This window comes from Lynx canadensis, chromosome E3 (genome assembly GCF_007474595.2).
Source record: "Lynx canadensis isolate LIC74 chromosome E3, mLynCan4.pri.v2, whole genome shotgun sequence".
Taxonomy (NCBI): domain Eukaryota; kingdom Metazoa; phylum Chordata; class Mammalia; order Carnivora; family Felidae; genus Lynx; species Lynx canadensis.
This window is the reverse complement of record NC_044318.1, coordinates 39,201,768-39,323,663: the sequence shown is the minus strand read 5'-3', so window position 1 is coordinate 39,323,663 and position 121,896 is coordinate 39,201,768. Positions and strand designations below refer to the sequence as shown.

Below are 121,896 nucleotides of genomic sequence, written 5' to 3'. Positions count from 1 at the left end.
GGCCCAACCCCTGCTGCTGCTGTGGGCTGCCCTCTGTGGGCCTTTGAGTGCTGTAGCTGTCTCAAAGTTGTGTTTCTCAGATTTGAACTTCGTGGATCTGGCCTCTCTGTGACTGTCCTCAGGTGGGGGAACAGCTCGTTCGCCCCGCTTCTGGTTGTCGACTTGGCAAGGGCGCCCTGCATTGGGTCACCATGCACCGACTAACCTGAGGCTGCAGGGTAAGGTTGTGTGCAGACACCCAAAGGTGAAAGTCAGTCTGGCCCTGGGTGTGGTGCAGAGTGGGACTGGCTGCTAAAAACCACATCCCAGTCGGAATCTGGAGATGGCATCTGGGAAAAAGCGTTCATAGTTAAGATTGATTGTGTTGAGCGTTAGCTAGTGGTGTTTGTCCCCTTTCGGTGGAAATGCTCCAAGGCCAAGCTTTGTGTGGCTCAGGCAGGCAACTAGGAACCCTGGGGTTGCCATGGCATCAGGTGAGGGCGTAGACCCTGCGTGCCCAGCACGCAGCTGGCCTGCATCCACCAGGGCCTGGGCCACGCAGCTCCTTGGGGCCTCCCGAGCCACGTGTGCGGTCCCACGTGTGCTGACAGTTAAGGACTGGCTGGGCTCCTGGGGCCTGCTGATGTCACCAAGGTGGGGCAGGCTGGAGGGGGGGGCCTGCTGCGCAGACAGGTCGCCAGGAGAGCACGGAGCACGTCACGCCGTCGGGCCCCACAGCCACCGGCCCTTCCCCAGCCCGGGGCAGCCCGGCCTTGAGACAGATGGAGCCCAGGGACCAGCCACTCGTGGTGAGCATCCCCCCTCGTGTTCCTGACAGGCCTACGGCCGCATGTCCCCGAGGCTGCCTCCTGGCCCTCTGCCCCTTGGTACAGGTGCCCACTTGGCACAGGTCAGGTGTCGTGGCTGCGGGTCCCCGTCCAGGGCCCTGCCTCTGCTCCCCTGTCTGTCCCTCTTCACCCCCTGCCCTGTGATCTCCTCCCCGAGGAGCTCCAGGTCCTGCGAGGGCTGGCCAGACCCGTCTGCTGGGTTACTTGGAACTTGAGCCCACCTGACGGTGGATGAGCCGAGGCCCGGGACACACCCATCGGCTGGTTATAGGGAGACCCCCTCGTGAAGGGGGGGGGGGGGGGGAAGGCAAGAGTTTGGGCTGGGGGTCCCCGGAGAATCGGGAGCAGCCTCGGTGGGGCCCCCGGAAGGCAGCCGCCGTGGTGTCCTGCCCTCAGGTGGCGCTTCGGATCCGCCCGCTCAGTGACACAGAACTGGAGGAAGGGGCCACCGTCATCGCCCACAAAGTGGGAGACCAGGTGAGGCTGTGGGGGCACAGGGCGTGTGTCCACAGGGTCGCGACACCTAGCGAACATTAATACCGGACACTGCTGCAGACACCGGGGCGGACCCGTGAGAGACCCGAGGACTTTTCCGGTCCAGGGTGGGGGCAAACGATGAAGGGATGTTCGGTGTCACAGAGGATCAAACAGCAAAGGTGGTCACGGAAGGGCTAAGGCCTTGAGCAGCAGCTAGAGGAGGTGGGGTAGGTCAGTGGTCTCCGGGAGGGGGCGATCCAGGCAGAGGGGAGGGTGGCTCAGGCCCTGTGGCAGGGGTGGGTGTGGCTGCCCAGACCAGGGGGGCAGGGCCTGGCGGAGGCGTGATCCCCAAGGGCTGGGGGGCCAGAGCCGGTCTGGCAGGACCAGGTCAGGGTCTAGGCCCTTTGCTGGAAAAGGGCCCCAGGTGACCGTGGTACGGTGGGGCCAGGACCCCTACTCCTCAGAAACCGCTCACAAGATGAGCTCTCAGTGCGGTTTAGAAATGCCAGAATAAATGCCAAGTGGCGGGGGCGGGGGCAAGACAAATTCTGTCAGATGAATTGGATTTTTCCATCTGTTGTTAGAAAGGCAGCTGTAACGAGGGGTTGAATGGAGTGCCCGGGAGTGTGTTAGCACTTCAGAGGCGAAGGACCCAGGGCGGGGAGCCTGCCAGATGGGGGTGCCTGGTGCTGACACGGCAGGGCGGAGGGGAGCCCCGGAGGACGCCATGGGAAGAAGAAATGGACAGAGCTTCTGGGCTGCACAAACACTTTGGGTGCTCTGGGCAGAGGCCGCGGTGAATTAGTGCTGAGTCCGTAGATCGCTAAGCAGTAAATCGAGGTGAGGGTCGTTAAATTGGGGGAAGCAGAGATTTGCAAGAAAGGTTTTGGCCCAGGGTTGAAGACTGTATGTGGTGTTGATAGGGAAACAGCGTTGACTCAGCTGAATTCACACCACGAGTGCACTGGGGGGTCGGGATGCGGGCTGGGCCTCGGTCACCCAGGGGCAGGTGACCAGCCAGGCACCTCTGGGGGGGGAGGGGGGTTGTGGATTGGAGACTGCCCCGTGCATGGTACTGATTAACGCGGGACAGGGGAGGGAGGGAGTATTCTGCAATCTGTAACAGCTCTCAGGAGAGTGTCGCTAGTGCCCAAACCTTGGTGGCAGCCCATCTGGGGACTGATGGACCTCCTCCCAGGGAGTGCCCCCCCTGTCCAGGGTGACTCCCGCCCTACCTGATAACGGAGGTCAGAATGCAGCCTCTTGTTTGCTGGCCACACAGCTGGGAGGTGACCGACCCACACCTGCACAGTGGCCCCTGCCCACCCTGGCCCAGGACAGCTCTGTGGGCGGGGGTCGCCCATCGATTCCTAGTTCAGGATGCCGTACTCCTCGTGGGGAGAACTTCTCCCACTTCCTGGGTTTTGGGGACTGGGTGACTTTAGGGGGACTTCTGGATCATGGGGAAGGGTTCGGTGTGGGGAGAGTGTGTCAGGAGAAGGGAAGTGGCTTTAATGAGTTCGAACTTCACTTTTCACAGGGCCTAGGCCCTTCTGAACATTGTGAGCACGTTGGTCTGTGCAGCAGAAGTGGGGCTGTGTGCCCGCGGGTGACAGGGTGCTTTGACAACCGCCCCCCCCCCCGGGCCCCCGCCCTGCCTTCCCCCCACATCCTGTTTGGTCTATCCTTCCACTCCAGGGTGTGCCAGAGCCCACCTGGGGCCTCTCCCAAGGCCGCCTCGCTCTACTCTGTACAAGACATAACTTGCTTTTTAAAAAATGAAAGCGGAGTTCATAAAACATAAAATTTGCCATTTAATTAATTTTTTTTTTAGTTTATTTATTTTGAGAGAGAGAGGTAGAACAGGGGAGGGGCAGAGAGAGAGGAGGAGAATCCCAAGCAGGCTGTGCAGTCAGTGCAGAGCCCAACACGGGGCTCAAACTCACAAACCGTGAGATCGTGACCTGAGACAAAACTGGGTCGGACGCTCAACCGACTGAGCCACCCAGGCGCCCCCAAAATTCACCGTTTTAATGTGAGCAAGTCAGCGGCCTTTAGGGCACTGGCAGTGTCCAAACATTGCCATCTCCCCAGCAGGAGACCCTGCGCCCACTCAGCTGCCCCCCTGCCCAGGTTCATGGGGGAGCATTGCCCCTCGCTGGTGCGAGCCTGTTTAACCGCCAGGCCTACCCGGCGCTGGGCTGTGGGCCCCTGCAGGAACCTGCCCAGTTCCTCCAACATTCTGGCCTGGCTCACAGTGAGCACCTGTGGTGGGAACCGTGTGGACCGGGGCCGCCCAAGTCCTTTTCTGGAGAGTCTCTCCCGGTTAGCTTACATCATGGAAAGCGTGCTGGCCTGAAGCCGGGGCGGGCCTCAGGGGCCGCTCCTGCCCCGCCGGACTCCCCAGGAACCTCTGAGCAGCCCTCGGACTCCCAAGACCTGTTCCCAAAGCTGTGGACCCAGAGGGGGCTCGACCTGGTGGCCAGGAGGCCTGGCGGCCAGGCTCTCGGTCTGCCCAGCCTTGCCCCCAGGACTCTGTGGCTGTCTCCTGGCGCCCCTCCCTCCCCCAGTCCCAGAGCTCCTCTCAGAGTAAACAGAGCTGATGGCCTCTAATGGCCCTGGAGAGGCTCCTTTGAACCTCCCCGTCCCCAGAGGCCCTCAGACTCCTCGCTTTCCCCCCACCTCCAGGAGACTGGGGGGGGGGGGAACGGTTAACCCCACAAGGAGAAGCAGGAGCTGGCTGCAGAGCTGGGGGTGGGGAGTGGACGCACTCGTGCACTCAGGGTGGCCTGGGGGCGCACGGCAGCCCCTGCGGTCCATCCCTCAGTTCATCAAAGGGCTTTCTTCCCTCAGTTCATCAAAGGGTGTCCCTGCAGAGCCCAGGGGGTTCTTCACTGAGCCCTGGTACCCGCCGTTGTGTGGGGGACTCGTTGTTGATTGGGTGCTGGTGTTGGGGGTGCCGGGGGGCAGAGGCCAGCAGGCCTGAGGGCTTCCAGTTGTGACTTTGGGGGTGCAGTAGCCTGGAGAGGCTACCCCTTTGCCTAGGAAGTGGGGAGGACGCCTGGGGGTGGAGCCCCCAGAACCCCCTCCTGGCTGAGCAGCCCTTCTGGGCCCGGTATGGAGCCCCCTCGTGTCATCGAGGGTGGGCGGGCCTGGGGTCCTTGAGGGCGCGTGGAGCCTGCCTGGACTCTGAGCAGCCCCCTCGCTGCTCCTAGGTGGCGGTGCTCATGGACCCCGACGAGGACCCCGAGGACACACTGCGGGCACACCGGTCACGGGAGAAGACTTTCATTTTCGACACCGTTTTCGACCAGCATGCCTCACAGGTACCCCCCAGCCCACGGCCACCCGCGTCCTCTCCTCGGGCCAGGCTGGCCGCGGGGGCCCTCTCCAGACCCTGGAGACCCCCTGGAGGACTTGGCGGGCAGGTGGTCCCATCCGTGACTTCTCACAGGAGTCTCCCTGACGAGTAGGAGGGTGGCACAGGGGCCACCCCAGGGGCAGGTAGCAGGAGGCCCCCTCCCACTGGTGCCCGGGGTTCACACATCTTCTCATTCGTCCATCCAAGCAAGGAAAGGGTGTCCCCTCCACCGCCCGTGAGGCTAGGGCACACTCCCTGCCCCGGGGCCCCCATCCCAGGGGGAAGGTGGGCTGAGTAAGCAGGGAGGACTGGTCCTCCGTGAGGGCATGCTGCAGAGAGCTAGAACCTGACAGAGGGGCAAGGGGTTCAGGCCGGGGCTTGGGCGCCCCTCCCACACACACACAGAGGAGATGCTGGGCCTCCACGAGACCCCAGTGAGGCCAGGGCAGGGGGTTCGGGCCCAGTGTCAGGCCAGACTCACCAGCACCCGTAGCCAAGGACGGAAGGCTGTCCAGCACGTCACCCGACCCTCGCCCGTGAGAGGGGTCTTGTCGCCCCACGCTAGAGAGGGGAGCCCGGCAGAGCAGGATTTGAACCCAGGCGCCCGGAGGTGGGAATGTCACCCCCCCCCCCAGGGTGATGATGTCTGGGGCTGTTTGGCCCCAAGACAAAGCCAGCGAGGGACGCGGGCTCCGTGCTGCCAGCCCTGCACCCAGCTGCTCGTCCCCTCCCAGCTGAAGCGGAGCCCTGGGGCCCCTCCTTGCACTGTGCACCTCACCTCCAACTGCCCGGGAACCACGGGCTCCTCCGTGTCTCCCGGCTCTTGATTGAGGCACACCAGCATCCCCGAAGCCGGGGCGGACACGACCACTCGCTCCCGTCCTTCCTGGCTCCGGGTGGACGGGCATCAGCTGGGCTCGGCACGGATCAGGCCACTGCAGCTCCAGGGAGGGAGCCAGACTCGGCACGTCAGCGGGAGGAGCAGTGGGGAGGCTGGGGACAGCATCTCAGGCAGGACGGGCGTGCGCCACAGGGCCCGTCGAGGCCCACCACCGCCCGTTGGCACTGGGAATGTCCCCTCCCTCGGGACTCGGCCGCCGTCTGGGCAGGCACGCTTCCTTCACTCCCGAGATGGTAGCTGGGTCGGCGACAGGAGGGTCCTGCTGAGTGGCTGCCGCCTGTCGAGCGCTGTCCTCGAGGGCTCGACGTGCGTTGTCTCGCGAGCTTCTCAACAATCCTCTAAAACATGGAAACCTGATCCCCATTTTACAGATGGGGAAACGAGGCTGCCTGAGATCACACAGGGCCAGGTCACAGTCCCTGACGGTGTAAGTCCAGAGCTGAGGAAAGCAGTACCGGGTGGTGCCTCTAGCCTCTGAGCTGTGTGACCAGCCAGGGCTATGGGGACAATTCAGGGACATGAACAGCAGGGTCCAGAGTGGGTGCCCTGCAGGGCAGAGGAGGTGGGACTGTCATTTCTGCCTAATGCAGCCAAACCTACACCCCTGGAGGTATCCTTTCTTGAATACCCCTGTGGACAGGGAGCTCACTACCACACCTATTGCTAGGCACCGTTGCCTTACGTGAAATGCTACCGTCCTGAAACTTTCGCCCCTCGGTCCTGGTTTTGCCCCAGAGAGAGGAGTCCCGACGCTCTTCACAGACACACAAATCCTGCTGTCGCCTTCCACTCGCTGCATTCTGTGTGGTTTCTCTCGGATCTTGAGAAGTCCTGGAGAGGACTCGTGGGTGTCTAGGACCGAGCAGATGTCAGGCTCCTGGCAGGAGCTGTCACGTGCACGCCCGCGTAATCCTCCCTGGAAGCTGGGAGCCCGGCCGCACCTCACCCAGGGGGCGGCACAGCAGGACAGGGGCTGCTGCCATCCTCCCGGGGGTCCCTGGCCATGGGCAGAGGGAACGGGACGTTGCAGACATCACACGTGTGTCCTCTCCAGCAGCCACGTGCCCTGACTCGCTGGGCCGTGCGTTCCACCGTCCATCCGTCTGTCCGTTCACAGGAAGATGTGTACCGTGCCACCACCCAGCACCTAGTGGAAGGCGTCGTTTCTGGATACAATGCAACGGTGTTTGCCTATGGCCCCTCAGGTAGGGCCCCGGGCAGCGCCCCGAGGAGGGCATGGGGTGGGAGGAGCGGACTCTCCCTGATAGTACAAGACACCTGCCACGCGCTGGTCTCACCGGCTCTTCTGTCCTGGGAGCAGCCCCGAGAGGCAGGTCAGGCCATCCCCTTTCTGCTCACAACACAGCTGGGCCTCGGCTAAAATGACCTCCCCAAGGTCACACAGCTGGGAGGAGTGAGTCTGGGGTTCAGCCAAAGCCCGCACCTTGCTGCCTGTCAGAACCCACAGACGTCTTCTCCGCACCCACTGGGTGGGCTCGACAGAGGTCCGCAGAGCTGAGCTACCTGCTGAATCCTGAAGCTAGAATCACAGAGGGCCGGGGCAGGTGGGGAGACTGAGGCCTGAGACGCGCCTTGCCCAGAGTTGCGGCCTGTTCGCTTCGCTTCTTCATTCAGCAGGCCTTAGGGAGCACACACCCCGTGCCAGGCTCTGGCGTTTGGGGAGCAGTTTGGGGGCAGGCGAGCGGCGCCCCTGTGGAGAGGCACTCTGTAGCAAGTTGCACGCGGGTCCCGTCGCTGTAGAAACAGCACCGGCTCGGGCCTGGGGGAAGAGGACGCCTCTGGGGCCCACCCCCCACACCGCCTGTGCCCTTGCTCCGATCCCGCTATCCCCGCGTCCGCGCTTTCTCCCGCACGTGAGCCATCAGACTCCGGGTCTTTCCCCTGGTTCCCGAGGTGGAAGATGAATGTGTGAGCGTGGTCAGGACAGTCTGTCCAGTGTGGGCGGACGTGAGAACGGTCTCCTGGGAGCGCGCGCCCGGGTGGGGTTGGAGCCCACTCAGGACTCCCCGCCTGGGCGGGCGCCCCGCCGTCTGCAGGCGCAGGGAAGACGTACACCATGCTGGGCATGGACGCGGAGCCCGGCGTCTACCTGCGGACCCTCAGTGACCTGTTCCGGGCCATCGAGATGCGCGGCAGCACGGACTGGGGTGTGTCGATGTCTTACCTGGAGGTGAGCTGCCCACCACCTCGGTGCCCCGTGCACAGCAAGCCTCTGTGTCCCCCCCCAGATACCCGTCACGGGGACTGTCGGCCCTCGGGGCGTCTGAGATCTCCCCGCAGCCGCGAGGCCCGTGATACCTGATACTAATAAACCTCCCGCTTTCTTTGCACCAGAGCTTCTCAGTTTCCAACTGTTGTCTCCCCTCCCAGATTTACAACGAAGTGATTCGGGACCTCCTGAACCCGTCCTCGGGGTTTCTGGACCTGAGGGAAGATTCTCGGGGCAGCATCCAGATGGCGGGCCTCACGGAAGTCTCTACCTCTAACGCGCAGGAGGTGAGGGTCCCAGGGGCCCCCGGAGGGAGGCGTGCCTCAGCCTGGGCGGCCGCGCTCGCCACAGCTCAGGGGGCGGAGCTGGACGCACAGCTCCGTGTCATTTCTCGGCTGCGGGGACGGTGTCCTTGCGCCCACACCCCTCCCCCGGCCCGCGCTCAGGGCAGATGTCACCGATGGACCGCCCATTCTTCCCGCTGCACCCAGACGCAGGCTGGGAGGCCTTCCCTACACACGGCAGCCCAGCCTGTCAGGGTCAACTGCATGCTTGAAACCCGCTTGCCATCCTGAGCGGGCGTGTTGTCCACATGTCCCACTCCCCCTGCTGGCCCACACTCCGCAGTGCCCTCAGGATGGGCCTCCTGCTTGCCGGAGAGCCTCAGGCCTCCCTGTTGCCCCCAGGTCCTTCACGGACGCCCCGAGGCCCAGCCGTGTGCCCTTAGCAGTGCCCCTCGTGGGTTCAGGTCGGGGAGAGGAGACTTCCTGCCTGTTCTCCCATGGTGACACTGTGTCAGTGTCCTCCCCCACCGCATGCTCTGTGGTCTCAGCACCGCCCGGCACACAGCAGGTGCCCCGCTGGCCTGATCCCCACAGCGGCTTGCACACAGTGGGTTTCAGCCCAACCTGCCAGCTCCAGGGAGACCACACGACTGCGGGGTTCTGCGGTGAGAGGTTCTGGGACACAGGCAGGCGATCCATTGGTGATGCCTGCCACGGGTAGAGGAGGGGAGAGCGGTACAAGTGTCTGCACCCTGCCGTTCCTGCCGCAAACCAGAAATTGCCTCCTCTGGACGAGGTTCTGTCGGCAAAGAGCTGCCCAATAGGGCTCGGGGGACAGGCCTCCTTCCTGCCTCCTGGTTCTGCAGGGAGCGCGTGGCCTCTTGGAGGCCCCCGACGTCCCCAACTCTCCCTTTGTCCTCAGATCATGCACCTTCTCACCAAAGGCAACCGGCAGCGCACGCAGGAGCCCACGGCCGCCAACAAGACGTCGTCTCGCTCCCACGCGGTGCTGCAGGTCACCGTGCGCCAGCGGAGCCGCGGCTCGGACTTGGCGGAGGGAGTGCGCGTCGGGAAGCTCTTCATGGTGGACCTGGCGGGCTCCGAGCGGGCGTCGCAGGTTCCGTCCCCCCTCCCGCCCAGTCACACCGTCCCCAGTCACTCTGGTCTGCGAGCGGGGCCCCTCCTTGTCCAACAGCATCTTCAGCACCTAGAACAGCTCCTGACCCCACAGAGGGCCCGCTAGCTCACTGGCTACCCGGCTACAGAGTGAGCCGCTTCTCAGCACGTGCTGAGCAGCCACGCCCACGGAGCCAGAACTTACAATTGCACAGTTCCCGAGTGGCAGGCTCTCCTGACCCACCCACCCTCAGGGAGCTCTGAGCCTCTGGGGGAAGGCAGATGTGTGACCAGAGGATTGCGACGTGGGTAGGCCTGTGCTTTGAGAGGCTGCAGAGGAGGGCAGGGTGGTGGTGTGGGGTCATCAGGAGTTTGGGGAAGGGTGCAAGGAAGGGCATGTCAGATGGAGGGAACGTGGCTGTTGGGAGGACGGTGCCCAGTTCACTCCTGCCCAACACGGCCACAGGCCCTGACACTCCTTCCGAGGGCCCCGCCTGCCTGCCCCTGGGCTCTTGGCTTGCCTGTCCTTTGCAGCACCTGTCGCTGGGAATGGGGCTGTGCTTACCTCGTGCCGCCCGGTGGGCTGGGCCTTCCTTGAGGGCAGGACCCAGCCCCGGGCCGGGCACAGAGAAGGTGTTTGACAGAGGCCGAGTGAGAACAGCAGTGTTACTGACAAACGACAGTTCACACGTCCCCAAAGACCAGACCCTTAGCGTGCACAGTCCACGTAATCCCCCCAGCGCAGTATAGGGTGGGGAGCACGTGTGGAGCTGGGACCCCGGCGTGGTGTGGATCCAGGCTTTGGGCCTGGGGGCGTTGGGCCCGCATCTGTGCCTTTCACTGCTGTGATATTCGTGCTTCTGGTTGGCATCACGTGCTCTGTGTCTTTGGGGTTTTCCATCACAGAGTCGTTTCCCTCATCCGTTCACTGACCTGCCCTGCCGAACTGAGCAGGGCCTTGCCAGCTGCCAGGGTCAGGCTGGCGTAAAATGTAGTGTGTTCGTAGAAACTGTGAGGCACAGCAGGGCCAGGACACCAGGAGACGACCGCCGTTGGAAAGATAGTCTTCGCTGGCAGTTCCCAGAGGAGGGGGCACGGGATGCCCTGCGGGCCACAGGGGACGCCCCAGGGCCAGTCAGGAGGCAGAGGGAGGCGGTGCTTGGGCGAGAGCCTCACTGTGGTTTCTGCGGGAAGGAGCGGGCGAGGCGGGGCAAGTAGGCTGAGGACCCACCAGTCTGGGTGATTCCAGGGGGCTCCAGGGCATGGGGGCTGTCCCGGCTGTCTGGTCCCTGGGGGTTAGGACTGGGGGACAGTGGCCCAGAGTGTGAGGGCCCCACGGAGGAGGGGGTCGGGGTGTGGGCTCTGGGTTGACTGGTCTGCATCTGAGAAGTGTGCTCCTGGGTGAGGGGTTTAGGACCCTCAGGAACTGGCTGGCCCTGGGGGGGGGGGGGGGGGGCAGTCCCTCTAGGGTCAGCAAGGGCTCCAGGTGTGAAAGCATCAGAGTACAGACAACAAAGGACACGGCTGACACACAGGCAGATGTGGGTGCAGACAGGTTCATGCAGGTGGAGCCCCATGTGATGAAGGTCTGGGACTCTGGCCTGTTCCAGCTGGGCTTGGCTGTGTCCTCAGGGGACAAGACGGAGGGGTTTCCACAGAGGGGGTCCAGGGTCTGGGTCCTTGATCTCACTCTCCTCTGACTTGCTGTGTGCCTTTGGGGAAGCTGCTTCCCCCTCTGGGCCTGGTTTTGTTTCAGTTGTATATTCAAGTGGCCTGCATGGGCTGCTTTGAGAATCTGCTCAGTTCTCGCAAGCTGTCATTTCTTCACCGAAAACTACGCATAAAGTAGTCTATTCCCGGGCACAAGGTCTCTGAGAAAGCCCCCTCACTCTATGACACAGACACATGACGTGGGCAGCTGTCCTGGCTCTGGCCACTCCAGCAGCTCTGGTCCTACCCTGCACCAGCTCCCACTTAATGAAATTAGTAGCCAGCGTTTACTGCTTGCCTCTGTGGGCACAGGTCCGAGCTGGCCTGTTGTACACGTTCCGCACTGAATCCTCACTTTAATCCCTGTGAAGTTGGAAGATTGCCCCTTCTGGCAAATAAGGAAGCTGGGACAGACTGGGGGAAGTGTCAGAGATTCTCAGACCGTGCTGTCAGTTGGCTTCCCGTGCCTTTAAGGAGGAGATGTTCTTTCCCCCTGGTTTCACATGTACTAGAAACACAGTGCAGAAAATGTGGAAAATAGAGATAAGGGGAAGAAAAGGAGAGTCCCCGTGGTGCTTGCTCTGGGAGGTGCTCATGCTGCACCTTCACGCGGGCAGCACCTGCTGTGGGCCAGGTGGTGCCGGGGTCCCGGGCCACCGTGGAGCCTGGGGGGTCCAGTGGAGAGCGGCTAGGAAGATGTTAAGTGCGTAAAGGAGCACGGCGGCTGCCAGGGAAGTCACATGATGAAGGAAATTGGGTGCGAGGCCGGCCACCACGGCCCCCCGCTTCAGAGAGTGAGGTCAGGGGTGCCCCTGCAGGAGGGGAAGGACAGGGAGGTTCCGGCATGGGGGGCGCCCACGTAAACCCGCACGCTCGTCTGTTTCTCGTCAGAGTGGGGTTGTCGTGCACAGATCACCCATTTCTCATCTCGTTTGCTCACTGGAGGGCATGTTGGCTTGGCCACACCCCTCCCTGGACACTTAGGGCTCCACGCAGAGTCCCGGCACCCACCTCCGGGCCCCAGGCTGTCAGGGGAGCAGAGGTGCCCGGATGGGACGGGGTCAGTGCACCATGCGGACCTCGTCCCCTCCCACCCAGGCCCAAAACCGCGGCAAGAGGAGGAAGGAAGGCGCCCACATCAACCGCTCCCTGCTGGCGCTGGGCAACTGCATCAACGCGCTCAGCGAGAAAGGCGGCAGCCGGGCGCAGTACGTGAACTTCCGGGACAGCAAGCTCACGCGCCTGCTGAAGGTACGGCTGCGGTAGCCGCCTGCATCATCTGGGGCTTCTCTGCCGGGAGGGAGGCCCAGACCTGGCTCCGAGGACCCCTCCAGGAACCCCCGAAGGCAGGAGAATGCTGTAGACACCGTTGCTAGTCACTGCCTGAGTCCCACGCCATCCCTCCGAGTCTGGGCCAGCCAGGGGCTTGCATACTCCCAGAGACAGAGAGCTCACTACCTTACTGAGGCCGCCTGTCCCATCCTGGGCAGTCTGACATTGAGACACTGCCCTCTGTGCTGAGCTGGGTGCTGTCCTCTCTATTCCATAGCAAGAGGGTGAGTAAACAAATTGGCAAAGCAATAAATACACATCCCTGCAGGTTTGGCCTCTCTGCTCTGGTCTCATCAGAACAGAGGTCCGATGGGGTGGCCTTGGGGCAGGTCTCATTGTGTCCCTTCTGCATGTCCCCTCCCCGAGCACCAAGCCCTTGGTCCTGCCATCACCTGCTTCCCTCAGGGTTTGGAGCAGGAACCTCAGAGGGAGGGTCCAGGCAGGCCTGGGACGGGCACTGGAGGGCCTCTTCCCATCACCCCCAACTCAGACCCTCTGCTGAGCAGGACGCCCTGGGAGGGAACAGCCGGACCGTGATGATCGCGCACATCAGCCCGGCCAGCACGCACTTCGAGGAGTCTCGGACCACCCTGCTGTATGCCTACAGGGCAAAGAACATCAAGACGAGGGTGAGGCCCCCCCCCCGTTCCACATCTGCTCCCCCACTGGCCAAATTCTCACTCCGGGCTCCCTCTGGAACCTCCCTTCCACCCCAGGGCTCCTGGCGGCCCTGGGCTTGTGGCCGCCTGACTCCAGCCTCTGCCGCCACCTTTACGGGGCTTCCCCAGGAGGATCTCATCTCAAGAGCCTTTACTTAACCTGCAAAGACCCTTTTCCCAAATGAGGCCCCATTCGCAGGGTTCTGTGGGTTCAGGACATGAGTTGACTTAGTTGTTCGCTAGGCACCCTCTGAGCTCTTGATGTCTGGATTTATTTACCTCTTCACGCCCTCTCCCCGGGAGGGAGGCCCGTTACCCGTTGTGCAGACTGGGCAGCCCGAGCGGAGCACCGAGAGAGGCTCCCACGTTCTGCCTCCAGGGGCCACACTTTGGGCCCCTCCCCCCTCTGGCTGCAGCTGCACTCGGTGTAGAGAATCCGACTGCGGCTGCACGGGTGTTTAGTGGCACTGTGTGTGTCTAGTGGCCAGCGAGTGAAGGGGACGCTTGCGGGGATGAGCCCCGTCCCGAAGCGTGGCCACGAGCTAGGTGCCGGGATAGCGCCTACTCTCAGCCAAGCTTCGAGCACGGCAGCGGGCAAGGCCGCTGGGAACCGTGTCTCCCACACACAGATCTGTCACTTCCAGCTGTGGCCAGCGCTCTCAGTGACAGCCGTGGGGCGCGAGAAGGGAGAGTGACAGAGGAGACAGAGTGTAGGGGGTCAGTCCAGGACGCCGGGCCCCGAGTGAGGAAGAGCCCGTGGGTGTGCTCACGTAAGTGCGTGTGCCTCGTGGCCTGCTGGTTCACCCTCCAAATCACCAAAGACAAACTGGGACCCGTGTGCGTCCGAACGCTGTGTCACTGGCAAGCCCCAAAGTGCCCGTCCAAGGGGACGCGGCGACTGCTGGGCAGCTGTTACAGAAGGTGGGGTACACGCATCCGGGCAGACGGACCGCGCCCCAGCGACAACGCTGGATGAGGGAAGCAAGTAAAAGTGAGAAAATAAAGCCAGGCGGCGACACCCGGCTGGCTCAGTCGGGGGAGCATGGGACTCTTCATCTCAGGGTCGTGAGTTTGAGCCCCACGTGGGGCATGGAGCCTACTTAAAACTTGTTTTAAAAAGAATAGTAGCCCCGGTTTGATATGTTTACATAAAAAAAAAAAAAAAAAAACAAAAAACCTGTACCAAGAAACTCCCTATAGGTGTCTCTGGAAATACATTTATATGAACAGAACCACCTCCGGAGGGCACACACCCAACTGACCACAGTGGTTACCTCTGGGGAGGGCCTTTGACGGATGTTCGAATTTTCCATATTGTGCCAAATACGCATGACATAAAATTTACCATTTCAACCACTTCTGAGTGAGCAGCTCAGGGGCACCGAGCACATTCACGTGCTTTGCAGCTGTCCCCACTGTCCGGCTCCAGAACGTTCCATCTTTCCACACTGAGACCCTGTCCTGTTACACACAGACTCCCCATGCGCTCCCCCAGCCCTGGCCCCACTGTCTACTCTGTGTTTGTCTGACGACCCTGTGACCTCGTGTGACTGGGTCCCAGTGCGTGTCCTCCCGTGTCCATGAGTCTGACGACCCCAGAACCTCGAGTGAGTGGGTCCCAGTGTGTGTCCTCCCATGTCCGTGAGTCTGACAACCCCGGGACCTTGAGTGAGTGGGTCCCAGTGCGTGTCTTCCCGTGTCCGTGAGTCTGACAACCCCGGGACCTCGAGTGAGTGGGTCCCAGTGCATGTCCTCCCATGTGGTGACTCTGACAACCCCGGGACCTCAAGTGAGTGGGTCCTAGTGTGTGTCCTCCCATGTCCGTGAGTCTGATGACTCCGTGACCTCGTGTGAGTGGGTCCCAGTGCGTGTCCTCCCGTGTCCATGAGTCTGACGACCCCAGAACCTCGAGTGAGTGGGTCCCAGTGTGTGTCCTCCCATGTCCATGAGTCTGACAACCCCAGAACCTCGAGTGAATGGGTCCCAGTGCATGTCCTCCCATGTGATGACTCTGACAAGCCAGGGACATCAAGTGAGTGGGTCCTAGTGTGTGTCCTCCCGTGTCTGTGAGTCTGATGACTCCATGACCTCGTGTGAGTGGGTCCCAGTGCGTGTCCTCCCGTGTCCGTGAGTCTGACGACCCGGGGCCTTGTGGGAGTGCGTCCCAGTGTGTGTCCTTCTGTGTCTGTGAGTCTGACAACCCCGGGACCTCGAGTGAGTGGGTCCCAGTGTGTGTCCTCCCGTGTCCGTGAGTCTGACAACCCCGGGACCTCGAGTGAGTGGGTCCCAGTGCGTGTCCTCCCATGTCCGTGAGTCTGACAACCCCGGGACCTCAAGTGAGTGGGTCCCAGTGCATGTCCTTCTGTGTCCGTGAGTCTGACGACCCGGGACCTCATGGGAGTGGGTCCAGTGCGCGTCCTCCCATGTCCGTGAGTCTGACGACACTGGGACCTCGTGGGAGTGGGTCCCAGTGCGCGTCCACCCGTGTCTGTGAGTCTGACGACACTGGGACCTCGTGGGAGTGGGTCCCAGTGTGTGTCCTTCCGTGTCTTGCTGTGTCACTCAGTATCATTTCCTTGGCGTTCATCCACATGGGAGCAGGTGTCTGGGTTTCCTCTCTTTTTAAGGCTGAGTTGCATTGATCTGAATTTTCTTGACATAAATGTGCTGGTGTAGCTGTAGCATAAATATCACATAGTGGGTCCGTTCTGGCTAGGTCTGACCTCGGCCGCATGTCCCACCCACCAGGTGAAGCGCAACCTACTGAACGTGTCCTACCACATCGCACAGTACACGGACGTCATCTCCAACCTGCGCAGGGAGATCGAGCACCTCAAGTCCAAAATTGAGAAGCAGGAGGAGGAGAAGAGAGGAGAACCCGGGGTCCAGGACACACAAGGTAGGGCCGAGCTCCTGGGGCCTCCTGTGGCTTTGCCGCCCGAGCCCAGGGCACGTGGCCGTGGCCGTGGATTTCCGTCCCAGCCTGCCACGCGCTGCCTGTCGCTCCCTGGCCCGCAGAGCGCGGGGAGTGGCTGCCTCCTCTGTCTTCTCCTGATCTCTTCCTTCTTTCCTTTTCACCCTCCCACCGTTCTGTTTTTTCTTTCCTCTTAGATCAGTTTTTCTTTAAAAACACAAATCTTTCATTCCGGGATAACTAGATTTACACAGAAGTTGCAGAGATAGTACCAAGAGTTCTTCGCTTCCCCTCATGTTGGCGTCTAAATTGTTATTTATTTGTTGAGGCAAAACCACACATAACAAAATTCACCATCTTTTTTTAAAGTTAACTTATTTATTTTGACAGAGAGAGAGAGAGAGAGAGAGAGAGAGAGAGAATCCCAGGCAGTCTCCCCGCTCAGTGCGGAGCCCAACTCAGGACTCAGTCTCACGAACCGTGACATCATGACCTGAGCCGAAGTCAAGAGTCAGACGCTCAACCCACCAAGCCACCCAGGTGCCCCTAAAACTCACCGTCTGAAAGTGCACCGTTCACTGGCATTTGGCAGACCCCAAGAGTTCTGGGTTCGCCCCTCCACCTGGCCGGCCCCAAAGCAAACCCCGTGCCTGGCATGCAGTTTCTCTCTGTCCCTCTTCTCCCCCAACCTAGCTTTATTTAGGCCTCCCTTAGGGGTGAGCATATCATAGCTTTTCCATAAAATTATAAAATTAATCAGTAAGTTAAAGTAACCGTAAAAACGGCAGTAAGGAAGTCAAGTGTGCTTAGGCGTATAAACACGTGCTTACCTACCCACAGACACGTTCTTGTGGCTAATTGAGATAGGCTTTGCCATAATGAATAAAGACATTTTGAAAATCCGCAAGAAGGAATAAATGGTCTAAAACTGAGGAAGAGAACAGGCGATTCAGAGAATTCCCAGGGGCCGACAAACACGGGAAAAGATTCTTAACTGCGTTAGGAAACAGATACGCGTTGAGATAATTTTCACTTGTAGGATTGGCTAAAGTTAAAACGCCAGGTAACAGCGAGCGTATGCGATACATTGTGTAAATGGCAGCTTAAACACTCTTACTGGGAACGTGAGTCAACGTGTCTCAGCGAGGCCGGCTTGCGTCTGTTCGAACTTACAGTGCGTGGGTTCCGTGCCCCAGCCCTCTGCACCATGCAGGCGCACCTGCGTGCCGCGAGGCATGCCTCTCCCGTGCCCAGGAGGCTGTGGGACCCTAAGGTGCCCATCGGAAGGGGCATCCCCCACTGTGGTTAGGGAGGGTGGCTAGGCCAGTCTGTGCAGCCGGGCCCCTCGAGGGTGCGTCACTGGGTGGCCATGAAAGAGTAGCGGCCCTCCGATCCCCTTCACCCACCGGAAATCCCACATGTGTCTCTACATACACGTTCCGGTACAAAACCCCGCAGGGAATGATCCGGAAGGGCACACATCAAAACGGCAGCCGTGGTTTTCTGTGGGTGGGGATCGGGGATTTGGGGGGTGGAGACCAGATGACAAAGAGGGTCTTCAGTCTTGACCTATTATTTGAATTTTTCTGATAAAAACAATGTCCCGTGTTGCTTGTGTAAATACCGCGAATTATAAAATCATAGTACTATGTGTTCACCACGCACAACTTGCTGAATACGGCAAAGCACGGGAGGAAAACAGAACTCAGCGACAGGCCCGCAGCTTGCAGCTGGTTCTGTCCGGTCTCTTCAGGAGATGAGCACGTGCGCCCACTGCCCCACGTGCCCCCAGTGCCCCACACGCACCCACCGCCCCACGTGGGGGGGTCATGCTCTTTACGTACCGGTTGAGGGCCTGCGATGGAAAGGGTGCCCTTCTCAGTGAGGTCCAGATGGCCCTGTCCTCAAGCAGCGTGCACTCTCACGGGAGGGAGACAGCAATGATCGGGTGGAGGTGTGAGACCGAGAAGCCGGGTGGGGTCGGAGTTGGAGGGGAGGAGGCCACGTGAGCTCGGCCACGTATCAGGGCCTTTCTGAGGAGGCAGCGTCTCGCCGTGCGAAGGAACGAGCCACACACAGACCGGGGGCTGAGCCTTCTGGCCGAGGGGACAGCATGTGTAAAGGGCCTGGGGCAGAGAGCAGGCCGGTGTGGTGGCGCGGGGGCGGAGGTGTGGTGGGGATGAGGCTGGAGAGATGGGCAGGCTGGTGCTGAATGGGGCCTGGGCTTATGCTGAGGGTTGGCATCCGGGGAGGCCCGGCAGGGCGTGGGCAGCAGAGCAGAGTTAGGGGCCCCCTTGAGATGCACAGTCGTAAGTGGAAGGGAGACCAGGCGACAGAGCGGTTTGCCTCAGTGCGCTGCCGGGGAGGAGGGTTCTCCACGGTTGCGGGTTAGCCCTGCGAACGTGGCAGGACTTGAGGGGAGGCCCAGGGCGACCACCACGGTCTCCCGTGAGCGCCAAGGAAAGGAGAGTGCCAAGGAAAGGTTGAAAATGCTCACAGTCCGTGATGGGATTTCCAGCACTCGTGGGGGAGAAGGGCCGGCAGGGAGGGGCAGAGCCCCCAGGCTGCAGCTACGCCTGTGACCCAGCCTGGGGACCCCTGTCAGGAGTCAGGAGCGCCTGAGAGGATTCAGGAATCACCAAGAATAAGGAGAGAGCAGTGCTGAGGAGAAACTGCCAGACTGAGCGTGGATGTCATCCCTGGAGAAGGGTCAGTGGCATCTGGGAGGCCCTGGTGAGAGGGTGTGTTGATTTCTGCTCCTGTCTTCTGTCCTCTCCTTCCTCACACCAGCTGTGGGTTTCTCCTTCCTTTCCTGGTTCCCTGAGGTCACTGCCATCGTTTTGCTGTGTACCTGTGTGGGTGGTGTTTCCCAGAGAGGGACACGGGATTTGTGTGCGTGCATAGTATGGGGCAGGGGCGTGGCTTAGTGCCTTTATACAAACAGCACCAGCCTATAGCTGTGCCTAGTGTCTCTCCTCCAGGATGTGTCCTGGGCCCGCCCATAAGTGCAAATGGGTCTGCGCCTTCTAACAGAGCGGTGCACAGGAAGGACACACGAGAGTTCGCAGTACCTCGTCCCTTTTGATGGGCACTTGGGGGCTTTCCGGTTATGTAGCCTCGCTGAGCACACGGCACCTGTTTCTCTCCGGTGATTCGGAGGTTTGGGTTTCTGTTGGAGCAAGAGGATGAGGGAAGTGTGCAAACAAGAGGGGCTGTTGTTGATGGCAGCTGAGTCCCAAGGGGCCAGCGGAGGGTGTTGAGGGCAGCTGAGTCCCAAGGGCCAGCAGAGGGTGTTGATGGCAGCTGAATCCCAGGGGGCCAGCGGAGGGTTGGGGGGCCAGTGAGGGTGGAGGACAGGGTTGTTGTGGAGAATTTGCAAAGCCAGGTGGTGGCCAGGATGCTTGGGCTTCGTTGGGGTCGGGGGTCAACAGGATGCATGGTGAGAGAGCCTTCATCCTGATGGCCTCTTAATTATTGGGGCTGGTCCTAGGTGGTCTGTAGTGGGGAGACAGGCAGTGTCCTGAGGGGTGGTGATCTCACGATGAGCCCTGAGGGCACCACAGGCTTCCCTTGGGTCCTGCTCTGCCATGCCTGGGCAGCAGTGGGACCCTGGTGTGCACAGCTTTGCCAGGATCATTATGAGCATTTCCAGGATACCAAGTACTCCCCAGAAACCTTGGTTCGGTCATCTGGCTGCATTGTGCATTTCACCCATCTCTGATCGCTTGACATTGAGGGAAAAGGTGCCCCTTGACCACTGCCCTTGGGTCAGAGGAACAGACTGCATGCGTCCAGAGTGGAGCTCCCAGTGGGGCAGTCAGGGACTACCATCAATTAGTCATAAACAGCCATTAGGTAGGAAATTACATGGAAACAAAAAAGACAAAACTGGTTTGTTCTGCGGAACTTACGTTCTAGCAGGAAAGGGAGATGTCAAACATCTATCACAAAATGTTCATCAATTATCGATATGCAGAGGACTGTGAAGGAGAAGGTGTGATGTTATCAGAACAAGTGGCAGGTGGACCCAGATTGAGAATCTGGGACGGTTTCCCTGAGGAAGTGAGGTATGAGCTCAGATGGCTAGCCCAGTCACACCCCTCCTTGGATTCCTGAGACTCAAATCCAGGTAACCCGACCCCAAACCAAGCAGGGAGACCATCTAAATCATCTACCCAGTTATCTATCTATTCATCCCTTCATCCGTCCATCAATCAATCATTTACTCACCCATTCATCCCTCCATGATCTAGTCATCCATCCATCCATCCATCCACCCATCCGTTATTCACCTGTCCATCCATCTTTCCATCCTTTCATTATTCACCCATCCATCTCTCCATCCATCCTTCCATCCATCCATTATTCACCTGTCCATCCATCTTTCCATCCATCCATCCATCTTTCCATCCATCCATTATTCACCTGTCCATCCATCTTTCCATCCATACATCCATCTTTCCATCCATCCATCCGTCTTTCCATCCATCCATCCATCCATCCATGAATCCATTATTCACCTATCTATCCATCTCTCCATCCATCCATCCACTCCAACCATCCATGAATCCTTTATTCACCTATCCATCCATCTCTCCATCTATCCACTCCATCCATCCATCCATCATTCACCCATCCATCCATCTCTCCATCTCTCCATCCATCCATCCATCCATCCATCTCTCCATCCATCCATTCCATCCATCCATCCATCCATCCATCCATTATTCACCTATCCATCCATCTCTCCATCCATCCATTATTCACCCATCCATCTCTCCATCCATCCATCCATCCATCCATCCATCCATCTATGAATCCATTATTCACCTATCCATCCATCTCTCCATCCATTCATCCATCCACTCCATCCATCCATTATTCACCCATCCATCCATCCACTCCATCCATCCATCCACTCCATCCATCCATCCATCCACTCCATCCATCCATCCATCATCTATTCATCCATCCACCCATCCTTTATGTACCCATCCATTTACCCATTCGTCATTCACTTACCCATTCATCCATCTATCCATGCATGCATGTATCCATTATTCACCCATCCATCATCCATCCTTTACCCACCCATCCACTCATCCACCCATCTATCACTTATCCATCCTTCCATCCATCCATCCATCCATAAATCCATCCATCCCTCAGCCACCCAGCCATCCATCCATCCATCCATCCATCCAAACATGTGTATAGAGCTCCTCCACAGGCCAGACCCTGTGTTGGTAGGCAGGCACGGAGTTCAACCCTGGCTTACGTGTCACTGCTCCTGGTGCAGCTGGCTCTCTTCCTGCCCCCAGTCAGGATCCCCTCACACGATGGAGAGGAGGATAGCTGCCGGCAGATGAACAAGATCCGGGCGCAGCTCGTTGGGGCCTTCAAGGAGCAGTTGGAGATGCGGCGCAGCCTGGTGGAACTGGAGAACACCAACATAGAGCTGCACGTTGACATGTCCCGCCACCTGCTGACCATTGCAGAGTGAGTGTGCCCACTTAGCCAGGTCCTGGGCACCATCCATCCCTATGGGGCAGGGAGGCCAGAGGGGCCACTGGTGGGAGCTCCTGTTTTGCCATCGTCGCCTCTCTCTACTGCCTGCAGGCCCCCAGCAGGGACTTTGGTGAAGGTGGCCCTCTCTTCCCAGGCAGGACTCCTGGCCCAGTCCATCCCTGCTCTCCTGCCCCCCGGGGCGAAGCCGGGCCGGGTGGGAGCAGGCTTCCAGGTCCCTTCGGTTTCTTTGTCTTAGGCTGGAATCCCGAGCCAGCCTGGCAGGTTAGGGTCAAGCCCATTTTACAGCAGAGGATTTTGAGGCTCAGAGGGGATGTGGGTTTGCCCAAGGCCGCACAGTCACGAGGCCAGGATGCCTCTACCATTGCACACACCTGCTACTCGTACCTGCTGTGAGTAGCCTGACCACGTGTGGAGGGGCTGATCATGTAAGTTGTCATCCAGAGCGGGACACGTTTGAGAGGAGAAGGCGCTGCTTACAATAGCGTGCTGGCACTGCCCTGGACAAACCGGGACACCCGGCTCCCTGCCTGCAGGAGCTTCAACTCAGCCCTGGGGTCCCGGTCCGATTCTTGTCCCTTCCTCCCAGCATTTGTCCTCCTCCTCCCCCTGCTGCTTCCTCCTTGTTTGTTTTCTAACTTACACAAACGGTGTGATGCCCGCACTGGAGGGATTTTGGTAGCGGGAAACACTCTCCGTCCCTCTGTTGGTCCCAGCCCCGCTCCTCCCTTCCTTCGGTTCCCCACGGTGCCCGTGGCAGTTCAGACCCGGCCTGGTGCCCTGTTGTGCACCTTTGAGGTTTTGCCCTGCGAGGGGGCCATCGCAGCTAGCCCTCAGAGCCCCAGGTGTGCTGTCGCCTGCCAGCCACGTTCTAAGGCCGAGGTCACCCAGGCAGCCTTGGGGCAGAGCCAGGGTGGGGGTGGCGGGCCGGCTGCAGGGTCCTGTGCTTAATTGCTACAATCCTGCATAGCGCTCACGGCTTCTTGATTTCCTTCCAGTTGTTGTTCACGCCTCTGTTTGTACACATAGAGGAGGTCAGGCCACAGGCCCACGTCTGTCCCACTGTCAGGTCTAGGCCTGCGGGCAGACCGGCTGGGGTGGGGGCCGGCACCCTGACCACTGCCCCTTCTGTTGCGGCCATAGCTGGGAGCGGGAGAAGGCCCAGCACCTCGTGCACAGGGACAGGACGCCGGAGGGGGACGAGGAGCCGGCAGAGGCGGACGGGGACGAGGGCGACTCCGTGGAGCCGCCTGAGGTGGCCGTGGCCAGAGAGGAGGTCAACACGCTTCTGGCTGAGCAGAGGAAAGCTGCGGCCCTCAAGGTGGGGGCAGGGGCTGTCCGTGCGCGGGCATGACCGCTGCTAATGCACGGATGGTGACCCCGTGACAACAGTCCACCGAGCAGGGCCACCCACCGCCGTCCTGTGCATGGCATCCAGGCTCAGGGCTGAGATAAACTGTCCCAAGGCCCCAGGGGGCGGGGGGACCAGTGCTGCACATGACCTGGACTGACTGCGGAGCCCCTGACCTCCCTGCTGCAGGGCTGCAGGGGTCGGTGTGCAGGATGGGCAGACCCTGGGGGACCGAGGAGCCGCGGGGCAACCCCGCCTGCCTGTCTGCACACACAGCGGGCCTCCAGCTCCGAGGGGTCCTGTGGGCAAGTGCTTCCCATGCGTGGCCTCTGGCTCATTTGTCCCCGAGTCAGGCCTGGGGCACGCGGTGCGGAGGGGGGCGGAACAAGGGACACGGCCAAAGGGAGCCCGGTTCCTCCTGGAGAAGCAAGGGCCAGCTGCTTCTCTGAGCCGCTCATGCAGTAGCTCGCATTGTCACGGTCCCGGCAGAGTAGGCACGGCTGGGGAGCCGGGAAGCGCCCTCTAGTCAGACGTCCGCGGGTGTCTTCTCTGGCAAGGGGGGAAGCGCCACGTGCTGAAAGCAGGCGGCACTTCGCTTCGAGGCTCTGCAGCCAAACCAGCATGTGTCTTCACGGGGCTGCGTGTCCCTGAGCAGTCTGGAGGCTACGTGGTGTCACTTCAGAAGCCCCCCGGCATTTAGCAATAAGAAAAATGCCTCTTGCTGAAACCATAATGTGCATCAGCAGAGAGCATGAGTTCAGGAGTCAGATTTGGATTCGGAGATGCAGCGTAGCGTGGAATTGCGAGTCCGTTCGTGAGTTAACCCACCCGTTCGAGACAAACTTACCTTTTAAGCGTCCGGTGTGGCGCCAGGCCTGGGGACGTAAAGGCACACGAGACCCTCCGCCACTGAAGCTGACCGTCTGCCGGATTCTTCCCACTGACGCCGGCAATGTGGCGCGGGGCAGCGTCGTACCGGACCCGCGGATGGGCTGCTGGGGCTGGGGGAGGGGCTGCTGGTGTCTCGGCGGCGGGGAGGACCTCAGGCAGAAGAGGAGGACCATGCCAGGCAGCCGAGCCAACTCCCCCGAAGTCGCCCCCTCCGCCTCCCGGAGAGGAAGATGTGACGGCTGGAGGAGCCTGCTTGGGCCGCACTGGGGGCTGTCAGCTGACCTGTGCCCGGGGCTGCAGTTCTGGGGGTGGGCGTGCGAGTGGGGGTTTCCCACGGTGGACACACGGCGAGGGGTGAGTCCGAGGGTGTGTTCTGAGTGTGTGTTCGTGGAAACTGTGAGGCACAGCAGGGCCAGGACACCAGGAGACGACCGCCGTTGGAAAGATAGTCTTTGCTGGCAGTTCCCAGAGGAAGGGGCACGGGATGCCCTGAGGGCCACAGGGGATGCCCCAGGGCCAGTCAGGAGGCAGAGGGAGGCGGTGCTTGGGCGAGAGCCTCACTGTGGTTTCTGCGCGAAGGAGCGGGCGAGGCGGGGCAAGTAGGCTGAGGACCCACCAGTCTGGGTGATTCCAGTGGGCTCCAGGGCATGGGGGCTGTCCCGGCTGTCTGGTCCCTGGGGGTTAGGACTGGGGGACAGTGGCCCAGAGTGTGAGGGCCCCACGGAGGAGGGGGTCGGGGTGCGGGCTCTGGGTTGACTGGTCTGCATCTGAGAAGTGTGCTCCTGGGTGAGGGGTTTAGGACCCTCAGGAATTGGCTGGCCCTGGGAAGGGCAGTCCCTCCAGGGACGGCCAGGGCCCAGGTGGGAAAGCATCAGGACACAGAAAAGAAAGGACACGGTAAACGCAGGCGATGGCCGCGCGTCCCCGGGCCCGATCGGTCACCCGGTGTCTCCCTGAGTTCGATCCGCGAAGCGGAGCCCGCAAGAGCGAGCGGACCTGGGAGCCGAGCCCCGGGCCCCTGCCCTGAACGCCCGGTGTCTCCGCCAGGCGGGGCTGGAGCAGCGTCTGGCCAGTGCCAAGGAGAAGGCCTCGCAGCTGGAGAAGCTGCTGCCCGCGCAGGCCAGCAGCGAGGACCAGCGGGAGGTGTTGCGGCTGCTGTGCTGGGCCCACGAGCTGGAGGCCGAGAACACGGAGCTGCGGGCCGACGGCCTGCGCAGGAGGAGTCTGCTGTGGCAGAAGGACTTCGTGATCCAGCGCTACCACCAGCACCGGCTGCTCTGTGAGCAGCTCCTCCGGGACCAGCGGCAGCTGATCGAGGGTGAGCCCGCCCGGCCTGGCCCCGGGAAGCGTGGAGGGGGGGCGGGGCGCCGCGCGTGCTCGGGGAAGACGTGTGCCCCTTCCGGCCCGGCCCCGCTCACAGGACACTCTCCGGGATGTACAGGTCAGTGAGGAAGAGCCACGCACGGTGCGCGTGCTATGCGCCGTTAGCGTAAGAAATCCGTGCGCGCAAGAAATCCGTCCACGCACGCACGGTGCACAGACCACCCACTGGGGAGTGCCGGGGGGGGGGGGGCACCGCCCGGAAAACCCACCGTCCGGAAAATCCGCCTTTATCGGGTTGGAGTATCTGCCTCCAGGTTCCGAGGAAAGAGGACGCTGTCCTTCCGGCAAGTAGGGACGCGTGCCCGCCCCCGCTCTCCCCGGCCCCTGCAGGTGGCGGCCTCGCGGTGCCCGAGTCCCTGGACGAGCGGTACGGTCTGATCCTGCGGGAGCTGGGTGCGGGCTCGCTGAACCGGCTGCTGCTGCTGCACTCGGTCATGTCGAGCTCCCTGCGGGTGAGTGCGCCTGGGGGCTCAGGCCAGTGCTCGCTGTCCCCTCCTGCGCGCCCCGGCCCCGTGAGGGGACTGACCCCGAGGTGGGAAGAGGACACCTGGGAACCCCCCTCCCCGCCCCCCCCGCAGCAGGTGCTGGGGCCAGCGGCGCTGGGCAGGCCGAGCCAGTGGCAAGGGTGCAGGGTTTCGGGGAGGCTGGGCCCGGGGTCCTCTGTGCTGTTCACCGGCAGGCCTGGGACCCTGGACTGCTGCACACCCCATGTGGGACACAGAGGGCTGATGGGAAGGAGCCTGAGTGTGGGCTGGACCTCGGTGCCACGGGGACCCTGGGAGGGATGTGGTTTTAGGTCTTTCCTCCAGGGCGAGCCGGCAGTCCCCTGCATGGTGGATGGCGTCTGGGGCCCATCTGGGGACTCCCTAGAGAGGAAGGCCGGGGAGGGGGCTCTGCATTCATTTGCCACACCAGTCCTGTTTCCTGGCTCTCCCCCTGCCCTGAGCTAGGTAGGGCCCCTCGGCTGCGCCTTCCTAGGAGAGAGGCCAAGGGCTCCCCGGGCTTGGGGCAGGGTGGGTGAGGGGCAGGAGCCCACGCGTGTGGATCTGACTGCCCGTAAAGGTGCTTCTCGCCCCCGATCAGAGGTCCCAGGTACCCACATTGTGCCGAGAGCTCCCCGGTTCCCCGGCTCTGCTGGCTCAGTTCCCACACAGCCCTCTGGTTCCCCGCTCATGCTACTGCTGTGGGACCTCCTCCCCACCCTTCCGCCTGTCCTATAGTATATGTCAGGGTCCCCAAGACCACCGTCGGGTTCCCTTCCCTAGAGGGACTCCCAGAGCTCAGAGAAAGCGTTATACCAAACCGGAACTCTGTCCCCATTAAACCCTCATGCCCTAGCCCCGGCTCCACCGTCTACTCTCTGTCTCTGTGGATTCGACCACTCCGGGGACCATATAGCGCTTGTCCTTTCGTGCCAGGCTTACTTCACTGAGCACGACGCCCTCGTCCATCCATGGGGGAGCAGGTGTCCGAATGTCCTTCCTCTCTGAGGCTGAGTGCCATCGTGCTGTGTGCGGCCGGACCACACTGTGTTTATCCAGTCACCCGCTGATGGACTTGGGTGCTTGCACCCCTTGGCTCTTGTGAACATGCTACCGTGAACACGGGTGTAGATGAATCTGCTCTCCGTCCTTGGGGTGGACGCCCAGAAGTGGGATTTCTGGGTCACCTGAGTCCTCTGTGTGTCTTCTCAAGGGCCTGCAGGCTTTGGAGGGCTCTCCGACAGGCGTCTGGCTTGTGCACCACTTTTGCTCCAGGGTCAAGGCTGTGCCCTGGCGGTCCCTGGCACTCGCCCTTGCACAGAGCCTCCTTTCTGTGTCTGTGCTGGGGAGGGCCAGCCGGAAGTGAGCTGGCAGGCTGGGTCGCGGGCCTCCCTGCTGGCTGGTTTCCTTCCAGTGATGGTGGCCAGCGGGAAAGGGACCTCTCTGCGGCCCCTCGGGGATCTCTGCTTGCTGACATGGCTTGCCTGTGTCTGTGGTCCATGCGGCCTCCCCCAGCTCCCTGTCTGTCCCCAGGACGGCTTGGTTCTGAATAAGTCCCCCGCGCCGCAGGAGGAGACTAGCTGGGACTGGCCAGACGACAGGAAGGACCTCCCGTGGGGTGCCCAGTTTGAACTGCCGCTGATGCTGCTGGAGGAGGACAGGTACCCGATTCTTCCCTCTCGCGACCCCGCATCACTGCGCCCTCGCGCCCGGCTGTGGAGTGTGGTGGGAGGACTGGGGGCCGGCCCAGGATCGTGGCCCCGGCGTCGCCTCTCGTGGAGTATGTCGATATCCCTTCCTTGTAGGGTTAGGACGAGTGAGCGTGTCCTAGGAGGTGCTCACCTAGGTTGGGGAGTTTGGTGCCGTTTTGACACACACTTTTTGCTCAACATCAGCCTCCTGGTGCTACCGCCAATGCTTCTATCCTGTCCTCTGTCGACTCGTTGCTTTGGTATCTTCTAGCACCCGAGACAGACTCGTAGACCGAGCACTCCCAGACTTCCCTCGTGTTAATGGTTAGCGTCTTGCCAGCGTGTGTCACGGGCCTTAGCCAGCTCGGGCTGCTTCACACAACGTCACGGACGGGGGGGCGCAGGCCACAGGGCATTTGCTTCCACAGTCCTGGAGGCTGGGTGTCCGAAATGCCAGGGCTGGCGGGTAGACTTCTGGTGAGGACCGTCTTCCTGGCTGCAGGTGGCCGCCCCCGTGCTGCGTGCTCACGTGGAGGAGGCCTCGCCCCCCTCTCGCAAGGACACGGTCCCCTGCCGTCTGGGTCCCACTCGGTGAGCCCATTCAGCCGCTATCACCTCCCGACGACTGCACTCCAGGCGGTTGCACCAGGGGTCAAGGCTTCCACGTGGGAACCTGGGGAGGGCACATGCACTGTGTCACAGACGTTGTGACATAGGTCATATGCTTTAAATCTGGGACACCTCCCTCCATAACCACCATCCCCGAATTACTGCTGCTTCCTACCTAGAGTTACATCTCTCCAGTTTTGCCCCAAATACCTTTGCAGCCGGTTTGTCTAAAGCAGGAGCAGTGAAGGCCCAGACGCCGTGTTTGGCCGCAGTGCCCAGGCTGAGGCTGTGCCCTTTGGGGTAGCGAAGTCACCAGGGCTCCAACCTCGGTGCGTGCGTGCCTATCTGTGCGCGTGTGCACACGGTGCATTTATACGCACATGTGTGTATGCATGTGCGCACATACACATGGATGTGCTCGTTTGTGTATTTTTATGCGTGCAAGTGTGTGTGCGTGTGTGTATGTGTGAGTTTTATGTGGGTGCACATGTGTGCACGTATGTTCGCGTATGTGTGTGTGCATATAAAAACAAGGTGCCCCATCCCTCGGTCAAGACTAGACACGTCTCCCACCTGCCCCTGGGCCCACACCCGCCCGAACCTGCTCCTCGGCCCCCTGATTAGGGAAGGCAAGTGTCGATCCCACCTTGAGACGGGGTTCACTGTAGATCGGTTGCAAAGGAAGCCTGGGGCCCCCCACCTCCCATCCTCAGCCTAGAGAGGAAGGGGCCGTGCCTCGCCTCGTGCAGGCCGTACCTGCAGCCACAGCCCAGACCGTGGCGAGACAGCAGGCCGAGCCATCTGCAGGCCGTGAGCTGGAACGCTGGCGTCATGCAGACGGCACGAAGGAGCTCTGTGTCCCTGCACACGGGTGGGGCTGGTGCTACCCGAGGCCTCTCCTACGGCACCTGAGCCGGTTCCCGTGGCAGTGGCTGAGGCCCAGCACCTGTGCCCTCCCGGGGTTGAGGCCCTGGGGCCCTGCCCGTGGGCAGCTGGCAGCCGGCCCCCCAAGCCAGACCGACCAGAGCTTGGTTCCTGGCTGTGCCGGTCACCCACACCATGGTACTGGGCACGTGACTGGCCACCCTGGGCCTCAGGTGCCCCGTCTCTACATGGGGCCAACAGTGACCTCCCTGCAGGGCTGCACGTGTCGGGCGTGGTGGGGACACGGCAGATAGAGCTGCCATTACAAGGAGGACCGAATGCCAGGGGGTGGGGCCAGGAGGCCTCTCACCTCAGTGGGGCTCCTGTACAGGAGCCGGGCTTCTCCCCGGGCTCTTACACTTTCCAGTTGCCGCTGGTCCAGACTCAATGCTTTCGGCTGTGAGTAACGGAATTCTCAGTGAGATTGGTCCAATGTAAAGAGGTGTCTGTTGTCTGAGAGTCTGGAGGATGAGTGGACTCGGGGCCATTGTTTAAATGACTCGATGATGCCCACGTCCCTGGCACGTAAATGATGTCTCCCCTTGTGGTCAAAGAGGCTGCCACAGCTCCATAGATCACACCTTCATATAACCACACCTAAACACGGAAGGGAGAGTGGGCTGGCCTTGCTTTTTTATCTGGGAGAAAAGTCCCTTTGAGAACCTTCCCCAGTAGATGTCACTAAGTCCGTCAATCACCTGCTCTCTCCTGGGCCAGTTCCCTACAGAAAAGGGAAAGGAGGACCCTAACCGGCATGGAGCGGTCACGACCCATGTCTCCAGGCTGGACACATTGTCACGCGGAGTAACACGGGGGCTTGTTGCACAAGCAGAGGGGTGGCTGTTGGGGAGGGGAGCAGAGTATCGGCCAAACCTCACCACATACTGACTGAGCGCTTGTGCAGGGCACTAAGAAGAGAACGAGACGGACGTAGTCTCTATCCTACGAGGGGCAGGTGGGGAGAGGGTACAGGCTGCTCCCTGACCCAAGAGGCCTCTCATGGCCACGTGCCAAGTCTGGAGCTGGCGTAGGAAGCATTACTGCCCAAGTCAGGTGTGGCCTCGGCGACAGGGTCCCCGCTGCTCCGGGTCTCATTCCACCGGTGGAAGCAGGTTTGCAGGGCCCAGCGCCTTGCCCGAGGTTCACCGTGAGGAAGTGGGGGCGCAGGAGGGCAGGCCAAGCGTTCGTCTCTGGTTTGGACTCTGGCCGCGGTGCTAGGCAGCCCTGTGCCCTCCTGACAGCACCCAGAGGCCTCGCTGGCTCACGTGGTGCTTAAACACCTTGTCATCCAGCTAGCGGTCTACCCAGTGGCTCGAGTTATCAGTGTCCCGGTTTCACCGATGAGACAGCAGAGGTCAGGAGCCCAAGGCCACTCGCCAGGGAGCCTGGGCTTGATGCGGGATGCTCTGTTCTTACAGTCACGGGTGACCTGACCTGACGGAAGGTGAGGACACCCTGTTCTTTCAGAGTAGACACGGTAGGACCGGGGAAAGTTCTGGCTGGAAGTTGTCAGAGGTCCCTTCCCCTTCCAACAGCCGAAGTCTTCCACACAAGGTCTTGGGCAAACTCCTGTGTCTCTGTCCCACCCTCTTCTCCTTGCTGGGCCTCGGATGTGCCGAGCTGGCCCCTGCCCCAGGGCCTTGGCCCATGCTGTTCCCCCCTGTTCCTCCTACCTGGCAAGGTCTTCTGCCAGAGCTCGGCACAGCTCTTTCGTTGCCATTCTTTGGGCCTGAGCTTAGATGTTTCCTCCTGTTCCATTTCTACCGCAGCGGATCTAACGCCAGCTGGGTGTGCCGCAGTTCAATTCTGGCACGATCACGCCGAGTTGGCGTCAGACCCCACCAGTTAGGGCCTCCGTCCCCCACGAGATTGTCCCCGTGTCAGAAGCCAGCTGCAGTGGAGTCCCCGGGCCACGTGCGCTTCTGTCCAGCTGACCACAACTTCGGGGGGTCCTGTGGCCCCCCTCAGGTTCCGCAAGGACCCAGAGCTCAGACTCCCGGCGTGGCCCCGGAACGCAGCAGTGTGCAGATGCCGCTTGCCCTGGCCTGACGTGGGCCGCGGCGTCCTGGGGTTCAGTCTCCGCTCTCCTCGGCTGGAGGCAGGGCCGAGGGGCCCTGGCAGCTGGCTCAGCTGCTGCCTCTGTGTGTCCCCCACAGCGGTGGCTACACGTCGTCGCAAGCCACGCCATCGAAAACGCTGGGAAAGCAGGATTCCCTTCTCCCTCTGCCATCCCTCCGCATCCTGCTACCGTCTCCGGCTCACGAGGTTGGTGTGCGGCCCTAACCAGGGCCTGGGCTCCCGGGAGGCCTCTCCTGCCCCCGCAGAGCTGGGGGGTGGGGGGGGGCACAGCTATCAGGAATGTCTTTGGCAGATGGCGGGGGCTTGGGGGAAGGGAAAGCCTGTGAGTATTCACACCTTAGTAGTTTGGGGCCTTTCCTGTGAACCGTCTTTAAGAGGCCGCTAGTCTCATCATGATTACTAGTAATAGCGTGAGTGGTCATACTCTGGGTCACTGTCCCCGGGGCGGGGGGGGTGGGGGAGGATGCCCCTGCCCCACAGGGAGCCCTCCGCCCTGGCTGGAGTGCTGGGAAGTTCAGGTCCCCAGGAAAAGCCCCACCCGTGACTGTGGGTGGTATGTAAGTACCTGGGGCCCCTTGGCCCCTGGGTGTGGTGACCCACTCCCCCAGGGTGTCCGGGCCCAGGGACTGGCTTCATCCACCTTCCTGGGCCCTCCTCCCATGGCCAGAAACCTTTCCCCCCGTACCACTTGCCTCCAATCACAGACTCTGAGTCTGCTTCTGGGGGTCCAACGTGGGGCGGGCCAACAGGGTGGCCCAGTGACGTCTGACCGTCGCTGATGCTGGTTTCCTGCGGCAGGCAGGCCCCCTGAGCGTGAAGAATTTGGTCTCCAAGCTGGGCGCCCCCGCTGGCCTGGACCTGGGTGCCTCGCGGATGGCAGCGGAGGCCGGCGGCCCGGCCCTGAGCGCTCAGACCCTCAAGGAGATGGCCATGAGCACCAAGAGCATCGCTCTCATCGCGGCCACCCGGCGCTCCAAGGCGCAGGACCGCGAGGGTGGCAGCGGCCGCTCCTCCCTCCACCTTCCAGAGGACATGGCCCTGGACTCCAGGGACCCGAGCCCAGCAGACAGGAGGTGGCCCCACGCCAGCCCGGGCCGGGACCGTTCTGCGGAGAAGGCCAGGGGGAAGCTGTCACCCTCCCTCACCTGGAGCGTGCAGACGGTGGGTGCACGCTGGCTGGCTCCCAGGGTCCCGGGGTCCAGCTGGGACGGCAGAGCGGGAGCGTCATGGTGGACGGAGGAGGGCCCCAGGTGCAGAGGAGGCAGAGGGAGACCCCCCGCACCCCCACCACCCTTCCTCATCAGAAGCCGCGTGCGTGTCTTCCCTGGGTACCGCCTTCTGATCTCGGGTCCTTCCTTAACGTCGTTTCATGAACTCTCAAGTGCCTTCACGGTATTTGCATTTTCACCTTAAGAGGGTACCTTGCTTGGTTCTAACACATGCACTAAACGGTAACAGGGTCGCGAAGCACTGTCCACCGTGAGGCGTCCCTCTCCTGCCAGAGCCCGGCACCAGGCCTGGGAGCATGGCCCTCCTCCGACACCTGCGGGGGGATGAACTCCTTACGCAGCCCCGTTTCGTGGACACTTAGGTTGTCTGCTCCCTGTTCCGTGGCCACGTGGCTGTCTTTCATTTCTGGCCACTACCCATGATGCTTCGCTGTCCCTCTGTGGGTAGTGCTGTTCATTCCCAGTTACTTTCTCGGGGTACTGGGCAGTGTTGACCTGTGGAAAGCCTCAGCCCCACGTAGGCAAAATCCAGCACTCAGTAGAGTGCCACACCGACCATGCGCCGACCGCTCGCTGACCACACTGACCGCCCACTGACCACACTGGTCACTCGCTGCTCACACCAACCACACTGACCACACCGGCCGCTCACTGACCACTCCGATCACTCACTGACCACACTGACCACACCACTCCGACCACTCACTGACCACACTGACCACTTGCTGACCACACTGACCACACCGGCCGCTCACTGACCACACCAACCACTTGCTGACCACACTGACCACACCGACTGCCCACTGACCACACTGGTCACTCGCTGCTCACACCAACCACACTGACCACACCGGCCGCTCACTGACCACTCCGACCACTCACTGACCACACTGACCACTTGCTGACCACACTGACCACACCGGCCGCTCACTGACCACACCAACCACTTGCTGACCACACTGACCACACCGACTGCCCACTGACCACACTGGTCATTCGCTGCTCACACCAACCACACTGACCACACCGGCCGCTCACTGACCACACCGACCACACACTGACCACACCACACCGACCACACTGACCACCCACTGACCACACTGACCACTTGCTGACCACACTGACCACACCGGCCGCTCACTGACCACACCGACCGCTCACTGACTGCCCACTGACCACACTGACCGCCCACTGACCACTTGCTGACCACACTGACCACACCAACTGCCCACTGACCACACTGACTGCTTGCTGACCACACTGGCCACTCACTGACCACACTGACCACTCGCTGACCACACTGGTCACTCGCTGGTCACACCAATCACACTGACCACACCGGCCGCTCACTGACCACACCGACCACTCACTGACCACACTGACCACACCACACTGACTACCCACTGACCACACTGACCACTTGCTGACCACACTGACCACACCGACTGCCCACTGACCACACTGGCCACTCGCTGGTCAGACCAACCACACTGACCACACCGGCCACTCACTGACCACACCGACCGCTCACTGACCACACTGACCACTTGCTGACCACACTGACTGCCCACTGACCACACTGGTCACTCGCTGGTCACACCAACCACACCGGCCACTCACTGACCACACTGACCACCCACTGACCACACTGACCACACCACACCGACCATACTGACCACCCACTGACCACACTGACCACACCGACTGCCCACTGACCACATTGGCCGCTCACTGACCACACTGACCACTCGCTGACCACACTGGCCACTCACTGACCACACTGACCACTCGCTGACTACACTGACCACACCGACTGCCCACTGACCACACTGATCACTCACTGACCACACTGGCCGCTCACTGACTACGCTGATCACTCGCTGACCACACTGGCCACTCACTGACCACACTGACCTCTTGCTGACCACACTGACCACACCGACTGCCCACTGACCACACCGGCTGCTCACTGACCACGCTGATCACTCACTGACCACACTGACCGCTCGCTGACCACACTGACCACTCGCTGACCACACCAGCCACACTGACTGCCCACTGACTACACTGATCAGTCACTGACCACACCGGCCGCTCACTGACCACACTGACCGCTCGCTGACCACACTGACCACACTGACCGCTCATGGACCACACCGACCGCTCACTGACCACGCCGATCACTCACTGGCCAAACTGATCACTCACTGACCACAGTGCCGTGAAGTTCTTTTGCAGGGGGGAGAGGGTGTATTTGGCACAGGTTCCAGTCCGTATGGAAATGGTGTTCCCTTCACGGGGTTTCTTTCTCACCACACTTGGTCACATAAACTGGAGGAAGTGAGCAGGCCTCTCTCTGGGCAGGCTAGTGAGCAGCCGGGGGCCTGGCAGATCTCCTTCCGTCTCTGCCAGCCACAGTGGGCGTTTGCTGATTGCACTGAAACCACTCTGGCGATAGCTCAGTAGGATTAAGGGCAGGACAGCAGCAGGGGGCGGAAGGTGAGTGTATCAGTCAGGGTCCTCCAGACAAACAGAACCAATAGAATGTGCGTGCAACACAGGTGGACACACACACACACGGACACTCGTATGCACGCACGTGCGTGCACACACACACACACACACACACACGGGTTTATTACAGTTGGCTCACATAATTTATGGAGGCTGACAAATCCCAGAGCCATGGTTGGCAATTTGGAGACCAGCTTACATCCAAAGGCAAGAAAAAACCCAAAGTCCCAGTTCAAGGGTATCAGGCATAAGGAGTCTCTCTTACTCACAGGAAAGGCAGACTTTCTCTTCTAACCAGGACTTTGACTGATTGGATGAGACCTACCCATACCGCAGAGGACAATCTGCTTACTCGGTCTGTTTTTTTTAAAAACTTTTTTTTTAGTTTTTTCAATGTTTATTTATTTTTGAGTGAGAGAGAGAGCGTGAGCAGGGGAGAGGCAGAGAGAGAGGGAGACACAGAATCCGAAGCAGGCTCCAGGCTCTGAGCTGTCAGCACAGAGCCTGATGTGGGGCTTGGACCCACAAACTGCAAGATCATGACCTGAGCTGAAGTCGGACGCTCAACCGACTGAGCCACCCAGGCGCCCCACTCAGTCTATTTAAATGCTGACCATTTAAACCCCTTCCATTTGTGGGGGGGGGCACTGAGAGGAGAAAGTGGTGTGGGGGGGGGCAAACAGCAGCCAGGAGAGCATCATTCATTCCTTCATTCCTTCATTCCCCTTGGGGCTGGAGGAGAGTGTTCGCAGTGATTCTGCTCACGTTCACTGAGGTGGACGTGTGCCTACAGCGAGCCACCCAGCAGGGGTTTCATCTGTCCATGGCTTCAGCTCCAAGTGACCTTGAGGTGTCACTCCCTCCCCACCCGCACCCCACACCCTGCCCTGCTGTGCGACTGTCCCTGCAGGTGACGGAGAACCCTCAACCCCCCTCCGTGGAGCACGTGGCCAAGAGCCAGCCACCGCCTGCACCCCTGCCGCTTACGAAGTCGTCCGGAAAGAGCTTCCTCCCTGCCGTCTCCACGGCCTCCAAGATAAAGCCCAGCCCCAGTCTCCATGCAGGTACAGAATCCGAAACGGAAACTAACACCCTGGGGTTTGGTGTGCATCTCAAGACTCTGCCCCTCCCGTCAAGGGTGCGTCTTTAGAAAGCATGACGGTCTGGGCTGTCGTCAGTTGTGTGCTCCTGGGTGCAAGTTTCAGGTTTTCAGGGCGGTGAGTGGGTGGGCCAGGGCCGCTGGCTTCGTGGAAAGAAACACTCGCAGAGGCATTCAGTTTTGCTTCTGCCCATCTGATGCTCCAGCAGAGTTTAAAACGATGATTTAAACTACGGCCTGCTGCCGCCACTCAGTCTGTCTCTGTACGGGTTTGAATTGCAGCTCCCGTGGCTGTGGTCGCAACACGAGTGAGACACGCTCACGGTGAGAAGTTTGGGATACAGATAGGATTGCCAGTGAGAGAGGAGCCAGGTGGCGCGGGCCCCGTCCAGAGGCGGTCGCCCAGTGGTGTGGCCCCGTGCCCCTATGCTACTGGTGTGTGTGCAGCTACAGCTGTGAGCGCATAAGAAACGACGACCGTCCCCACCTTACAGATGAGGAAACTGAGGCACAGAGGTGCAGGAACTTGCCCGAGGTCACATGGCTGGGAGTGGTGGGCTGGACCCCAGCTCCTAACCACACCCTAGGCCTTCTAGCTGAGTATTCTTTGCGGGGCAAAGCCCGAGTGTGTTCCAGGGCCTTTGCAGTAGGAGCAGTGTGCACAGCTACGTTCTGGCTGGCTGGTGGGTGTGCACCTTGGCCCCACCCGATTCGTAGCAACGCTTAGAAATCTCCGATCTGGAGGACACAGTTCACCTTCCCCTGTGATTCCTCGCTTGGGCTCCTGCATGTGCTGGCAACCACGTGGGCCTGCGGTAACACTTAAAAAAAAAAAAAACACTTAAAAAAGTGTTCTTTACCCATATGGGATTTGCCGCTTTCAAAAGCTTTTACTCCGTTATCTTCCTGTCTACACGCTCGTCAAAGAAGACCACAATCCCAGAGAATGCAGCAGCATCAGGCACGGGAACACTGAAATGCAGGGCTGGGCACGCGCCCTCCGCTGTCCTCCCAGCGGGCGGCAGGCGCCCTGGACGCCGGTCCCCAGGTCCTCACTCGGGGGAGGCGCCGTGATGGCACCTGTCTGGGGAGTAACAGGCGTGGGGGCGCCGGGTGGCTTGGGGGGAGGCCTCGCCGTCACGGCTTAGCCAGGAGTGTCACAGCTCCTGTGATGGCCACCCGTCCCCTGGAGATAAGCCCCTCGGAATGTGTCTGTCCAGATGACTTAAAAAGGAGTTTGCTTCCACACCGCTTTGTCATGACTTTGCTAACGCAGGCAGAGGTAGGGACAGGAGCACGTTAACGGCATGGCCCGGGCAGCGCTCCGCCCTCTGCCGATTCTGTCTCTGTGCTCTGTCTACACGTTTCCATCCTTCCGTTTGTTATCTGCTTTCCTGGAGAGGGTTCGATAAAGTCTCCAATCATGTCCTTTCACCCATGACACTTTCAAGAGCTTTCTCTCTGTGATGACAGAGCTAGAGAGGTTCAGTGCGGTTCCCTAGAACTGTCTAATGCCCAGGCTGTGTACAAAAGAAAGCAGCCTTTTTCAAACAGAAGTGAGTGCACTGTACCTGGCCCTCTTGGTTGGTGAGAAGGGGGCACAGCCCAAGCCTCCACGTCACGGGGAGGGGCTGAGCCCTGTTTTGTGGGCCCCCAGCCAGAGGCTGGAACCTCTCCTCTCAGCTGTGTTTATAGGAGCCCCGTGGGGCACAGACGGTCTCCTGTCTCCATCGTGGGTCTCTGTTGTGGGCAAGTTAGAGCCCATTAGCATCAATGGTCCTTCCAGACCTTCAGATGGGTAAATTGAGTGGAAGTGACATCTCCAGGGCCATGCGGCCGGGGCCGGCACCCCCATGGCCCTCCCGCTGTGCCCAGCTGCCTCTGCCCGGAGAAGGAACACACTTGTCCTTGGCAGGGGTACACGGAGGCCCCGCAGGTAGCTGGGGTAGACTAGGTGTCCCATTTCTCCGGTGGGGGCTGTGCAGGGCCGGGTACAGAGCCTGAGGATCACCACCTGTGGTGTTTGCACAGGCCCAGGCTCCCCTGGGCACCTTCCTTGGGCCCAGAGACCCCCACACTATTTATTTATTTGTTTGTTTGTTTGTTTTTAATGTTTATTTTTGACAGACAGCGTGAGTGAGGGAGGGGCAGAGAGAGAGGGAGACACAGAATCCGAAGCGGGCTCCAGGCTCAGAGCTGTCCGCACAGAGCCCGACGCGGGGCTCGAACCCACAGACCACGAGATCATGACCCGAGCCGAAGTCGGACGCCCAACCGACAGAGCCGCCCAGACGCCCCAGACCCCCACACTTAATGTTATTGCTGGCTCACAGTTTAGCGCACTGGGGCTGCTGGCCCTGTACCCATGGCTGATGTCTGGGTGTATGGCGTCTGGATGTGCAGTCATGAGCCACACCCCGTGGGCGTCTGAGGGAGGGAAGAACAGAGAACACTGAGCGGACAGCGGATGGAAGCCAGGAGGGAGTGGACGTGTTGCCTCATTACTCACTCCCGGCAACCCTGTCAAATAGGTTCCTCGCCACAGAGTGATAACGCAGGGGCAGAGCTCACCCCGGCCGTGTCATGCCTGCGGCTGGCGGCCCGGGCCCGAGCCTGTTCCCATCCCCATCCTGGGCCGGGAGCAAGGGAGCTCTTCCCTGGTGCCGTGTGCCAGCCTGTCCAGGGAGCGTGAGACCTGCCCTGCAACCTTCCTGAATAGTGGCTGGACTCCTGTAAATGAGGAGCTCTTCCCCCTCAATAGGATCCACTTGACTCACATCTGGAGCAGCTCCGGGCGTTCCCACCTACGGGCGGGGACGCCTGGCAGGTCCCAGGCCACGCGGAGCCCTGCGCCTGGAGTTGCCTGGTGGACCACACCATCATGGCACAAGTGCAGCTTCTCCAGGAGAGGAAGGGCTGGAGACAGAGGGCTCCCCCCGCCCCGCCTGCAGAGCCTGACTCGGTGGCTGTCGACTTTTCTCAGCGAGGTCCTCCCTGCCTGTGCCGTTTCAGACCGCGACCCCAGTCCGCGTCCCCGCCCGAGGGGCTGTGTATTGAACAATCTTGAATGATCTTGTCTATCGTCTTCCTCCCCACCGCGGTCCGTAGGTTCCCTCAGTGCAGGGATGCTAGTCTCTATGTGCCCAGTAAACATAGCAGGTGCACAGTAGGGAACAGACGGACAGACGGCCTCCCTGAGGCCAAGGGTTCAGTCGCCGTCGACTGCCGGGCTTGCCGGGTCTCCGGCCTCCTGCTCTCGCTGGGTTCCCTGACGAGCCGTGCCCACCCCACCGTGCCGATCCTGGAGCGTTCTTCACGTCCAACCCACGTTCTTTTAAAATTGCAGTCAAATTCACGTGACAAAACTCAGCATTTTCAAGTGTGCAACGCTGTGCCATTGGGTACACTGAGTGTTGTGCATCCACACTGCTGTGTGGTTCCAGAACATGTCATTTCCCCTAAAGGAGGTGCTGAGCCCCGGGCCTTGTCCCCCAGAGGGTCTCTGCCCTTTCTTACAGACGGACTCAGGGCGTGTGCCTGTGGGTCTGTCCCCGCCGTGGCTTGGGACAGGACAGCATGTCCTATTATGCTGGGTACAGTCCGCCACCCGCAGGCCACCTTCTGTGGCTCACTCGCTGGTGAACGGGCACGTGTGTGGCCACCGCCAGTGGTGCTGCTGTGAACATCTGTGTGCAGGTGTTCGTTTAAGCCTCTGTTTGCAGTTCTCTGGGGTCGTAAAACCTAGGAGCGGATCTGCGGAAAACAAGGCAATCCTGTGTTTAACTTCCTGGGAGATCATCGTCCCATCTTCCCTCACGGCCGCACCGTTGCAGGTGGCCACCGTCAGTCTCCGTCCGCTCCCGTGGGCTCAGTCCAGTGACCTCTGCTGTGAAAGACTTCTTGACGCCCTGTCCCTTCCCCAGCGGGCTGAGCACTGTGTCAGGAGCACTGGGGGCCGTGGGGGGGGGACGACAGCCAGAGAATACACGGGTAAGACGGGTTGGGTGGAGGCAGAGACGGGAAGAGAGTAAAGCTGGTGAACAGGGCAGAGCACAGCACGGTGATGTGAGCTCAGGCCGTGGTGGGGGCTCTGCACGTGGGCACCCCACCACATCCGGGGGGGACACCCCCTGCCTGCCTCCTTCCTCGCCTGTCTGAGGAGGCTCTGCTCGGCCAACCCGGGAGACCCTCCACATTGCGGGGTCACGGCTGGCTCAGAGCAAACGGGGAGGAAAAGGAGAGGAGAGCATGGTTGCTGGGGAAGGAAAGGAATCAGAGCCGGAAGAAAGAACATTCTGGAAAGGACGGAGCTTGGGTATTGATGAGAAACAGACAAGGTACCCTCAGTACTCAATCCGCTGCATCCATCCCTCGGCCTTTATTTTCATGGACCGGGATTCACGGGGCGGTCCCTGAAATCACGTCCTCTCCTCTCTCGCTCACCGTTTAGATGAGAAGGTGCTGCGGATGCCTGAGGTCACCTTCACCCTCCCCAGCGCCACGTGGCAGGGCAGCCCGGGCCCCCGCAGGACCCCGCTCGCGCCCCGGGACATCCGAGGTCAGTGCCTGCCCCGCCCCCACCTGCGGATCGCCCTGTCCCTGCGCACGCGCACCCTGTGGCCACTCGCCACAGGCCCCTGCCACACGGTCAGCAGCCACGCTTGCCCGGTGGCTACTTAGTGGGACAGCCGGCACAGGCCTAGGTCGTGAGCGAAACCACACCACCCTGGTGTTTTCCTCCCAAAACTGCAGTGCTGTTTCGTTGAACTGACAGTTAAGCCAGACAACCTTCCAGGAAAGTTGTGCTCATTTTGCACACTCGCCCCCGGTATCGTGAGTGCGTTTTATCGTAACGTGGCCGGGCCTGGACATTAATCGCAAAACACGAGACACGGTTTTGCCAGCCTGCCCGTCCCCCCACCCCCACTTCCTCTGTTCCTGGGTCTTGAAGCCACGGATGCTGAATCTCGGAGACGAGTTGAGCCGCGTCAGCCTCTGCGTTCACGTAATCCTCAGCCCAACCCGCGAATGGCTTGTGTTGCCTGAACCCTTTCTGGGAACAGGAAAGTCTCTCTGGCCACGTTGGCACCATTTTCTCACCCCCCCCCCCCCAGCCAACGCACAGCCAAGTCGTCGGGAAGGATGGCTCTCCGTCAACAATAGGCCGAAAGCCACCCGGGAGAGAAGTGCTTCCTCGAGCCCAACTTTAGTCCCCCTACCTGGACCTTTAACCTGCTCCCTATTGCTACTGTGTCCGAGCAGGTTAAGACCTTCCCATCATTATGCCCTTCTTTTCAAGGGCTCTCGGGGCGTGTGTTTGCTGGCTGTGTCCTTGGGGCCAGAAGCTCCCAGACCAGAGCAGGCTGAGTAATGGCCGGTGGTATAGGCCAGTTTAAACGGCGAGTCTTTAAACGGGAGGGGTGGGAGGCGTTCCCCGAGGGCTGTCCCATCCTAAGTGCACGTGTCCCTTGCGGCGAGCAGGTAGCTCAGGGGGGTCCTGGCGACGGGCCTGCGTTACCAGAGCGTGTGGGGACGTGGAGCCCCAGGTTAGGGAGTCACAGTCCCACGGGGCCCAGAAGGGGCCGGGCATGGGCGGAGCCGAAGGAGGCGGAGTGCCCGCGTGGGTCCCTGACCGAGGGTGGCCAGTGGGCGGGGCATCCGTACCGGGCAGGGACCCAGCCATCGGGACTCTGGCTTCGCTGGAGTCGGCCTTGACCACGGGCTAAAGTCTCCCCACCCCTCCAGGGTCTACAGAGAGTGGAAGCCGACGCCACAGCCCGGTGCCCCCCAGCACCCCCTGCAAGCACCGGGGCAGCACCAAGAGGCCAAGGAGGCCACAGTGAGGAGGTCAGCGGGCGGGCCCGGCACACGGGGGAAGGCCAGAGAGGCTGGCCCCAGACCCAGGGCTCTCTCTGCCTCAGAGGTGGATTCGAGAGACGAGGCCCCGGCAGGGACCAGCCAGCCCCAGCGTCCCTCAGCCCTTTGCAGTCGGCGGGTGCCTCACCAGCCACCTTCGGAGGAAGGGCCACTGATGGAACTTCAGAACCCTTCTCGAGGATACCGCGTGGGAGCCTCAGGCATCTTTTGGGTCATTCCCAGTTGTGGGTGCTTTTCCCAGGATCGCTCCAGCCCACAGTTTCTGCCCTGGGAGAATGCTTTCGCTCTTCACCTGATTGGGTGAGGCCCACCCACGCTGTGGCGGGCCTTCTGCCGAACTCCTTACTGATGTAAATGCTAATCTCACCTGAAAAACACCTTCACAGCACCGTGCGTGCTGGTGTTTGACCCATCACCTAGGTACTGTGGCCCGGGCAACTTGACGCGCAGAATTAACCCTCACACCTCACGATTCGCCGGCAGGCAGGGTGACACCATCCCGTCGCCACGTATATGTAGGCTCCGGAATAAGCCAGCGTCGGGGAAGCACGAGAACATCCTGCACTCCCGTGACCCACCCGTCCCCTCACTGTGTTCTGACGTCCCTGTCCACACCCCGTTGTGTGGAGGACACTGTGGAGGACGGCTGGGATGAGGCAGCTTTGCAGGGTACGTGGAAGCAGCCGCGTAAACTGGGGCCGCAGAAACCAAGGTCCTAACTTTTCATCAAGACAGAAAGACAAGGTCACAGGGAGACTGAGCGCCGTCCGTGAGCTGCGTCGCCACCTTCCCTGGCTGGGCTTTCGGCGCCTGCTGTGGTTCCCGGGCCCGTGCCCGCATCTCAGGCTCTCGGGGGCACCCCTGCAGGACGTGGGGACCAAAGCCCCCTGCCCCACGGCGGGAGCCACCCCCGGGTGAAGCAGCAGGTGGAGCCCGGGAGTCGGCCTGTCGCACATCAGGGGCGGGAGGTGTGGGTGGTGGTGTGGCCTCGTGGCCCGGGTGGGCAGCCGGGTGCCTCGGACTCACGTGTGTCCGGCACGTGCCGAACACCCCGTCAGTGTGCCGGCTGGACGCCACGGCCGGGCCCCCTCTTGGCGTAAGACCGCTGTCGGGGAGGACGTGCTAGGGGCTTTGTTGAAGCCGGGCTGTCCTTTCTGGGCCTTCTGGAGGACGGTGGGGAGGTCGGTCCCGTTTGTCTTGGGGGGCCGTGCTGCCTGCTCTGTGCAGACCTGCCGCGGGCACTGTCTGATGCCCGTGTCCCTCACCGGGGGAGAGGCTGAGCCTGGGGGGCAAGGAGACTTCGTCCCAGATCCTGGGTAGGGCAGGAATTACTGGTTGTCCCCTGTATCTGCTCGCTTTCCGCCATGATAATAGAACCCCCAATTTTTAGCTAGTCACACGGCTCCCAAAATAAAGGACCGTATCTCCCAGCCTCCTTTGCAGCTGCCTGTGGCCATGTGACTAAGTTCTGACCGATGGCATATAAGCCAGAAGCAGCTGCTTCCAGGAGTGTCTAGCACAAAAGATAATTAGCATGCTCCTCATGCCTCTTTTCTTCACTTCCTGGAATCCTACTACCTGAAATCTGAATGTGATGGCTGGAACCCCGGCCACCATTTTGAGGCCATGAGGACAAAGGCCATGCCTTGAGGAGGATGGAGTGGGAAGCTGGAAGGAGCCTTGGTGTACAAGGTGCAGGGATGCTTCTCAGCCTTGTTACATCCTATCCCCAGATTTTAATTTGAGAGAGAAATGAATGTCTATCTGAAGCCTCTGCGGTTTGGTACCCCTCATCTTAACTGATAGATGGGTGGGGGGGAGCCCAGGCAGTTGGCAAGTAGTGGCTGGAGAAGTCTCTGGTACTTTTGTGGAGCGACAGCAGGAAGTTAGAAATGGCAGTATGGTGGGACAAGCCGTGGGGGTCAGGTATGGCCCGCAAACTGATCCTCGGCTGGTGGGAGAGTACAGGAGAAACTCCCAATCTTTTTATACCCCGCCTTGAGCTGGGTGAAAAAGTTGGCCACAAGGATCTCTGGTGGATCTCGGGGGTGGGGTGCTTTGCAAGGAGGCTCTGGACTGACCCATGCACCTGAGAGAGGGGTGAGGACACACTTACATCTGGGAGGGGGGCGGTCCCAGCCTCATGGGGGGTATATTAGGGGTCTCCAGCAAAACAGAACCACTGGGGTGTGTGTGTGTGTGTGTGTGTGTGTGTGTGTGTGTGTGTGTGTGTGTATTTAGGGAACTGGCTCATCCGATCAGGAAGGCTGGCGAGTCCAGAATCTGTGGGCTGGGCCAGCAGGCAGGAGACCCAGCGAGGGGCCTGGGTGCAGAAGTCCCTCTTGCTCAGGGAAGGTCAGCCTTTTGTTTTATTCGGGCCTTCAGAGGATTGGATGAAGCTGCCCCACATTACGAAGGGTCATCTCTTGACTCACTCTCTACTGATTTAAATGTTAATCTCACCCCAAAACACCGCCACGGAAACATCCAGAATAATGTGTGACTGCATATCTGGGTGCCGTGGCCCAGCCAGGTAGACACATAGCATCAGTAATCCCGGGGGGCATACCCAAGGGCCGGAGAGCCCAACACAGGACCAGGAAGACCCAGGGTGGAGAGGTTCATGCCCCCTCTGTGCCAGCCACCATGACACCGAGCCCGGGATCGACCCAGGTGGCTGGAACTGGGGGAGGACCTTGAATTTGACCCAGTTTGAACCCAGAATGACTGAGGAAAATTACACAGGCATCTGAGTAGTACACAAGGGTCCTCTTTGGGCGCGTCGGAGGTCACGCGACTGTGGAATTGGCACCTGTGACCTGAAGACCACACTGGGATCTCACCGCTTAAAAAAGAGAAACCTGTATAAAACGAGCGATAGAAACATCCTCCCCAACCTCGTGCCATCTCGGAGGTAAGTCCTCTTTAATGATTGGGTGCGTGCTCGTCCCGGTTTCCCCGCAAAATAACCCAAATTAAAAAGCGTCTTGGCTTACTTGACTCACAAGATGAGGGCGCGGGCGGCTTCCTTGGGAGGTGACACCACGGGGTGGGGAGGACGGGCCACCATGGGAGAGCACCACCGTGGCGCAGCTTCAAACAGCGGGAAGAAGAGTCTGCTGGGACCCCGGAATCAACCCCCCAGGGCCCGTGGGGGGGTCCTGGGGGCACCGGCCCTGCGTTAGGCTGTGTTTGCAAGCAGGCCAAGCCTCCTGGCCTGTCCCCAGCAGAGGAGGAGCCCCAGGGAAGGGAATGGAAATTCTGGTGCGGAACTCGGACCAAAGTGCACTTCAGCCCCCTTGGATCTGTCCACAGGCTGCGGCTGAGCCGGGCCTGGGGGCCACAGGCATCTGGGACAAAGCCGTCCTTCACACACACTCAGGTATGCACATGTATGTGCACACATACCCACTTGTGCACACACCCACACACACCTGCACACCGCTCGCTCACCTCCCTGCTGTCGCCCGCGCTGGCCTCAGTGCTTGGAACCTTTCTGCTTCTGGTCCTCACCCAAGAGCCTCCTTTCCTTCCCTGAAGGGCCAGATACTCAGAGCGTCCTCTGTCACCGCACCAACCCACCAGGTGACGACTGCCTTTCTGCACATGTCCGCACTGCTGCCCCTTCGGCACCTGGGACCAGGCCCTGCCTTACGGGTCTGTGTCCTGCCTGGCCCAGAGCAGGTGCCTGGGGATGACTGCGGAATGAGCGGGCGAGTGATGGGCGGGTGGGGGCGCTGCACTGACGGCTGGAGGCGCGGAGCCCGGGCCCTGGCCTGCGGCATCCGTGTGCGGTGGGAGCCCGCGGGGTGCACCGTGAGCCGTGCTGATGTGCACACGCACACTGTGGGCAGCCGAGGGGACGCGGGCGCTGAAACTAACAGGATGTCAAACGAGAGTGCGGGAAGCTTTACCCAGCACCTAGCCTCACTGCAAGCCTCTGTCACCAGCCTGCGGCCCAGGGAGGTGTAGCACCGGCTTGATTACTCACCCTCGGTGGCTGAGCTGGGATTTGAGCCCAGGGTGCACGGCCTCCTCCCTTGTCGCCCCCGGAAGCCAGGCGGGATATGCCGGGCAACAGGGAGTCACAGCATGTTCGTGAGCAGGGGACAAACCCGACTGCGTCTCACTATTGCCTCGTGCCTGGTGCCTCGCAGCTGCTCGGCGAAGGTGGGCTGAAAGCTGATGGGTGAGGGATGAGAATGTTGGAGAAAGAGTCCTTCAATATTACAAAACCTTGTGATACTCTGGTCGATGTATATTTGTGTATCTGCACGCTTACGTGTCCACACTCGCCCGTACGTGTTTCATGGAACGGCCTCGGAAGGAAATCCTGGAAACAGGTCACAGTGAGGGACTTGAGGGGGCAAGCAGGCAGGACACCCCTGTCCATTGTAAACGTTTTCTACCTATTTGGATTTTTACCCCGTTCCTGCATGACTTAAAGTGAAAAAAAAAAAAAAAAAGGAATTATTTTAAAACCAGTGGTAGTTCCATCATACCCTGGTGTGGGCAGCTCTCTGAAATATACCAACTGAGAGAAAAAGGTTCAGAACAGTAAGTATAATATGCATTTATGTCTATTTGACGACAATTATATAACGTATGCAAATGTGGTAGATGGGAACGATTCCTTGCAGAATTCCCAAGCCACAAAGACAAAACCTGGAGCTGAGTTTGCAAAGCCTGAGCCGCTGGTCAGAGGCGTCACGGGGCTGGGAGGAAGTGCCGGGACTTACCCCTCGCAAAGGACTCTTTGTTCCACAGACAGATCCGCCCCAAGTTTCTGGGGCTGGTAAGTCCTCAGAGCCCCTGTCAGGGCCGCGCGTGCACCGGCGTGAGCGTGCGCTGCGTGAGGAGCAGGCCGGCCGGGGTCTGTTCCACGGGGCCCCCTCCCGGGAAGGGAGGGAGCTTGGGGCTGCCCGCGACTAAGCCGCCCTCCCTGGAAGGTTGGCTCTGAGCCCCAGAGGGTCAGCTTTCTCCTCTGCCGGCAGCTGGAGGTCCAGATCGTGCCGGGTACCAGGTGGCGAAGGGAGGAAAACTGGAATCCAGTGAGGGGGGGCATAGAGAGGGGCGGGACGGAGCCCCGGGCAGGCACGGATGCCCCGAGGTCCGGTGCAGACAGACCCCCCCACCCCCCATGGATCAAATAGATGAAGGAATTAAGTCATTCAGGAAGTAGTTTACCCCCTGCCTAAGCCCTTAGTGACTCCTCTCTCTCCAGCCCCGCCGGTCCCCCTGCTTACACAGACGCAGCTGCCACTGGGCAGACACGTGCCGAGCCGACCCTCATGGAGCCCACGTTCTAAAGAAGGTGGGGCAGAGAATGAATGGCAAGCGCTCTGATGAAAACGAGCCGCAGGGGCAGAGTGCTGGGGGAGAGGCTGGTCAAGGAAGGCCTCCTGGAGGAGGTGCAGCCTAGGTGGAGAGCGGAGCACCGGGCAAAGGCCCTGGGGCAGACTGGTGGTGTTGGCTCTGATAAGGTAATTCCGTAAACATCAAACCCTGAGCTGGACCTGGGAGGTGCTGTGGCCTCAATGCTGGTGTCCCCCTAAAATTCGTATTTTGAAATCCTGACCCCCAGCGATGATGGTATTGGGAGGTGGGGCCTCTGGGAGGTGCTTAGGTCACGAGGGAGGAGCCCTCAATGGTTGGGACCAGTGCCTTTACAGAAGAGGCTCCAGGGAGCTCCCCAGTCCTCTCCACCATGTGGGGACACGACGAGAGGGCGCTGCCCGCGAACTGGGAAGAGGGCCTTCCCCAGAATGTGGCCACGCGGCACCTTGATCTTGGACGTCCAGCCTGCGGGACTGTGCGTAACACACGTCTGTTGTTTATAAGCGCCCTGGTCTGCGGGATCGTGTTATAGGAGCCCGAACGGACTAAGCTAGGAAAGCAGCAAAGGAGGGCCCTGGGCAGAGATGTGAGCGTTCCGGCAACTCTAAGAGAACCAGCAGGTCCTGTCGAGGCCTGGAGCCTGACAGAGGGCACATGAATGAAGACTTCTGAACGGCCCCACCTGCCTGCAGCGTGGACACTGCCCAGTGACTCGCCCGGGGTCCTGGCGTCTTGTACGGGGCAGAGGCTGGCTCTGCCAACGAGGGGGCCTGGCTGGAAACAGCCCGTGCTCACTACTGTGTTGTTCCGAGGCTTTGTTGCGAGAGGAGAGGGATGTGGGGGAGCACGTCTCCGACCCGGAGACAGATGGGCAGGGAAGGAGAGCCCGTTGGGGAGCGTCCTGCAGAAGAGGGGCACACAGTCTGGGTGGCCCAGAGGAGCGAGCTGGGAGGTGTGCAAGCAGGGACCGGCCCCTCATACTGGTAACGGAAGCCATGGGGTGGCAGGGCGTTTGACATCTCTCTGGCTTCCTCCAGAGCCGGTGGGCACTCACTCCCTGAGCTGGCTTGCCCTTTCTGATTTTGCACACATTAGCCTGTGTGGGGACCATGAGGGCTCGGGTACAACTCAGCCGGGGACTTCCCTCCCTCCAGGGGTCCCCAGCCTTCCTGTCCACACCCCAGGGTAGCCCTTACCAGGTGGAGTTGGGGCCTGGGTTTCACCCTTCCAGTGCTCCTCAGACTCCGTGAGCTAGAACCAGGAGCCCCTTGCCTCGGCCCTCCAGGGCCCCCTTTCCTTCTCTGCTGCCTCTTGAATGAAATGTAGCCTCTGTGGCATCTGTCCCGTATTGGTGATCGCAGCGACCAGGAGGGTGAAGCTGAAGGTGAAAGAGAGGGTTTGCCAGGACCCGGTCTGGGGTGAGGTGCATCGGGCTTGGCAGACCCCTAGGGTGCTGACAGCCTCTGACATCACTTTCCATGGTCCCGTCTCCAGCCAGCACCTCTTTCTCCAAGTTCAAGACGCAGGCATCCTCCTGTCTCCCCAACAGCCATGCTGTGCGGCAGGTGTTTCTGGGTGTGCACGCTCAAAGCCAAGTTCACAGCATTTGTGCCCCCAGATGTTCTTCAGCATCTCCTACCTCTGGTGCAGCGCACCCTTGACTCCTCTGCCCCCTCCCTCCATCAGCCAGTCCCAAGCCTGCCCTCTTCCCCCAGCCTCTCTCCCACACCACCCTGCAGTCAGGACCCCGCAGAGCCTCCCCGCTGGTCTCCCTGCACACACCCTCTCTCTCATATGCATAGCCACTGCAGGAGGTGAGGGTTCTTGCTTCCAGCGTCATACAGGTAAGGCCACGGAGTCAGGGAGGTTGGAAGAAGACCCACCGTGGTCACACAGGTGCTAGGAAACGGCCCTAGCATCCAGAGCCGGGCCCCTACCGTCCCGGGATTGGCCCACACCACCCAGTAAGATACGGGAACAAAACAGTGCGACGGGACTGGGGTGGGGCTGAGGGCGCGTGCACGCAGGATGAACCAGGACTCCTGGAGCCGCTCTCAGATCTTGTGGCCTGCAAAGATACAGGTTGAATCTGTGACTCACGCCTCTGCTTTGTTTTATTTCCCCTCACTGGTGCTCACACCCATCCAGCACCCAGGAGCACTCAGAATCTCCCTGATGCCTCTATCACAGGCAGTTGACATTTCCTGGCCAAGCCACAGTTACTTTTCTCTTTTCTCTGTGGCCACGCTGGTTATGAAACCAGAAAGAGTTGCAGGCAGCATGGGACGCTGGGATAGCTAAGACGAAAACACGGACACCGAGCCTGGCTGTCAGCCTGGGGAGGCTGCTGCCTGTGCACGGGGGTCCGGGGTCCCCGAAGGTGGCCCATGGCCGGTCAAGTTGCTGTGGAGACAGACAGACAGCTGGGGTCCAGCAGCCTGAAGGCAGCCAGGGCCTAGAAGAGGGGGAGATGAAGGTCCTCTCCGGGGCGGCGCCGGCCTGCTCACAGATCCCTCTGGGCTGGGGGGGCTGGAGCGGAGGCCATTGCTGGTTCTGGAGCCCCGCCTTTGCTTCTGGTCCTGACTCTGCCTCTTACACCGCTGTGCGTCTTTGGATAGTTGGTTCACTTCTCTGGGCCTCTGCCACCTCGTCTGGGAACAAGGAGAGAATGTGTGGCTATCTCAGCAAGGGCAGGTGCACAGCTAAGGGGAGAACTGGGTGGAGGGTTGGTTTTTTATGTTTTTTTTTTTTTTAAATTGAGGTGAAACTGACATGAGATAAAAATCAACCAATTTAAAGGGAACACCTCAGTGGTATTTAGCACATTCACGGTGTTTTGCGACCATGACCTCTCGCTCGATCTGGCACATTTCACCTCAAAAGGGGACCTGACGACATTATGGTCTTGCTCCCCCTCTCTCCTCCCCATCAAGGGAAGGGGTGGTCTCATCTCAGCCTGAGTCCTGGCACTCCCCACGTAGTCTTGGAGTTGTTCAAGTTCCCAGGAAGGCTTTGGTAGCGTGAGATTGTGGTTCCTGGGCACCTGAATGTCTAGGTAATTCAGACGAACCTTTTCCAAGCCCCCCAGATGTAGGCAACTCACAGGAACACTCTTTAAAATTGCACCACACCTTATTCTGGTGAAAGGTCTGAGAAGTCTGGCTGTAATTAAACCTTTGAAATTTTATTACCTGTCTCCTGCTCCTATCTGGCCGGGGAACACTTTTATCTCATCCAGGGGGGTACCCTACAGCCCTCTCTGCAGGCCACCACTTCAGGGTGTCGTTTGGGAATTGCTGGCCCAGAGGAAACATTAATTGAGCACCTCTGAATGCTTTCATTTAAATCTTCATTATGTACCCCTTCTTCCTAAGGAGGAAAATCTTGGCTGGGGAGAAAACTACATTTGAAAAGATTTTCAAAATGAAGCCACAGCGTATATAGGACAACATTTATCCTGTTGAATGCAGAGTTTTATGAATTTTGACCAACACAGTCCAGGAACCACCAGCACCACCATCAAGATAAAAAGCGGTTTCATCGGCCCTGAAACCTCCCTCTGCCCCTCCGTACTCAGCCCTTCCCACAACCGCTCCCCCTCCCCCCCCGGGAAGGACCTGTCGCTCTCGTTTTGCCTTGTCCAGAACGTCCTCTAAATGGAATCACGCAGGATACAGTCTTGAGGCTGGCTCAACGCAGAGCGCACCTCAGGTTCACCTGTGTTGCTACACCAGTTGGTGTTCACTGCTGAGTTAGTGTCCCGATGTACAGACGTCCTACAGTCTATCTGTTCGTTTGCCAGTTGAAGGAATCTTGGGTGCTTTCCAGTTTTTGGCAATTACGGATAAGCCACTAAAAATACTTGCATTCAGGCTTCTGTGCAAATGTCAGCCTCCATCTCTCTTAGGCGAATACCCAGGAGTGTGTGTGTTGGTTTGCTTGGTAGAGTTACAGTTAAGTTTTTACAAACCCGCCAAACTGTTTTCCAAGGGGCTATGCCATTTTGCATTCCTACCAGCAATGTAGGAGGGCTCCAGCCGCGCACTCTCTTCATCGGCACTAGGTTTCGCCAGTTTTTAAAAATTTACTTTAACCATTCTTATAAGTGTTTCAAGGGAAATAACATTTTAAAACAGTTCATTCTATAATTTTTCATGAATACTGTTATGGGCTTTAAAAGGATATGTGGGAGTACTAAACCCCAGGACCTCAGATGTGACCTTATTTGAAGACAGGATCTTTGCAAAGGAAATCAAGTTAAAAGGAGGTCATGAGGGTGGCCCTCATGCAGTGTGGCTCCGCCCTTACAAAAGAGGAAATGTGGACACAGAGATGGAAGGAAGTAATGTGAACACACACACAGAAGACGGCCAGCAAGCCCACAAGCGAGGCCCCAGACAGAGTCGCCTCCCAGCCTTGAAGGAAGCAGCCCCTTGGCCTCCCAGCCTCCAGAACTGAGAGAGATTGCATTTCTGTCGTTTATGCCTCGTGGCCTGTGGTACTCTGTTATGACAGGCTGAGCAAAATGATGTGCACACAAAACAACACAGGCGAAACACGTATCTTAAGTCTTGAATCCTGTTAGTAAAATGACCTATCCATCACCTGTCACCAGCTTAAGAACTGGAATGTCACCACTGTCTTCCCAGCTCCCTGTGTGCCCCTGCCCCATGTGCACCTGCCCCAGCCATCCCACCCTGTGTGCACCTGCCCCGTGTCATCCCTCCCCCTGTGCACCTGCCCCGTGTCATCCCTCCCCGTGTGCACTTGCCCTGGCCATCCCTCTCCGTGTGCACCTGTCCTGGCCATCCCTCCCTGTGTGCACCTGCCCCGTGCCATCCCACCCTGTGTGCACTTGCCCTCTGCCATCCTTCCCTGTGCCAGCACGGCCTGCGTGCTGAAGGGGACCTCTTTCCCAGGGAGAGGAGTGAAGGGGACTTAGGGAAAAGGAGACTGTGGAGAGAGACCACCCACTGCTTTGAGGTGTTAGCTGAGGAAGCGATAGCTGGAATGGGCAAAGGATACTGATTTTATTTTTGTGTCTATGCCGGGAGAGGCCTGATCGCGGTTAATCTGATGCAAAGGAGCGGTTGGGGTCCTTGTTTGCTTGCTGTCTCACCTGCTAAAAGCTCGGGGAGGGCAGGGCCCTTCTGTGTCTCAGGACTCAGCAGGTGGAGACTCCCTAGTGACTGACTGCTGGGCAAGAAGAGAGTGAAGACAGAGCCTCCCCTCGGAAGGCAGTCCGCTGTGAAACCATCACTGGTGGAAACGTCCTGTGGATGGTGGCGGAGGCTGCGGAATAGCGTGAACGTACTTCCCGCCGCTGATCTGTACACTTAAAAACGGCTAAGATGGTCAACCCTGTTACGTACAGATTACCTCCGTTAAGGAAAAGCCATGGATACAAAGAGCAAGGATCGCGAGCGCTCGCTATGCAGTGGGCATCTCACGGGGAGCTTCGCACCTGCCTGCAAGGTGAAGTCACCACCCTCTCCGACAAACCTGGGGACAACCCAGGAGAGGCTCGGTCACTCGCCCAAGGCCCCGGCCGGAGATGCTCTGCAGGCGGAGGAGGTCGCGAAGGAGCCGATAGACAGCAGGCGCTCGGTAAGCACAGGTTAGCGGCGCCGCGCGGGGCCCTCCCACCGCCCCCTGCGCACGCCGCGCGCCCACCCGCTGGAGGCGGGGCCAACGCCGCTGCCCGCAGAACGGGATTGGCTGCTGGGGAGGGGGGCGGGCTCCCGGCGCCGGGGGGCGGGGCCGATCGCGGGTTGTAAATACGGCGCCACACGGCACTGGTTGCGGAGGGCGGGGGCGGGGTGCGGAGAGCGCAGGCGCGTTGAAGGCGTGCGCCCCTCGGCCTCCGTGGCCCCCTCCGTGGGCCGCGACTTCTCGCGAGACGTGGAGCGGAAGGCGGGGCTCCGGGCTCCGGGGGGCGGGGCCGGCGGAGGGACAGCCTCGGGAGGGTCGGCTGGTGGCGAGGCGGCGGCGGCGACGCGAGGTGAGGTGAAGTGAGGTGAGCTGAGGCGCTCGAGGCGCGGTGCGGCGTGCGGGGCGCGGGCGGCGGGCGGGTTCTGGCTCCCTCCCTCAGCCCATCCGGTGGGTCCGCGGCCCCGGGCCGAGCCCCCGCGCCGGCCACTGTGTGACCTTGGCCCGGCTCGCAGCCTCTCTGAGCCCCAGGTTGCCCCGCGCTGCAGGGCGGCGGCGGGTGGGGTGCTCCGCAGGCGCGCTCCCGGTCCGCGCCCTCGGCGGTGCTCGCAGCCGGGCCTCACGCCGCAGTGCTCTGAGGGCCCTCGCAGGCCAGCCGGAGCCCCCCCACCGCCGCGCCTACCGGGGACCGGGGCTCCTCCCGCCGGTCTGCTCTGGGCAGCCCCGCCAGGGACCCCAGACCGGGCTGCGCCGGGCGCCCTCCTCTCCCGGGGACCCCAGCTCGGCCTGCGCTGGGCGCCCTCCCCCACCCCGGGGACCCCACCTCGGCCTGCGCCGGACGCTCCCCCCTACTCCAGGGACCCCAGGCCGGCCTGCGCCGGGCGCCCTCCTCTCCCAGGGACCCCAGCTCGGCCTGCGCTGGGCGCCCCCACCCCCACCCCCACCCCGGGGACCCCAGGCCGACCGCTGGGAGGTGGGGGGGGGGGCTTGGAGGCGGACCACTCCAGTGATCCCCTGCTCGGAAACAGCAGTTGTGCCTCTCCAGCGAAAGGAAGCCACGCACTGGCCGCTAACAGAGGGACTTGTATCTAAAGCTCGGGCTCCTGGCCGCCGGGACATCGCTGGCAGGCGGTTGGCTCCAGCCGAGGTTCCGTCTGGCGCGGAGCACAACAAGCCACAGTGTGTCCGCGATTTATTAAATTATTTACTTTCTACTTGGACTCGGGAGAGACTCGGGAGGCCCGGCATGAATGGGGGTGTGCGCTGCACACGCATCTTTAAGGGTAGTGCCCCCTGAAGTGTGGGTCCGGGCTGAGGGCCGCCTGGGAAGCGGCTCGGCGGGTCCTCGCCTGCCCCCACCCGCGGCCGCCCTGCCGCCCTTCTCCGTGAACATCTGGCGTGGGGAGTGTGAGTCAGGGCTGGTGTCTGGTGAAAAAGGAGGGGGGACACGGGGATGTTAGGGCATTTTGTAAAAATTGAGGTACAACTGCACGTTGTGGAAGATCGGGGTGACCGAGAGTTGGTTTGATACACTTAGGTGCACCTGCCCCCCCGCAGTAGTGATAGCCAGGCCTAGGACCCGACCCCGGAACGTGCCTCTGCTGTGAATCCGGAGAGCGTCTGCATGGAATTGCAAAGGTGTGTCGTTTCTGGCAAAGTAGCTGGTCCGACTTTGGGTTGGTATTTCCAGGCCCGCGGCACTGATCGCGGTCCCGATCCCGTTACCCGCCCTGGGCCCGCCTCATCATTTCAGCAGCCTTGCAGCCCCTGATCATTTGCAAGATGCCACGTTGGGCTGGCTGCTGGCAGTTATGGTGACACTGATTATCGTACAGCGTGACCTCACAGTAGATAATCTAGGCAATTATTCGCAGAGCGTGAAGAAAGGGGGTCGGTGAGGTTTATTTTCTGGCGTTGGAGTTTTCCACGGTGGAGACGACATAACGGCTTCGGGGGCCTTGAAGGACGAGTGAAGGTTGGAGAGAACATTCCAGGTGGAGGCAGGAGGGTGTGTAGAGACAGGGAAGTGAATGGGGTGCTTGGGGGGCAGGAAGTCCCTGCATTCATTGTGAGAGGGGGATTGAGGAATGGGGTGGAAGCTAGGGCTGAAAAGAGGTTTCTTACCGAGGAGCCTTGAATGCCGTTCTAGAGTTTGGGCTGTTACCCTGACCTTCGGTGAGGGGGGCGGGGCGGTCGGGGTTTTGGGTGATAGATCCGTGTTTCAGAAAGGCAGCACCAGCGATACCGTGGAAGGCAGTCTCGGGGTGCGGGGAGGTGGAGACTGGCTGGGTACAGGTGTAGGGGGAATGACTTGAGGACAGAGGTCGCCAGAGTGGGGGGGGTGGTCACGAGACTGACACAGGAGAGCCCACCGTGTGTGTGATGGCCTGCGCGGGGTGTGGGGAAGGGGAAAGGAAAAATGCCCCAGCAGCCAAGAGTTCTCACGTGGGTGCTTGAAGGACAGAGCTGGAGCGGGTGTGGAGGGGGCGTCACGGCACGTGTGACCTTTAGGCTCGCAGGATTCGTGGTGTTTGTGGGCCCTCCTGATGAGACATGCTCTTGGAGAGAGAGTGGGGAGCACTCGCCAGGAAGGGAAAGGTGGTGGAAAAAAGGCGTGTCACCACGGCTGATGGGTGATTCTGTTCTAGAAAGATCTGGAGGCTCAAGTGCCACTTGCGGAGGAGAATCTGCCGAAGCAGATGCTGCTGGTTTATCATTTTAAGAAACCACAGCTTACCTCTTATTTTCGATTCTTTAATTGTCTCTTTCTCATCAGAAACCAGCAGTTGGTTTCACACCTGCTCGGAGTGTCTGTGGCTGCAGCCGGGGCGGCCGCTTCTCCAGCCCCTTGCCAGTAGATGTGCCCAGCGCCGGCTGACACAGCAGCTCGGTGCTTCCCGCCGCTAACCGGGGTGGCGGTTTCTGTAACTGTTTAGAGAACTTTGTGGATATTTCAGAGAGGAACGGGAAATGCCCAGCAGAGTTGGGGGGCGGGGGGGGGGGGGTGCCCTGCTATACACAGCACAAGAGGATGCAGCGAAGGGGGTCGGTGGCTCCCAGAATACTGCCGGCTGGCACTGCTCCCTTCGGGCAGGACGGTGGAAGGGTCTCTGGGGAGTGTGAGTAGCTCCAGAGAAAGGACCTAACAGTAGTGACGTCACAGGTTCCCCCCCCAATGAAGTTCATAATTGATCACGTCCCCCACCATCGTTCACAGCTTCCAAGTTCTCTTGGCGCCCTACCTCTGGCATAGGAACACGCTTGCAGGCCACGGAGAGTGTGCGGGAAGGAGACCGGGAAAGCCGCCTGTCACCGACGTGCACGTGCAGATAAGAGACAGGAACAGGCTGCCCCATAAAAACAGGCGGGGGAAGCGCTCTAAGAACCAAGACGCGAAGTCTTGGATGTAGAAAACAATGCGAGAAATGAAAGCTCAGTGAGCGCACGCAAGATGAAGTGGAGGAACTGAGGCAGGTGAACAGAAAGGCAGAGGTGGGAAGCGGGAGCAAGGAAGAAGGTAAGGGATCCGATCAGGAGGCCGACAGCTGAATGATCCCCGTCAGTGAGAAAGAACAGAAAATAGGACGGGGCCGTCCACAGCACGATGCAGGAGAACGTCCTAGAACCAAAACTTTGTGTGGAAGGGGCATCCAGGTGGCCAGCCCTGGGGGTGGGCGGTGTGGGGGGGAGACAGGTATCCTTCCCTCTCTTGTCTCTTCCCTTCCCTTCCCGGGGTGGGTCCTTGCATCACAGGGATCGGGTTTGCATAGTGAGGGTTGCCGCGTTTCCACAGTAACGAGTGAGAGTTTGGGAAACAAGGAAGGGATTTATTTGGAAACGCCTCCGAGGCTGTGGGTTTCAGAATTTGGGTAGTGAGAGCGTGGGTGGAGAGAGAGATGTGCACACCCACCCCGAGGCCCGCTGTTGTGACATTTCAGGGCTCTGGGGCAGAGGACTGTGCTGGCTTCTAGAAAAAAGAGTAAACACAGGCCACCAAGAGGGCATCACAAACGGAGCAGGGTGCTTGGGGGACCCGTCCGCAGCAACCTCAGAAGGTGGAAAGCAGGTGAGCATGGCTTTCAGAATTGCAAAGGAAAACATTTTCCACCTGGAACTCTGTACTCAGGCAAAGGAGAGCGGAATAAAGATGTTTTCAGACACGCCCCCGAAGTTTGCGTCCGTACTTTAAGGGAGTGACGGACAGGCATGCTCTCCCATGATGAGGTGGTGAGTCTAGACAGGGCCTGAGGAGAGGGGGACTTCCCGGAGGAGGTAGAGAGGTGGCAGGTGTGCAGAGCAGGCCTGACCCCGGCAGACGGCTCCCGGGAGAGAGTTTGGGGGGGGGGGGCAGGTGAAAGCCACAGGGCGCCTGATCCTCTACAACATCTGGAGAGGGGATGAAGACAGCTGGCAGGGCTGGGGCTGGATGAGTACAAGCAAATGAGAGCACAAGACTGTTACGAGTTCCAGGGAAAATAAACCATTGTGCAGGGAAAGAAGAATTACGGTGAACTGCAAGGCTCAGCTGTGAATAGCCTTTGCTCAAGGATGATCATTTGTGTAAACGTGGAATATTGCTCTAATTGAAATGCCGATGTGCCCGTCTGGGGAACGTGTGGGGATGAGCAGGGCCTGGCCGGGGGGGCCAGAGGTGGTGGGGGGACCCGGGGAAACTACCCTCCCACCTGCCCGAGTAGGAAGCCAGTAGGTAAAGCTGATCCCCTTATGGCCCAGGAGGCTGTTATCCGGAGGCGGAGCTAACACCAAAGATTCAGCTAAAAAGAATGAGGGAGCACGGTAGGGGCGGGTCACGCAGAAGGGCCAGGGGGCTTCCCTCTTCTGTAATCAGCTCCCTAGAACGGTTTCATCATTTAACATAAACGAGTGCAAGTAACGTTGATAAACATAGAGACGGTTGCACTAAGCTTCCGGCTCTAATGGAAGAAGGGGCCCTGGTCCTGCCTGTGTTTTGTGCCCTTTTCCTTATCTGGGAAGAGTTTACTTGTTCTGATTTCCTTGTCATCCTTGTCATTGTTCTCTGCATCCTGTCTCCTGGCTGTGGTCACATAGCAGTGTTGGCGCTTTTTTTTTTAGCTATTTTGTTTTTCTTTTTAACTTTTCATAAGGGGTTTTAAAGCATATTCAAAAGCAGAAGGAGCACCGTTGTTTCGTTACCTGTCAGCCAGTTTCAGGAATTATAAAATCAGGGTCATTGTGTTCATCTGTTGTCTTCATTAGCGTGAAGACTCTATTGAGTACCTACTGTATACGTGCCTCCTCGAGTTTACATTGTAGTGTAGACAGATGATGCAATGCACACACAAAGCGGAGAACGTGCGATATTGGAGGGGATGACGCAAGCCACAGAGAGGAGGCAGGTCTGGAGGGTGGGAGTGGCCCGGGAGGCCTCCCTGGTGAGGTGAGCTTTGAGCAGGAACCTGAAGCACGTGCGGGGTGGAGCCCCTGGGTGCATCTAGGCAGGGCCGTGAGGGGGGCGATGGAAGGGCTGAGGGTGTGGGATCCCATCAGGTAGGGCCTGTAGGAGCTGCAGTGGGAAGCCATCGGACTCCAGTGACCGGAGGGGTTTGAGCAGAGATGTGGTGTGGTCTGACTTGGGATAGGATGAGCCTGACTGCCACCTTGAAAGTGGTTGTGTGGCTCAAGAGCAGAGAGCAGGTTGGATGGAGACAGTTGGAGTGCTGCGGGTGAGAGCTGATGCTGGCTGCACCGGGGTGGGGGGCGGGGGCGGGCGGTGGAAAGCCTGGAAGAGGTTAGAGTCTGGATGGGTTTCGGACGTAAAGCTCCAGGCAGGTTCTTAAACTAATTGTGGTGGAACTTACCATCAATATTTTCCCTTGAAATAATTTATTCGAATGAACTCTGAGAAATGAGAACAATCATTTGGATTCCAGAGTCAAGTGCCATGCAGCAAAATTTTGGGTCTTGCGAGGAATACAGCAGGTACAAGAGATGATTCCTGTCCCCTCAGAACTTGAAATCTAGTGTGGGAGTGTAGTACGCGTGCCCCGATACCCCGTCTTCTTGGAGATAGTTACCAGTGGGGCTCAGAGACCAGGGGCCGGGAGACCAGTGTGCACCCATGGCCCTCTGTGTCCTGGGCTCAGGTCCGGGGGGGGGGTGGGGGGCGGCTCAGGCTCGATTTTCATCCAGGTCTTCTGGGACGCACACCAGCCTTCCATTCCATCACTGTGACCGTTTCTTCCTAATTTTATCTGAGCCGCTGTCAGAAGTAGTTCTCAGGGTGAACTGAACACCAGCGAAGTGATTCTATAAACAAATAACCCCTAGGGGTGCCTGGGTGGCGTGGTCAGTTGGGTGACTTGATTTCGGCTCAGGTCATGACCTCACGGTTTGTGGGATCGAGGCCTGTGTCAGCACCGCACTGACATTGTGCAGCCTGCTTGGGATTCTCTCTCTTTGCCCCTCCCCCACTCTGGCTCGCTCTCTCAAAATAAATAAATAAACGAACAATAATAATCCTTGCTGGTGGCATCGGATGCACATCTGTTTTGCACCGGGGGCTTTAATCCAGCACAAGCATCACTTCCAATGCTAGATGATGCAGCTCAGAGAATAAATGTGGAGACTGCTCACGGAAGCTTTCCATATTTCTATAGGCTACAGCGATGGGTACCGTAGTGATTTCTTTGCTTTTTATGTAGTATTTGTGAAGCTGGAAAAGGAGTGGGTAGTTTCTGGTATTTTTGCCAGTAGCATAATAAGTAAAACTGAACACATTCTTGGACCTTCTTTTTTTTTGATGTTTATTTATTTTTGAGAGTGAGGGAGGGAGGGGCAGAGAGGGAGGAGGATAGAGGATCTAAGGCAGGCTCTCCGCTGACAGGAGAGAGCCCACTGTGGGGCTCGAACTCATGAACTGTGAGATCATGACCTGAACTGGAGTCAGACGCTTAACTGCCTGAGCCAGCCAGGTGTCCCCATTCTTGGACTTCTTAATGAAGGTCATGTCGTTTGATTTGATGCTCAGAAGTTGGTTATTGGTACAAGAAGAAATAAAGGTAATAGAAATCCGAGTGTCCGCTAAAAACCAACCAATTCTGCATTAAATGTGCACTATGGAAACTGGCAGGGTGTGGTGGTTGGGAAGGTAGGCTCTGTTTTGTTTTGTTTAAAAAAAAATTTTTTTTAATGTTTATTTCTGAGACAGAGAGAGACAGAGCATGAGTTGGGGAGGGGCAGAGAGAGGGAGACACAGAACCCGAAGCAGGCTCCCGGCTCTGAGCTGTCAGCACAGAGCCTGATGCGGGGCTTGAACTCACAAACCGTGAGACCACGACCTGAACCAAAGTCAGTCGCTCAACCGACTGAGCCACCCAGGCGCCCCTGTTCTGTTTTATTTTGAAGTTTATTTTTGTGAGAGAGAGAGTGTGCACACAAGTGAAGGAGGGGCAGAGAGAGAGAAGGAGAGAGAATCCCAAGCACTGTCAGCACAGAGCCCAGTGTGGGGCGCAAACCCATGAACTGTGAGATCGTGACCTGAGCCAAAATCAAGAGTCAGATGCTTAACCAACTGAGCCACCCTGGCGCCCCAGGAAGGTAGGCTCTTAACTGAGTTGCCTGGGTTCAAATGTCAGCTCTGAACAGGTGCCAGCTTTGTAGACTTGGGGAAGTTGCCTCAATGTTCTGTCCTAGTTTAACCACAATCAGTGTGAGGATTAAATAAGTTAATGTATCTAAGCATTTACAATAGCACTTTTGAAAACATATTAGCTCTTGTAATTATTATAAAGTCAGTTGAAAGCATAGATATTCCTTTGCTGATAACCAATTATGGGTAGAAAGTATGAGTAATAAAAAATAAATAACGTGGTATATTTATGGAATACAAATATTTGAGGGCCCGATAAAGATGGAAAAATAAATAAGTGCAGTGGTATGGGCTGAAGGGGGTGGTTTAATATTTTATAATATATTTAGCTCATGTTTTCATTTCCATAGTTTTGGTCACTCTGGTGAGCAAAATGGCCTTGGGGGGGTCTGGTTTTATAGGCGAGAAATTGAAGCTCCGACTTGAGGTGATGTCCCAGGGCCACTCAGCAGAGACTGGCCTTGGCCTCCAGATTCCTCCCCATTTCCTCCTGATCTATAAATGTCTATAGGACCTTGGGGCCGGTGTTTTCATCCTGTGTTCCTGTCCTGTGAACTAAGAGCTAGTTCATGGTATTCACGTTAGAAAGTTTGAGCTTCTGGAGGTTGACTTAACAAGACTGCTAACGTTCTTTTTCTTTTTTTTTTAATTTTTTTTTTTCAACGTTTATTTATTTTTGGGACAGAGAGAGACAGAGCATGAACGGGGGAGGGGCAGAGAGAGAGGGAGACACAGAATCGGAAACAGGCTCCAGGCTCTGAGCCATCAGCCCAGAGCCCGACGCAGGGCTCGAACTCACGGACCGCGAGATTGTGACCTGGCTGAAGTCGGACGCTTAACCGACTGCGCCACCCAGGCGCCCCTAACGTTCTTTTTCTTGAAATCAGGTGTATTGACGTATAATTTCCATGCAGTAAAATGCACAACTCTTTTTTTTTTTACATTTATTTATTTTTGAGAGACAGAGCGTGAGCAGGGGAGGGGCAGAGAGAGAGGGAGACATAGAATCCAAAGCAGGCTCCAGGCTCCGAGCTGTCAGCACAGAGCCCGATGTGGGGCTCAAGCCCACGAACCGTGAGATCATGACCTGAGCCGAAGTCGGATGCTTAACCGACTGAGCCACCCAGGTGCCCCAAAATGCGCACCTCTTAAGTGCACAATTCAACAAATGCGGACAGATATGTCCACCTGTGGAGCTACTACTATGGTCAACACAACAGAACATTTCCATCCCCTGACGTTTCCTCCTGTTCCTTTGTACTCTGGGATTTCTGTCACTGTTTTCACCTTTTGGGAACTTCCTGTAAGTGGAATCATGTGGTTTGTACTTGCGTCTGGGCTCTGCTGTTCAGCTTAATATCTGTGAGATTGACCCATGTTGTTGCGGGTACCGGTTCATGAGCCGGTGGTACGTTCTCTTCTGTGGCTGGGTGGTTTTCCACTGAATGAGTACACCGCGATTTGTTTATTCTTTCACTCGTTGGTGGACCTCTGGGTTGTTTTCAGTTTGTAGCTGTTTTGAATAAAGCAGCAGTGAATATTCTTGGACACATCTTTGTGTGGACAATTATCTCATTCAGGGATCGGGTCTTTGGTGCTGTATCTGAAAGGCATCACCACACCCAAGGTCATATAGGTCCTCTCCTGTGACCTTCTCGGAGTTTTATAGTTTTGCGTTGTACATCTAGGTCTGTGATCCACGTGGAGTTAATTTTTGTGAAGGCAGTAAGGTCTGTGTCAGGATTCTTTCACGTACTCCTCTTTCCATGTGGGTGTCCACTTGTCCCAGTGCCGTTTGTTGAAGAGGCGGGCTGTCTTTGTTCCATTGTGTTGCCTTTGCTACAGATCGGTTGACTGTATTTTTGGGAGTCAATTTCTGGGCTGTCTGTGCTTTTCCATTGATCTTTACTCTGCTCTATTGCCAATACCACATCCTCTTGATTAGTGTGGCTTTGTGGTAAGTCTTGAGGTCCCGTATTCAGTCCTCCAACTTTGTTCTTCTTCAGTATCGTGTTGCCTTTTCTGGGTCTTTTGCCTCTGTAGAAATTTTGGAAACAGCTTGTTGATAATAACAAAGTAACTTCCTGGGATTCTGACTGGGATTGCATTGAATCTGTAGGTTAAGTTGGAAAGAAATGATATCTTGACAAACATTTACTCTTTCTGTCCACACACATGGAATATCTCTCCGTATGTTGAGTTCTTCTTTGATTTCATTCCTCAGGGTTTTGTAGTTTTCCTCATACAGATCTTGTACCTATTTTGTTAAGATTTATACCTAGATATTTTGGGGAGTTCTAATGTAGGTAGAATTGTAGTTTTGGGTTTTTTTTTTTAAGTTTATTTATTGATATTGAGACAGAGAATCACAAGAGAGAGAATCTGCACTGCCCGTACAGAGCCCGATGCGGGCCTCGAACTCTTGTACTGTGAGATTGTGACCTGACCCCAAGTCAAGAGCTGGACGCTTAACTGACTGAGCCACCCAGGCACCCCTGGAATTGTGTTTTTAGTTTCAAATTCCACTTGTTCATTGCTGATATGTGGGAAAGTAGTTGACTTCTGTATATTAACTTTGTGTGCAACCTTGCTGTAATCACTTGAGCCCTTAAAATTTTATTTGAAAAATCGTTGATAAGCTAAGATTTATATATCATATTTTTGATGATCAGTTTGGTTGGTCTTTATTTTTTTTTTTTAATTTTCTTTTTTTTTTTTTTTCAACGTTTATTTATTTTTGGGACAGAGAGAGACAGAGCATGAACGGGGGAGGGGCAGAGAGAGAGGGAGACACAGAATCGGAAACAGGCTCCAGGCTCCGAGCCATCAGCCCAGAGCCTGACGCGGGGCTCGAACTCCCGGACTGCGAGATCGTGACCTGGCTGAAGTCGGACGCTTAACCGACTGCGCCACCCAGGCGCCCCTTGGTTGGTCTTTAAATAGAGTCCCTGAGCATTATTATAGCATATCTACTTTTATTGATGTTGTAGAACCTTCTAGGAACTGAAAAATCTGTTTGATTTTTTTTTTTAATACCAACTTTTCTAACTTTAAAAAAGTCTTAGCGTAAAAAAGGACTCTAGTCTGTATACCAAAAAAAGTTGATAACCAGCTTTATTCATAGCAGTCAAAAACAAGGAACTAACCCACAAGTCCGTTAGATAAATGGTCACGGGTGAACAGTGGTATATCCACACAGTGGAACACTACTCAGCCAGGCAAAGAGAACTTCGTGCTGACACAGGCCACAACCTGGACACATCTCGAAGTGTCTTGCTAGGTGCAGAGCCTGTGTCCTCTGTGGTCTCATGTAGGTGACGGTCTGGGAAAGGTGAACCATAGGACAGAACACAGATAAGCGGCTGTCCGGAGGTGGGCACCGGGGAAGGAGGGAACTTTTGAGAGTGGAGGAAATTCTCCGCGTCTTAGTTGTGGTGTATCTTTGCTGAAACTCCTCACACTCTGCAGATAATTGCTGATGTAAGTCAGACCTCAGCAAACCTGAGTAGAAAGAGAAGAAAAAGGAGAGGCGCCAAACGGATTGAATCAGGAAAGACAGGTCTCTTAGACGGTGCCGGAGCAACTGGGTATCCAGACGGGGGAAGTCCGTCTGCCCTCCCCCCGGAATACTCTATTGACTGGTGGCTGAAACTCCGCAGTCAGTCGGCATCCCTTTCCACTGTGGCAAATACTTAGTATCTGTTTCTTTCACTTCTCGGTGATGTGATTGCTTCTTTTTGTAACGTGTGGTGTGTACACACACACACACACACACACACACACACACACACACACCCCTCCGGACTCTGCTCTCTGGAGAGCCCCAGCATGTTTCCTTGGTTTGTCACTTGCACTGGGGTGTGTGTGTGTGAAAGAGATGTATTGGCTCACGTGATTCTGGAGGCTGAGAAGCTCAGGTCCAGCCGTCCTGATGGTGTGTTCCCGTCTGAGTCTGAAGGCCTGACCCCCAAGAGACAGCTGTCCCGGCTCAGGGACGGGCAGAGGAGAAATTCTCTCTTCCTTCACCACCTTGTTCTGTGCAGGCCTTTGGAACATTGGACGAGGCCCACCCCCCACTTTCCTTACTCAGTCTGTTGAGTCAAACAAGTGTCAGTCTCCTCTGCAGACACCCTCACAGACACACCCGAGTGCTGCGTGACCAACCGTCTGGGCCGCCCGCAGCTCAACCACGGTGACACAGAATTAACCAGCACACACCTGGTGACCTTTTCATACTGTGGTCATCGGTTCTGCTCTGGAAGTGTGGGCAGTGCCCCTACAAGGGTCCTCACGTGGGTCTGGCCGTGTGGCCCACACTTGTAGGGAAGGCGGGAGGGAGCCCGGCCTTCCTCGAGTTTTGCCCGCCGGGGGTGTGAAGGCTCCTGGGGACCAGCAGCCTCTGGTGGGCGGCTGGTGTGGGGCGCGGGCTCTCCGGGCTTACGCTGCCGCACCCTGCGTGTGAAAAGGAACATTGAGCAACCCCACCCCGAGCTGAGAGACCACTCTGCACAGCCACCCTCTGTGTTTTTGGTCTAAACCTAACCTAAAACTGGATTGTCTTATCAGTGGCGTCCACAGGACACTTGACAAAGCCCTTGCAGAGACCTGGGCCCCGAAGGCGAAGCTTTGGGATAAGACTTTGCTGGCCGTTCTCTCTCTGGAGGCAGGAGCCAGGATGATTGTCAGTCATTTCCTCGGCGACACCTCTTGGCTTCTTACGGCTTCTTCCAAAGCTGTAACCCTTTTTGTTGACTGCTTTTTTGAAATAATTGGAGACTCACGTTTGGAAATAATGCCCTCGTTTTCTGAACGAATATCACGTTTGAGGTCAGTGTCGTTGCAGGACTCGCTGTTGCGTCGTGAAGGCAGCAAAGTGTCACCCAGAAATTCGGATGCTCCCATCCCTTTTAACAGTAAGACTTGTGGGCGATGCTGTCTGGTAGTCGTCTTATCTTGGGCCTTCTCGTTCTCGTCGCGCCTCTGAGAAGCTGTGAACTGGCGATCGTGCGTGCCTGGCAGGAGCCACAGCCCGTTCCTTTCTTGGGACAGCTCCCACGGGCCCTTTGATAGGCTCCGCCCGCCTGCTCTCCACAACCGCCCTTTATGTGGCTTGTTTGAGGTTAGAAATGACCACACAAAGGACTGCCCTTGCTCCTTGATGTTAAAAATGGACCGTGGCCTCAGCCTCATCGGTAAACGCTGCCTCGGCCTGGTGTCGACGTGCTTATCACCTCAACTTGGAAAAGCCTGGATGGGGCTGTGGCCCGGGCAGGTCTGGTTCCGTGGCAGGGCTCCAGGGTGAGGCGACGCTCCCAGGACGCAGGCACACGGGGTTTGGCGACCCAAAGGGAGGATCTGTCTTATTGTCATTCGTCCACCCTCTCATTGTACATGTTTCAAACTTGAACATTTGTCTAGTGAACTAATTGCGGTAAGGTCGGCCCGTTGAACTTTTGTGCAGGCTTGTGAGATGAAGGTGTGGCTCCAGCGGCCAGCTCTAAGTTTATGGCATTTGTTGCAGTTCTCGCCCACATTTAAGGCCTTGCTTTTTTTTTAAATTTTATTTATTTTTACTCACATATTTGTTTTTTACACATTGCCCTGCATTTTGCTTTATTCATTCAATGGCACCTCCTATAAATTCTTCCAAGTCTGCTGTTCGAGCTCTGATTCATTCTTTTCTTTCCAGTTTTTTAAATTGTGGTAAAATGCACATAACATTTATCGTCTTCACATTTTTCAGGGTACAGTTCAGTGGCATTGAACACATTCGCATTGTCACGCAACCATCACCACCCTCCGTCTCTAGAATTCATTCCATCTATCCAAACGGAATACATCTGCCTCCGGTAAATACTAACACCCCCTTGCCCTCCCTGCCCAGCACCTGGTAACCTCCAGTCTGCTCTCTCTCTCTATGGATTCAGCTCCTCTGGGGACCTCACAGAAGTGCAGTCGTACAGCGTTTGTCCTTTGTGGCTGCCTGATGTCACCGAGCATCGTGTCCTTCCTGTAGGTTCGTCCACGTTGTAGCAGGTGCCGGCATGTCTTCCCTCGGAAAGGCTGAGTGACGCTTGTCGTGTGCGTGCCATGTTTTCTTATGTCCTCACTCTTCACCACACACCTGGGTGGCTTCCACACCCATTATTCGGCTGTTGTGAATAATGCTGTCGTGAGTGGGGCTGGCTGTACAAACATCTCTTGGAGACCCTGCTCTCAGTTCTTTTGAATACAGACCCAGAAGTGGCATTGTTGGATCACATGGTAATTCTGTTGTTAATGTTTTTTCATGTTTATGTACCTTTGAGAGACAGAGAGCACAAGCAGGGGAGGGGCAGAGAGGGAGACACAGAGTCCGAAGCAGGCTCCAGTCTCCGAGCTGTCGGCACAGAGCCCCACGTGGGGCTCGAACCCACAAACCGTCAGATCATGACCTGAGCCGAAGTCGGACGCTCAACCAACTGAACCACCCAGGCGCCCTTATTGTTAATGTTTTGAGGAGCCTCCGTCCTGTTTTCCACAGGGGCCGCAACATTTTACATTCCCGTTAGCAGTGCACGAGGGTTCCAATTTCTCCCCATCCTCTCCAACACTCATCTATTGGTTTTGTTTTCATTTTAAGATATTTATTTCTTTATTATTTATGAGAGAGAGAGAGAGAGAGAGAGAGAGAGAGAGAGAATCTCAAGCAGGCTCCACACCCAGCACTGGGCCTGTTGCGGGGTTCCATCCCATGACCCTGGCATCGTGACCTGAGATGAAATCAAGAGTTGGACGCTTAACCCACTGAGCGACCCAGGTGAACTGATTTTACTATTTTTTTAAGTGTTATCTGTCCCCTACGTGAGGCTAGAACTCACAACCCCAAGGTCGAGAGCCGCATGCTGCATCGACTGAGCCCTCCAGGCTCCCCTATTTTTTGATTGGGGTTTTTGATGGTGTGAGGTGCTGTGTCGTCATGGTCTTGATTTGCATTTCCCTGATGCTGAGTGATGTTGAGTATCTTTTCGTGTACTCATGGCCCATTTGTATGGTTTCAGAGAAATGTCCATGCATATTTTTTGCCCATTCTTGAATTGGTTGATTTGTTTTTTCTTTTGAGTTTAACGAGTTCTCCATTTATTCTGGATATTAACCCCTTATCAGATACACGATTTGAAAAAATTTTGTCCCATTCTGCAGGAATCTTCCCTGTGGGCAGTGCCTTTTGATGCCCAAAAGTTGCTAAGTTGCATGAAGTCCACTTTTGTCTATTTTTTCTTTTGTTGTTAATGCCTTAATTTTTTATTGCCGTGTATCTTTTCTTTCCTTTTTTCTTTTAAATGTTTATTTTTGAGAGACAGCGAGAGGGAGAAGGGCAGAGAGAGAGGGGGAGACGGCAGATCTGAAGCAGACTCTGCACTGGCACCAGACAGCCGGACGTGGGGCTCGAACTCACAAACCGTGAGATCATGACCCGAACTGAAGTCAGATGCTTAACAGACTGAGGCAGCCGGGCACCCCGCCGTGTATCTTTTCTAAAAGGGAAAATGTTTTTTTCTCACAGTAAAAACCAATCAATGCTCAGTGTAAACAAAAACACGGTAAACACGAAAGCCGTGAAGAGGGGAGTCAGAGTCACCCAGACGCCCGCGCGCTGTCCCGGGATATGTGCGGACTCTGTCTGGTGTCGGGTGGCGGTCGCGGTGGCCCTTCCCGTGTGGAGTCCCGTGTGCTTACCTGGTGGCCGGCTGCCCGCCTGGGAGCTCTCCCTGCCGCCTGCCACGGGGAGGGGCCGTGCCGTTCACACCGAGTGGTCGAGGGTGCGTGGTGTGGTGTAAGTTATGGGTCTCATTACAAGTAAGTTAGTTGACTCGCTGTTTACAACATAAGCCGTAGATTCTCTGCACCCACGAGGAAAGCGCCGTGGAGGTCGCCACGTGGCCTGCTGCTGGCCCCGGGCCCGGCGGGGGCAGGTACATACCTGGACGGGGTCCTGGTGCTCGGCTGCAGTGCTTGGTGGTGCCTGGTCGTCCTCAGGAGGTTATCTGTGGACTAAGAACAAAGCCTTAGATGTTAAATGTACTACAAGAGTCAAAGATTGTAGCGCCTGGTGCTAAAAGCTTAGAGAACCATATCGCGCACAGGTAAGAAAGAAACGTCAGGTGTCTCAGTTCCCATTGGGAGCATTTGGGGCTAGTTCCAGCTTGACCACGGCCCTTGAAGCCGTAACCAGTGCTCCGTTCGGTGCCCTTCGCCTCCAGGCCCGGTGCCTCTGCGTCTCTTGGGTCGGAAAAGCCAGGGAACCCTCGCCCGTTTGTGACAGACACACGCGGGTCAGCATCTGAACTTCCAAGGAAGCGTGATCCTTCTAAGCCCCTTCTGTTCACCAGATTGAACTTTGAGTAGGAGGAAACTTGCCCGTGTGACTTCAGTCCCTGGGAGAGATGGGAAAATACAGGGCGGGTGTCAGGTGCGTGTGTCCTACCATGACTCCCGTGTAAACGCTTTCTACCGTGGAATGTCCCGAGGTCACGGGAAAGAAGGAGGTGTCGACGTACGCGACCACATGGACAAGTCTCAAAGTACATGCCGTGTGGTTCCATCGATACGACGCTCCAGAAAACGCGAGCTGATTTATAGTGACGGAAGCCAGATCAGCTGCAGGAGGGGAGGGATGAGCCGGGGAGAGGGATTAGAACGGGCATGAATACACTTTGGAGGGTCGAAGGAGATGTTCCCTCTCTGACCGTGGTGAGCGTGTCACGGGTGCATGCGTCCAAACTCACCAAGTGGTACGTTTTAAGGACATGCACGTCCTCGTGCGTGAGCTACACAAGCCGTTTGGAAGACCGAGTACATCTAACGGTAGCAAAGCTGAGGGAGCGGGAGTGTGTGTGGGCTTGACCTGTGGAGTGAGGCTTGCATTCAGGGCCTCTGGTTCCTCAGCCGTGAGAGGGCTGTGCCTCCCTGAGGCCGCGTGCAGAGGCTTAAAGGAGCGCGCGCGCGTGACACGCTCCTCCCGGTGCCTGGCCCGTGGTGACGGCTCTGGAAAGGGCAACTGCGATCGAAGACGCGTTATCTCTGTGTGTCGTTTTTCTCCCCCGGGTATTCAACCTTCTCTTTTCCTCGAAATTAAAGCGAAGTCTTACTAAATTGTTAGTCACGAGCGTCCGTTTTTACAGAACGCCGTAGGCCCTGGCATTTGTTAACATGCATATACTACGTCTTGCCTGAAAAATAAGCAAAGGTGTTTATTTATATATTATTTATCATAACCAGACTTACCTGGTTCTTAGCATTCTGAGCCCACGAATGACGGCCCGGTCCTTGATCTGTGGCTGGTGCCTGTGCCCGCAGACGGGACTCTGAGTCGGCATCATCCCCACCGTGCGTGTGAGTCTCATTCTTAAAATTGGAAGCCGAGCTCTCGCGTCAATTGACATTCGCAGATACTCTTTCCCTTTGCTCTCAGCCTTCGGGAAAACTTTTCTTTTCCTCTTTTTTGATATGGTTTCACTTTCCATCTCTAGAAACTGTTCACCCTTGTACATCCCTGAGAAGGGACGGTCTCGAAAACTTTAATGGCGTGGTACTTATGATCTAATTTTGAAAACAGGCTGTGACATCGTGTGATTGTCACCACGAAAAGAGCTTTAAACTGTTGTCACATAGCTGTTGTTACTCCCCGCACACCTGTGATGCCCTCAGGGGAAGCTGGTTGAGAGACACAGGCCTCTAATCCTGATGGTTTTCTTCATTTTGTGACACACTTACCACTTCCACGAGGTGTGATAAATCCCGAAGGCGCGCACTGCCCCGGCCCGTGGCAGAGTAGCGGTCAGCCGGGTTCTCTGCGCCCCCGGCTGGGTTTCCTTTTCTGTGGGGGTGCGCTGAGATCACCGGGGCCCAGGAAGGACTGGCGAGGGTGACTGTGACCAGCACATTCTTTTCCGTCACCTGCTTGTGTCGGCACCTTTCCTGTGTCAGCCCGCACAACCCTTTGTACTGTGAACATGTAGCACTTTCTCCATCAAACACACAACATAGCGGCGCCGGGGGGGGGGGGGGGGGGATCAGCCAGTTAAACGTCCAACTCTTGATTTCAGCTCAGATCATGATCTTATGGTTCGTAGGATCAAGCCCCACGTTGGGCTTGGTGCTGACAGTGCGGAGCCTGCTTGGGATTCTCTCTCTCTCTCTCTCTCTCTCTCTCTCTCTCTCTCTCTCTCTCTGTGTGTGTGTCCCTCTCCTGCTCAGGCACTCTTTCTGCCTCTCTCTCAAAATAAATAAACATTTAAAACAACCAAAAAAGCCCAAAATGAACTGAGTATAAACAAAGCTGCATAGGTGGGTGGAGATTGCTTCCAGACCTTGGCCTTGTGAAGTTTTAGGTTCATTTAATGAAACTGCATCAGGTACCAGGTACCAGGCACACAGTCGAACACGTGCAAGAGGTACAGACTCGGAGAGGTTCAGAAACTGAGAAGTCCCAGAGCATGCGCGATGGGAGACCCTCCCGGAACGCCCCCAGGACGCGCTGTGTCTGTGTCTGCTCTGGTGCCCCCGCTGGCAGAGCTCCCGGTGTGTCTTAAAAATGGCTCCTTCTGGGTTTGGGCCACTTTAGAGGAGTGTACTCATTCTCTCGTTAGGCCAGACCCAGAGTCTGAGTTCTGTCCTCTGAAGCCACACGGGATAAGCCTGTCCCCTCTCCCAGGCGACTGCCCTCCAGATACTTGAGCCCCCGCTGCAAATCTCTCCTCCGGCCTCAGCAGCCCCCACTCCCCTCTCGCAGGTGCTATTGGGGAAGAGGCCTGACGGCCAGCAGAAGCCACAGGAGAGGCAAGGACCCCGCTTAGTCTTAAGTGGATTAAGACGTGTGCCTGTCTAGGGGTACTGCAGACAGGAGGTGAATGCCAGGAGAAAGGGGTACAGATCTGGAACTTTTCCAGAAACCTCAGACTCTCAGGTCACGCTTACTGAACCTGGTAGGATAATTTGTTTGTTATGTGAGATGGTCCTGGTTCAAAATACAGGAAAGAGAGAGGTGAATGTGGCCCCTGCAGCTTCCCCAGCCCCCTTTATCCCGGCACTTTTCAGACACTGCCTCTTCTTCCCTGTGCTGCCTGGGACAGGGTTGCTGCTCAGAACAGCTGTCAAACAGGACTGGCCCCAGGAAGGGGTCCTCTGGCATTTTGGGGATTGACCTTGACCGCGGTCGATGACAGCCTTAGTGGAAGTTGTAAGGGAAGCACGAATCCCTCGTCCAGCCTGCAGAGCCCTCCCCGACGCAGGGGTGGCGGCCTGCCCCCAGGCCGGTGGCATGCTGCTCGACCCCGGGGGTGAGGCCCCAGCACCTGCTGACACTCACAGCTTCCCCCCTGCACCTGCCCTCCCTCCACCCTCCCGCCGCGGCCGTGGCTCCGCTGCTGTCTGGTTCCCGCGGGGACGCGGACAGGCTCTCAGGGCCTGGAGAGCTCTCACACGGGCCGCTTTCATCTGCCTGCTGCACCCTCCCTCTGTCCCCAGAGACCTCGAGTGTGCCCTGCCCTTTCCACACAGAGGGGCAGACACGGTGCCCAGGGCCCAGCACGCGTCGGCCACACACACGAGCCTGCCTCTGACGTGTTTCTTAGGATTAAGTGTACACGGGGGTGCCTTTGACATTATTGCAAATTGTAGGATGCATTAAACCTTAACCTTCTTGTGTGTGTGTTTCACTGCCTGCCTCCCCTTCCTCCTCGGCACCTCCCGCTCAGGAGGGTCTGTGTTCCCGCCTGAGCCTGGTCTCTTAGCCCCCTGTTTTCAGTTCCGTGATAAAGGATGTCCAGTGACCTCATCAGCCGCACCCGTCCCGGGCCCCTCAAAGTAGCGCTAGTCGTATTACACGGAGGAGCTGAAGTCCGGCAGGCAGCCCCACAAAGCCTGAGCCGTGGAGAATGGGGTGGGAGCCGGGGGACAGGGACCCTGACCGCGAGGCAAGCAGCGTGTGCCGGAACCTGAGGCTCCAGGAGGGCACCTTACCTGGACGCGGTCTTTAATGTGGCTCTGTGTTGCCTTTCCAGGGTCCCGAGAGCAGCGCCCCTCCTCCATGAAGCTGCCGTGAAAGCTCCCGGGTGAGAGGGCCCGCGGCCCGTCCGCGAACAGAATGACCAAAACCCGGCTCTTCCGCCTGTGGCTGGTCTTGGGGTCCGTGTTCATGGTCCTCCTGATCATTGTGTACTGGGACAACGTGGGCACGGCCCACTTCTACCTGCACACTTCCTTCCCCAGGCCGCACCCCACCCCCGCGCAGGGGGCAGAGAAGGAGTTCACGGCCGACGTGGACGCGTTTTTGCAGAAGCTGCTTAGCGGCGGCCTGAAGCAGAGCGCCCCCTCCGGTCGAAGGACGGAGCAGCCCTCGGTGCAGGCCTCGGGCAGGCCCGTGCTGAGCAACGCGGAGGAGAGCGTGCGGGGCTACGACTGGTCCGCCCGCGACGCCCAGCAGGGCCCGGACCCCGGCGGGCGGCAGGCCGAGCGGAGGAGCGTGCTCCGGGGGCTCTGCGCCAACGCCAGCTTCGTGTTCCCCACCAAGGAGCGCTCGTTCGACGACATCCCCAACTACGAGCTGAACCACCTGATTGTGGACGACCGCCACGGCGTCATCTACTGCTACGTGCCCAAGGTGGCCTGCACCAACTGGAAACGCGTCATGATCGTGCTGAGCGAGAGCCTCCTGGACCGGGGCGCCCCCTACCGCGACCCGCTGGACATCCCGCGGGAGTACGTCCACAACTCCAGCACCCACCTGACCTTCAACAAGTTCTGGCGCCGCTACGGCAAGTTCTCCCGCCACCTCATGAAGATCAAGCTCAAGAAGTACACCAAGTTCCTGTTCGTGCGGGACCCCTTCGTGCGCCTCATCTCCGCCTTCCGCAGCAAGTTCCAGCTGGAGAACGAGGAGTTCTACCGCAAGTTCGCCGTGCCCATGCTCACCATGTACGCCAACCGCACCGGCCTGCCCTCCTCCGTCAGCGAGGCCTTCAGCGCGGGCCTCAAGGTGTCCTTCGCCAACTTCATCCAGTACCTGCTGGACCCGCGCACCGAGAAGCTGGCGCCCTTCAACGAGCACTGGAGGCAGGTGCACCGGCTCTGCCACCCCTGCCAGATCGACTACGACTTTGTGGGCAAGCTGGAGACGCTGGACCAGGACGCCGCCCAGCTGCTGCGGCTTCTCAAGGTGGACAAGCTCCTGCACTTCCCCCCGAGTTACCGGAACAGGACCGCCAGCAGCTGGGAGGAGGGCTGGTTCGCCCCCATCCCCCTGGCCTGGAGGCAGCAGCTGTACAAACTCTACGAGGCCGATTTTGTCCTGTTCGGCTACCCGAAGCCCGAAAACCTGCTCAGAGACTGAGGGCGGCGGGGACAGTCCCGAACGCCGGAACCGACCGGGCTCACGTCATCTGCCGTCCCACGGCCGTCTTCCTGAGGGAGGAGCGATGGGCTCCCACGTGGATTTTTTCACGGCCCCGTTTCCCTGCCGGCCCGACACGGCAGGGTTCCCCAGCGCTCCCGTCAACGAGGAGGCTGGAGACCGTCCCCACACTCCAGTTTTTTAAATAACCTACGATTTTGCAATCTAGACGTACCGTTTACTCCACTGCCTATATTCGTTGAGTACTGTGTTAATATTGTTTTCTAAGATTAATATATTTGAGATATTTAATATGAAAAGTGCAGAAAGAAAGGATGGAGTAAATGTTACACCTGCTTCTTCCGCCTGCTTTCGTGGTTATTCTGGCAGAGCGTGAAACTCGGGTAGAGGAAGGGGATTTTCGTGGTCATCTTCCACAAAAAGCAGGACCCTGCACTTGACATCAGGCCTCCCTCGTGTTTATAAAAGGGTAGCAGACAGACCTCCTCAAGCGAGAGCGCCCTTGCCGTGTGATATTTCTGGAAAGGGAAGGCAGTCAGGAAGGGTGTTCTGTTTGCGACCACACTTCCCGGCCGCGGTCACGGAGCAGGGTGGTCACTCCAGCTGTTGCTGTGAGTGTATAAATCCTGGCCGTAAGGATTTGCTGTGACAGGGGTGCTGTGAGGAGTCTGTCCCGAGAATCGATTCCTGACGTCAGCAAGGTGAGGCTTGGGCGACAGATGCGTTGACCTTCCCCCTCCAGGGGTGACTGACCCTGGGATCCTCTCGCTCGGCGGCCCCGACTTGGGAAAGGTGTCCTGTTGGCTAGTCCGGGAAAGCTCCTGGTTCAGATTTATCTGCAGTTTTGGCCACGACCCTGTAGTTGGTGAGAAATTTGCGGTCACTCCGTGGTGTGTGGGGCTCACGTTTGACCTTGCGTCCTTGATGTGTAGCATTCGGTCCCCGGGAGCCGGCAGTGCACTCAGGAGGCCTGCCCCCAGCCCTCCTTGGTGCGCAGTGTCCTTGCTGTTTCTGGTTTCCAGACGGCACCGGGGGCTCGTCTGAGCACGTGGCCTCCGCGCGCTCACCTCCTAGACTCGGGGCTCCGCCGTGCGACAAGCCACCTGCTCCTCTTTTTATGATACGGTCAGCAGCAGAGATACTCGAACTTGGGAGTCCGGCTGTAGAGTAACTGAAGAGCCATCGGGCACCACGGTGGGGATCTCCTGGGACACCCGTTTGCTCAGTAGTCACCCGTGACACCGAGAGCGCTGGGCTTCAGGGTGGCTCTGCCTTCGGGGAGCCTTGTGGTCCTGTGGTAGAGACGAGAGTGGGGACCCCCATCCCAGGCCAGTGGGCTGAGTGCCTTCAGGACAAGGCGTCTGGTGATGTGAAGGCGGGCTTCCTGAGGGAGGTGGTGGTTGAGCACGGCCTGAAGGGTGGGGCAGGCTAGGCGGCTGAGCAGTGACATCAGAAGTACGGGGCGTGCCCACAGACGGCAGGTACTAACTACTGCGACACATTTCTTGTGTCATTTCATGTCCTCTCGGAAGCCACCGCACTCTTCCTGTCCTTTTGTCTAGTGAGGATGCTGTGTAGCAGAGACGAGGCAGGGCCGGGATCTGGAGCCCATGTGCCTGACCCCCTCCCCCCCCCCCCCCCCCCCCCGCCCAGGGATGTGGACGGGTCGTGGGCATAGAGTCTGGCGGCCTTGACTGTCAGGCCCAGTTGAGATTTCACTTAGGCAGCAACGAGCCGTGAAGGTTTCTGGGTGGAGGGATTTGGATGCTTTGGGGTCAGGTGGTGTCGGGCCGAGAGGGGAGGGCGCCGGGAGGCCGGTCAGCAGGCAGCGGGGGCCTCGCCCAGGGATGGTGGGGTGACGGGGAGACAGGAGGCGCCCAGGTGACTCGAGGGAGGGTATTGGGAAGAGGCTCCCTCCGACGCCCCGCGGGACGGGTGCCCCCCCGCCCCCCGAGCCATCCTGCTTCTGATATTCCCACGTGTGACGGGGGGCAAGCGGGAAGGAATCAGGAGAGCTTATCGGGGACCTTTCTTCTGACCTGGCAGCTTCCCCCCGCCACACACCGGTTTTTTAATCGTGGCCAAAGACACAATTTATCATCTTAGCGGTTTTGTGTCCATTTCAGGGGCGGTAAGCGCGTTCACATTGTTGTGCGGCCATCGCTGCCGTCCATCTGCGAGACGTGTTCATCTTCCCAGAGTGGGACCCCCAGCCCCGGCCCCACCGCCGGCCCCCTGCGTCTGTGTGCGGGACAACTCCAGCGACCTCACAGAGGTGGGGTCACACGTACTTGTGCTTTCGTGCCCGGCTCGCGTCACTCAGCATCACGTCCTCGAGGTCCACGCGTGTGGTAGCAGGTGCCAGCGCGTCCCTCCTCGTTACGGCCCACGCCGTCCCACGGTGTGGATGTGCCACCGCGTATTTATCCGTCACCCATCCGTGGACACGTGAGTCGCTCCCGCCTCCGAGCTGCTGCGAATGACGTTGCCATGAACGTGGGTGTGCAAATATCTGTTCGAGTCACTGTTGTCAGTTCTTCTGGGTAAATACCCAGAAGAGGGATTACTGAGTCACATCTGACCTGGCGGCTTCTTATAAACTGAGCCAGTGTGCAGACACCTGCAGGCTCCATCAGGACCGTTGTTTTGCAGATCATGTTTCCTGGTGTTGGAGGCAAGCTGGAGGATGTCCTGGGAAAACAAGCCAGCGTTTGGATGGTTTCAGATCTCCTTTACGTGTATGGAGTACGCTGTGGATTTCAGTCACGTGCTGTAATTTTGAATAATGGATATTCATCAAAACAAGCCACAGCGTTTAAATAACAACAGTTTGGGGCATCTGGGGGCTCAGTCGATCAAGTGTCCAACTCTTGACTTTGGCTCAGGTCATGATCTCGCGGTCCGCGGGTTCAAGCCCCACGTCAGGCTCTGTGCTGACAATGTGGAGCCCGCTTGGGATTCTTTCTCTCTCTCCCTCTGCCTTCCTCCTCTTGGGTCTGTCTGTCTCTCTCAAGATAAATAAACTTAAAAAAATTTTTTAAGTAAGTAACGTAACAGTTCTGAAATACCTCTTTAGCCGCCATCATCATGGCGCTTGGCATCTGCCTCTCTCGGTAGTTTCTCACTGGGATGTGTTTATTTCGAGAATGTTCAGACAACGTGTCACAACTCCCTGACTGGTGGGCTCATTACGGGCAGGGTCACATCTCCATTTCCTTGTTTTTGGTTCTGCCAGGAATAATCACCCTGTAGGTCTGTTTCTGTGGGTAGCGGGGGCACGTTTGCAGGGACATCGAGGCCCGGGGACCGTTGGAGCAGATTGCAGCGACATCCGTACACCCGTCCAGATTCCTGTGCGGCCCCCGGGGCCCGAGGGACGGTGGCGGAGAAGGTCCCCCTCGGCCGTCCACCTCTGCCTTCCAGAGGCTGCAGCAAGAGGGGGCCCCCCTCGTCCTTTCTGGGGTGACTCTTACTCTTTCTGTTTCCCTGGCCCACAGAATAGCATCCTGTGAAGAAATTTGGCTCCGTATTTTTTTGTGCCCCCAGAATTTTTACATTGGGGCGCCTGGGTGGCTCAGTCGGTTGAGCATCCAACTCTTGATTTCGGCTCAGATCGTGACCTCACGGCTCGTGGGGTGGAGCCCCGTGTTGGACTCTGCTCTGGGTGTGGAGCCTGCTTGGGATTCTCTTTCTCTGCGTCTCTTCCCTGCTCACACGCTCCTGCCCTCTCTCTCTAAAAGAAGAAAAATAAAAATAAAAAATTTTTATCGATACTGTTCAGATAGATAATTTAGCCAAACGATTCCATAAACCCGATTCAACTCTACTTACCTTTGACCTCTAACCGTTGCCAAAACATTTGCCTGCAGTCCTAATGACACCACAGTCTACGGTACAGAATCTTCTTGTGTGTTGGCACTGAGCGCCCGGCACGGCCACCGGGCCACTGTGCCTGTTGACCGTCGGGGAGAGGGATGTGGGACAGACCCAACGCTGAGGCACGTGTGTGTGTATTTATGACAGAGAGAGACACTGTCAGCCCTCGTTCCTCTAAAAATGGTACGTGTTGCCATGCTTTGACGCAGAGGACCCACCTATGGCTTTTAATGTACCATAGGGGGTCTTATATTGCTTATTTTGCTATCAGGCATCTATTTGAAGGGTTTTCTATTAGAAGAATTTTAGGGGCACCTGGGTGACTCAGTTGAGTGTCCAACCCTTGGTCTCAGCTCACGTCTTGATCTCAGAGTTGAGTCCAGGCTCCACATTGGGCCCAACATTGGGCATGAAGCCTTCTTAAAAAAGAAGAATTTTAAGTCTGTTTTTTGGCAAGGGTCAGGATCTCGTTTCCTCTTCCTGGTGAGGCTGGTGTTCCTGTGCACCTGCACCCGTAGTTGGGTGAAGGTGGGGCTTTAACCTGGCTCGACCACTCGTGGGGAGCAGTTAGCAGAGCAGTCCCTGCGTCAGGGCAGACCCACCTCCCCGTGCAGGGTTGTCCCTGAGCCTGTCAGCAGGCGGCGTGTGGCTGGGAAGGGCAGGGAGGTATTCCCACCCCTGAGCTGTGCCAGGAGCCTGAGTGGGGGAGGCTGGGTGTGTTGGGGACCCAACAAGGCAGAAGCGTTGAGAAGCACGGCCGTCCTACCCGCCTGCCCAGCGAAGCTCGGTTTCAAAGCCCGCACGGAGTCCCCCGGGGTTTCAGGACTGGCGTCCGTGGTTCAGTGCAGCCAAGTCCCTGCACTCAGGTGTGGACGGTGACAGCTCCTGTTATGGTGCGTTCTGCCCAAGCATCTGTGCCTGGGGCAGGGCCCGCACACCGTGGGCACACGGTAGCTGTCTGTGGAGTGAGTGAGCAAAGGAAGGGGTGGTGCCACGGAGCCTCATTCTGAACCAGCCAGGGTGGCTGCCATCACCCTCTCCAGCTGTACGTAAGGTGATCACGGCTTGTGGAGGTTCCGTGACTGGCCCTGAGTGGACGCAACACCTCACTGTTTCTGACTTCTGGCACTTTCTAAGCCTTGTGTTGTCTGTGCGGCTTGCACTGTTCCTGGGGAAGTTAGCTGACACCCTGTTTTGAGAGGATCGGTGTGTCTTTATTCCCTCCCCGTGTTCTCTCCTCCCCCTGAAAGATGCTATGGCTCCCCCTTACCTCCTGCCAGAGGGGGCGGGGCCGCTGCCAGAGGGGGCGGGACTACCGTACATGTGCTCATCTCCCACAGCCACCTGCAGAGGAGGCCTGCAGTCACTGAATGGCCGGGCGGCCCTCTCCCTCCCCAGGCCCTCGTCCCAAGAGGGCTGGAGACCCGGGTGGGGGATGCAGGCGGGCTGGGCTGGTCCTGGCGGATAGCCAGGAGCTCATGGACCCCCATCATGTGGGTCCGAGCCCCATGGGTGGCCTGTACGTTCAGTAAGCCTACTGGGCCCCCTCCCAGCAGGCCCTTCAGAGCGGCTCCGGTCGCCACCTCGGCTGTCCTCGGGGGTCTTAGCTCTGGAGCAGCTGTGCGGGAGGCCCTATGTGTTACACGGAGCACCCGATGGCTTCCCGGTGCAGGACTCTGGGGGCCACACTGACGTCCCCAGAACCTTCTCCTTCAGCTTCTCGGGAGGGAAGCTCGGTTCCTGGTCGGACTTGCTCCTCAGCGTGTGCTCTCCCTGCTCGGTTGGGATTGCTGCTAGGAGTGAGGGGGGTGGGGGGATGAGGTGTGATGGTCCCGGCAGGCGCCTTGGTCTGTTCTTGGGGGCTCCGCCCTGAGAGAGCAAGTTCGCAGATACCATGCAGACCCGGGGGGGGGGGGGGGTGCGCACCCAAGCACATTCTCCAGTGATAATTCCTGCCCATTTCTTTATACGCCATACGTCCTTTCCTGCCCACCCGTAAAACTTGGACAGCATAGACGATGTAAACAGGTTCAGATGGGTGGCTGCGGGGTAGACGCGTGTTGTTTTTTGCCGACGCGCATTCCTCCCGGCCAAAGAGCCCGCCTCCCGGCTTCCTTCTTAGCCTGAGAGAGTCGAGCGGGGCCGTCCCCACCCCACACCTGAGCTCTGGCCCGGCAGCCACGTGCTCGACAGAGGCAGGCCTCACACCCCAACTGGACGCATGAGACCCAGGGCCTGCGGCTGGAAACCTTCGGGAAGGGGCTCGGCCAGGCTGGTGGGGCGGGAGCGTCTCCGCTAGCAGAGCCCCACGGAGACAGAGGCCACGCCGTGAGGGCTAGACGTGCATAGCACGGTCCACCTGCCGTTGGTAGGTGCGGGGCCGATGCGCATCCACTGGCTTACGCTCCTCTGAGCCGGATCTGTGTATTGAAAGTCCAGGATGTGACTGCTATGCCACTTCATCACCAACGGGCATCAGAACGCAGGGTTAAAGGCGTTCCGTCAATGAAGAGAAGCCATGTGACCTCCGCGCACGTGGGTTATGGTTCGCTTTGGCGTGAGCAGTTCAGTTCAGATGACGGAACTTTACGTTTTCCTACTGTGCCCAGACCCAGTGACCAAAGGTCCCCTAGTGGGATACCAGTTCAGACCAGCAGAGAGGTTAATTAGGGACCGTGGGATCTTTCTCCTCTCGGGAATTACTTCTTCACGCGTCATGCAGAGGGAAGCGGGTGAGAAATGACACCCCGTTGGAACGCATCCCTGCACTCGCCCTCCGCTGCTCTGGTGCGTGCCGAATGTCGTTCCTCAGGCCTGCCGGAGATGATTCAGGCTGGCCGTCCCGGGCACCGTCTGGACGGCATTTGCTCGTGGTGATGGCACCGTCACGCTTGTGTGTCATGGGTCTGTTGGGTGCCTTTGTGGGTGATGAATGAACACAGCCGGTCTGACTGCCTTCTGCGCTTTGTGGATTTTCCTGCCGGAGCTTGGTGGAGGCTGCCGGGCCGGTGGGACTGTGAGTGTGTGCGGTATGCTCGCAGAGGCGGATCCAAAAGGGATAGCTTTTCCGGGGAGGGGGTGTTTTGAACTCGGAGTTAGAGCCTGGGCGTCCGAAATTTTCCTGGCACTTTGGGGCACGAGGCACACTTAGGCTGGGTGCAGATTTGAAGGGGAAACGGTGCCGAGCTTTGAAGAGAAGGAAGCTTCCTTGGGCAGCAGGGAGGTGAGGCCAGCCCGGACGGTTAGCAGAGGTGCCCACAGCAAGTCTTAGACTGGTCCGTGAGTCAACCCAAAGTTGCCTTCTTTTTCCGTGTGGTCATGCATCGTCACGTGAGCAGAAAGGTTTCTGTGCATGTGAACTGTGAGAGAAGAACGCGGCCACGCAAGTAGGTGTGATGGAGTGAGCCGTTTGTGTGATGGAATAAGCCATTTGATAATGGTCTGGAAAGCCTGCATCTGGTTCTGGGTTTGTCTAGGACCTCGGAGCCAGCAGTATTCCTTGTGGTTTCGGTTCTGCAGCTGTGCAAAATCACCACCTGATGAGCGGTAGTAAGTGTGTCTAAACACACTTTGAAATCCTCACATGAGCGATGGTTCTGGGTTGTCCAGGCGCCTTCCAAAACAGCGGGTTGGTTTGCAGAAACACAGCCGGCCTTTCCAGGCTCGGGGAACGTCCTGCTTATCATGTTTCAAAGAGCTTCGGGGTGTGAGTGCGCTGACCCGTCAGCAGAGAGGGGCCGGCTGTGCTCATCCCGCCCTGGAGGGCCCTGGAGAGAACTGCGCACAGCCCTGGTGGGTGAAGGTCATCGGACCGGTGCCCAGACCTCCCCGAGGATGAGGCGGGGGGTAGGGGGTGGGGCCCAGGGCACTCCGTCAGCGCCACGGGCCAGGGGGCTTTCGGCCTCAGGTTTTCCACCCTGGACTGGAGTCCATTTCTTATGCGAACTTGGAGTAGGAACCTTTAAAGTGCTCTTTTCAGCTAGTAAAGCTGTTTGTCCTTAGATGACTGGCCATCCTCTTTAGGAGAATGGGTTTCTCACAATTAAAAAAAAAAAACAAAAAAAAAAACCGCCCCGCCTCGTAAATACGTTTTCTTGGATGAACTGGGGGGTGGAGATGGTGGTGATAATTTTATTCTTTTTTAAAATGGTGGCAAAACATCCATGACGTGAAATTCACATCCTAACCGTTTCCAGGTCCGTGAGTCGGTGTCTGTCCCCAGATGCCTCGGCCCCTGTGCTGTTCAGGGTCACCTGTGCCTGTCCTGTGTGTCCGGCTTCTTGCCCTGAGCATCACATCCTCAAGGTTCATCCATGCTGGAGCAGGTACCAGCATTCCCCTCCTTTGTGAGGCCGAGTGACGTTCCGGCGTACAGATGCGTCACCGTTGTTGATCGGCCCCTCCTTCGGTGGGCAACGGTTGCTCTCGCCTGTTGGCTGTGTGAATAGCGCCGTGTGAGCACGGGGTGCAGACGTGCAAGCGCAGATCCGGGAGTAGGATTTCTGGATCACGTGGTAATTCTGTATTTAATTTTTTGCACGACTGAGTTTCAATTCTTTTTCCTGCCAGAAACGCTTTCAGAGGACGACGGGTGGGAGTAGCGCATGGCAGGTTTTCCCCGGAGTGTTTGCGTCCTTAAACCTCCTCGCAGTTACGGTCACGGAGGCAGAGCTGGCGTTGGCTGTGATGTGGCAGCCCCCACGCCCACGGCCCGGGTGGGCGGGGGGTGGTGAGTGAGACACGGGCCTCCCGTCCCAAACCAGGGGCCACGCACAGACGTCCTCGCTCCCCCGTCACACCCATGGAGCGTGTGGCCCGTGGAGGAGCGCCACCCCCGCTCCCGGCTGGGGAGAAGCCACTTCTGACCCGCGGTTTGGGGGAACCTGTCCTGGGTGACGCCGCCACCAGGCTGGGAGCACCCGGCACCTCGGCCGTCTCCCGGCAAAACGGGGTGGTCGCTGTCCTCTGAGAAAGCTTCACCGCATGAAAACCATAAGCAGAGCAGTGTAACTTAGGACCCTTGACCCGGCCCCCTCCCCACCCCAAACCCAGGGCTTCCGTGCGTCCCTCGCTGCTCCTCACGCTGCTGTCTGGCTGCCTCTGTGCCAGGAGCCAGGGTGGTTCCCGCAGGGAGCTCTTCTCGAGCATGTATACAGTGGTGCTTAATGGGGCCTGTCGGAGTCCTGAGGGCAGGAAAGATGAGAAGTCAAGACCCAGACCCCCCAGACCTGGATGTGGGGGGCAGGGTTTCAAAGAACTGTCTCTGTACCCCGCTCGTCCACCCATGTCCTAGGGTCACGAGTCCTGTCACTGTGTGCTGTGCCCACTCAGACGCAGGATCCTGATGCGGGCTCTCTGGGGGGGGTTTTCCCGCCCCTGCCCCCGCCCCCCCCCCCCCACAGGACAGCAGTGTCCAGCGGAGGGAAGAGTCTGGAGAGGAGCTGGGCCCAGGGCTTGAGAGAGAGCAGTGGGATCCAAGACTCCTCCCAAGACACAGATGCCACCGGGTACCCTGTGGCGCGTGTCCCTTGGAGCAAGCGCTTCTGTGCACCCCGTTCAAACACCCTGGCTCCTTCCTGGGACAGTTCCAGCAGGAACTGGGCCTTTGACGAAACGGCTTCCATTTCAAAGCCGTTGACAAAGCTTGGGGGCTGGAAAACCATCCAGATGAGACGGTTTTACCATTTCGGTTACTTTCCTAACCGAGTGTCTTGTTTCCGGAGGTTTCCACAGGAGGTTGGGTTTCAAAACTTTGGGGCACAGATTTGCAAAATGGATTTGAGAGCATCGGGTTTCAAAGTAGCTTGGCTTGGAAAGTGGTCCCGGCTTCTAAAAGGTTTGGTTGAAAAATGTTCTGGTTCTAAAATGTTCCAAAAATGCGTCCCAGAGCACAGAGCGCCCGCAGTGTTTTGGGAAGGGGCCGGGCCAGAGCGCTGGGTGAAGCGGGGCCCAGCAGGCAGGGCTGTCCCGCCTTGGGGGGTCTGTGTGCTTTGCCCTCTGACAGGAAGTGGTGGCCCGGCAAGCCCGGCTCGTGTCTGTGGCCTCCAAAACCCGTTGCTGCCATTTCTCCTCCAGCCGGCCCCGCGGGACATTGTGCTGGTGGGTCCTCGGCTCTTTGTGAGGGCCCCCACCACAGTCTGCACGCCTGGCTCCCGGGTTCCTGTCCACGGGCGTCCCGACTCCGAAGAGACCTCTGACTTGAGACTGAATATTCCTTTCAAGAAAGGAGGATCCGTCTGAGAAAAGGCTTATCAGTGGAAACTCAGAACTTTGAGGAAGGTTCTTGTAAAGTCACGGGCTGAGCCGGATTATCATCCCGTTTTCCGGATGGGGAAGTTGAGACCCAGAGAGGCTGTGATAACCTGCTCAGATCCCACCATTACTCAAGGATCTACGTGTTCTGACCCCAAACTCCTGCTTTTTCCCAAAGCTTTCAAAGCCTCCCTTAGGAGCCCTGCCTGCCATCAAGGCATTTGACCCAGGGCCCTCCTACTGCCTGTCTACGTCTGCCTGTGTCAGCCCCGGCGTCTGGGGTGACAGGCCCAGCCTTCTGAGCCAACCTAGGCCCAGACCGTGGCTGGAAGGAAGGGACTGGCGTGGCCTCGGTGCCTTTGCCGTCACACTATTGACGGTGGAAAGTGGGGAATCGGTAGGAAAGGCCCATAGCTGACAGACAGCCCCGTGTCCTGGGGCGGAGCGGTGTGGGCGACCCCGAGTGTTGGCAGAGAGGCCCAGAACAGAGAGGAGGAGAGAGGAAAAATCCAGCACTTTGGAAAAACATCGCTAGCCGAGGGCGCGGCTGGGACATTAGCACCGTCACACCCAGGGAGCGGCCCCACCCTGGGCACAGTGCCTGTCCAGAGAGCCAAGAAAGTCTTGCCTCAAATGTGTCAATTAATTTTGGGGCCACATCCTGTCCAGCAGATCTCGCACCACTTGGGTGGCAGCCAGAGAGAGCTGGGCACGCCTGTGTTCAGGGCTGCTGGGTCCTTATCTGCTAAGGTTGGCTGAGGCCTCCTGCTCTAACTGTGGCCATGAGCTCCTTCCAGAAGCCAGTGCTGATGCCCCTCCAGGGACGGATCTCATGGACATAATCCCAAGGAATCCATCCTGGGAGCACCTGGGTGGCTCAGTCTGTTAAGCGTCCGACTCCTGCTTTCAGTTTAGGTTGTGATGTCCGTTTGGGAGTTCGAGCCCTGCATCAGGCTTCGCTCTGAAGATGCCGAGCCTGCTTGGGATTCTCTCTCCCCCTCACTCTCTGCCCCTCCCTGTCACACGTGTGTGCTTTTGCTCTCCCTCTCAAATAAACTTAAAAAAAAAAAAAAGGAATCCATCGTAGTACAGAGATAACTGTGGAGCCTCGGCCAGTGGGCGGTAAATGCCCAGCTGCGTCCCCCCGCGTCCCTGTGTCTTCCTGGGAAGTGGGAGCCCCGGGCCCGTAGCCGAAGAGGAACTAGACAGCCCTGGCTTTCCATCCTCCCCAAGCTGGAACTGCTTCCTGCCTGGCTGCTGACTCACAGGCATGCTTGTTACCTGGCCTGGAGACGGGCCCAGGTGCCAGACGGAGCTACGACAGCAGCTTTGAGTGAGTCTGGTAAGAGGGCCCAGAACCGCGGGCCTGCTGAGTTCCTCCGAGGTTCCGGCCTTGGTTTCTACGCTGAGGGGTCAAGATTGTCCCCACGGAGCCTCCTGGCACTGGCCTGACATGCTGAGGTTTTGGGGCTCGGTGCTGGGGCCTGCCTCCCCGGGGGCCAGGCCGCTCCTAGGGCCTGGCCAAGGGGCTCTCTACCTTTGCCATCTGTTGGCCCCTTGGCACACTGGATGAGCTGGAAGGACCCAAACGCCATCTGGGGTAGCAGCTGGGCAGCGGGGAGGTGGGTGGGCATAGAGGTTGGTGCCACGTCTTCTCATGGGACCGGATGTGGGCTCTTGTGGTCAGGGCTGCCTCTGTGGGTCACCTCCTTCAGGCCGGTGTTGACCTCACCCGGCCAGCTTCCCTCTTTTCTGTTGCCTGCCCAGCTCCTGGAGGCATTTGGGTTGGCTGCCTCGAAGGCCCGGGACCCCCACTTTGGAGGGATGGAAACCAAGGTGCAGACGGGGATGGACTTGCCAAGGTCACAGGGAGAGCCGGTGCAGAACCCTCGAGCCAGCCGCCTGCCCGGGCTCCCTCTACTCGCTCCTGCCCTCAAGGCACAGTGACCGCACTGCCCTGTGGTGGCCCCCGTGGCTCCTCCTCAGTGTGCAGTGTCCTCTGGTGAGAGCACATGAGGGCTCCAAGGGACCAGAGGCAGAGGAAGGAGAACAGCAGGAGGCCTCCTGACTGTAGGTCCCAGCCCTTCACCCCACTGCACGGCTCCCACCATACCAGACCCCCTTGCACCCACTCCCTCCTGTGTGCAAGGCCATCCGTGGCCTGGCGTCGCATCTGGCGGTGGCCAGGCTCACGCACCACCTCCCCGGGGCAAGGCTAGCGGCCTCCTCACGGTCTCCCCTCGCCTTTTCTAACCCTTCCTTCCCCTGATGACACCTGCAGGCTGTGACACCGGCTTTCTCTGAAGCCCCCTCTGTCTTGCGTCTCCCCACCTGCATTCTCTGTCCCCAGGTGGACCCTCTCTGCTCCCACACAGAACCACAGAGGGTCCGCATAGAGCACAGATTTGCAGGACATCCCTGAGAAGTACCCCCAGCAGTCATCTTTGCAGAGAATGAGCCCATCTAACATCCGCGCAGGTGGAGGAAATGTTTGAGTTGGAGGAGATCGCGGCGTCACCACGGAACCCGCGGCAGCCTCACTTTGCACACCGGCCACGGCAGGGCACTACCCCACTGCCCCTGCTTGGCTGGATAATCGGCCGTTTACAGTCTCTAATACTGAGCCAGATCCGTCTCCCTTGAACTTGGAAGCTGCACAGAACAGACCCGCGGTCTCTTCCGCATTGGATGTGTTTAGATCTCAGAAGACCGCCGCTGTGTCTTGTCTCCCCCGGTTTTCCCCAAGAAAAACTCGTATGAAGCTGGCAAGAGGGGAAGCCAGAGCCTGGCCTCCTGCCTCAGCCTGGCCGCCAGCCTGTCGCTGCTCTGGGGAGTTCGGCAGCCCCACCCCCTAGCCTCTGCCCCCACTTCCTGAAGAATGTTCCAGACGGGCAAACAAGAGCTGGCCTTTCTGTGGGGGGTCTGAGCCCACCTGAGTCTCTCCACTGTGAGGATGCCGCTCGGCTCGCAGACTGGTCCTGTTTTGAATGGAGATGTGTTCGGTCTTGTGCAGACACCTGGTGTCTTATGTAAGAATTTGCCACTGGAAGCAGTTTTCCTAGCCTTTCCTGAGCCCCGTGCACCAGGAGGGGGTGAGGACGGCAGCCGGGCATGCAGCCTGGCCACGAAACTCAGCAGTGTGCACGTGTGTGTCCGTGCACATGACTGTGTGTGTACATGCTCGTGTGCATGGTGGGTGTCTTTGCACGTGTGTGTGGGTGTGCATGCACGCACGGGTGCGCATGTGTGAACGTGAGTGTGCGCACGTGTGCAGATGGGTATGCGCATGAGCATGCCTGTGTGTGTGCATAGTGCACGTGTCTGCCTGTGTGCGAGCGGGCGTGCATATGTGGACATGAGTGTGCGTGAATGTGTTGGTGTGTGGAGGTGTGTGCATGGCTGTGTGGACATGTGCCTTCATAATGCGTGGATGTGTGTGTGAATGTGCCCACGTACATCTGTGTGTGGCCTCTGGCTAGACGGACGGAGGAACAGCCGGGGACCAGCTAAAAGTGCAGGAAAGTGCCATCCCAGGTGGCAGCTGGTGCTTACGCGGCCCGTGATCGGCTTGTGATCTGGGAGGCAGAGGGAGAGCAAGCCGATCCTGTCCTCAGGCACGCGGATAGGCTCGGAGCAGTCTGTGTGCTGACGTGAGCGTTCAGCGTCAGAGACGCTGTCAACAGAGCGGAAAGGCACCCACGGAGCGGGAGAGAATGTTTGTAGCTTGTGTATCTGATAAGGGATGAGCGTGCAGAACATACAGAGAACTGAAAGCCAACAAAACCCATTCACAAGTGGGCAAAGGACCTGAACGGACTTGTCTCCGAAGAAGACGGCGATGGCCGATAAGCACCAGAAAGGCTGCTCAGTGTCACTGACTCGTCCAGGAAACGCAAACCAAGACCACAGAGATCGCCTCACACCGGGAGGACGGCTGGTGTCAAAGTGGCAGGTGGTGGCCCATGAGGCCCTTGTGCGCCATGGACGGGAATGTAAGGGTGGACCCCGGGGGGGGTCCGAAGGTGCTGAGCCCAGCGGCCCGGCCTCCTGGGCTCGGGGAGGTGGGCGTCCTATGAGGCTTAGCTCCTCAGCCTTGCTTGGGGAGGATGTTCACCTCTGGCTTCCCCTGTGCCCCCTTCTGAAGTGTCTGGGAGGGACCCGGCTGGTGGGAACCCCGCGGGGGTATCTGGAGGAGAGCCTTGTCCATGCAGGCCTGTCTCCGGTAGTTTGAAGTGTCTCGGCGAGAGGGGGGTCCCAGGGCCGCCCGCCTGTCACGTCCTGAATGGGGATGTCGTCACTAGGCTGGACGTGCTCACGTCTGGCGGGGACGTTGCTGTGACGATGGCCAGGCGTCACTCAGAGGGCTTGAGCCAAGCCAGCGGGTACGGACCTCCTGCTCCCGGAGGCCGCGTGGCCTTGAGGTGTGTGCAGCCCTCCCTGCTAATAAGGACAGGATTGTCCGCCCTTTGTCAGGCTTTACCAGCTGAATCTTCCCACGACACTTTGAGCCACGTGGTAACTTACAACTGGGGGGGAACTGCCTTAAAAAGCAAAACGCGGGGCGCCTGGGTGGCGCAGTCGGTTAAGCGTCCGACTTCAGCCAGGTCACGATCTCGCGGTCTGTGAGTTCGAGCCCCGCGTCAGGCTCTGGGCTGATGGCTCAGAGCCTGGAGCCTGTTTCCGATTCTGTGTCTCCTTCTCTCTCTGCCCCTCCCCCGTTCATGCTCTGTCTCTCTCTGTCCCAAAAATAAATAAACGTTGAAAAAAAAAAAAGCAAAACGCAAGAGGTGAAATTAATTTTGATAATATATTTGAACAGTATTATCATTTCAACTTGTGACTCATCTAAAAACTGTAAGATATTTTATATTCTAGGTGGTATGGGTGTTTTTGTACCGAGTCCTCGGAGCCCGGTGTGTACTTGACATTTTGTGGTACATCCCAGTCAGGACCGGCACGTTTCAGTGGTGGCCGTAATGGACTGCATGGCTCCGGGGAGTGCTTTCCAGAACGATTCCGGTTTTATGCATGAGGAAGCTGAAGCCCTGGGTCACATATTGAGGCCCCCGTCCAGCGCCTGCTCCAGGATCTTGTCCCTTGCCAGGCCGGGACCTTCCCAGGGACATTGTCTTGGCCCCTGTGATTTCCCTGGCAGTGACCCCCAGCGCTTCCACGGGGCTGACGCACCTCCGCTCACGCCGGCCAGGGGGGATCCTGCAGCCTTGTGCACGAGGGAACATGCGGAGCAGGGACCCTCTGGGAAGGAGGCCAGCCCCCTCACCCGGGCTGCCAGGGTCCCTGGAGGGGCTACGTGGAGTGGGGCTCGCCGGGTCCCGGCGGCTCCCACCAGGGGGCAGTCTCGGGTCAGAAATGCGGCCTGTCTGGGGCTCTGATGGGGTCTCCAGGGGCTCTCCCACAGGCACACCTGTGCCGGCTCCGTGGTCAAGTGCGTGGGCAGTCACACGGCCTGGTGGTGAATCTTGCCTGAGTGACGGGCCCCGGGCCTTAGGACTGCCGGGGAAGGGCAGACGCCAAAGCCCTCTGGGCAAAGAGCCTCTGTTAGGAGCAAGTGCCCGGAAGTTGGACCACCCACACGGAGGGCGGGGAGCTGGTCGCCCCGGCCTGGAACTTCCCCATATCCCCCATCTTGACGGTGGATACCCCCAAGCCCCTTACCCAGAGCATAAAGCTGGCAGGAGCTGGCCTTCCCCGGGCCAACCCAGCCAGTGAGGAGTGTCCCCCCAGTGGGGCAAGGCGGGGTCCTGGAGCTCCACTGTCACTTGTCATCTCTGAGGAAGGGCGCTCTCTGCCCTGGGCTCCTCGTGGGGGTTCCAGGAGACGTGTGGCTCGGCCTCCCCAGGCCCTGAAGCCCCGCAGACATGCCCCTGGGACCACCAGGCCCGAGCCTGTCTTTGGGCCTTCTCTGTTCCGGAGGTGGCCCCAGGGCACCCTTGGACGCATGCGGATACGGCCGTGGGCCGCCCGAGTGCGGCAGAACCCGACCGCCGCCCAGCCTGGGTGGAGGGCTCGTGTCCACCCTCTGGCACACACTTGAATACGTGGTGGGGGGGGCCCAGGGGCAGACGCTGGCCACCTTCCCATGGGTTGCTGACCCTCAGATCCCATTCTCTTGCCCTGACCCTTTTGGGGGAGCCCTTTGATGAGGCGGAAGGTCCTGCTGCATTTCGGAGCCACATGTTAGTGTGCATCCATCCGTTCCATTCAAGCAGTGTCTTGTCTCTGGAATGTTCTGTCCCTCTCCTGAGACTTCCACCTACTGGCTCCCAGCCTGCAGGCTTTGTTCTCTCCAGGCCTCGCCTCCTACACATAAGGCCCCTCCTCCAGGCAGCCTTCCCTGACCACGGATAAACTCTTGCTACATTGGAAGTTGGAGCAGTGGCTGTCCCCACCCCACCTGAATTTATATTCTGATCACCTCTTCCCTGGGCCATTCGCCGTGTTGTCATTACTTTCTAACTGAGGAATCACCTACATACAGTTAAGTGCAGAAATTTACACAGCACGAGTCCGCTGTGAGACCACCACACGGCCTCTGGGAGATGTGGGGGGGTCTCCCCGGGGTCTCCTGCCTCCCTTCCCTCCCTGTGTGCACGCGCCTCCGCGTGCCTCTTCCTGTAGCTGGGCTCGGAGCACACTTACCACAACCTCGCCTACAGAGCCCCTGAAATCCTCAGCCTGGTTCCGAAGGGCTGCCCAGATGATGCCCACACCACAGTTATCCCCTCTACACACTGTCCTCACCAGGCACCTCGCCTCCCGCCTCCACCCCCTTACTCCAGTTCAGCCCCCAGAACCCGGGCCGGCCCTTCCCTCGTGTGGCCAGCCCCAGCCCACCTCCTGAGACATTCCCGTTTGTGTCCTCGGGCCTGGCCTGGAGTGAGTGCTCCACGAACACCTGTTGGAAGAACAGATAGGGGGTTTTGCCTGGATCCATCACGGTTACGTACAATCCAAACTGACTTCGGCAAAATTTAATTAAAAAAAGAAAGAATTTTGAGGTCTGGGGTACAGATGGCCTTTGAACACACACACAAACCTGCTTCACTCGTGCTGCACTCTCACGTAAGTGAGGGTAGTAAGATAGTTTTACGGGCATAAATCTGCAGATGTAAGGAGGGCAGGAGAGGGCGTGACGGCAAAGCAAACGTTCGAAACCGGAGCAGAGGAGACAAATGGTAAATGACACGCCGTCCCGAGAAAAGCAAACCCTGAATGTCCGTGGGAAAGCCGAGATCAGCCCGACTTGTCCCCCGGATCCTCAGAGGGCCTGACAGGAGGTGTCACCGAGGCGTGCAGGGGCGGGGTGACACAGTCCCCAGACGCCCCTCCCCAGCCCAGCCCCGAGAGGGAAGGAACAGTGCTGTGTGCTCCTGGGCTCCCCACGCCCCACTGACAGCAGGGGTCCTGTACGGATGGCAGACGGGAACGGGCTTCCACACCGCTCACAAAACGAGCATCTTCTCCGGGAACGGGCAGCCGGAGAAGAAACACCCAGCAAAGACCCTGACACCAGAGCTCCCTGGCCACCTGGTCCCTCCAGCCGGCCAGCACTGTCCAGAGCCCAGAGCGTCCTGCAGCCTGCTAGCCCCTCAGTGGCTTCCTCCGTGCCCTTCTGGTCACTCCCTCCAGGGGAAGCCAGTGCATGTCAGGACACTCAGGTGGCCCTAAGGAGGGTCACAGGTCGAGGACCTGAGATCCTTACCAGTGGCCGGTGGGAAGCAGATCCTTTCACCCCAGTTGGGCCTTCGGATGACAGCATTGCTGACTAACACTTGCCGCTTGTGAGGGCAACCTCGTGAGAAACCCCAAGCCAGAGCCACCATGCGGCAACACTCTAGGATCCCCAATCCACGGAAACTAAGTGTTTTGACCTTTTATTTTGAAATCATTACAGATTTCACAGGAAGCTGCAAAGATAGAACAGAGAGGTCCTATGTTTTCCCCATTGGCTACATCTCGTGTAATCCTAGTATCGGGTCAAAACCAGGAGGTCGTTGACATTAGCACAACACGCGTGTCTCGTTCGTGTCCTGTGATCACGTGTGTAAATGTAGAGCCACCACTGCGACCAAGACCCAGGACGCCCCATTCCCGTGCTGCCCCTTTGTCGTACAGCCGCCCCCAGGCCCAGCGCCCCTCACCCTGCAGACCACGAGTCTGGCTTCTCTGTCTGTAATGTTGTCTTTTCAAGAATGTCACCTAAGTGGGGTCATACGGGACGTCACCTTTTGAAGCCAGCGATCCTCATGCAGCATGTGCCATGATGCCAGGAAAAGGTTCATCGTTTTTGTCCCCGAGCCATCATCTGCGGGATGCCCCGCCACGGATGTGCCACTGATTGTCCGCTAGCTTCATAGTGGGCGCAGTGGCCAGTGATGTTTGCTTGCTGTCCACACGTCCTCTTCAGTGAAACACCTTTGCATAGGTTTTGTCCATTTTCGAATTGGATTTTTATTCATTTGGGGAACTTTGTGAGTTCTTACGTGTCCTAGATAGCCCTTCATCAGATACGTGGTTTGCAAATGTTTGCTTCCAGTCTTAGCTTGTGTTTCCATCCTTCAGGAGGGTCCTCTGCATGGCAGCAGTATTTGATTTTGATGAGGTTCAGTGCCTTGATTTTTTTTTCTGGTATAGATGGTCATTTGGGTGTCGGTTCTAAGCCCTAGATTTCGAAGATTTTCTCCACTATTATCTTCTAAACGTCTTATATTTTATATTTAATGTATGACCCATTTTGAGTTGGTTTTCTAAACCAGGGGTGGTGTGTAGGTGGAAGTTACTTTTTTGCCTGTGGATATTCATTGGCTCCGGGACTGTTTATTGAGAAGGCAAGCTGTCCTCCATCGAACTGCTCCCGCACTTTTGTCAAAAGTCAGCCGGCCGTACCTACGTGGGGCTTGTCGTGGGTTCTCTGTCCCGACCCATCAGTCTCTGCATGTGCCTCCTCCCAATACCCTCTGGTACTGGGATTTTTATAGGCATTGCATTAAATCTGTATATCAGATTGGAGAGGAGTGATACCTTCCCTGTGTTGAGCCTTCTAATCCATGAGCATGGTATGTCTTTCCATTTATTTGGTTTCTTTCGTCAGAGTTTGTGGTTTTCAGCGTAGAAGTCTGTACACATTTTGTTAGATTCACATCTATTCATTTCAGGTTTTTTTTTTTAAGTGATTGTACATGGTATTGTATTTTTAACACAACAAAATGATACAACAAGCACAGATACAGTAATACCGCAAAAATAACCAACGTTTACTTCTTTAAAAATGACTTTGTTGAGATGCAGTCAGCACAACATAAAATCTGTCGTGCGTGATTTCTAGTGAATTTACAGGATTGTGCAACCGCTACCACGATCGGGTTTCAGAACATTTCTATCACACCAAAAGCTTGCCCCAGCCTTCGGCAGGCAGCCCCTGCTTCCGCAAGAGTCCCTGGTGTCCGCGTCCATAAGTCTGCCTTTTCTGAACACTCACGTACATGGAATCCCACAGTACCCAGTCCTCCGTGGCCGGCTTCACCTAGCATCGTGTCCTTGGGGCTGATCCTGGTCGCAGGTGTCAGGACCTCATTCTTTTCTTGTAGAATAGTATTCCATGGTGTGGATGGACCACATCTGGCGATTCCATTCCCCAGGTGACCGGCACCTGGATTGTTTCCATTTGGGGGCTCTTATGTAGATACTGCAATGAACATTCATATACTCGGTGTGTGGACCTATGTTTTCATTTCCCTCGGGCAGATTCCCGAGTGTGGAAATGCTGGGTCGTACGGTAAGTTCATGTTTAACTTTCTAAAGAAGCCGCCGCCGGGCTGCTTTCACAGAGCGAGTGTACAACGCGGGAGGCTTCCAACCGCCGCACATCCGTACCTGCACCTCATTACTGTCTTTCTCGATTAGCCCTTCCGGTACGTGTGTCCTGGCAGCTCATCAAGGTTCTCATTTGCATTTGCCTAATGACTGATGGTGCTGAGCATCATGATGATGCCGATAAGTAGGCTTATCAGTTCATATGTCTTCTCTGATGACCTGTCTGTTCAGGTCTTCTGCCCATTTTTACATCGGGTTATCTTCTTACTGACTCCTGTTTGTTTTATCCATATGTGTATATGGATGCGAGTCTTTTATCAGATATGCACTCTGAACGTATTGTTCCTCAGTTTATACTTATCTTTTCATTTTCTTAATGGTGTCACAAGAGAAATTTTTTAAAAATTTAATATTTATTTTTGAGAGAGAGATAGGGCAAGCAGGGGAGGGGCGGAGAGGGGACAGAGGATCCGAGGCAGGCTCCGCACTGACAGCAGAGCGCCCGATGTGGGGCTCGAACCCACCAACCGCAAGATCATGACCTGAGCCGAAGTCAGACGCTTAACCATTTGGGGCACCCGGGTGCTCCAAAGAGAAATTTTTATTTGTGATGAAGTGCAGCTTATCGATTTTTCTTTTATGGATTGTGCTTTCTTGGTGTAATGTCTAACCGAAGATCATGGAGGTTTCTTCTGTTTTCTTACAGAAGTTTTAGCTGTTACGGGGAGCATTTTGATTGATTGGTTGTGCACGGTATAAAGTTTATCATTTGTTTTTTTCAGTACCTGATTGCTCTAGTGCTATTTGTTAAAAAGACTGTCCTTCCTCCGTTGAATTGTCTTGGTACTTTTGTTGAAAATCAACTGACCATAAGGGTGCCTGGATGGCTCAGTTGGTTGAGCATCCAACCTCGGCTCAGGTCATGACCTCACAGTCTGTGGGTTCGAGCCCCACACTGGGCTCCGTGCTGACAGCTCAAGAGCCTGGATCCTGCTTCAGATTCTGTGTCCCCCCCCCACCACCACCACCTGCCACCTGCCCCTCCCCTGCTCACTCTCTGCCTTGCTCTGTCTCTCAAAAAATGAATGTGAAAAAAAAATGTTTTAATAAATTTAAAAAATTAATAATAAATAAATAAGTAAAAGAAAATCAACTGACCGTAAATACAAGGGCTAATTTCTGGATTCTCAGGTCTGCTCCCCGAATCTATACGCCTGTCCTCTCTTGATTCCTGTGGTTTTATCGTAAGTTTGGAGGTTGGGTAGTGTTGATCCTCCAGCTTTGCTCCTCTCTTTCAAAGTTGTTTTGACTGTTCTAGGGCCTTTGAATTTCCATATAAATTTTGGGACCAGCTTGGCAATTCCTACCACCTCCCCACCCAAAAAAAAAAATCTCTTTGAGAAAGATTGCGTTGGATCTATAGATGACTTTCGGGGAGACTTGAACATGGAATGTCTCTCCATCCACTTAAATACTATTTTTAAATTCGCGTTAGTGATGTTTATTCTTTTCAGTATACAAGACTTGCCCTTCTTTTGTCACATTTCTTCTTTTTTTTTTTAATTATTAATATAAAAGATGTACCTCAAAAATGACCAGAGGGAAGAGATGTGCCGGGTAAGCTATGGGGAACAGGTGCAGAGCCGTCCTGGAGGGCACCACTCTCCCCAAATCCCCGGATGTTCACCACCCCTAGAAGCTCTCTGAACACCATCCTTTGGGTTTTTATGAAGGCTTCACCTCGCAGGCAAGGCTTGCTACCTGTCACATTTATTCTTAAGCATTGTGTTATTCTTTGTGCTATTGTGGATGGAATTATTAATTACATTTTCACAACGATCATTGCTTGTACATAGAACTATAATTGAGATGCCTGGGTGACTCAGTTGGTTAAGCGCCTGACTCTTGATTTTAGCTCAAGTCATGATCTCACAGTTCGTGGGATCGAGCCCCACATTGGGCTCTGTGGAGCCTACTGGGGATCCTCTCTCTCCTTCTCTCTCTGCCCCTCCCTGGCATGCACACACATGCTTTCACGCGTGCGCGCTCTCTCTCTCTCTCTCTCTCTAAGATAAACAAGTAAACATTAAAGAGAGAGAGAGCTATAATTGATTTCTTTTGTTTTTGATCTCATACCCTGCCACCTTGCTAACCTGGTTTGTCAGTTCTGGTAGCTCTTTGGAGGATTCCTGAGGATTTTCTACACAAAGGACTACGTCAGCTGTGAATGAAGGAAGGTAGTTTTTCTTCTTCCTTTGCAATCTGGATTTCTTCAGTTTCTTTCGTTTTAGTTCATTTTATTTTTTCCTTATTCCACTGGCCAGAGTCTTCAGCATAATGTTGAATAACAAGGATAACAGATATCCTTGGTTTGTTAGAGGGGGAAGAATTCAGCCTGTCATCCTTAAGTACAGTTATTAGCTGTAACTTTTCATCGATGCCTGTATCTGAGGAAATTCCTGTCTATCTCTGGTCTGTCACGAGTTTTTGTTACGGCTGAGTGTCAGTGTTTGTCAGATGCTTTTCCTGCATTTGTTGACACAATCATGTGGGTTTTGTCCTTTATTCTGTTCATGCAGGTTAATTGGGTTTTCAACGTTAAGCCAACTTTGCATTCCCGGAATAAGTCCTGCTTGGTCATGCCGTAGGGTCCTTTTTACATGTTGCTGCATTCGGTTTGAACATTTTGTTGAGGGTTCTTACATCTGTGTTCGTTCCTGAAGACGTCCGCAGTTTTCTTCGGCTGGCTTTACAATGTTGCCCTTGTCCTTTATCTTGTGGTAAATCGGACATTATTTCTTCTTGAAGCATTTGCTAGAATTTACCAGTAATGCCGTCAGGGCTGGACTGGCACTAGCGGGAAGGTATGGGCGAAGCCACCCCAGCTCTCTTACGGCTGCTGTTTGCATATCCGTGTACCTTCATCCGTTTGTGTCTTTGAATCCAAGACTTAGATAGCATACAACTGGAGCTTAACTTTTTTTTTTTTTTAATTTTTTTTTTTTCAATGTTTATTTATTTTTGGGACAGCAAGAGACAGAGCATGAACGGGGGAGGGGCAGAGAGAGAGGGAGACACAGAATCGGAAACAGGCTCCAGGCTCTGAGCCATCAGCCCAGAGCCTGATGCGGGGCTCGAACTCCCGGACCGCGAGATCGTGACCTGGCTGAAGTCGGACGCTTAACCGACTGCGCCACCCAGGCGCCCCATGAGCTTAACTTTTTAAAGCATTAAACAGTAGAGTCGGAAAACCTCTGCCTTCTGATTGGGATGTTTAGGCCCCAGTTTACATGTCGCGTAATTATTGACATAATCAGCTTCTGTCAACCTAATTCTGTGGCCCTCCAGTACCGACCGAGGGTCCTACAATTCGTTTCGGTTCTGACCCTGTGGGGTCATCGCAGACCCCACAGGTGGGGGGCTGGGTCCCGTAAGCTGACGTCAGCTGTGGGCCTGGGGTCCCCAGGCTGCGCACACACGGGTCTGACTTGGCTGCACGTTCGTCTTTCCCACGACCTCCCTCAGGTCAGTAATTCACTAGAATGACCCACAGAACACCAGAAAGCACCGCACTCAGGATTGCAGTCACATGACGAAAAATGCAACTCCAGAACAGCCAAATGGAGGAGACAGCATGGGCCAAGGTGCGGGGACGTGGGGCGTCAAGGTTCCACACGCTGTCTGGACGCACCACCCTCCCAACATACACGTTTCCACCTGGAATCTCCCCAGACCCTCTCTGTTTAGGGAGTCTAGATGGGGTCTCACTACTGAGGCAGGGCTGATTAGATCATTGGCCATTAACGATTGGACTTGGTCTTGAGCCCCTCTCCCTTTCCTGGGGCGGGGGGAGGAGTGAAAGTTCCAACCCTCTGCCCCGAGGTTGGTGCCTCCGGGGACCACCCCGCCATCCAGAGCCCTTCTCCCCACTCCATCAGCATAAACCCAGGTGTGGGCTGCAGGGGCTTATTAGGAGTAACAGAAGGTAACACTCAGGAAATCCTACAGGTTTTAGGAGCTCCGTGCCAGGAACAAAGACCAAAGACATACACCTGATTGTTCCACACTTAGGCTCACATCTTTCATTTTGCTGTTTACTTTCTATATGTCTCTTCTCTATATTTTCTTCCTCTGTTCCTCCTTCGCTACCTTCTTTCGTGTCTTATAAATATTTTTTAGTGTGCCATTTAAATTTCTCTATTGACTTTTGTAACTGTATTTTTTAGTTTTTTTCTCATAGTGATCGCCCTGGGGATTGCACGTGCCTCCCATCACAGTCTCTTTCTGATTAACACTGACTTCATTCCAGGGGTGCCTGGGTGGCTCAGTCGGTTAAGCGTCCAACTTCGGCTCAGGTCATGATCTCACAGCCTGTGAGTTCGAGCCCCGCGTCGGGCTCTGTGCTGACAGCTCGGAGCCTGGAGCCTGCTTCGGATTCTCTGTCTCCCTCTCTTTCTGCCCCTCCCCCGCTCATGCTCTTTCTCTCTCTCTCAAAAATAAGTAAAAACATTTAAATTTTTTTAAAAAAATACTGACTTCTTTCCAGTAAAACCTAGAAACTTTGCTGCTTGTAACTCCATCTCTCCCCACTGCCCCATGCTGTTGGCGATACACTGCATCAGGGAGATGTACGCACGTGGTCTCGTACGTTGATGCACTCAGTTATCACCCCCAGCACTTTTCATTCTGTCTGTGGATTCGGGCTACCACCTTGTGTCACTTCTGTGCAGCCTGGAGGACTTCTAGCATTTATTGTGAGGAGGTCTGCTAGCAACGAATTCCCTTAGACTTTTCACACCTGGGAATGGTTTTACTGCATCATCATTTTTGAACGATAGTTTTGCTGGATATGAGATTCCGGGTTGGCTTTTTTTTTTTTCCCCCTTGAGCACTTTGACCAACTCATTCTCACTGTCTTCACCGGCTTCTCTGGTTTCTGATGAGAAGTGAGCCGCTGATCCTCTCGCTCCTGAACATGTGAGGATTCTTTTCCTCTTGCTGTCACGTACTTTTCTCCCCGGTTTGCTCGTGAACTGGTGGCGGCCACGGGCCAGCAGGTGCATGCAATAGCCCCGTCCTTGCAAACTTTGTTCAAGACCCGAGTCTGGGAAACAGAGGCGTCAAGCAGCCTGCCCTTGCTGATCTGGGCGGTGAGAAGAAGGGTGCAGCCGAAGACCCTGCAGGTGCCTTCAGTCTCTGAGAGGGGAGGGCAGACCCGGGATCGTCCACACTCCAGCACCACACCGCGCAGGGCAGGGCAGGGCTCCAAAGGAAAGCTGGCGTGTGCTGCGAAAGGGGCAGATGAAACCGTGTCCCCTCCCTCTGGATGGGGAGGAATTAAGGAAGGTGACAGTTTTCAGGGAGACAGCGGAGAGAAGGGCGTATGGGCAGAGCGGTCAGTGGGGCAAAGGTTTGGAGGCAACACTGTGCAAACAGCATGTGCTCTCCCTGCCTGGGGACAGGAGCACAGAGTGCGGGAGGGACTGCTGAAGCCACTGGTGTTGGCTCACACGTGCTCGTGATCCAGGTCAGAGTAACCCTGACATTGTGCCAATGCTGCCCGGCACAGGGTGGGCGTGCCCCCCGCCCGCCCCAGTGCCTGGTTGCTGCAAGCCCTGACTCGGAGCCTTGTCCCAAGGCTGCCCCAGACTCTCGGATGCGCTTCTCCAGGCCTCCGTTTCCCCATCCACGAAGCCAGGGTGCACTCACCTTCCCAGAGCTGCCGAGACGCTGGAGCGTGGGAAAGTGCTCAGCTACACGTCCACGGCCGGAGACACGCCAAGGCCATTGTGCCAGCCCGGTCTCCTGGGCACTTGCCACACTCTGGCGCCCAAACAATGCCCGCCTCTGAGTGGAGCTGCGGGTGGGCCGTAACCATGGTGAAGGGCCCTGCAAGGCAGCAGCACCGACTGCCTGTCCAGGGCCAGCCCGGCCTGCGGCCCCGGTTACGGCTTTGTCCCGCGGGCTGGAACTGGTCCCGTGCGGGCTCAGAATGGCTGGCTGTCAGGGAGGGCAGCGCATACTGAAAAGAAGCGGACTCGTGGTTGGAGAGGGGGTTGAGGTTGACGCGAGGGTAGGGGCGCTGTTTCCAGGGTCCTGAAACCTGGTTTCAGGTTTGGGTGGGAGCACGGCCTGGGTCACTGTGCCTGCTGGCGGTGCCTTCCCCGCACAAGGAGCCTCTCCACACACCCCCACGCCCTCTCCCTCTGTGCGGAGCCCCACAAGGTGCGGGGCCTTGGTGCCCCCGGAAGGAGGCTGCCTCTCCAAGTTCCGGGATGTTCCAGGCAGCTGGCCAGAGAACGCAGGGTCCCCTCTGGGCTTCCCCGGGCTCTCTCTCAGCCTGGATGTGCCTCGGCCACTGGCTCTGCCCCCTTCCCACGAAGTGTGGGGCCTCTGCCAGGATGCAGAGTAACCAACTCCTCTTCAGCCATGGGGGTCAGAGTCTCCCCAAAAACTGTTTACAAAGCCATGTTTGCAAACTTAAGACCTCATTTTTTTTTTAAGTAAGGAGGAAAACAATAAAATCAGCACCGAATATTTCCACCTACAACCACCCTAATATCTAGAAGACTCCGGCGTGAAATTGCCTGGGTTCAAATCCCAGCTTTGCCACAGACATGCTGTGTGACCTTGGGCAGATGCCTCCCCTCCCTGTGTGTGAAACCCCTCATCTACGAAGACCACCACATAGGGCTCTCGTGAGGATAAGTGAGGTCATCGCTGAGTGTTTCGAAAGGACGCTCGCTCTCCTGAGCCCTGGGAGCCTGGCCCCGCTGTCTGTAGGACCCCACCCTCCACGGACCTCCCTGGCCTGACGAGCCTTGTCCCCGGGTCCCACCAGGCCACCGGCCAGAGGGGACGACCCTAGGGTCAGGCATCCGTACCAGCACCACCTCCTGGAGGAGGACCGTCGAGCCCCCAAGAGCTAGGGCTGTGAGCTCCACCCAGTCAGCTGGGGGTCGGCGCGCCGGGCTCCCTCGGTGACATCCGTGGTGCACTGACACTGCACCTGGGGTGCCCTGCAGAGAAGGGGTGTGAACAGGGGGTGCTGTGCTCCCTTTTTGTGTACCCACCCCACCTGCCCGGCAGTCCTGGGGACAGGGCGGAGGGGGGAAGCCTTTGGGTCTCATCCAGGAGGAGTGCTCCCAAGGGAAAAGGACCTCGGTGCCCAGGTGCAGAGAGGACACGATCCTCTGGCAAGTATCCCCAAGATGAGAACCCCCCCACGTGCCCTCCCCCATCTCGGCCACCCTGCTTGGCCCGCTTTCACCTCTGCCCCAGGCGTCACCTGCCTCAGGCACTGGGTACAAGCCGCAACCCCTGCCCCAACCCCTCCTTCCGGGGGTCCCTCCTGCCCAGGGTCCCTCCCCCGGCCCCACCCGCACATGTGCCCAAAGTGCCCCAGCGTCCCCTCCCCCTGGGTCCTGCAGCTCACGTCCTCCTGCCCGGGAGTCTCTGCGGCCACCTTGGGGGCAGGGGGGAGAATGGGAGGGCACCTCAGGGTCGTACTGTGCCTCCGGAGCAAAGGGCTGCTTGGTGCTGAAAAGACAGCTCCAGCGGCCGGGCCTGTGGAGTCTGGAGTCCGGAAGGAGGGAGCTTGGGAGGCCCGCCTGCCCCACTCGTGGCCTGTGCCTGTGCTGCCTGATGACCGGTGGCCGAGGGCTGGGGGCCCAGGCCGGGTGGGGAGGGAGCTGAGACCCGCGTCCAGGTCCTACCGCCGCCCCCCGCTGTTGTTCACACCTTGCCCCGCTTGCCCCTCTCAGTGCACCAAGTGTCCCCCCGCCCGGCCGCCCCAGGGCCCCACAGCCCCCAGGCTTATGGAGGCAGCCGTTACCCCATTTTGCAGAAGAAGAAACCAGGTTTCAAAAAAGAGGCGTGAAAGAATACTGGACGCTAGTTAAGGATGTGTGTGCTGGGAGGTCCGGGTGCAGGGCAGAGTTGAAGTGCGCGGACACCCAGGACTGCTGGCCGGGGGGAGGCAGTGGAGACGGCGTTATTTCTGTATCCAGACAGCGTATTTACGGGTGTTCGCCGAAAGCCACTTCCAGCTTCCACGTGTTTGAAAGTTTTCATGACAAGATGTCAGGGCGGGATTGAAAATGCACATTGATGCAGACGGGCACTTCAGCCTGCCGTCCCCTCCCCAGGTCCCTGGAGCCAGCTCCACAGCCCGGTTTCCGCCGTCCCCCCCCCCCACCGCCCCCGAGATGCTCGAGGGAGACTCAAGTCTCTGACTGCACGGGACTTCTGGCGTGAACACCTGCAGGGCCCCAGTGATGGGGGTCCTGGAGCCTAAGAGCCCTTCCCTCTCACAGGGACTGCCCTGGGGCCAGAGGTAGTGATGGGTTTGCCACTCGAGGCCACCTCTGCCCTAAGCACATTGCCCTGGTAGCCCCAGCCCTCCTGGGTCGTGATGACACATGTTCAGAGCTCAGCATCATGGGAGCCTTATGGGGCCAGAGTGGTTGTAACTGAACTTGAAAGAAGAGGAGACATCCACGGGCCTGGCAGGGAGCAGCTCAGCACGCAGGCGGTGGAGGGGCTCAGGCAGACCACATCTCCTGTGCTCACAGCCGCCCCATCTATGCGTTCCATCCTCTAGCCCGTGCCAGGTCCCGGGTTCCACAGCGAATTACGCAGCTGGGCCTCGCCGTTCTCAATGCCCTCCAGGCCCAGGCTCTCGTTCTGGGGAAACTAAGAGTGGGTCTTTGCCACTTGGATTTGGGGATGGGGAAAACCCGTGTCTGGAGCGCCCTCTGCTGGGTGGTCTGTTTCTCATGGGGCCCCAGAGGTTCAAGGAAGGGGCTGGACTGCGGGGGGGGGGGGGGGGGGGGGTGGCTGGAAGGCACTCCCCACCCTGGGGTGTCCAGGTGAGGCAAAGCAGGACAAACGTTGGCTTTAGACCAAAGGCTCGAACTGACTGCCCCTGGGACCTTGCTTAGAAGTCAATGCTGGTGTAGGCCTCACCATAGAGGCCAGTATTTAAAAACAGATTTCGGATAAGTTAACTTCAGATCTTTTAAACCCAGAAGATCTGCTCACTTGCACACTTCCCTGCGCACGGGTGGAAGGGGCTGAGTGTGGTGGAGTATGCACCTTCCTGGTAGCCACAGACCTCACCAGCCCCTATTGCCTGCACCCACCGGCCTCACGTAGTCACGTGGGCCCGTGGCCATTTGCACTCTCTCCTCCACCATCCAGAGGGCTGGTACCTTAGGCCATCCAGTGGCATCCGAAGCCTGTGGACCCGTAGACCCAAACCTCCAGGGGCCACTTCCTCCTCGCCAAGGCTTCTGTGCTTCCCCAGACAGGCCAGGCCCAGTGAGTCCCCCTACACACACACACACACACACACACACACACACACACACGGCCAGGCCCAGTGAGTCCCCCTACACACACACACACACACACGCGCGCGCGCGCGCGCACGCGCGCGCACACACACAATGGAGAAGGAAACGGGTCCTCTGAGATATTAGGCTCTGTTTTCCCAGAGCAGGGGGCTGCTCCGATTGACGTCTTTCAACTCCTTTGGCTTGAGTGCACCACCCTGCTGATGTCTTAGGGTCTCTGAAAGGCATCAGGGAATGTGTGTCCTCCTTCCAAGGAGCCTCTGTTGTGGCACAGAGGAGGGACAGAGATGCGGAGGGGAGAAGAGCAGGTTTAAGTCGACTCTAGCATTCGCTTCCAGTCACCAGGGAAACGGGCTGACGTGGTGGGTCATGACCTGCCTGTCCCTGGAAAGGTTTAGGCGGGGCCTGGTCCCATGTATTCACTAACTTAGCAGATATTTATTGGTGTGTACGATGTGCCACGCATTGCTTCAGGTGTGAGGAATCCCGTGGTGAGCATCCCGCCCAGCTGGCTGTGTCCTGGCACTGAATGTCGGCGGGGGGAGGTTGCTGGGGGCCCTGTGACGTGGGAAATCCCGGGACCACAACGTGCCACTTGGGATGGAGGCCTGGAGAGTGAAAAGGAGCAAGCCAGGCTGAGTCCTGGGGCAGAGCGACAGGGAGGAGCTGGTGCAAAGGCCCTGAGGCAGAGACAGCACCGTGAGTCCCAGGATTGGAAGAGACCGATGAGCAAGGGGACGGATGAAGCCAAAGGTGGGGGAGGGGATCACCTTTGTTCTCAGCTCTTGAGTTCAGGGACCAGCTTCAATGGAAGCCCATATGACTCTGTGGCCCCTGCTGGGGGGTGATGTCTCTCGCTTGTCCAAGTCTCTGAGTGATGTTCCTCAAGTCCGTTGTTCACTTCTCCACTTGTTCATTCAGCAAATATGCCCAGAGCTCACTGTGCTCTGGGGCGGCCAGGGCTGGGTGCTGGGCTGAGACCTGGTCCCCGACCCCGAGAAAAGGCAGTGTGACGGGGGTGGGGAGTAGAGGCAAGTGGAGATCAGGGAGGCCTTCCCAGAGGAGTTATCATCTGAGCTGAGGGACCGGCCACAGGACTGCCACGCTACAATGGGACACAGTTACAGACAGGCCAGACAGGCACCCACACACGGTGTGCGGAGGGCAGGGGGGAGTCAGGACAGAAGAGGGTGTGCCACCCCTACAGCAGGACCCTCTGAGATCACAGCTCCCCGCACCCGCTTTCCCAGAGGGAAGACTGAGGCTCAGGAACGCAGTGGGTCTGGCGCCCTGTGGTCCGAATTGCCCCCTGGCAGCTTGTAGCCTGGAGTGGACGAAGGGCTGATTCAAAGCTGACTCAGCTCAGACCAGCGGTTGAGGGGCAGAGTGTGTGTGTGCGTGTGCATGCATGTGCACACGCATGCATATGCGTGAGATCTGTCAGACCTGGATTTTTTGGCTTCACCCCTCATTTGCTGAGCAAGCTTCGTCAAGTAACTGGACCTCTCTGAGCCCGTTTGGCCCAGATCTTGGGAGACAGCGCGGGCCTGGCCCTTGGTAGAGCCCAGCAAAAGTCACACGCGGCGTCTGACTCTGAGCCTCAGGCCATCCCCGGGCCCAGTGCTCCCCCCCACCCCCCACAGGAAAAGACAGCCTGGCATCGTCTTTTACTTTTTCCCCCTCCCACCTTGCACTGCTACTGGGGAGACAACTCTTCCCCATGAGGGGAGCCTTTTGTCTGCAGGGAAACTGAGGCCCAGAGAGGGTGTGCAGCCAGCTCAGGTCACAGAGCAGGGGCCTGGCACCTTGAGCAGGGAAGCCGCCGTCGCTGGGCACAGAGTCCCCAGGAGCAGAAGCGGCCTGGCCCGATCACAGATGCAGACACGTGGGTGACCCCCTTCCCGCCACCCCAGTCCTCCCCAGGGTGCGCGTTGGCCTGCCGGCCCCTAGCTTCCCAGTTGACACAAAACACCAGGCCTCCCCCAGGCGGGGGGCGGGGCGGGAAGGGGCTCCTGGGCCAGCTGGGCTGTGGCCACAAGCAGGGAAGTGCGCGGAGACAGGAAGGAAGCAGCACCCCTGGAGTCTGGGGCCACCATTGTCTCACCTGGGGGTGGGGGGGCCGAGACGGCCCCTCAGCTCAGGGCGGCAGCGAGTCGGGCCGCTGGGCTGTCCCCTGTCTGGGCCCCACCCCGCTGCCAACTTCTCCACACTAGTCTCAGTGTCCCTGTCTAGAAAACCTCAGAAGGCCAGATGCACGTGGTGTCTGGAATTCTGCGGCAGGTGACAGTCTGACAAGTGCCGGCCAGCCAGCCAGTGCTTCTCCTGAAACAGCTCATCTGAGCCTCCCTGTCGATTCCCTGTGAGCGGAGGGCTCCTGCTGTCCCCCGAAGTTCAGGAACTTGCCCAAGGTCACACATCAGGGCAGCGGGGCTGGAACTCAGATCCAGGCAGCAGGTTCCGAAGTCCAGGGCCTGAACTGCTCAGCCTTCCCGTCTGCTACCCTGACCTGCTTTTCTTTAAATAACTTTCCGGTACAGGCTAATTACTTGTTAAGCCTCATCCTGGGCTGTGACATCACCTATTTAATTCAGATAGATGGATAAACAGACAGTAGATAGATGATAAGTCGATAGATAAGGAGACGCATGTATGCGTAGATAGATGAGCTGGGTCTGAAGCCAGCCCTGGAGGACGGCCAGCTGCACTCAGTGTCCCCAGACGCGGCCCTCCAGGGCTCCCTCCCTTCCTCTCCCCCTCTGCCCCCCCCCCTTTTCACACACACACACACACACACACACACACACACACACAGAGCAGGGCTGGGAGCACGTCTCATTTCCAGGTGGGACGAGGAGAAACAGGAAAGACTCCTTCCTTCCCCGAGACAGGAAGCAGGGCGAGGAGGCTACAGATCTCCCAGCAGACTGTCCTCACTGGGCAGGATGCGCCCCCAGGCTGAGCCACAGGGCTGCGTGCCCAGTGGCCTTGCAAGGGCAGCTGGCCAGGAGCCCCCTGTCCTCTGATGTCATCTGACACCACTCCCAAGGGAAGAGGGGAAGGGGCGAGGGGTCAGACCATCCCAGGGCGGAGGTCTCGGGGAACACCCCTGCCCCCACCTCGGGGGGGGGGTGTCTCGGGCTGCACCCATCACCCACCTCACCCCGTCCCATCCCCCTTATAGCAGCCAAGCCCCTGCAGCCTGCTCAAACTTTATTGAAGGTGGAGGTGGAGTGGGGAGGGGCCCAGAAGCACAGACCACCAGCCCCCCCTCCTCCCCCAGGGTGGGCTCCAGGGACAGGAGACAGCTGATGGCTTAGGCTCCCTCCGGGGACTTCAGGCGCAGCTCAGTGGCCCCCATCCCTGCAAATATCCAAGACACCCGCCTCAGCCCCCGCCCAGACCCCAGGGCGGCCTCGGGGGTGGGATGTGGACAGTGGGCCCTGCCCCCTCGGGCTTGCAGAGGCGAGGGGCAGCGGGGCCGGGGGACTAAGCCCACAGCCTCCCTCCCAGGCTGATGGGGCCTGATGGGTCCTGGGGACAAGGATGCCCAGCACAGTCCCTGCTGTGCTGGGCAGGGGGCGGAGCTGGGTGGCTGGGGCGTGCGGGTGCGTTACCACCAACTCAGGTCCCTCCTGGCCAGCTCCACCTGGGCCAGGCGGTGGTCGCTCAGCACCTGTACCCGGGTGATGCCCGCCAGCGGCCGGTGGCGGTGTGCGAACTGTAGCACCTTGTGGTCCTGGGCGTGGACGTGGAAGTGCTCCGCATCTGAGCTCACCTCCATCTGGGGACGGGAGGCCGGTGACCCACGGGTCCCCTCACCAGCCCCATCACGCAGGCCGGCCCCGGATGGGAGCTCTGGGCCCCCTCCTCTCTCTGAGAAGTGCTCCCACCCACACCCAGCAGTGAGACTTCCAGCTGGCCGTCTCCCCGTCAACATCCATGATGAGCCGGGGGCACAGGACATCTGGCGCAAAGCAGCCGGACAGCCCAGATGCCTCCACAGGTACCCCCGAGCCCGGCCTCCCGGCCTCCCCCAGGGCTCCCTTAAACCCACGGGCCTCCCCTCCCCTGCCCCCGGCACCTCAAAGGGCTCCCCCAGCACCAGCGGGAAGACGCCGGACACCTCCTCCTGGCCCCAGCGGCCACCCTGGAAGGTGTTGCCCACCATGGTGGCGCTGGAGAAGCGGGGCTTGACGTGGAAGGCAATGTCCCCCGCCTCAGACAGGAAGTTGATCTCAAACCTATGGGGGTGTCATGGGGGTTGTGAGACAGCAGACGGCTGGGAGGTCACCCACCCAAGGCCAAGGGGGGGGCCCCGGGGAGGGCGGGGGACCTTACTTGTCCTCTCCAGAGTCAGAGTGTCCCTGGACCAGCAGGCTCCAGCCCGGGGCCAGGCCCCCTGCACAGAAGGCTTCAAACTGCGTGCAAAGGGGGGACAGGGTGTACCCACTGTCCAGGGGGCCCCGGCACGTGCTGTTCCCCAGGACCCTGGCTCTCTGAGCAACGTTCCTTCCTGGCGGGAGGGTGGGAGCCCTCCCAGCCTGCAGGCCTGGGGAAGGACGCCGGGGACTCGGGGAGTCTCCCCCACCCCCGCCTGGGCCCGCTCCCTTCTCACCCACCTGCAATGCCATCTCACCACCTTCTGCGGGTGGGGAGCATGAGCGAGGGCATATAGGCAGGGGGGCGGGCGGGCTGGGCGAGGCGTAGGAGCCCCACCCCTGGGACGGGCGACAGGAGGCTCCGCCCCTCCCTGCCCCACGCCCTGCTTCGGTCCCCATTATCAGCAGGTCCGTCTTTCCAGTAAGAGAGACAGGGTAGCTGGCTCTGGCCCCCTGCCCACCCCACTTCCCTTTTTAGGGTCCTTCGGAGGGGTCCCAGGAGAAGCGGCTTCTGCCCCCACCCCCAGCCTCTTCCTCCAGGCTCCAGGGACCCAGACTCTCATCTCTGCTCAAGTGAGGTGGGGGGACGCGAGGCAGCCTGCCAAGCCTGCCTGGGTCTTCTGGGGGCTGAGCCTGTGCCCCCCAGCCCGGCCCAGCCTCCCCTGGCTGCCCGCTGCGGCCTCCAGCTGGCCCCGTGGGGCCCTGTGCCGGGATTAGGCTGGGGCTGTGGTCAGCGCATTCCAGGGCTCTGGCCGACGGCGTGGGGAGAGGGCCTTTCCCACACCCCGCGCCCCTCCTGCCTGGTGCCCCAGCCCCTATCAGCCGAGCTGGGGGGGGGGGCCGGACTGGGATCCCCACCGAGCATGTCGCATGTCGGGGGAGACGGGCGGGGTCTCCCCAGGCTTTCCGGGCCGCCGTGGGGCTGCCCGGCCGGACCGTCCGGGGAGCTGGCCCAAAGAGGGAGCAGGCTGGGTCCATGGAGCACGGGGCTCTGCGTATGGCGCGCGTGCAGGTGGGTGTGCAAGTGTGTGGTTGCGGGTGAGCGTGCTGTGAGTGTGCAAGCATGTGGCGTTGGTGCGTGTGTGCAGGTGAAGCGTGGATCCTGTGGCTGCGCAAACAAGTGTCCGGGGACGTGTGTGCCCGTGCGTGTGCGAGGTGTTGTGTGCGAGGGCACGCGTGTGCGGCCCTGCCCAGCGCGTCTCAGGGGGCCGGGCCCTCACCTGGACGCCCAGTCCCCCGGGGTAACCCGGCGCCTGTAACCTCCTGGTTCCCACCCTCCCCCTGACCCCTGGGGGCCCTGCCTGGCCTCCCCCGGGAGCCGGCCGGGCCTGGTGAGCGAGGCGATGCTAAGGCAGGGAAGGGACCCGGAGGCGGCGCGGGGCGCGGGGCCTGCAGGGGGCAGTCCTGAGCAGGGAAGATTCTGCCAGAGAGCTTCATGCCTTGGTCTCCTGGCTCTGACACCCTGCCGCTGCCCAGAGCCTCGTCCCCCCTGGCCTGGCCGGCCGGGGGTTCCGCAGGCCGCCAGACCCGCGCGCCTGCCTCCACACAAGGACCACAGAGAAGGGAGACCCCTCCACGGTGCCCAGCCGGAGGGTGAAGCCCAGTCCTGCCTCCCCTCCTCCATGTCCTGTCCCCTGTCCATGGGTGCTGGACTGGGCACTCAGGGGGTCCAGGACGCTTGAGCTAGTAGCCCTGGGCCTCAGTCTCCCCAGCTGTGCACTGGTCTCAGCAGTTTCTGCTCCGCCTGCCGACCTCAGCTCCCTGCACCTGTGCCCTGGTGGGGGCAGGGGGTCCAGAGCAGCTCTGGCCGGACACAGGAACCTGGGCCATTGTCGCCTTACTTTGGGGTCAGCAGGGGGCACTGATGGCGGGACTTGGGCGTCAGCTGCCTGGAGCCCTTGCCAGGCATCGGGGGACCTGTGAGCAGGGCTCGTCCCCCAGAATCCCTGCACAGAGGCCTGGGGAGGGACACCCCCCCAGGGGTCCCGGCAGGCCCGTCCCTCCCTGAGTCTCAGCCTCCCCATTTGGGCAGTGGGGCTTTGCAGGTAGTGGGCGGTGGGGGGGGGGGGGGGGCCCCGCCGGGGCAGGGGACGGAAAGAGACAGCGAGCTCCAGTGTGGCTGGCCCAGCCCTGCAGGGACACCCCAATGTTGTGGAGTCCCAGTCAGACGACAGCCAGGCTTTGGGTCTCAGGGGCAGCCATGGGAAGTGCCCCCGCCCTGACTTGCTGGCCAGCGGGCCTGGGTGCTGTAGCCTGGCCCTGCTCCGCCAGGCGCCACCCCTCCCTTTCCCGGATGCTCGGTTTTGCCCCAGGGTGTTGTTGACTTTCCTCGGGGCTGCAGGAGGCAGCAGGGTCTCCACCCAGTTAGGAATTTCACCAGGACTCAGAGCCCCTCATCCAGTGGGATGGGGGATGTCAGGGTTGGCTTCCTGTAGGAGGGGGCACCTCCGCTGGGCTTGAGGAATGAGTAGCACGGAGAAGGCAAGCACAGGGACATCGACTCTCAGGAAGGATCTGACCACCTTGGTGGTCCCAGGGCCATCGGTACAGGTTCACGGGACATTGAGAGGGCAGCTACACCCTCCTTGGGCCTCCTGGAGCCGGGCATCATTGCGTCCACTGGCGCAGTGGACAGACACTGAAGGAGGCTCCAGAGCCCACGGAGAGGGGCGGTGAGCCAGAACGTGGGTGCAGCCTCCGGACTTACCAGTCCAGTGCTCCTTCCAGACCCCCTCTGCTTGTGTCCCCGCCCCACCCCAGCTTCCAGCACCCGGCCGAGCCCACCGGTGGGTGATTCCAGGCATGGGGCCCTGGCTGCTGGGGGTCTCCAACCAGGCCAGGCCGCCCTCCCATGACCCCCACCCATCCCCAGCCCGCATCTGGAACCGCTCGCTGGTGGTGAGGTCAGCACGGAAATTCTCAGCCCCCGCCTGGCAAGGGCACAGGGACGGCGCTGGAACCAGGCCACGGGGCTTTGGGCTGCCCTCCCCCTGGTTGGGTGCTTGCTGGCCTTTAGCACATAGCGGCTCGCTCTTTCCCCTGGGTCAGCACCTCTGGGTCAGCAGGGAGACCGAGCCAGCACGGAGAGTGAGGGCGGTCAGGAGGCACCGTGCCACCCGTTGCACAGGTGGGGAAACCAAGGCCCAGGAACCTGCGCAGGCAGCAGCCTAGGGCACCGAGCGCCGGCCTCCACTGCCCCGTGGGGACCCCTCGTAGGCCCTGCTGGAGGCTGGGAAGGGCTGACCGGGGCTGACAAGGACCCCAGGGCTCTGGGGAGGGGACGGCAGGGTGCCCACTCCCTGGGGCTCCCTTGCCTGGCCCTCTGGAGTCCCCTACCAGCCACGCCAACCACTACCAGCCCCGAGTTCCACACTCTCACGGCTTAGCTGCGTCCCCCCAAACCCTCCCGGCGCTCTCCCTCCTCTGAAATCACTCTCACTCAGGACCGTGGTCATTTTCTCCCCGGGGCACTCAGGGAGGCCCCGCTGAATGCCAGGAGGGAGGAGGCAGGTCCTCCCACTGCCCCCGGGCACACCCGGGCACACACGAGATTCTCCGGAAATGCAATGACCCCGGGACGGAGGCTCCGGGCCGAGGGAACTTAGCCCGTCATGGTCGCGGTGGCTGTCACTTCTGTGCGCTCAGGGCTGTGCTAGGCCTTGCCACCGCCTCGCCGCTGACGGAGGGAGGCAACTAGCTGCTCATTTACTTGTTCGCGACACATGCTTGCGGCAGGTTCACAGCACAGACAGGCAGACACGGTCCGTGCCCTCACAGGGCTCCTAGTGTCTGTGGGAGGTGGTCAGGCAGCAAATGACAAACCCCCCGTCTCTTTATCGAATTGTCTTCGTACAGGATCCTAAGGGAAATTCTGAGGAGTGACAGTTGTGTACGGGGAGCAGGGGTTGGCCTGATAGGAAGGACTGGAGAGACTTCCCGCAGGAGCTGATATCTGAGCTGAGCCCAGAAGAGGAGGGGCTCACCAGAAGAAGGGATGGGGGGTGGGGGGAGAGCATGGCCAACAAAGGAAACAGCATGTACAAAGGCCCTGGGGAGGCCAGAGCTGTGGGAGTATGGAAGGGCCAATATGGGGCTGGGGAGGCATGTCCCTCCCGGCCCCACCTTTGCTGCCTGCTGGGGCCCAGCCCTTCCAGCCTCCCCTGCGGGGCACCACTTCCCTTCCCTAATTTGGCGGGGCACTGTTTCTGGCCAAGGCCGCCCACCCGGTGCCTGGCCATTGTCCCTGTCTCCTGCTTCCCGCCCTTGAGTCTATTATCACCCAGAGAATCTGCTCGTTGGGGGCATTTGGGGGCCGATAAGGTTTTACTGGAGCCAGTGCCGCTCGGGCTGTCCTTTCTGACGCCACCCCTCCTGGCCGGTGATGTCTGAAGGGCGCTCAGCAAACGTGCCTCCCTACCTGCAGGGGCCCGGGGGCTGTCCCTCCCGTTCCACACCTTTCCCTCCACAGCCTCCAAGTCAGGGCAGACCCACCTGCTTGTGACAGACCCCTTTCTGGGCCTCAGTTCCTCCGAGGTTGCCTAGTGGGTCGTGTGCTTGGCCCGTTTGCTCGGCCAGGGGACAGAAGCGAGGCTTCCTTTGGCCCGGTGGGGAGGGGGCAGAGGATGGCGCTGTGGGCCGGTCTGGGCCACTGAGATACCAGCTCTGCAGGTGAGGCTGGTGTCGCCCTCTCCCAGCGGGCCTGAGCCTCGGGCAGCGAGTGGAGGCGCCCCGCGGGGAGGGCAGGACCCCCGTCCACCGGGAACCCAGCCCGGCCAGGCTTAGCCCCGCGTTCTCACCACCCCCTGCGAGGGGAGCACCCTTCCTCTCTCACTTCCCATTTCACAGATGTGACAGCTGAGGCTCAAAGGAGAGGTGTGACCACCCAGGTCCTCGCAGCCAGGTGCCGGTGGAGCTGCTGTTAACCACACCGCTGCAGAGGGGGGGCCAGGATTTGGGGGGAGGACAGAGCCTCCCCCTGCGTCCCCCACTCATTTTCCAGCTCCCACAGTGAGGCTCCTTGGCTCAGTACCCATTCCTCCAAGCGCGTTCACATCTGTTCACAGCTGTGCTGGGCGAGGGTCTCCGTTTTACTGACGGGGAGACTGAGGCCACCGTGCCCGTGTCCCTGGTGGGTCACTGTTGCCAAAAACCCTCAAGGGGTCACGTGGGAGCCCCGTCAAAAGGATGTGCCGCAGGGACCGTGAAAGCCCTCGGTGGGCCGCTGGGGAGCGGGGGGCTCAGGGAGAGGCTTCCCCGTGGCCCCAGCCGGTCGGGTGGGGGCCTCGCTGGCGCTGAGGGAGACTCTTGGGCCTCGACCAGCAGTGTGCCCGCTGGCAGCCCTCTAGAGGGAGCTCAGCTGGCCTGGACGGGCCGCCAGAAAGGCTGTCCGGTGGCCGGGGCCCTCGGCCAGGCGTAGGAGGCCCTGTGCCGGGCAGGGGCTGGGGGCCGGCCGTGCGGGCTGCGCAGGGGGGGCGGCGTCTGCCCGGAGGGGGTGCTGTGATGATTTCTCCAGATGGGCGCTGGGCCCCGCCGCCCGCAGCCCGGAATCGAGGGAGGAGAGCCAGGAATCCGATTAGATGAGAAAGCGGCCGCGTGGGGTTGACGGGGTCTGGGCGCAGGTAGCCTCAAGGTGGGGGTGCAGGAACCACCAGGGCCCCGCGGCCCTCGCCCAGCAGAGTCGGGACAACCAGGGGAGCACGGGACACCGGGTGTGGGTTCAAGCCCCCGCTTTGCACAGAGGGGGCCTCGTCATGCTGCCGTGTGGCCTGGAGTCGTGGTCGCCCGTGGGTGGGGGATGATGCTGGGGGAGGGGCCCAGACCCCACAGCTCCCCTTTCCTCATCCCCAGACGTTGACAGAGCATCCGCTTCGTGGCCTTGGGGGGGGCAAGACAGTCACGTATTGCAGCGGGAGAGACGGTAATAAAATAGCTCAGGCAAGTACATTGGAACCTTCTAGGTGATGGTATGTGCTAGGAAGCAAGCAGAATAGGACAGTGGCACAGAGCTGGCCGTGGCCTGTTTGGTAGCACTGACCACCGGCTGAAACGGGTTTGCAAGATTCAGCGCATAAAAGAAATCTCAGTAACTTTTATAACGGTCGCTTTTTTTTTTTTTTTTAACGTTTATTTGTTTTTGAGAGACAGAGCGAGCGGGGGAGGGACAGAGAGAGAGGGAGACAGAATCCGAAGCAGCTCCGGGCCCCGAGCTGTCGGCACAGAGCCCGACGCGGGGCTTCGAACTCACGGACCACGGGATCATGACCTGAGCCGAGTCGGCCGCTCAACCGACTGAGCCCCCAGTGCCCCTATACTGATCACTTGTTAAAGGAAAATATTTTTGGATACGGTGGGTTATAAAAATACATTAAAATTAGAGGTTTCTGGCTGGCTCAGTCATTGAGCATCCGGTCATGGTCATGATCTCACGGTTCGTGGGTTCGAGCCCCACCTTGGCTCTGCGCTGACAGTGCGGAGCCTGCTGGGGAGTCTCTCTCTACTCTCTCCCTCCTCCGCCCCTCCCCTGCTTGTGCTGTCTCTCTCAAATAAATAAATAAATAAACTTAAAAAATATTAAATTTCCACCTGTCTTAAAAACTGTGTTTTCAACTGGCCACTAGAAAAACATCAAGTTACGTTGTGGCTGGCGTTCTGTTTCTACAGAACAGTAAAGAACGGAGGTGGTAGGAGGGGAGTCGTGGGGGCACTGGGGCCATGGCTGGGAGGGGGCTCTCAGGGGAGGTGACCGCTGCCCTGAGACCTCATGTTGAAAAAGACCCGGCCCAGGAGACTGGAGGAGGAATGAGCCAGGCAGAAGGAAGTGTCTGTGCAAATGTCCTGAGGTAGCAAGCAGCTAGGAGGCCGGCGGGGCCGGAGCGTGGGAGGGCAAGGGCAGGGGCGTTGTGAGGCGAGATTGTGGAGGTGACTGAGGCCACTCTGTGGGAGGGACAGACGTGTGAAGATCCTTCAGTGTCCCCCCAGGGCAGGACCAGCTGGTAGGGAATGAGTTGCTCCGGGTCTGCCCCCACCCTGGGACCCTCTCAGGTGGGCCCCTGCCACCCTCTCCCCCAGACACCAGGCTGTGTCCCCACAACTGCCACACGCCCCCTCCCGCTCAGGCTGACCCCTGCTGGCTTCCAGCGCTCCCGCCAAGACTCGGGAAAGGCCCAGGGGAGCCGCCCAGCTCCCGAAATACCTCACAACCAGTTCCAGGACATCTGCGGAGGGGGCGGAGTGCTGGACCCAGGGCTGGGAGAGCCCTCGCGGGTGATGGCTGGGAGTGGGGGACAGGGGAGAGGGGGACAGGGGGGAACTCCCAGGGACACCCCCAGGCCAGGCGGGTCTCCGGGGAGGGGGGGATGCACCCTGAGTGGAGGTCTGGAAGGTGGGGCCCGGGTGGAGATCGGGGCCAACACGGGCCCCACAGGTCTCCGAGGTCTGCAAGGCCTGTCTCCTCGCCCCCCACCTTCCCAGATGGGAAACGGTGCACAGAGGCCGAGCACTTGTCTGAGGGCCCCGGCACACGAGTGGCAGGCCAGGCGCCTTTCCCTCTGTGTCCTTCGCACACTCAGTCACCTCCCTCCCGGCTGCCAGCAGGCTGACAGAATGTTCTCCCCCCTGCCCTGGTCCCCAGAGGGCCGGGACTGTCCTCTGATCCATGTGGCTAGCGGTGGCCGAGCCCGTGGATTTCCCCAGCCTGAGGGAGCGGTGGGGGCCGGGGAGAGCCATGCGGGGGTGGGGTGGGGAGACTGAGGCAGAGAGGGGCTGCCTGGGGAGCCCGGCCCTCCCCGACCCGGGGCCCAGCCTGGGGATTCTGGGAAGAGGGAACTGAGGGGTGGATCCTTGGAGATTGAAGGGTCTCTCCTACAAGACCCCCCGCCCCGGGTCCACGTGATCCACCCTTCCATCCAACGCACATCTGGACACTGGCTGTGTGCTGGTGGCCAGGGCGGCCACAGTGGGCAAGGGAACAATCTAGAGGGAAGACCAAGGCCATCTGAGCAGAGGGGAGGTGGGCAGCCACAGACTGGCCAGAGTCGGCGTGGTCAGGGCCAGGACTGTCCCCGCGGGGGCTGGGGAGCCTCCAGCCCACGACCCTTCCCAGAGAAGAGGTCTCCCCTACTGGGAACCTCGGCGGGCGTTCAGTGACCCACGGCAGCTGTCCCCCACCCCCCCCACGAGGGCTGTTTGTCTTGTGATGGTGGAAATTTTCTATCATGTTTCTCAGGATAGAAAATAAAGCAAAGAAAAAAAGGGCCTTCCTCGAGGAAGAGGGTCAAGGTCAAGAAGGGGGCGGCCCAAGGTGTCCAAGGCAGCAGTGGCACATGGGAGGGCAGGCTGGGCTCACATCAGGCACCCCGCTGTGCCCGGGGGGGGGATGGGGGAGCTGTCCCGGCAGAGGCTGGGGTGGCAGAACAGAGCCCGCGGGACCTCGGGGGGCAGGAGGTGGCCCAGTGGAGCGGAAGGTGGGGGTGCCGGCAGGGAGCGGGCAGGAGCTTTCAGGGGAACTGGTCTCCCCGGTGAAAGGCTGCAGGAGACCCCCGAGAAGGCGCAGGCTCAGCCTTGGGGGGCCCCAGGGCAAGCAGGGGGCAAAGAGTGGGCGGGAGGAAGTAGAGACCCTCTTCCCACCAAGCCCTGGACCCCCCCCATCCCCGCCCCCTCCCCACCCCGGACGGGCTAGGGCCAGCTCACCAGCTCGCTGCAGCCACCAGGGCCACCAGGGCCACCGTGGCCACTCTCACCCCTGAGCCCTCACTGCTGCGGCCACTTCCCCGGGGCTGGGACGGACACGAGATTCTTTCAAAAACATTTCCTTTGCAAAATAATCCTTCGAAATATGTTTTTGGAAACAGACTCCTGATCTGAACAGGAAGAAGTTAATTACAGGTCCCTCCCCAGAGGGGCGCGGGGAGGAAGCCTCGTGGTCAGAAACATGAGTGAGGGCCAGGGCGGACGCCCCCTCACACCCGGCTCGGCTCCCCTTCCCCGCGATGACCCGTTGTCCCCACCCCCACCCCACCTCCAAAGGGCCCGAGCTCCCGCAGCCCACGGCGGGGGGGGGGGGGGGGGGGCAGGGACCTGCCGAGGTCGGCAGTTCGAGGCCGGCCGAGCCGGGTGGAGCCCCTCGTCCGCGTGGTGTGGGTAAGCGCGTGCATCAGGCGTGCGCGAGCCGTTGTGCTGCGTCGAGGTGGGCGGAAGGAGGCTCGCAGGGCCTGTGGTGTTGGCTCGGTCTGCCGGGGGTCTCTGACTTCCCCACCCGCCAGGACGCCTTCCCAGGTGCAGAGGCCCTGGTTGGACTAGGACCACGGGAGGCAGAAGATGGGGTTCCCTTCGGCACACCTGCCCCGAACCCCCGCCCCCGGGGCACCCTCCGAACAAGGGTCACCTGGGGTCCCCGTGGGCCTAGACTGTCTCTGGGTGGTCTCTGGATGTCTCTGTCCCTCCCAGTTATTGTGACGCTCAGGTTCTGGGCCGTGTGTCCTTACGGGTACTAAGTGGTTATCTTGGGAGCTGGGGTGTCTCAACTCCCGTGCAGCCTGGGGCGTCTGGTCTTCCCGCCCAGCCTACAGCCCCAGGGTTCGTCCGAGTGTAAATCTGCGGACCGAGCCCTAGGCCCCTCCTCACCGCTCTGTCCTTCCCACGTCCCTCCAGTCCATCTGTGCTGTGTCCTATCGCCGTCGTACTAAATCACCGTGGACCTAGTGGCTTCAAACAGCACAACGTACCGTCTTACGGCCCTGTGGGTCAGAGATGGTCTCACGGCTAAACTCAAGGCGTGAGAGAATCGTTTCCATTGCTTTTTCCAGCTTCTAGAAGCCTCCGGCATCCTCAGCTGGAGGTCAAGCTGCCCGGCTCAGGGTCGCAAGAGCGCTCCCCCGACGTGGTGGGGCTGCCGCTTCCGCTTCCCCCCCTGACGCCTGTGATGGCATCGCGGGGGGGGGGGGGTGCGCAGGGTGGGCAGCCACAGACCCCGGTAATCTCCCCCTCTCTGGCTTCACTTATCCACTTCTTCAATGTCCCTTTGACCACGGAATGTGGCAGTCACAGGTTCCAGGGATGGCCCCTGGACAATCTCTGGGGGGCTCCGTCCTGCCTGCCGCATCCCCCTTCCGTGCGTCTGGCCGTGTGCTCGTGCGTTTCTTCCTGACCGTCGGCGCACCTGCGCGTTATTTCCCCATCTGTCCCGGTCAGCGGCCGGCCGGGAGCAGCCCTCTCTCTGTCCATCTTCCCATCCGCCGGCCTGGCTCCCTCTTTCCTTTCCATCCGCAGCCATCCTTCAAGTCGTCCGTGCCGTCCACTCACACGCCCGTCTTCCGTCTGTCTGTCCGTAAGGGGCAGGACGCTAAGTGGGGAAGACCGGAGAGTCGTGGCAGGTGTGGGGGGCGCAGGCCGGGGCCCGCTCGGTCTTCCTCTCCCTCACGACTCCTTCCTGAGACCCTCCAGCTGTCCCCGCCCCCGAGACCGGTGGCTTCCCGGGTCCAGAGCGGGGCTCTCCAAGTTCAGGGGGGCGCAGCCCACCCTCCGGGTCTCTGGCCCTGACCCCGTGGAGCCTGGAGGTGTTTGTTCAGTGGGATCAGACCCGGCGTTGGCCCCAGGGGCCGCGGGCAGAGCCACACTGCCCGACGGACAACGGATGCAGGGTATGCAGGGGTGGGTGGGCCCCCCCCGGGCCCCCCCCCCACCCGCGTTCCCTCCTTGCCCCTCCTGAGCTCAGCGCCGGGGGGCGAGCCCTGGATTCCAGGAGAGGCTGTGGGAAGGCCCCTCGCGGACCCCTCCGCCGGCTTCAGGGCATCTTGTGGGGGAGCGTTGGTCGCTCAGAGCTTGGGGAGAGGGCCCTGGACCGAGCCCAGGATGATTCGATGAGGAAAAAATGCCCCCACGAGGACTATCTCGCCGCAGCTGCTGAGACAAAGCCTGCTTATCCTGGCCTCACCCCCCGGTGCCCCCCCCCCAGCGGGGTGAGCACGGGGACTCCAGGCTCTCCCGCCCTCGCGGGGGCCCCAGACTAGAGGCCGGGACCCTTGGGGCACTCACACCCCTCTCTGCGAGTCTCAACTGCCTCTCACTGTCTCCTTCCCTCGCTGTCTCTGTCCCTCTCTGTCTCTGTGTCTCCCTATCTCTGTGTCTCACTGTCTCTGTGTCTCACTGCCTCTGTCACTCTCTTTCTCTGTCCCTCACTGTCTCTGTCCCTCACTGTCTCTGTCTCTGTCCCTCATTATCTCCATCCCTCACCGTCTCTGTGTCTCACTATCTCTGTGTCTCACTGTCTCTGTGCCTTTCTGTCTCTGTCTCTCACTGTCTCTGTCCCTCTCTGTGTCTCACTGTCTCTGTGTCTGTCTCTGTGTCTCACTGTCTCTGTGTCTCACTGTCTCTGTGCCTCTCTGTCTCTGTCCCTCACTGTCTCTGTCTCTGTCTCTGTCCCTCTCTGTCCCTCATTATCTCCATCCCTCACTGTCTCTGTCCCTCACTGTCTCTGTCTCTGTGTCTGTCCTTCTCTGTCCCTCATTATCTCCATCCCTCACTGTCTCTGTCCCTCACTGTCTCTGTCCCTCACTGTCTCTGTGTCTCACTGTCTCTGTGCCTCTCTGTCTCTGTCCCTCCCTGTCTCTGTCCCTCACTGTCTCTGTCTCTGTCCCTCATTATCTCCATCCCTCACCGTCTCTGTGTCTCACTATCTCTGTGTCTCACTGTCTCTGTGCCTTTCTGTCTCTGTCTCTCACTGTCTCTGTCCCTCTCTGTGTCCCTCACTGTCTCTGTGTCTGTCTCTGTGTCTCACTGTCTCTGTGTCTCACTGTCTCTGTGCCTCTCTGTCTCTGTCCCTCACTGTCTCTGTCCCTCACTGTCTCTGTCCCTCATTATCTCCATCCCTCACTGTCTCTGTCCCTCACTGTCTCTGTCCCTCACTGTCTCTGTGTCTCACTATGTCTGTCTCTCACTGTGCCTCTCTGTCTCTGTCCCTCACTGTCTCTGTCCCTCTCTGTGTCTCACTGTCTGTCCCTCACTGTCTTCATCACTCTCTGTCCCTATGTCTGTATCTTTATCTCTGCTCCCTACACTCACTCTCTGGCCACATCTCACCTCTCGGGGCCTCACGGGCACAGAGGCCCCGCCCCGTAGTCCGACAACCCAGGATTCTACCCTCGTGCCCCCCCCCCCCCCACCGCCCCGGTCCTCAGGGACCTCTTCTCCAGGATGGCATCCTAGTGGCCGCTGGGAGTGACCTCAGTGCAGGCAGTGACCCCTGCGGGTGCCCCCCAGGACCTGCATTCCCCCTCCGCCTGCCTGGGTGTTGAGGTGTGGCCGGCCCGGGGTCCTAGAACAGGATGCCATGTGGTCAGGGCCTGTGACTCAGCATTGCTCAGGGTCCGCGGCCAGCACTCAGTGTGTGTGTGTGCGTGTGCGTGTGGACAGGTGGGGGTGTGTGTGTCTGTGGACAGGCCGGGTGTGCGTGGATGGGGCGGGTGTGGGTGAGTGGGTGTGTGGACCTGTGCACGGGGGGATGGTGTACGCTCGGCTGGGCTGAGACAGATGCTTCGTGTCCCCTGGCCCCAGCAGGGCAGTGGCGGTCACCTGTGCCCAAAAACCCGCCCCCCGCCACCGGCCGGGCCAGTGCCCCACAGGCTCCCCACGTGGCCTCCGGCGGCACAGGCAGAGAGGCCGCCGCGGGCCCCTGGCGCGTGGCCTCTGGGAGGTGGGCAGGAAGGGTGCGGCTGCCTCGTGGGCCAGGGCTGCCGGGGGGGGGGGGGGGCAGGAAGGGAGGCGGGCTGTGCCGCGGGCGTCCCGGAGGTCACCGCTCGAGAGCCCTGCCCCCCGCCACCCGCCCCCGACCCGCCTCTGGCGTCTCTCGGGCCGAGGTGACGCCTGCTCCCCGGCCTTCCTGTGGCCTCCTCCAGACCCCGTCCGCACCCTGCGTCTGAGACCCCGCCGGGCCTACGCCGGTCCACGTCGCTGAGGTGTCCTGCTCCCCCTGCTCCAGCAGAAACCCCCGCCGGCATGATCGGACCCACCGACTCCGGGGCCCTGTGTGCGCGAGCCTGGGCCTCAGCCCGAAGCCCTCGCCAGGGACGGGCTCTCCCCTTTCCTCCCCTGCCGTGCCTCCCGCAGCCCTGGGCCCAGATGCCGGGCTTCCTTCACGTGCTGATGAGCCAGAGAGTCGCAGCGTGCGCCTGGACCCCCCTCCCCGCCCCTGGTGCAGGGCCCGGGGTCCCTCACCTGCCGCTGCTGCTCACCCGTGGGACGCACCCACCGTGCCGTCAGCAGGGGCCCCGGGAGCAGTTGTTTGGTGAGGAAGGGGAGTGACACACAGTCCCGTGCCCAGGCTGGCCCCCCGGGGCTCCCAGGAGAGCAGTGTGGCCCCTCCCCACTCGCCCCCGCACCTGTGAGGCCGGTGGGGCCCCGGGGCTAGTGGACGGGGTGGCGGTGGGTCTCCTCTGCCCATTTGGGGCGCTTTCCAGGTGGGGGCTGTGGACGGGGGTTGGGGTCCAGAAAAGCAGGGAGGCTGATGGGTGGGGGCAGGGAGCGTGGCAGGCCCGCTCTGTCCCCAAGCCGTTCCCCCTCAGCCCCCTGCCCACCATACACACACACGCACACGTGTGCACACGCCGGGCACGCACCTCCCGCTGTAAATACTGGGGCTGGGCTGGGAGTAAGCCACCCCGGGGCAGTGATGGGCCCTCACCGGCTTCTTCCCCCGCAACACCGGCCCCGCTCAGCCACCAGCACCCGGTTGCCCTGCGGGTGGCCTGCGGCGTGGGGCCACCGGGACCTGGGCCTTTCAGTCCAGGCGGTGGGTTGGATCCTGGATTTCCAAGGCCGCCCCCACTTCCGCTGTCTGGTTTATGCTCAGATAGCCCCACCCCAGTCCCAATTCTGTTTTGTGGTAGGGGGCGCCAAGGCCCAAAGAGCCACGCTAGCTCCCGGGTGGGGGGGGTGGGGGTGGCTGGCAGTCAGGACCAGGGCACAGGCCAAGCTTCCCTCCCGTCCACTCAGGCTCTGTCCAGGGTGGGGGCTGCGTCCGTGTCCATCCGTCTGTGCATTGTTCCTAGCCACAGCGGAGGGGAGGGGCTGAGGGAGGGGGGAGGGAGGAGCAGGGGTGGGAGGGGAGCGGCCGGACCTGTTCACAAGCGTCTTCCCAGCCTCCACCCTCCTACCTCCCCAGGCCCTTCCCAGGCGGAAAATTCAATTAGTTTCGAGCAACTGCTTTGCTGAAGAGCCAGAGAGAGGGGTGATGAGGGGACGGGGGTCCGCCTGGCGGCTGGGGTGCGCGCTGGGGGGAGGGGAGGCCAACAGCCCGCTTGTGTCTGCGGGTTTCTGCCGAGTCCCTGTGCCCGTGTGACTTAGTGTGCGACTTGGGGTCCCAGGGCCCTTGCGTGCCCACGTCTGGCCCCTGCACGCAGACGGCCCTCACAGCCCGCAGCACCCCCACGTGTGCACTGGCATTCGCCGTAACTGCCAGCCAGGCCCTGGGCTCTGGCGAGTGGATGTCCGGTTGTGGGACGGGGGTGCACACGGGGCGGGGGGGGGGGGTGGCAACCTCCCTGCAAATCGCACACACAGGGTGTGGTGTGGCGCTTAGCTTCCCAGACTGGGTGCCACCCCCTTGGTTCCACACTGGCTCCTTGTCTGGTCCCCATACACTCTAGCCTTCTGGCCACAGGGCCTTTGCCCATACCAATCCCCCAGGCCTGCAAGCTTCCCCTCAAAGAACCTCGTCCCAGCGTGCGTCTG

The 121,896-nt window shown here is 58.9% G+C and overlaps 3 protein-coding genes and 1 long non-coding RNA gene across 9 annotated transcripts; 2 read left to right on the top strand and 2 right to left on the bottom strand.

The window, feature by feature from the left end:
- Nucleotides 1-829: 829 nt before the first annotated feature.
- Nucleotides 830-45,438, top strand: LOC115503927 (kinesin-like protein KIF19). Its single transcript, XM_032591589.1, has 24 exons — nt 830-889; nt 1,224-1,304; nt 4,520-4,630; nt 6,684-6,771; nt 7,624-7,757; nt 7,958-8,083; nt 9,003-9,197; nt 12,005-12,157; nt 12,745-12,867; nt 15,646-15,780; nt 19,962-19,989; nt 21,133-21,310; nt 22,054-22,182; nt 22,481-22,658; nt 24,627-24,897; nt 25,293-25,414; nt 26,978-27,169; nt 27,638-27,726; nt 27,981-28,044; nt 31,546-31,908; nt 35,401-35,554; nt 40,040-40,236; nt 44,782-44,848; nt 45,146-45,438. Exons 1-24 carry the CDS (start codon nt 830-832, stop codon nt 45,436-45,438), a joined length of 3,531 nt encoding a protein of 1,176 aa, XP_032447480.1.
- Nucleotides 45,439-48,899: 3,461 nt separating this feature from the next.
- Nucleotides 48,900-52,441, bottom strand: LOC115504129. 2 transcript variants are annotated; one of them, XR_003965595.1, is made up of 3 exons: nt 52,268-52,441; nt 51,923-52,164; nt 48,900-49,454 (listed from the first exon to the last, which is right to left on the bottom strand). It is a non-coding gene; the product is annotated as an uncharacterized LOC115504129 (long non-coding RNA). The 2 variants fall into 2 exon arrangements; XR_004343061.1 differs by having other exon boundaries at nt 51,923-52,441.
- A 279-nt stretch (nt 52,442-52,720) lies between these two features.
- CHST12 (carbohydrate sulfotransferase 12) lies at nt 52,721-73,813 on the top strand. 5 transcript variants are annotated; one of them, XM_030300840.1, is made up of 3 exons: nt 52,776-52,819; nt 53,990-54,090; nt 72,127-73,813. In XM_030300840.1, exon 3 carries the CDS (start codon nt 72,210-72,212, stop codon nt 73,452-73,454), a length of 1,245 nt encoding a protein of 414 aa, XP_030156700.1. In that variant the 5' UTR covers nt 52,776-52,819; nt 53,990-54,090; nt 72,127-72,209; the 3' UTR covers nt 73,455-73,813. The 5 variants fall into 5 exon arrangements, with proteins under 5 accessions (XP_030156699.1, XP_030156702.1, XP_030156700.1 ...); XM_030300839.1 differs by lacking the exon at nt 53,990-54,090 and having other exon boundaries at nt 52,721-52,819; XM_030300842.1 differs by lacking the exon at nt 53,990-54,090 and having other exon boundaries at nt 52,761-52,804.
- Nucleotides 73,814-105,995: 32,182 nt separating this feature from the next.
- On the bottom strand, nt 105,996-109,909 carry GRIFIN (galectin-related inter-fiber protein). Its single transcript, XM_030300150.1, has 4 exons — nt 107,132-109,909; nt 106,875-107,034; nt 106,408-106,574; nt 105,996-106,153 (listed from the first exon to the last, which is right to left on the bottom strand). The coding sequence occupies exons 1-4, from the start codon at nt 107,569-107,571 to the stop codon at nt 106,138-106,140; spliced, it is 783 nt and encodes a 260-aa protein (XP_030156010.1). The 5' UTR covers nt 107,572-109,909; the 3' UTR covers nt 105,996-106,137.
- Between the last annotated feature and the right edge of the window lie 11,987 nt (nt 109,910-121,896).

Excerpts from the sequence above, each read along its gene's own strand:
- CHST12 (XM_030300839.1), top strand. The coding sequence starts at position 72,210 with ATGACCAAAACCCGGCTCTTCCGCCTGTGGCTGGTCTTGGGGTCCGTG.
- LOC115503927 (XM_032591589.1), top strand. The coding sequence starts at position 830 with ATGTCCCCGAGGCTGCCTCCTGGCCCTCTGCCCCTTGGTACAGGTGCC. Across the intron at positions 6,772-7,623 it reads GTTTGCCTATGGCCCCTCAG|GCGCAGGGAAGACGTACACC; the intron begins GTAGGGCCCCGG and ends CGCCGTCTGCAG. Across the intron at positions 19,990-21,132 it reads CCATCTAAATCATCTACCCA|TCAGGATCCCCTCACACGAT; the intron begins GTTATCTATCTA and ends TCCTGCCCCCAG.
- GRIFIN (XM_030300150.1), bottom strand. The coding sequence starts at position 107,571 with ATGGGGACCGAAGCAGGGCGTGGGGCAGGGAGGGGCGGAGCCTCCTGT. Across the intron at positions 107,035-107,131 it reads TCTGACTCTGGAGAGGACAA|GTTTGAGATCAACTTCCTGT; the intron begins GTAAGGTCCCCC and ends ACACCCCCATAG. Across the intron at positions 106,575-106,874 it reads TGCTGGGGGAGCCCTTTGAG|ATGGAGGTGAGCTCAGATGC; the intron begins GTGCCGGGGGCA and ends TCCCGTCCCCAG.